At 40.2% G+C, this 144,179-nt stretch overlaps 1 protein-coding gene across 1 annotated transcript; it reads left to right on the plus strand.

Moving 5' to 3' along the window:
• Nucleotides 1-15,244: 15,244 nt before the first annotated feature.
• Nucleotides 15,245-94,382, plus strand: CEP44 (centrosomal protein 44). The gene is made up of 11 exons (XM_089684042.1): nucleotides 15,245-15,359; nucleotides 15,723-15,846; nucleotides 28,619-28,766; nucleotides 31,215-31,361; nucleotides 47,075-47,179; nucleotides 59,157-59,288; nucleotides 73,856-74,062; nucleotides 76,782-76,857; nucleotides 78,950-79,077; nucleotides 87,866-87,903; nucleotides 94,253-94,382. Exons 2-11 carry the CDS (start codon nucleotides 15,758-15,760, stop codon nucleotides 94,296-94,298), a joined length of 1,116 nt encoding a protein of 371 aa, XP_089540168.1. The 5' UTR covers nucleotides 15,245-15,359; nucleotides 15,723-15,757; the 3' UTR covers nucleotides 94,299-94,382.
• Nucleotides 94,383-144,179: the final 49,797 nt, after the last annotated feature.

A 144,179-nucleotide genomic window follows, 5' to 3' on the forward strand; every position in this document is an offset into this window, starting at 1 on the left:
CACACACAGTTAACCCTTTGATCGCCCCACATGTTAACCCCTTCCTGCCCAATGCCATTAGTACAGTGTCAGTGCTTTTTATTAGCACTGATCACTGTATTGGTGTCACTGGGGATGTCAGTGACACTACATCAGTTCCCCCCACTGTCAGAATGCCTGCCGCAGTCCCGCTATAAGTCGCTGGTCGCCGCCATTACTAGTAAAAAAAAGAAAATTCCAGTATATATTCCGCCATTTGCAAACGCTATAACTTTCATTTAAAGCAATTAATTTACAGGCATCGGGATTTTTTTTGTAGCAAAGACGTAGCAGAATACATTTGCCCTAAATGTATGACAACATTTTATTTTTTATTTTCTATAATGGATTATCAATAGCTAAGTCAAAAATACTGGGTTTTTTTCTAAAATTGACGGTCTTTTTTTATTTATAGCGCAAAAAATAGAAAATGTACAGGTGATAAAATACCACCAAAAGAAAGCTCTATTTGTGGGAAAAAAAGGACGTAACTTTAATTTTGGTGCAGCGTTGCATGACCGCGCAATTGTCAGTTAAAGTAATGCAAAAAATGGCCTGATCAGGAAGGGGGGTAAATCCTCCGGAGGGCAAGTGGTTATATTATCATACAAATATATATTTGAAATAAAATCTTTATTATTTTTTGGTGATAACACGGTGTGACCAGAGTTCTGCCAGTCACAGGCTGTGTTACGCTCCTCCAGCCTGTATCTTAGAATAAACGGGAGGTGAAGCCTCCATCAATAACGGTGTGATATCTCACCCTCCATTGTGTTTGGCTGATTAGTGAGCATGGAGGAGGAGAGAGGGAGTGGGCTGTTTTTTACCTCTGTATATGCCCACATGTGTGAATCTATAGTCACATGGGCTGTTCAGATATGATAGAGAGGAAATGCTCAGCATAGAAATTCACTGAATACTGAGCAAATGCAGGATTACCAACACTGCTCTGCAAAATCCCCAACTGGATTGGGGGCATGGACAGAAGGGGGAGATAGAGAACAGCAGGATTGAGCAGATTGTTTTGCAAAATCCAACAAACTAATCCCATACTGACTATGAACTACATGTAAGACAGCATTTATTGATAGTTTTTTTATCATGTGGGTTTAGTGACACTTTAATTGTTGCATGATAGTGTAGTGGTTACCCCCAAACGAGCCGCTGTAGTATTATCCCTAACTTCACCTTTAGCCAGGCACAAGGTAGTTTCACAACCAGGTATGCACACACTTTCGCTCGCTGTCTCCAATAATCAGCCTAGAGGTTGTTTTTGTAGTTTTATGATTGGAGAACTTAGATAGGGATGGGGAATTTAGTAGAATACTCCAGGAAGAGAACTACAGGCGAGGCCATAACTTCCTTAAGTAACACCCTTGAGCAAAGTTCCAATGTCAAGAAGGAGTTAAATAGATAGTGCTCTTCAGGACACCAGCCCGTGCCCCCTTGTTTCAGACCCAAGCTGACTATAGAGCTGATTATAGAGCACCAGAGAAGTAGCAAAGCACACAGTCCCCAAGATCCCACTGTGTCTGTACTCACAAGGCCCAAGGACAGAATAGTAGCCTCCTTCCAATCTTCCAAAAGATGCCCTCCAGTGATACCAGACAGATCTTTGGCAGACAGCACCCCTCAATCAGCTTGCTGAAGAACCAGGGTCACTCTCTCTCTTACTTCAGGCCCTCATGTTGTCCATCTGAGGCACCTTTGCGGCAATGTACCTTTCCCCAGGCTGGTGCAATCTGTTCAAGTAAAGATCAAGGTTCAGTGTGCCCAAAGAATAAATAACTTCTCCCAACATTCCTCAGGGTTGCACTCCTTGGGATTGGCTGGAGTGGCATAATAATCCACTAGGATTGCTTTTACATGAACGTTGATCGCCGGCTGAAAAAACGATACCAGGATGATACCTGCACCTAACAGATTCCTCTATTCATATTGGTCGATGTGGATGAAGAAATCTCTGCCAAAAATTTTTTTTTTTTTTAAATATATACCAAAGCATAGGGGTCATCCACCCACTGGCCACCCAGACCCCCATGCTTCGGCATATATGCTCTTTTTTAAGTGCAGATTAAAAATCTCATCCAACAGCACTGCACACACTGACTTATATGTATATTCTGAGAGCAAGTCCCTGTTGCTGTCAGAATAAACCGATCGGTGCTGCAGCTGAATGGTGTTCCTGGAAAGCAAACAACGGTTAACAATAAAACAAATTAACAATAGAACATTAACTCAATAAACCAACAAGTGAATGGTATTCCTGTAATGCAAATGGTTAACAATAAAACAAAGTAACAGTAGAACTCAACTCAATAAAACGCGATAAAAACAACTTTAATTTTTTTTAAACTTTTTTTTGTAACAACCTCTGAGTTTCGGGTCTCTCGTGATGGAAAATGCCTCTAATGCATAACATCATTTGAGACCCTTGGTGAATATGTGACTTGAATTGTGCTGTACCCTATACTAATACTCCACTGTTGTTTGGTAGTGACGGAAGCAGTCCTTGAGGGAAAGACCAGGTTGGCCAGGACAGGAGGGACAAAAAAAAGCGGGTGTCGCGTCTTTTTTGGTGTCTGCTACAGACACGACATCCTCTTTGGGGTGACCTTTGGGTTGCGGTACAGAGAGGACATCAGGAAAATGCCTCTCATGCAGCCGGCTAACTGCATCTGGATTTAAGGGTTGAGCCACAGCACCTTCTGGATACAAAAGGGCCGTGATAATCTGTTCCTGAAATTTTTGGAAGGATCCACTTCGTCCAGTTGCTTTGTAAAATTACAAAAGCGTTATATATAGCCAATTGAAATAAATAGACACCTTTTTGTACCAGTGTCGAGCTGTCTGGGAAACTAGGTACGGATTCATCATTTGGTCGTTGAAGTCCACCCCTCCCATGTTAAGTTTATAGTTGTGGACACAGAGGGGTTTCTCAAAAACACCAGATACTGTGAAATTTAGACTGTCACGTCTGCATGAACGGAAGACAGGACGAAAACATCCAGTTTGTCCTTCCACTTCACTGCGAGCAATTCATCATTCCTCAAGCAGACTATCTCCCCCTTTCTAAGTCAGGTATTTACAAGCCGTTGGGGGAATCCCAGGCGATTAGGTCGCACGGTACCACATGAGCCAATTCCAAGATGTGATATATATGTAACATAGGTGTACAGAATGTATGTGTGAAGGATGATTGACACTCAATTGCCATAATTTTAGTAGGCTACATCTGTCACGTACCTGATAGGAGACTGAATTGACAAGGTCAGCCTCCCTTGTGTCACTAGCCCTGACCCCGCTGAGGTTGGAACAGAGGGAGTCTAGGGACCAGGGGGACAAGAGCGCCAGAGGTTTGCTTGCGGCTCTTGCGGATGATGACCTTGGTAGGCAGGATATCCTCTGATTTGGGTACTGTAGAAATAGACCAGGCAGGTACAGTGGATTGCCGGATGCACAGCAGAGCCAGGTATGTAGCCAGGACACAGGACTGGAGGGGAGTCGTAGGCTAGCCAGGGTCATAGCAGTCGGGCAGCATGGTACGGGATCAGAAGGAAAAAGCCAAAGTCAGGATCAGACCCGAAGTCAAGAACTGGGGGGCAGGAGAGTACTCAGACACAGAATCGCACAGGAACAAGCAGGACACGGGAGAGCTGAAGACCAGTCAGCACTGAATCTGGGCAGAGGCGCACTTTAAATAGCCCGTCTGGCACCAATCTTCGCCGTGCATGTGCACGTGTGCATGCATATGCGCGATCACGCATTCTTGTGCGCCTGCGCACAACCGGCAATTCTTCTGCGGGATCTTTCGTGCATGCGCGTTCCCGAGCACGATTCTTATTGCCGGAAATCCCTTACAACATCAGTGGAGAAGTAACTAGAGTTTAGAATAATAAGACAAGGACATTGTTAAAATTTATCAAGGCTAGATCTATGATTCATAGTTACCAGATGTGCAGTCGCAATCAGTCAAGGACTCATAGTTACAAGATGTATAGTCGAACAAGTCAAGGTTAATAGTCACAATAGTTACACAGGGTCTACTGCGCATGGCAGTAGACAAGGACATTGCAAATTATGTATATAAAAGATGGGGGATTCTAGGGGAATTCGGGACTCATTGAAGAAGCGGCAGACGTGCCTTGCGGCGATCTCCCAGATTTCTCCTTTGCTGATTGCTGGAATCCCAATCATTGGGCAATGGGTGATGCTACAATATCCGGTGATGTATTGATGCTTTATTCTTTTCAATTCTTCTTTATTATTTTTCAGAAAGAATTACAAATAACGTTGAAAAGTTCAAAGAGTATACAAAACCATATACAGGTGAAACTCAAAAAATTAGAATATTGTGCAAAAGTTCATTTATTTCAGTAATGCAACTTAAAAGGTGAAACTAACATATGAGATAGACTCATTACATGCAAAGCAAGATAGTTCAAGCCGTGATTTGTCATAATTGTGATGATTATGGCTTACAGCTCATGAAAACCCCAAATCCACAATCTCAGAAAATTAGAATATTGTGAAAAGGTGCAATATTCTAGGCTAAACGTGTCCCACTCTAATCAGCTAATTAAGCCATAACACCTGCAAAAGGTTCCTGAGCCTTTATATGGTCTCTCAGTCTGGTTCAGTAGGAATCACAATCATGGGAAAAACTGCTGACCCGACAGTTGTGCAAAAAAACATCATTGACACCCTCCATAAGGAGGGAAAGCCTAAAAAGGTAATTGCAAAAGAAGTTGGATGTTCCCAAAGTGCTGTATCAAAGCACATTAATAGAAAGTTATGTGGAAGGGAAAAGTGTGGAAGAAAAAGATGCACAAGCAGCAGAGATGACCGCAGTCTGGAGAGGATTGTCAGGAAAAGGCCATTCAAAAGTGTTGGGGACTTTCACAAGGAGTGGACTGAGGCTGGAGTCAGTGCATCAAGAGCCACCACACACAGATGGATCCTGGACATGGGCTTCAAATGTCGTATTCCTCTCGTCAAGCCGCTCCCGAACCACAAACAACGTCAGAAGCGTCTTACCTGGGCTAAAGAAAAACAGACCTGGTCTGTTGCTCAGTGGTCCAAAGTCCTCTTTTCTGATGAGAGCAACTTTTACATCTCATTTGAAAACCAAGGACCAAGAGAGTATGGAGGAAGAATGGAGAGGCACACACTGCAAGATGCTTGAAGTCCAGTGTGAAGTTTCCACAGTCTGTGTTGATTTGGGGAGCCATGTCATCTGCTGGTGTTGGTCCACTGTGCTTCATTAAGTCCAGGGTCAATGCAGCCGTCTACCAGGAGATTTTGGAGCACTTCATGCTTCCTTCCACAGACGAGCTTTATGGGGATGCTGACTTCATTTTCCAGCAGGACTTGGCACCTGCCCACACTGCCAAAAGCACCAAAACCTGGTTCAATGACCATGGGATTACTGTGCTTGATTGGCCAGCAAACTCGCCTGACCTGAACCCCATACAGAATCTATGGGGCATTGCCAAGAGAAAGATGAGAGACGTGAGACTGAACAATGCAGAAGAGCTGAAGGCAGCTATTGAAGCATCCTGGCCTTCCATAACACCTCAGCAGTGCCACAGGCTGATAGTTTCCATGCCACACCGCATTGAGGCAGTAATTGCTGCAAAAAGGGGCCCAAACCAAGTACTGAGTACATATGCATGCTTATACTTTTCAGAGGTCCGATATTGTTCTATGTACAATCCTTGTTTTATTGATTGCATGTAATATTCTAATTTTCTGAGATTGTGGATTTGGGGTTTTCATGAGCTGTAAGCCATAATCATCACACTTATGACAAATCACGGCTTGAACTATCTTGCTTTGCATGTAATGAGTCTCATATATTAGTTTCACCTTTTAAGTTGCATTACTGAAATAAATGAACTTTTGCACGATATTCTTATTTTTTGAGTTTCACCTGTACATAGACACATCTTAGTATCATATTGGCACTACACATCTAGATCTGGCGGGACCGCAAAATCATGTCCCTTGACTCGCACATGTGTACAAATTGGGCATCAACAATGTTGTCAATATCTGTACTCAACTAAAGGATTGGTCCTTGAGACCTCAGAGCGATACATAGCGCCAGCTATAGAGGACAATAACGAGAACTGAGAAAAGGTAAAGGAGTAATTAAAGGGAAGAGGTAGAAACAATAGAGGTATAATAAAGCAGGAGCAGAGAAATTTAGATCAAGAACACAGATGTAGCAAATACCAAATCCTAACACTGTGAAAAACACGACAGTATACAGTTACATTATGGGGTAAAAACATATTTGTCCAACAAGACCATTGAAAACCAAATTTTCCCATATGTTGACCCTGAAGAGCCACTGCTCTTTCGCAAATATAATCCAAGTTAACTCTATGGATTACTTCTAACATGGTAGGAATCCTTACTGTTTTCCATACAGCAGTAATAGATATTCTAGCGGCAATAAGTATGTAACCAACAATTGTTCTATATTGGGTAGGGAACAGTTGTAATGTAATGTTAAGAAGAGCTAAGTGAGATGCTGGGCCAGTGAGCTTTCCAGAAACCCTTGAAATGAGTGCAAAGACTTCCCGCCAGAAATTCCTCAGCAGATGGCACCTCCATAAAATGTGTATTAAAGTGCCTTCCTCTCCGCAATTCCTCCAACAAAGGGGGGACATATTGGGATACATTTTAGCTACGAGTATACGGAGTAAGGTAGCTACGATATAAAATTTTGAGAGAGCAATTCCAGTGATTTATGCATTTGGTAATGCTTAAGTTATTACCCAGTGCAGCCTCCTATTCATCTCTCGCAAAAGACCTATTAACTTATACTACGGAGGGTAGTCTGGTCAGTATCATATTGTAAGAAATTATAGAACTACGAAATCCCTTTTTTTAATCTAATGGGGTTCATCAAGAAATGCCAAAATTTGGAGTCGATTTCCACCCCCGTCTTTGGATGCATTCCATGATAGCTTCTAATCTGTAGGAGGGAGTACCCACCTTTTCCCAGGATGGCACCCCTTGTTTCAGCGAGAGTAGTGTAGCCCTTCTCCAGTAGGGGTCTGGTGTCGAGGTTAGGGATAAAGTGTTCATAAGCTAAAAGGGGAACGTCTATTTGAATCTTAGAAGAGGCGGGAATAATTTTATTTATGCCATAATACCATGCCCCAAGTGCTGCAATGGAAGGCAAAAAAGTAGTAAGGAGAGTGGAGTGAGCCGCCTTAGCCAACACTAGAGCCTGAAGATCTTTGTCTGTTACTAGAGATTTCTCAAATTGTACCCAGAGTTTGTCTGAAGGGATAAACCATTCCAGGAGTTGGTCCAAATAGAGGCATAATAATAGCTGGAGAGCACTGGGAGCCCAACCCCGCCTTTAGTTTTATGTTTGGAAAGGGACAGGAAATAAATTTTTGGCTTTTTCCCTTGCCAGATATAATTTCTCATAGCCACTTCCAATTTAGCAATAAGTGTGTGGTATAATGATTGAAATCGTGCGAAAGTAATATAAAATTTTGGGGAGGACCAGCATTTTAAAGGCGGCTATTCTTCCTATCCATGAAGTTTCGACTTTGTTAAGTCGTTGTAGTTCCGTTACCCCCGACTGGTATAGCTTTTCAAAGTTATCCTTAAAAAGGTATTGGAAGTAGGGTACGAGATTAGTATACTAAGGTAATCTAGCTTTTTCTGGGTCCAATTGTATGAAAATTTAGTTTTAAGCTCTTTCAAGAGGGTCTTTGGGATAGCTATTGGTAAGGTGGAAGATTTTGCAACGTTAACTTTATAATAAGAAACTGCACAGAAGGATTTTAAGGATGCAGAAATTTCTGTAAGGGATGTCACAGGGTCAGTAACTGTAAGAATAACGTTATCAGCGAACAAGCCAATTTTATGAGACATATCTGCAGCCTGAATGCCCGATATTAGGGGATTATCGCGAATTGCCGTTGCTAGAGGTTCCATAACAAGAGAGAAGATGATGGGGGCCGTTATGGACAACCCTGGCGAGTGCCATTAGTAATGCTGAAGGGTTCTGAAAATGTGAAAACCTGGGCATTAGGAACTGTATAAAGTGCCATAATGGCCGAGTTTATATATCCAGTAATACCAAATTTATGCAAGGTAGTGTCTAAATATTGCCAGTGAACCCTGTCAAAAGCTTTTTCAGCGTCCAGGGCCAAGAACACTGCCTGCGATCTACGAGACTCGATTAAGTGCATTAGATCCAATATTCTCAGAGTACCATCTGGGGCCTGCCTACCCCTAACAAACCCTACTTGATCGGACCGAATTAGGTGAGGGGTGATTTTAAGGAGACGGGTTGCTAAGATTTTAAGGTCAGTATTTAACAATGAGATGGGTCTAAAGTTTTGGGAATGATCTGAGGGTTTCCCCAGTTTAGGTAGGGTAACAATGATAGCCCTTAACATTTCCGGTGGGAATGTAGACTTGATAATAGCTTCATCAAATGTGCGTTTAAGATGAGGAACTAATATATTTTGAAATTCCTGATAGCCATCCGTGCCCGGAGACTTCCCGTCAGGTAGTACTTTGATGGCTTAGAAAATTTCGCTTTCCAAAATGGGTCGATTGAGACTATTTTTTGAGAATCTAACTTGGGTAGAGATAGCTTATTCAAAAATTGATCAATCGAATCTGGGGTGGGTTGGGGAGTAGATGGGTCATCCTTGAGGTTGTATAATTGGGAATAATAAGTGCGGAACGCCTCTGCTATTTTATTTGGATGGTAAGTTGGCTTATTAGAAGTAGGATCAAGGAGAGAAGATATTTTGGATTTTACTTGTCTAGTTGTTAAGTAGTTTGCTAGCACTTTTGTCCCTTGGGAATAGAATTTAGCCTTGGCCTTTTTTAGATAGTGAGCATGTCTCCCTAAAAGTAGAGTCCTAAGTTTCAATCTCGTGTTTTGGAGCTCCTGGAAAGGGGGATAAAGTTTGTTTATGTGTGTGTTCAAGTTTAGTTATTTGCTCAATGGTGTCCAGAAGTACACAGTTCCTAGCCCTTTTAGCCTGCGGTGCAAGCTTCAATAGTAACCCTCTACAATATGCCTTATCAGCGCGCCATACGTTAGTTGCACTGGTATCAGAAGCCAAATTAACCACAAAATACTCCTCTAAAGCAGCAACAATAGCAGGGCGAGACAAATTATTACAAAACATGGAGGCATCATTACGCCACAAAGATACCGAAGTAAATTTCAAAGTCTCCTCGATAGTTATAGAGATAGGAGTGTGGTCTGACCACGTCATTGGATGTATTTCAGCTTTAGAAATATTTTGCAACAGTTGAATATCCGTAAGAAAAAAGTCTATTCGGGAATATGATTTGTGGGGTGCTGAGTAATGTGTAAAATCCTTTTCAGAAGCATGGATGCATCTCCAGAAATCATAAAGGTTGGCTGCCGAGATGGACTGGGCTAAAGACTGTCTCAAATGCCGTGAAGGATTGGAGGTGTCCATGGAGTTATTGATAATAGCGTTAAAGTCTCCACAGTAGATCAAATAACCCCTTTGTATTTTTGCTACTTTTTTCCGCAAGGAGTTGAAAAAAGGGACCTGATGGGTATTAAGAGCATAGAGATTCACAATAGTGGAGGTGGTGTTAAGTTCACAGACGATGATTATGAACCTGCCTTTACTTTCGGACACTTGGGAGTGTAAAGAGAAAGCAACAGAGTCACGTACAGCAATCAATTCACCACCTTTCTTAGTAGGGCCATTAGATGTAAAAATATGTGGGTACATACGGTTGGAGCAGTATGGGGCCTTAGCCACCGAGAAATGGGTTTCCTGGACACACAACAGATCACCGTGTAGTTGTTGGGCTTCTTTCCACATCATCTGACGTTTGAATGGACTATTAAGACCGTGCACATTCAAAGATACAATTTTTAGTACCATGAGGAAGCCTGAGTGAATGATGTGTGGACTTTCTCAACTGGTAGGATCATCAATAGCCTGGCAGGGTTTGAGGGCTGGATTTGTACTCTTGCGAAGACCATGGTTTTCAAACGTGGGCGAAGGAGGTACGACCCTCCATTAGTGGTATATGAGGACTCGTCAGGATCCAATAACAAATGGTGTTGCTGCTCTGGAGAGATACACAGGAACAAAAAAGAAAAACTGGAGAGAAAAAAACATAACAAAAAAGTAACACAAACGTTCGTGTGAAGTGAATCACTCAAATGTATAGGGGGAATTGCCGAGGCAAACAGCCTAGGGCGCCGCTATCTAAACTTGCAGCGGGAAAATTATAAGGCACCAGAGAACTTGGGGGGGGAAGCAGTTGCGTATGTCAGCCTGCTACCTGGTCCCACTCTGGAGGGATTTTTCTGGGGGAGGATTTTGTAGGGACGATGACCTCCTCTGCTGGTATAAGACCCCATTTTTTGGCATCTTTTTCCGAAGTGATCGTAAGGACTCTATTATCTTTTGTAATCAGCAATTTGGTAGGGAACCCCCACTGGTATTTGATATCGTTGTTGCGCAATAATTTTGTAAAGGACATCAATTTCTTGCGAGCTAGTATGGTGTGTTGAGAAAGATCCGCAAACAGAGAGATCCCGCTGTAGGGTGCTGGCAATGGAGTATTCTTTTGCGTAAATAAAAAGTTCTTCCTTCACATGATAGAAATGAACTCTCGCTATAACATCGCAAGGGACGTGCGCTGGGAGAAATGAAGGCTTCGGCAGTCTAAGCATCCTATTCACTACCACTTCTCTATGCGGGGTATGCGGCAGTAACGTGGATATCATCTGCTGAATAAACTTACAAAGAAGCGCCACGGAGTGTCCTTACTGATCCCCCTAAATTTTGTTATTTCTGCGGGAGCGGTCCTCAATGTCTGCCATTTTCGCCTTTAAAGATGTCAGCTCATCTTCCACTTTGTTGTGGGCATCCGCTAATTCGTTATGAGCAGTGGCGAAATCTCCCATTTTAGTTTCCACATGTGATACCCTCTCACCCAGATTTTCCATCTCTGTATTGATTAAATAATTGATTGACATAAAGCTCATCATGTCCTTATGTAGGGACCCTTGAAGGGTAACTAACATATCTTTCATAACAGTAGCGTTAAGCGGCATAGATTCTGCTGGGTAGTCCTCTAAATTCTCTAGTGGTATTGAGAGAAGAGGAATCATAAGTTTGCTCACCCCTCTGTTGTACCTCTGGAGAGACCCTCTTCTTATTCTTGAGGGGACTGCTTGATGGTGTTCTCAGTGGAGAGCTTGCCAGCTCTGTGTGCACAGCAGGACTGGAGGCACGCAGGGGAGAGCTATGCTTGTCTCCCTCCTCCTGTCCTCGTGGACCAGCCGAGGAGCAGGGACTGGCGCCATTTTGACAGGAGGGGGTACCCGCCGGAGCAAAGAACTCCGACAGCTTGCGGGGCTCCTCCTTTTTTCCCCCATTATCCAGGGATGTGCCCCACACTTCCCTAGTGTCAGCGGTGACGTCGGCGGGGTTTCCCCGCTGTAGTCCGTCGCTTTGGATGGCTTATCTCCTTGGCGGTGCACGGAGCACTGTCAGACTGCGGCCATCTTCATCCACAGCCGGCCATGCCCCCCCCTCCAATGCTTTATTCTTGCTATAATATGGTCTTCGTATGATTTGCAAGTCTGACAATTCTTATGTTATTATACTAACAGAACTTATTCAATAAATCATGTTTTGCTTTAATATTTATTAAGCCTAATCCGTGTATTAGTGAGCGATTGTAGTAATGTTAAACACACTTTGTTTTGAGGCAAAACAAGATTGTACAAATGTCTAAATAGTGGCACGCTTGTATAGAAATTGTCCACGTATAAGTGGCAACCCTTACGGAACAAAAATGACACCAAGTCTCAAACTATCTTGCCACTGCTCCCCATGTAGTCTGGGCAATTGGGGGGCTCTACTTCGCTGTCTCTTCCCTCATAAACCCTAAATTTGTATGTATAGCTCTGTGAAAGGGCCACAGGCTTATACAATTTGACCCCGTATCTGGCACGCTTGATGGGAATAAGGGACTCATCCATGCAGATATTTTACTGGCGCATATACACATCTGCAAAATTTCTCAGTGAGGTGGTTGACTCCTGCAACACATGCCTGGCGAGAGGAGACCTCAGACGGCACACGGGGGACCTCACAACAAGATTACTCACTACTTTCTGCAGCAGCACTTGGTGGGATCACCGACCTCGTCTGCCACCTCCCCACTTAAGATGGTGCTAACGAAGTCCAGCCAGGCCACATCCTCAGCTATCAGCTGCTATGCAGCTTCCCTCTCCAATGGTAGCGACCCTTAGCAAGGAGCATCCTTCTCATTACATTCACCCGACCAGCTACCAGCATATTTTGACTTTCTGGAACCTGCAGTGGAAATTCTGAACTGGCTGGACCTGCTCTTCCAGGCTTCTACATTTGGCCCGCTGCCTCCACGCCCGCAGAGGTTTCGGCGAAGCCACTCTAGAGCTCCGAGACACGAACATCCCAGACGATCCCCATCCATTATGGAGGACTGATCTTGCCACCAGTGGCCATGGACCCCCCGGGGACTGCTGCATGTGAACTTTATTATAGTCCTGGTCTGCGAGAATGGCTCTGACTAGTTCCTGTCTTTTGACAGAGACTGATTCCAAGATGTTTGTTATGGCCTATGCTCTCTTCATTTCATGACGGGGCGGTGACCTACTGGGACAGTGGACTGCTCGAGGTTTGGTCTCTGGTGTATTCCTACCCCATTGTGACCACCGACCCCTAGGGCGCTATTGATCTCAGGTGGTCTGGAAGAATCCCAATTATTTAAGTTCGTTCTTCCGTTTTTATAATGTTTTGTGCTGGTCACATCTGCACAATATTTAATTATAGCCGCTGTATGTTACTGCTCTCATGTGGGGAATAGTGTCTGGCTGTAGGGCCTTTTTGGCCTGGGTCCAGATCCATCTCTTGGATCCTGCCCACTCTACCCTCCTTCCGGTCGCCTCTGGTCACCTTTCAGAGGTTCACTGTTCTTCTCACGAGAGTGCAGTGACCGCTGGTTCCATATCCATATCTTTACCATGTTCCTCGATGCTTTATTGATGCTCCTCCTCTAAAATGTTACTTGTGTTGGACTTATGTTGTACTTGATCAGTAATAGTCTGGTTAGATGGTCCCTAGCATCTCTCTATTATTCCGCATCCTAGTCCTTCTATTACCCCCCCCAATAGGGTATACCCTAGCGGATGCACTGTTGTGAACTCTGTTAGACTATATGTGAGTATCACATGGACTCCTGTCTCATTTTCCATACTTCCCAGCTCTCTTCCTTCTCTTTTGGGTTCTTAGTCTTGCTTTAGGTTTCACCCCTCTTTTCTTTACTATATCTCTAATTTTTCTCATCCTATACTTAGCTCTCTGCTTCCCCCCCTTTTCTCTCTTTTTTTCTCCTTCTTGCCATTTTCCTTTCTCTCATCTATCGGTGCTCCTTACTCTTCACCTCTCTACTCTTCCTGCTTTCTATATTTTTCTTTTTGTTCTCTTTCTTACTTCCTCTCTGCCCTTCCCTCCCGGGGTACTCTCTTTTGTCCTTCTGTGATCTGTCAGGACGCTCACCTTGGTAGCCATGGACATGATACGGATTGCGTCTCTGAACGTTAGGGGTTTGAGTGTTCCCGAAAAGCGCTCAAGGCTCCTTCTAGATTTGAAGAGATGTGGGTCTACTGTGGTGTTTATACAAGACTCATTTTCAAATTGCACGTCCCTAGGCTCTACATTCGTAGTTTTCCAACAGTATATCACAACCCGTTACCCATTTCCAAATTGAAGGGGGCAAGTCTTTTAATTGCCAAAACAGTTCCCTGGTCTCTCTCCGCGGTGCAACAGGACCTGCTTGGTCGCTATCTATTGGTTAAGGGTAGGATTGGTCAATTTGCAGTGACCTTTGCCAATGTTTATTTTACCAACATAGACCACCTATCTTTCTTGAGAGGGCTGCTCCCGCTCCTGCTAGATTTCATTAAGAAGGCTCCCTTATCTTCAGTGGAGACATTAATTTTGCACTGGAACCACACTTGGACGTTTCCAAGGGTTTCTCTCATCTCTTTTTCTCCTGTCTCAAGCGCCTGAAGGCTGAACTACATTTGGTTGATCCGTGGCGTATCCTACTACGAGGGACTACATTTTGGCCTAAATCTATAACAAATTTTGATTTTGGACATTTTTTACTGGACACATTTATTAGCAAAAAGTCAAAAATATTGTTTTCTCAAAATTGTTTTTTTTTTTTTTTTTTTAATAACACAAAATAAAAATCGCACAGGCGATCAAATACCACTAAAAGAAAGCTCAATTTGTGGAAAAAAAAAAAAAAAGGAGGTAAACGTCATTTGGGTGGAGCGTTGCATGACCTCGCAATTGTCAAATGGCCTGGTCGGGGGGGGGAGTAAATCCTCAGTAGGGCAAGTGGTTAAAGCGGAGTTCCACTCACTCTGTAACAAAATAAAAGTCAGCAGCTACAAAAATTGTAGCTGCTGACTTTTACAAAAGGCCACTCACCTGTGTTGCCCCTACCGCAGCCCGTTTCACCGGCCGTCCTGTATTCCAGCGGGTAGTCATCTTCAGTGTGGGCACCCGGCTGTGACAGCTTGGGGCTTCACAGCCGGGTGCCCACTGCGCATGCACGAGTAGCAGTGCACTTCCAGAATGGCTCCGTCGTCTTCTAGGATCTGTCACATGTCCCACAAGTCTATGGGGATGACAACTTACGTTTCCGATCGCCCGCCATAGGCGATGGCAGCGGATGTAGGAGCGGGTACCTGTCAAATTCGGGTACCCATTCCCCGCTCTCTAAAGGTGCCAATCCTTAATGGGGAGCGGACGGGCCGATCTTTAAAACGGAACTTTCCCTTTTGGGTGGAACTCCACTTTAAGACATCTATTGGTGTATTGCCTGTCTTACCCTCCTAACCAATCAAAATTCAACTAGCTGACCTCACCATTCGTACAACGGGAGAAACCGTACACCGGTTCCCGTGCTGTTCTAGAAGAGCCGCCGCACACTACAGACAGATAGCAAACCTCCTCCCCCATCAGGCAGCACAACGTCAACTGCCCAACCGTCAAATACCCACAACCACGCCCTCGAATCCGCCCCTCGTCTCTTGGCCAACGGGAGCCCTTTTCCCATTCGCTATCCGCGATGCCAGCATTTGCCAGAGGATTCCTGGTTGGTTACCTGAAAGTCAGTTCCTCATTGGCCGTACTGTGCGGAGGGCGGGATCAGTAGTAATGTTTGTGTATTGTTGATGTACAGGCTGCGCTATACTTCCGGTATTGGAGGATTCAGTCGTTGTATTAGTAGGTGTCATGTACTGTGCAGTGCGGGCATATGGACAAGTGTGTGTATGGGGGATAAAGCTCTATGGTTTCATAGTAGTCATTTCCTGGCTGTAACAGTCTGTGGGTGCTAGGGTGTGCTGGTATTTGTAGTTCTACAGCACCTGGTGATCCACAATCCGTTGTCTCTTTCTATTGCACAGCTGTGGTTTTATAGGTCTGGTGCATGTAATTATATATAAAATGTACTATGTGCCCCCTGAGGGCCCATTGGGTAGCAGTGATCTGTGTTCTTGTTTCCTGTTCTCAGTCTAAATCTGGTACTCATGGAAGGTTGTTTGCATTGTAAGGACAACTTTGAAATAACTTTCTTCTTTTCTCCAGGCTTATTAAAACCAAGCCAATAAAAATAGGACACCATGGCAACAGGTGATATAAAAGGGGTCCTCCGAAAACTGGAACAGAGGCTGCGAATGATCAATTATCCCAGGGATGTGGACTATTCCAGGTAAGTGTCTGAACCACCTCAATACTGACATGTTTCACTCTCCTTATTACCAGGTCAGTTTTCAGTCCTCTGATAACTCGATTGATAATTAGTCTCATGCAGCACTGGGGTTGATTTACTAAAACTGGAGAGTTTAAAATCTGGTGCAGCTCTGCATAGAAACCAACTTCCATATTAATTTTTTTATTTTTAGCCAAAGCTTAACCACTTCTTGAGGGCTACAGCGTGATCGTCCCGTTCTGGGAGGGCATCATATGATGTCATCCCAAAATGTGCCGACAGCGGCACTCACCTGACGCTCTCTGTGATCGCTGTGTCCTTTGGACACAGCTGATCACAGCTGCCTTTTACCACGTGATCAGGTGTGTCCAATTACAGCTGATCACCATATAAATACGCTTGCCGTTATCAACATTTCTTTCCTCACAGCTGTCATAGCGTGAGGAAAGTACTGCCAATAACCGGCAACTGTGAAAGGAGACATCTATTCTGATAATCAGGGCACTGATTGTCAGTGCTGCCTGTAACAGCGTATACCCAGAGATGGCCGCGGTTCAACCAAATTGTAACACCTCGTAAGAGATAAGGCAAGCTTTCCCAGGAGTTGAAAGAGATTCCAACCTAATAAACCTAACTGAGCGTATGTGACAGAATCAGATAAACACTTTTCAAATCCATTTTTCCCCTATGTCTCATATCTTGGAATATGAGAGACTTACATAAAAACCAGACATATCGTCAGATTGGCTAAGAAAAGACGAACAATTTGATGGGTCACTTGCTTTGTCTCGAATACACAGGAAAGCAGAAAAGTAGATCTCGTGAACCGTTCAGTATAGAATTACATATTTCATCTCTAATCAATCCTCAGACGTGTCTGCATAATAATCTACCCGCGGGTGTAGTGTCACTTGTGCATAGGAAAAGTTATGAGCCCAAATGTGAACTACACGAGATTTTGGCTCTAGTTTAGGTCGACACCCAGACCTCCACGCCTACACGGGGTATTGGTCCTTGACGTCAGAGACACCCCCTACTGGGGAACTACAAATTGGGCTGTCAGGCCTAAGAGAGTTGAGTTGAAGACGTCTCCCATTTTAACATCAGTACCACTTGAGGAGACCCGTGCCCTTTCGCTCTGCTAACCCAGGACTTTGGCAAGTGCCTTAACCCTTTCACCTCTCTCTGATATCTCTTTGCTGTGCTGTTGGTCTCTGTATATTTATATATATATCTTAGTTACGTCTTTCTCTGTAAATATTTTTATTGCACCCGTTTGACCTTTTAGTAATAAATCTTTCCTTCTGAAAGTGTTGAACTGTCTCTATAGCGCTTTATTGCAATTTACGAATTCCTGCCTCTAAAAAGAACACTACTTTGTTTGTTTAACCCTCTGTATAACCGTGTTATGCAGACGATTACCTCAACCATTATAGTGTTATTGCTGAGATTGCCGAGTTTCCTCTTTCTCTGTACAAAAAGGAGGTGGTGGCAGTGTGAAGGGTTAATTGCGTAATTAACCTGACCCAGTAACAATCGCTCAGGCTGCCGGTACATCGATTGTGGTCCAATTAGCTGGAAAATCGTGGGTGTGGCATTGTTATGCACGTGACATCGCAGTTTTAGATCAGCTAGTCCTTCGGTCACGAGTTTGGTGAGAAGGGCTGGGGTCTGACGCCGCGATCGTGACACTGCCTATTAGTGCCCATCGGTATTGCCTATTAGTGCCTCCTCATCAATGCCCGCCAGTGCAGCCTATCAGTGCTGCCCATCAGTGCAGCCTCATCAATGTACATCAGTGAAGGAGAAAAATTACCTGTTTGCAAAATGTTATAATAGAAACAAAGACAAACTTTTTTTTTTTTCAAAAATTGTCAATCTTTTTTCATTTATAGTTCCAAAAAAACCCCAGTGGTGAATAAATACCACCAAAATAAAGCTCTGTGTGAAAAAAATGCTAAAAATTTCATATGGGTATAGTTTTGCATGACCGCGCAATTGTCATTCAAAGTGCAGCAGCGCTGAAAGCTGAAAATTGGCCTGGGCAGGAAGGGGGTAAAAGTAGGCAAGTGGTTAAAGCAGAATTATATTCCCCCTCCGATCCCACAATGCACTATCCTGGAGCTCTCTGCCTGGTCGCTGACATCTTCAGGCACTTGCACTGCTCACTGTATAGGGGTGGACAGGCAGGTAGCTTAACACCCCGTTCACATCAGTTCGATTTGTATGCCCTGCAACTTGCAAATTTAATGCCAAGTCGCACCCTATTGTCCGCAATTGGTGCGGTCATTCCGGTGCTGTTCCGCACCGATTTCTTTGAGACTACTTTTAGACATACATTTAAAAATGTACTTTTTTTTTGCTCGAAAATTACTTAGGATTCCCAAACAATATATTTTTTTAGCAGAGGCCCTATAGAATAAAGTGATGGGTGTTGCAATTTTTTATGCCACACGGTTTTTCAAATGCAATTTTCTTGGGAAAACATTTTAATTAATTTTATTGCACACAAACACTATCATACCCAATTTTTCAGTAAAATGTAAAAGATGATGTTATGCCGAGTAAATGGATACGTAACGTGTCACGCTTTAAAATTGCGTACGCCTGTGGAATGATGCCAAACTATAGTACTTAAAATTCTCCGTAGGCAAAAGCTTTAAGCGCCTTTACAGGTTACCAGTCTAGAGTTACACAGGAGGTCTGGTGCTAGAATTATTGCTCTCGCTCTGCCGTTCGTTACAGTAGCTCACCATTGTGGTGTTGCATTTCTGTGTAAGCATGGGGGGACAGGGGCACTTTATTTTTTTTTATCTAAAACCTTTTTTTTTTTTTTTTTTTGCTATTACAAGGAATGAACAAAATCCCTTGTGAAAGCCTTGTCTGTGACAGGTCCATATCTGGGGTCTATCTCTCCTCTGGCCTCCAATGCAGCTGATCAGACACAGATCGGTCTGATCGGCTGCTTACCTTATGGGGTCACAGAGAGGGAGGAGAAAAATCAGTATGAATGTAAACACACACATCAGGACACCTACGCATGAAAATACGATACATGCTACATGACAACACGCTGGAATGAGAGGAATAATTCTAGCACCAGAGCTCCTGTGTAACACAAAACTGTTGACCTGTAGGGGTTTTTAAACTGTCGCCTATGGCAAATATAGGATATTGAAGTGTGTTGCCATTTCATGGGCACATGCAAATTGAACTACGTCCTCACAGCAATATGTATACCTTGCCAGTTCAGAAGCTTATACCAGGATGATGCCTGCATTTTTTTTAATTTTTTTTTTTATGCAGGTGATTCTTTTTGTAAAAAAACTGATCCCAGTGGCTAAATAGGCACTGAATTTCTTTTACAAGTGGTGGGAGGGGTCATCCCTATCTGCCACTCTCCACTCCATCTCCAGGCTCTCCCGTCCCACCAGGAGCCCAGCAGTAAAGTTGGCGATTCCATTGGCTTACCGTAGAGCTGTTCTTGGACCAGAACATCCCCGATTATCTCTATGGTATATGAAACCAGAAGCGATGAGTATTTTTTCACTTCCCGTTTTGTCCATTTGTTTACTGTCAAAGGAAAGCTTCAGACTGAACTGATCCGAGTTTGAACCAAAGCTTTCAAGGACGGAGGAGAAATCTGGGACCCCAGATCTCTTCATAAAGAGAACCTGTCGCTGCCTATTGCTATGACAAGGGATGTTTACTTATAAATCACAATAACAGTCTATTGGTTGCAGGACATTTGCAGCGCTTCCCCCATTTGCTTGAATGGGTTGCGTTTGGTGGGCTTGCCACCCACCGATCGCGAAGTGCGTGTCAGATAGTATTTGGCGCAGGTGTGAATCATCGCAACTGTAACATGTAAACATCTCCATCCGCTGCCATTATAGCTTAGAGGGGGCAGTTGGGGGTTTTCAAAATATGTCTCAACTGCACATTTTTAATGCTTTCTAACTGGTATTTAATCACCACAGGTTTTTCATTTGTTGCGCTATAAACGAAAAACTGAAAATTTTGAAAAAAAACCATGTTTTTCTTAGTTTCTGTTATAAAATGTAGCAAAAGTTATTTTTCTTCATAAATTTTGACAGATTTATACTACTACATTTCTTTGGTAGAAATAACCCAAATCCGTGCATATTATTTGGTCTGTGTGAAAGTTATCGAGTCTACAAGCTGTGGTACCTATCATTGAAAATTGATCAATCCTGATGTACTGACAGCCTTTTTTCTTGAGGCCCTAACATGCCAGGACAGTACAAACATCCCCCAAATGACACCTTTTTGGAAAGTAGGCAGTCTGAGATATTTAGTAAGAGACATGATGAGTTCTATGAAGTTGTAATTTTTTCCCATAATTCTTTGGAAAATGAAGACATACAGTATTGTTTTTTGCACCAAACATATGGAATTATGGCCAAAAAGTTCAACCTTGATTTTATCAGACCATAACACATTTTCCCACATGCTTTTGGGAGACTTAAGATGTGTTTTTGTAAAATTTAGCTGGGCTTGGATGTTTTTTTTTGTAAGAAAAGGCTTCCGTCTTGCCACTCTACCCCATAGCCCAGACATATGGAGAATACGGGAGACTTGTCACATGCACCACACAGCCAGTACTTGCCAGATATTCCTGCAGCTCCTTTAATGTTGCTGTAGGCCTCTTGGCAGCCTCCCAGACCAGTTTTCTTTCTTTTCTCGTCTTTTCATCAATTTTGAAGGAATTTGATTGTCACTGTTGCGCCATATTTTCTCCACTTGATGAAGACCGTGTTCACTGTGTTCCATGGTATATCTAATCCCTTGGAAATTCTTTTGTACCCTTCTCTTGCCTGATACCTTTTAACAGTGAGATCCCTCTGATGCTTTGGAAGCTCTCTACAGACCATGGCTTTGAAAGAGCTGCTAGAACAGCTGAACTTTATTTGGGGTTAATCAGAGGCACTTTAAATGAGGCAGGTGTGTACTGACTCCTATTTAATATGATTTTGAATATGATTGCTTACTTCTGAACGCAACTACATCCCCAGTTATAAGAGGGTGTGCACACTCATGCAACCACATTATTTTAGCTTTTTATGTTTATTTGCTTAAAGATTTCAGTTTGTTTTTCAATTGAGTTGTATAGTTTATAGGTCACATTAAAGGTGGAAAAAATTCTGAAATGATATATCTTTGTCTCATTTTTTTTTACATCACAGAAACCTGACATTTTAACAGGGGTGTGTAGAATTTTTATATCCACTGCATGCGTACAAAATCAACATGTACCTTCGCCTTTGCACACAAGCATGGGGGGATGGGGGCGCTTTTAAATTTGTGTTTATTTTAATTTTTACACTGTTTCTTTAAAAAAAAGTATCACTTTTATTGCTGTCACAAGGAATGTAATCATCACTTGTAATAACGATAGACAGGTACTCTTTATGGAGAGATCAAGGTTCTTCTAGACCCCAGATGTCTTCTCTGCACTAAAAGCATCTGATCACACCAAGATTGATGTGTACACAGTGACAGATGTTGATGATACACTGACCGATGTTTTTGTGCACTTGCACACTGTGACAGATGTTGATGGTCCACTAGGGACACTGTTGCAGTGGAACACTGACAGATGTTGATGTTGCAATGGAACACTATTGCAGATGTTTTGTGCACTGGTACAGATGTTGATGGGACACTTGGACAGGGACAGATGGTGCTTGGTGTACTGTGTGGGATGGCTGCACTGACTGATCTGTGTGAAGTTGAACAGTAAAATCATCAGCCACACACACACATCTGACAGGCTGCAGCATCCCCCTCTCCTGCCCCTGCATTGAGCTCTCACTGAGCTCAATGGGAGAGTCGACACAGAGACATATGTCTCTGTTTACACTGTGTGATGACTGTGATTGGACACAGCCACCACATGATCAGGAGGGCCAGTTAGAGCTCCCCTGTCCATATCTGTGATGTGCTGTGTCCGAGGGACACAGCCATCACAGAATTGCGCCAATACATGGCCCTGAGAGGCACAGGTTCTGACAGGACATATGGTACATTCAGTCAGAACAGCAAAGCCTCCATCTGGCCATTTATGTACAGTGACCAAATGGGAAGCGGTTAAAAAGCACCCATCCCCCTGTGCTCACACGCAAATGGGAACGCACACGTAGGTCATGCACACATATGTAAAACAAACAGCAAGAGAAATAATTATAGCACCAGATCTACTGTGTAACTCTAAACTGGTAATTTCTAAAGGCAGTTAAAGCGACGCCTATGGATAATTTAATGTACCGTAGTTTGTCACCATTCCACAGGCTTGCGCAATATTGAAGCATGACATGTTTGGTATCTATCTACTTGGCGTAATATTATAGTTTATATTTTACCAAATAATTGGCTATTATATTGTGTATGTTTTCACAAAAGTTCATTAAAGCTTATTTTTCGGAAAACTGTTTGGTGAAATAAACCCTCTGTACAAATATCGTATCATATAAAAAATTGCAATAGCAACCATTTTTCATTATCTTGGGCCTCTGCTTAAGATAACATATAATGTTTGGAACTCTAAGTAGTTTTCCAGGAAAACATTTTTACCTGTATAAGAGAAATGTCATAATTGGCTTGGGGTTCAAGGTTAACCAACGACACCACCAAGCTACTAGTTCACTTGCCTGTTACCTCACGCCTCAATTACAGCAACTCCTGCCTTTTCGGCCTACCTCTACACAGGGTATTGCTCCTTCCAACTATCCTGAATTCTGCTGCCAGACTTATCCACTTCATCAGCCGCTCAGTGCCTGCCTCTCTGCCAATCCCTCCACTGGGTTCCACTCACCCAATTAATAAATTCTAACTGCAACATACAAATCCATCCACAACTCTGCCCCAAGGTATATCGCCAACCTCAATACAAAATGTTTCCCAGTCTGTCCCTCTACTCCTTCAAAGACCTGCTGCTCTCCCCCCTGGGTTGTCTCTTCTTATGCTCTCTTCCAGGACTTCTCAAGAGTCTGTTATACTTTGGAACTTTCAACCCTTATCTGTCCAGCTCTCTCCTACTCTGTCTTTAGACGATCACTGAAAATTCTCTTCAGGAAGGCCTATTCTGCCTCCCACATTTATTACCTTTTTGTATCACTTACCCCTTCCTTGTAGATTTTTAGCTCTCACGAACAGGGCCCTCTTATGCAGGCCATAGACAATTCTTTTATGGGCCAATTTCTCGGCCGAAAAACGAAACATCGGTCGTTCTGTTGCCACCAATGATTCCAAAAATTGTCCATTTTTTTCAAATTTTCCAGAATGACCAGTAAAAGAAATGAGGATGAACCGCGAAAATCGACCGATGACATTGCCCCACTAATGGTGTGAAAATCGGCCGATTATTCTTTTGGACGAAAAATCGGCCGATAAATGAACAGTCTATGGCCTGCATTAATCCTCTTGCCTTGAATTTAATTGTAACTACTGTCTACCTTAGTTTGTTGCAGTAGAATATTGAATCTCTGAGATGTATCTGAAATCATTAAGAACTCACTGACTGGTGCACTCGACTTGCAGTTGATCTGATTCTGACCTGTATATAACCTGCTTCAAGTGCGTTTCGCATTCCATATTGTATGGGATTGCAAAATCTGTCCAACCTGTACAAAGCCCGCCGACCCCAGCCTATGGTTTTAAATCATCCATCATATTCAGTCATTTTTAAGCTTGTAGAAAAGAACCTATGAAAACATGGGCAAAATACTTTTCTGTTTTCTTTGTTGTGTTTTTGTTTTTTTTCTTTTTGTTGAAGTAGTCCTTTTTAAAGCAGTTATTTTAACTGCCTCAATACCAGACACTTTCATCCCCTTCTTGCCCAGGCCAATTGTCAGATTTCAGCACTCTCACACTGTTGAATGACAATTACTCAGTCATGCAACACTGTACCCAAATAAATGTTTTATAATTTTTTTTGAGACAGACAGCGCTTTCTTTTGGTGGTATTTAATCACCACTGGGTTTTTTAGTTTTTTTGCTATATGAACGAAAAAATATAAAAAAACAAAACACATTTATCTTTATAAATTATTCCAAATAAATGATCATTCTTTATACATTTAGGCCAAAATGCTAAATTTATTTGGCAAAAATAACCCAAATCAGTGGGTATTAGTTTGTGTGAAAGATATAGAGTCTACAAAGTATGGGATATATATTTAAAAATTGATCAGTCCTGATGTACTGAGAGCCTCTCTCAGTTCCTGAGGCCCTAAATAGCAAACACAGTACAAATACCCCCCAAAGAAAGAAAATTAAAAATATTTTTTATTTATGCAAAGTTTTCAATGAATAAAATATTCATACACACACATATCATGGGCATATTTAGAATTACACCCCAAAACACATTCTGCTACTACTCTGGATTATGGTGATACCACATGTGTGAGACTTTTTCACAGCCTAGCCATATAGAGGGGCCCAGAATTCAAGGAGCACCTTCAGGCAATCTTGGGAAATAAATTACATATCTAATTTCCTAACTACCTATTACATTTTCGGAGACCCTGGAACATCAGAACAGTAGAAACACCACAAAATGACCTTTTGGCTTCCTTTGTGTTGCTAATTACTACATTTTACTATTAGGTAGTCATTTTCAGCCTCCTTTGCTGATGTGATAGCTTTAATGATCAATGTTTTTTACCGTCTCATTGCATAATTATAAGATGGCATTTACAGGTTCTGACCAGCATTTTCTTTTTTTTTTGTCTCTTTTCCATGTGCTAGTACACAAGCAAAGTATGGAAATGCTCATCTAGTGCACCTCTCTGTAAAAGTTTAGTAGAATTCTCCTTTAAAATTTCAGTTGAGATATTTCAAACAACTTTTCCCTAGTACACGGGATGTCTGGTTTACATCATTGTGTTTTTGATAATAGAAGTTCATCTGAAGTTTTTGTCTAAATATAGCTGAGAAGGAAAAGAGGGTTTTTTTTTTTTTTAAGTTTATCTCTGTTTATGACTGTTGTTCTGGAACAAGAGGTGGAAGTTAAACATTTTAAGCCAATGTTTTCCTTGGTAAACATAGTATCAAGTGTGCTAAAGAGCAAGTTAATGAAATCTTAGGCCCCTTGCACACGGGGAGGGGGTTGCTCCATTTAGAGCAAAGCGGGTGGATGACAGGTCCATGTCCGCTCAGTTTATGTAGAGCTGACATGGACCAAATCCTCTCTGTTCTATGGACCAGCAGGTGTAAACAGACTCTGCTGTCCATTGACACCCGATTGTCTTCTGATCTGTTCTGCCTAGATGGAGGGAGACGGATCTCCTTACAATTTGTTTTTTTTTTAACAGACCAGATTAGATTGAAGGTAGGCGGCTGTAAACAAACAAAAGTCCTTTTACACCCACCGTTCCATAGGGGTGAATAGAGGATCCAATCAGGTCCACTTCAGAATTTGACAGGCAGACCTGATCAGCCCTTGTTCTGAAAGGGGCCTTAAAGTTTTAATTTTGCTAGCTGAAGTTTTATACATTGTGATTTGCATAGTCACTTCCAGGCCAGGTACGCATGGGTTCTAAAAATGGTGCTGCACATCTGTGTTAAATTGTCTCTTTTGGGACTGCCTAAGCAGGGACACAGCAGTAGAAAGCTAGAATTGGTTCTAACCATTCCCTCCTGTACTAAAAAAAATGTGTATTTATTTATTTTGTGTTGCTGCTGTGGGGTTTTGTTCTACGTGTCATTTTATGATGAAAAACAGGTAAAAGGAAATTATCAGAAAAGGGTGTTACAGGAAGCAGTAAAGATCTAAAGGAGGTTGTAAAGGTAAAAGTAACTCCACTCAACAGATATTTTGGGGACTTTTGAAGAGGGATTAAAACAAAACATTAAAACAATACATTTTTCTGAAAGGCCATAGTTTTCCTATAAATTTTGTGACAAATAGTCTTTACTTGTATTGTTCTGTTATGCATTTACAAGGTCTTAAGGTGTCAACAATCTTTAAATTTTGCTTGATGTTAGGTTGTTAGTCTTCAACAGTCAGCATGCTGTTATGGAATGTTCCCATAGACATGGAATTTCCTTATATCTGTAGGTTTCACCTGGCAAGAAAATGGAAGATTCTTTATTAGCCACGTTGGACAATTAGGATCCATTCAATATAAGTTGAAAACAATAGGCAACAAGTATTATTTTCCAACAGAAAGAAAGGGGCGCGGGATCTAAGTTAGAATAAAAACAACTAATTTATGTAAAAAAAAAAATATAGCACACTTACAGTTAAAATCTGGTAGATCAGCGTGGAAATCCGAGGGCACCAGGACAGACACATAACCAGGTTAATCTGAAGTAGTGGCAGTTCCTGAGCTCATAGCTGGCATACGGGGATTTTGCTATGACAGCTGCCAGAATTAAATGTCAATAGACAGCACCCTCAGCTCCTAGCTGTTTCCTCGTGGCAGCCTCTGCAATGAATGCATAGGGGGCGGTAAGGTTTTAAAGGACAACTCCTTTCTCAAACCTACCTGAACTGCTGCTACTTCAGCTTAGCCTGGTTATGTATCTGTCCTGGTGCCCCCTGCTTCCCATGCTGATCTACCTGATTTTAACTGTGTGTGCTATTTGTTGTTGGATAATAATTGAGTTGTTTTTATTCTAGCTTGGATCCAACACTTCTGTCTTTTTGTTTTGAGCTGCACTGGATCATGCCGGATTCCAATGTGGAAACTGCAGAATCCTAATACTCCATAAATCTTGATTCCTTTGTGGCTTCGATGGACCTCTCTTGGTGCTTTGACTTTGGATGCTGAAGCTGGGACTAGGGATAGGCTGTGGTGGTTTGTGCAAGTATTATTTTCCAAGTTGAATACTTTGCTGCCCTGGCTCAAAAGTGTACTCACTTTAATTTCAAACAGCCAATTACACAACTGAAATAATCTCTTATCTCATAAAACTGCAAACATCAATGCTGCTTGCACTGTGTTGCTGAATAAGTAATGGTTTCCACTACTTGCAAGATACTGTACGTAATAGCTGCTAATTTGATATACAGTCATGGCCAAAAATATTGGCACCCCTGCATTTCCTTCAGATAATGCACCACTTTGCCCAGAAAATTGTTGCTATTACAAATGTTTAGCCATTCACTTGTTTATTTCTTTTGTTTGTATTGGTATGACACTAAAAAGTGGAGAAGCAAAACAAGTCTGACACATTCCATGCAAAATCCCAAAAATGGACTGGACAAAATTGTTGGCACCCTCAATTTATTATTTAGTTGCACACCCCGTTGAAAAAATAACTAAAATCAATGGCTTCCTGTAACCATCAATGAGTTTTGTTTTTTTTTTTTTTTTTTTTTTTTTGAGTTTCTTACACCTCCCTACTAAAATTTTGGACAACTCTTCTTTCGCCAACTGCTCCAGATCTCTCAGATTGGAAGGGTTCCTTTTCCCAACTGCTGTTTTAAGATCTCTCCACAGGTGCTCTATGGGATTGAGATCTGGACTCATTGCTGGCCAGTTCAGTACTCTCCAGCGCTTTGCCTGAAACCATTTCTGAGTGCTTTTTGATGGGTGCTTTGGGTCATTGTCCTGCTTTAAGACCCATGATCTCTGATGGAGACCCAACTTTCTGATATTGGGCCCTACATTACACCCCAGAATTCTTTGGTAGTCTTCAGATTTCATAATGCCATACACACGGTCAAGATATCTAGTGCCTGAAGCAGCAAAGCAACCCCAAAACACCAGTGAACCTCCACCATGTTTGACTGTATTGACTGTAGGCACTGTGTTCTTTTCTTTAAAAGGCCTCACTTTTTCTGAAAGCTGAAGAATGATGGGCTTTACCAACAAGCTGTAATTTTGTTTAGTCTGTCCACGGTACATGTTCCCAAAAGGATTTTGGCTTCCTTAGGTAAGTTTTCACAAACTCCAATCTGGCTTTTTTATGTTTCTGTGTCAGCAGTGGGGTCCCCCTGGGTCTCCTACTATAGCGTTCTTTTTCATTCAGATTGTGACATATAGTGCGAGCTTACACAGTTGTACCCTGTGCCTGAAGGTCAGCTTGAATTTGTCTGGAAGTTGATCGAGGTTCTTTATCCAGCATTTGAACAATCCTTTGTTGCAAACTATGATCAGTTGTTCTCCTACATCCACGTCCAGGGAGATTAGCTACAGTGCCATGTGCTGTAAACTTCTTGACAATGTTGCGCACATGAACCTTAACATCTCTGGAGATGGAGATCTCTTGAGATTGTCCAAGCCTTTCCACAATTTTAGTTCTCAAATCCTCAGACAATTCTTTGCTGCTCTTTCTCTTCTCCATGCTCCGTGTAGCACACAGAGACACACAACAGAAAGGTTGAGTCAGTTTTTTACCTGGTTGCCAGTGTGATTTCTACATTGTCAGCACCTGTTAATTGATACAGCTTACAAATTACAGGAGCATCACAAACTTGGAATACAATTATTTATTTCAATTTTGTGAAGGAGCCAATAAGTTTGTTCAGCTTTGCGTGGAATGTGTCAGATTTGGCTTTTTGTTTCTCTACTTTTTTGTGTCATACCAATACGAACAAAAAAAAATAAACATGAGCATGCCTAAACATTTGGAATTGCAACAATTTTCTGGGCGAAATGGTGCATTATCTGACAGAAATGCAGGGGTGCCAATATTTTTGGCCATGATTGTAACTCCTTAACAAGTGAAAGTTTCCTGAGGAAAACTGAGCATCACCTAATCTTTTTTTCTTTTTATGTTTGTTGATACTTTCCTAAAGTTTGGTGAAGGGGGATCCTTCTGCATCGCTGCCCATTATCAGCTACACATTTACTGGTTATTCAACGCACATCGCAGAGATCCTTGTGTCCTTAGATGTTGAACTTTCTGCAAAGAGTGACTTGAGGTTTATTGATGCTGTTTACAAGGTAAAGTATATTGCTGTTCTTTGTCTTAGCAATATTAAAAATTATCCTTGAAGTACAGAAATAGCGGTACTTTAAAGCCCAACTCTGGGCACAACAAAGAATATTCTTGCAGCGGGGCTTCTTCTCCACACTGCAAGGGGTAAATGCTGCTTAAGTGTCAAGGCTGCAGAAAGGCTTTATTATGCAAATGGAAAAACCTATGCCCTATGTTCCAACTATAGTAATAATATCAGGGAAGAAGATTGCTGCACTCACTCACACTCAAAATTAAATAAATGAAAAAAGTATAGTGCACTTTCTCATCAAAATAGAACCATAAGCTTTAGAAACACAAAGTGATAGTCCAAGAAAATTTTTTTTCTCCAATAATAAACGTCCAATGCAGTATATGTTGTGTTATCATCCAGCAATAATCAACAAAATGCAAAATAAAAACAAAGAGGGCGCACCGGGCTAGTGCGTTATCGTTTAAAATATTTATTATACTCACAATGGACATATAAAACACAGGCACATCACCATGAACAAAGGTGTTCAATCCATATAGCATCTGAGTCCAAAATGATGGAATCCTGGATGACCAACTGACTGACGGGTTTTGAGGACTCTTCCTCAGAATCAACACCATGCTTGACTTGTGACACAACTCCCCGCTCACCTTGACCATTGACCTATAGATTATAATAGGCCAAAAACTCACTTTTATAAGGAAAATGTGTCTCCAAATTTCTGATCCATGACGTGTTCCTTCCACGTATTATGCTTTTATTAACTCCAGATCCGAGCAAATTAAAACAAAAACATACCATAGTGCAACACCGTTTTATATAACCAAGAATTAAACGTCTTACAGTATCCACTCGCATTAAACAAATTATATGTAACTCCGAATTATAGTGAACATATATGCATTACTCCACCGTGCCGACTATATTGTGGTGTTTCTCATCACCGGGTAGGTGCACCATGCACTCACCTTCTTCCCTGTCCTAACAAATAGGTCATACATGCTTAGGGATGAAACCAAATTCTACTTATCCACTGCCGATCCTTAGTGGCTACTTCATTCGTTTTGGCCCTTTAAGGGAACATGCTCTTGGATATCCAGTGGAATTAAGGTGTATATGATCAAACATAAAAAGAATAGATCATAGTGCAACCCCATCAAATGTAAACACTTTATTCAAATAAAAAATGCATTCACAAAAGTAATGAATCAAAGCATATCACAGCCATCAGTCAAAATGGTTCCTCACATCACTCGTGCCCGAGTTTTTGGCCTATTATAATCTATAGGTCAGTGGTCAAGGTGAGCAGGGAATGGGGTCACAAGTCAAGCACGGTGTTGATTATTGCTGGATGACAACACAACATATACTGGATTGACCGTTTATTATTGGAGAAAGGCTTTATTGCTTACCTGATTCCCGGCCCCAGCAGGTCTGGCAGTGTCCTCCTCTTCCTGAAGTTCTGAAGCAGATAGAGGGAGCCTTCTGGAGCAGGGAGTTAGGTAAGTAAAACAACCTCCTCTGCAACCCCCTAGACTTAACAAGCATTTATTTGTAGTTTTAAAACATGGCATGTTCATTAAGTCTTTATAACTTTTAGCATCACCTGGGGGGGGGGGGATCACCTGAATTTCACTCCATGTATTGCCACCCTGTTCAACAGAAGGCGATTTTAAGATCGAAGTGTATCAAACAGGAATATTGGAAAACTTTATTCCTGCTGTCAGAATGCAATGTCTCACTGGAGAAGATTCCTACATGCACCTTGATTGTGAGAATTGAAGAATCTGCTTTTTTTCTTTTGATCTGCCTTTTCGCTAATCAAAAAAATTGAGCCATCTTTCACCCCTTTAAGCCACATGGGGCACAATGATAAAGGCCATTGATACACTTTTGATGTTATTTAAGCACAGGGAGGAGGGATATTTTTTTTTTATCAGCAGCTAGGGGTGTTAGCAGAAAAACATTGTTTATTAAAACTGAGTGCAGGGGATTAAATATATGAACATTGATAAAGGACAAATAAAAATATTCAGTCTGCACAGTCTTTAAATTACAACTAAAAGCTCCTGTATGACAGTCTGAACATGTCCCTAATCCAGTTGCTATGTAATACACAAGCCTCATAATGTAAGCAATAAACTTCCTTTACATATCCTGACTAAGCCAAATCTTCCTTAATTTTGTGTTTCACACTCTCCCCCCTCTCAGACACTGCAGCTCACAGTAAGAGGGCAGTGCTGTCAATTTAGAAAGCAGTGGTCAGAATTAGGTGTGGCCAGGTGATGACTGACAAGCCACAGCCTTTTGAATCAGCAGGTACCATGCTGAGAGCCACAGCCCCTGTATTATCTTCTATAAGGCCATAGTTCTGCTTTGTTTGTTCTGTACTCTGTATTATAATGTATAAAAACATATTTTCCCAATACTTTTGCTGCAGGTTCTCAGGGATGTGTTCCATTACAAGCCTATACTTACAAAGCAGCAATTTCTTCAATATGCTTTCTCTGAACGGAAGATACAAACAGTCTGTGATATTATTGATTGTGTGGTGAAAAAACATAAGGAAATTACAAATCAGACCAAGGTACCAAATTTATCATCATGTGCGCATTTATTAAACTTGATCTCCTTAAAAAGAAAGCAAGGCTTATGTTAGCAAGCATAAGTCCTATATGTGATTTTACTATTGATATCATCATCATTATATGCCTCAATAGCTCTTGGACTAATATTGTGGGTATGCGTGGGGCTTTTCTTGTGAGCAAAACTATGAACAACAGAGCTGCCTATGTAAGTGCTCGAAATTTGTCTCATTCAGAAGGCAGGCAGAGTAAAAGGAAAAGGTATTTTAAGACTTGGTAAATCGAGTCGAGTGGATGTTGTAGGTTTATCACAGGAACAATGTTTTCTGCCTAGCAATAAAGTGATAATTAACCCTGTGAGTTCACACTGACTATTCCTGAGAAAAAAGATCAGTATACTTACCTTTTTTCAGTCTGGTCCGGTCACATGGTCCTGCAACTCCGGTGGTACTCAGCAATGGCTGGTGGCTCTGGGGGTGGAAGGCTGGTGCCTAAAAACATGTTACGCCCTAAATATGAGTAACATGTAGTGCGTTCCTAAAAGAGAAGTTAGCATTTAAAGCCCAACTCCAGCAAAACTGCTTTGTGTTGTAAAAGTGACTCAGTAGGTTTGAACTTGTCATTACTGTTGCATTAATGGCAAAAACAGTTTTTTGGTGTCTATTTACTTTGCCAATTCAGGGTCAGAAAACCTGTGCCAAAGTGAAATGGTCTAGACAGGAGCGACACTCCTGTCTACCCATAACATGCCATCTTCTTTCTTTTTAAATCTTTGCTCCGCATACCATGTTTTGATATTCTTCCTTTAGAAGATAATATGATTCTCATTTTTTTTTTTTTTTTGGTATTTGCGTAAAGGTATGCTTCATTTCTGATCTCCAACACTGACACTTCTGGATGAAAACCTTTGAAAATGTCTTAATTATAAGTTGGCTGAGATTCTTTGTCCAGTTGATCTGGAGTCCATTAGCAGCTGATGAAATAGTTTGTGGCCTAGGAAATGTGATTTTGTTTTAAGAAGGACATGTGTTCACAATTTTCCCATTAACCTTGCCTTATTATAGGGAATGTATTCTACAGTGCATGACTTCCAAAGTGAAATAATGGCCGTGGCACAAGTATCTGTAGTTATTTGTTTTTCTTTTTAGGTGGTTTAAATAGTAAACACAGCGTTTGGTTTGGCTATACATTCTTTGCCTAATCTCTTTTGTCATACTTTGGCCTGCAAATTGCTGTAGAGGGCGGGAGATTATTTATCTAATTTTTATCCTGTCTAGAATTCTCTAGTCTTCATCTAGCACTTTTCTAACACTATTAGTCTACTGTTTATCTAAAACCTGAATATGATTGTATCCGCTTCCAGCATGACTAATTCTATCACACAATTTCCAAACAAGTGATGTCAAGTTAGCATGTGCAGCCTCGTCAAGTTCTTTCTCAAAAGCACAATGATCACCATAGTCTTAGTTTACCAAAGCATAGGGCTTCATGCACAATATTTAATGAATTCTGGCCATTGAAATGACAAAAGAAAAAAACCGCTCAAGTGCTAAGTTCGCTTAGGCGCGTTTAGATGTGTTTACATGCGTTTAGACGCGTTGGGTGTTTTTTCTGCCTAAAAGCTCCTCTCTTGAATGCAATTTTAGTTCATTTATATTTCTGCCTCTAAACACTCTAGCCTCTAAACATCCCTGCCTCTAAACAGCTATGTGTGCATGGACACATAGGCTAATATAAAGGGGTTTTTAGAGGCAGAAAAAAAATGTCAAACACCCGTAAAACAGACTTTTGACAGCTGCAGTGTGCATGAGACCTAATGCTTGCAGTATTTTCATAACCATGCATTATTTACACAATCACGTTTATAATATTCAACAGATTATATTTTCTTTATGTAGTATATTGTCTTTTCTAGTTAGTTCACAAGTTATGACTGTGCTATCAGGTTTAAGTTTTTATCAAGGAGAGCAGAGTAAGAAGTTGCATCAAGTGTAGGTGAATGATTAATGAGCAATAAATGCTTTTGCTGACAGATGAATGCAGACATCTGTGAAGATAGGAACAGTTCATCAAAGGCAAAGGTACATGTAATACTCATTGCAGGGTGCACATGGTAGTTCAGTACTTTAACCCCTTAAACACAAGTCAAAAAATCATTGGACTTCTATGGATATATGACATTTTATTAAATAAAAAAATTAAATGTGGACACATTGGCCAATTCAGAAAGAATGTTGTAGCTATTATATACAGTAAGAGTGACCAGGAATACTTGTCCTATTGGCTACCAGTCTTGTTGAAACACCTGCTCATTTTTGCCCGTTAATGTACTCTTCCATGCTTTGTCACTTCCCTCTTGTTCCTCTCTTTTTTTAAAAAGGTGTTTATTTATTTTGCATTTCTAAAACACAAACCGTAACAGAAAAAAGAGACAAATGATAATAGGGACCCAAAACCTAAAAGCAAGGGTACACAGAAAGGGATCAGAAACAATTAACAAATTTATTCCAGGCCATGAGCCCTTTTACAGAGAACAGTAAGAGTTACAAAACAAAAAACAGCAGAACAGATCAACAATCAAAAAAAGTCAAGCACACGGTCAAAACGCACACACCAGACACAAACAGCCACAAACACCTGCACCATCCATTCCCCATATGCATCAGAAGAGATCACTCACACTTAAATTCCACCACTCAAACCACAGAACCCTGCGACAGTGGTTGTGATAAGAGAGTATCCCCCCAGAAAGAGTCTGCCACATCCAGCCAAGGCTGCCAGATTTTTTTTTTTTAATGTTTTAGGGCAGGTCCGTCCCTTTTTATAGATCAGCTTATATTGAGGCAGAACTAGATTGACCATTCGATAAAAACGATGTATCTTGATCCTCTCTTTGATTTTTATTTTTTGGGTGCATTATATCTTTATGCAATTAAAAAATAAAACTGCGCCAAACCCAATCAATCCCTGTGATAATAGACTCAAAACATGGAAATGGAAATCTTGGTAACTTCCCCTTTAAGTGAAATTACACTTACTATATATGTGCAGTAAATGAAGGTAGGCACTCACCAAATAGTGAAAAAGTGATACTCCTACAAATTCAACATATCATATTATAAATTTTCATATAACAAAAAAGATATTTAAAAAGTCACAAAAACCCATATAATGTAATGTGACAGTCCAAGTAATGATCAAAACTTGCAATTCCAAACCATGTTCCACCACAAAGTAGTCAGCAAGTTTGTAACCACAGATCTTATATGCCTTAGGTGCAATGCATAATCCTGCAGAATCCTTCAGCTCACTCCCAATCAAGTGACATTGCACCACCATCTCCAGTCTCAACCAGTATCTTCTTATGAACAGATCTCATTATATGTTTATGCTCTTTATCAGCCTTTCTCAACCAGGGTGCTTTGAGGTTTCTTCAGGGGTGCCTTGGCAAATGTCTAAAAATTGCCCAAAACTTGTATACAAGCCAGTGGGTGGACCAAGCCTGCCTCTTACTTACACAAAATCACAGGTTTTCATTTTGCACCATTACGACCTTCTAGCTGCTGTCGTCCTGACAACTAGTGACATCATCAGGTGATCAGTTGCCTGCACAGCATCCTGTTTTGACCCTTCCTTGCCCCTCTCCGTCAGTGCTGGGGTCACATTAGCTGAGTGATGTAGAAAAACTGAGGGAGAAGAGAAACACTGGATTACTACTCAGTACCAGTGTGCAAAAGTGTATTTGCTTTGGAAGAATAAATCACATCTAATGTTGGGTGTCCTACATGTGTGGATGTTGCTGCATTACATAAACCGATTAGAATAGTTTTTCACATTTTAGAATGGGGTACATTAACTATTTTTAATTCTCATACTGCTAACCTTAGTAAATAGATTGGGTGGTGTATTATATTTACTTGTTTTAAACTTTTTTTTTTTTTTTTAATTTTCATTTCTTCAGTTGCTTCCTGGTTTCTGGCCTAGGCCAAAATGATATCATACATCTCAGGAGTCTTCACAGACCTTTTTTTTTCTTCATCTGGAGGGAGGGTTTTCTCAGCCAAGCACACCCTCCTGTCAGCATGCCTGAGCTAAGGGCAGATGAATTCCAGGTAGTAAAAAATTTAGCATTAATCAACTGCCCTTACTCAAGATTGCTGCAGCTAGGAATGCTGGGGGGGGGGCTGGGTTTAAAGTGATATCCCAGCAAAATAAAGCATAGAGACTTGCATGGATGGGTGAGCTTGCTTTGAATATAAATAGTGAATTAAATAGTATTTTCAGTTTGTGGCGCTCAGATACAGTTTATTTCTGCTATAAGTGTATTCTGTTACCATGCTGATGTATTAAAGTGTATATAAAAGCATAAAATTTTCGGTTTTGTTTTCGATAGTCAGACCTTTTTTCGCCATATTTTCTTATTCTTTGTTTTTGCTGCCTGTATCTCCATTGGACAGATTCACCCTTCTGTTTATCCTGATGACCATTGTCACTGAGACAGAAAATGAGGTGAATTGTAAAATTTTAGAGTTGTCACAAGAGCAAGAGATTTGGGAAAATCATCTAGTGGAAATAAATATTCTAGTGACTCTCTAAACTGAGAATTCCCCTTTGGGTAGATTTCCAAAATGAAGGGAAAAAAAGTTTTGGCTATATGGTACATACACTCTAAGCTGCCTTCCACATCATTTTTAGCTGGAGGCCATGCTTTCAATCAGAAGATTCTTGTTTTGTTTCTTTTTTGTTTTTTTTAATCAGTGGAGTTTGGTTTATTTTTATTGAGGCCAGAGATTTTCCTGCAGATCATGCCTCTGTTATGGAACATTGGTAGATTTGGCCATATACAGTGTATTACAGGGAAGTCAGGCATGCATGCACTGGCTGACAACTGAAAGGGTTTATTAGCATATGTTTGCATACAGTAAGTGTACATTCATCCCATGCTTAGATTGAGGGAAATGAGGACTGTCTGAAAATATTTTATGGTTGAATGCTATTTTCTCTCAGATCAGTTGATTAGAAATGTCTGGTATGCTGTTTTTAGAAATTACCATCTTGAAGTAAAATCCAGGGTCTTGAATATTTATCGGTACCTATACATCAGTCTTTTATATAAAATGCGTTTTGTTTGTGTGCACCTTGTATTTTGGTCCATATGTTTTACCTGTTGATGTATGTCGAATGTATTACGACGGTAATGGTAGAAATGTGGACAAATTTGTTGTTACATTACAGCTTATTGAAAAAATACTTCATCCCCTCTGAAAATTGATTCAGCTAAGAAAAATTGTCTTAAGTATACTTGCATACCTTTGCAGCAAAGCAAAAAAAAAAAAAAACTTAACATGAGACAAATCATGCAAAGTAATTTAAAAAATGGCTTACACAAATTTGTTGGTACCCCTAGAAATTATTATAAATAGTTTGATCATAGTGATATTTCAGACTGTTTCTTTAATTAGCATCACACATGTATTCAATCCGCCTATTAAATAGAGAAAAGTAGTCACTTGGCTGTACAGTATCATCATGTGCACCACACTGAATGTTGAACATGGACCAGAGAAAGTAAAAGAGAGAGTCATCTGAGGAGATCAGATAGAAATTATTAACCAACATGTGAAAGGTAAAGGCTATAAGACCATCTCCAGGCAGCTTGATTTTCCTGTGTCAACCATTGCAAATGTTAAGTTTTTAAGGTCCATAAAAGTGCAGCTAACCAACTTAGACGTGGCTGAAGCCACCCTGGATGTGGCTACAAGAGGAAAAACAACCCCTGATTGAACAGAAGGATAGCGCAATCCAGCAAATAAAGAACTAAAGACTTTCAAAGACATACAAGCTGAATTCCAAGATGAAAGTACATCAGTGTCTGATTGCATCATCATTTGCTTTTTGAGTGACTGTGGGCCCAAGGGATGAAGACCCTGATGACTCCACTGTTGAAAAAAAACATAAAAAATCCACAGTGGAATTTGCTAAAATGCATACTAACACACCACAGTGCTGCTGGCAGAATGTCCTTTGGACAGATGATTAAACAAAATTGGAGCTTTTCGGCAACACATATAAGCACAGTGTTCACAGACAAAAAAAAAAAGCTTTCAAAGAAAAGAACATCAAACTTGCTGTGAAATGTGAAGGAGACTTGGTTTTATGTTTTGGGCCTAATTTGCTTTGTCTGAGATGGAATGCTTGAAATTGCGCCAAGGCACAATAAACTCTCAAAACTGAAAAAGGAATCAAAAAGGAATTCTGCATAAAGCATTCTGCATAAAGAAAGCTATGTCTCAGTCAAAGTGCATGAGAATGGCTATGAAGATAAAAATTTGGACTATTCTTAACTGGCCTCTATGAACCCTGATCCCAAATAAACATCTATGAAGAATACATTCTGGAGAAGGCATCGTTCAAACTTGAGACAACTGGAGCAGTTGGCCAAGAGAGCCTCTCCAACAGAGCCTCTGGCTTTGGTAAAATTTGACAGGAGTCCTAATCTTTCCCCAATCTATCCAAAACTAAACTATGTTTTGGCTATAGGTACATATTATTTAGAACTCAAAAACCAGACTACCGAGTTTAGGGTCCATCAGGCAACCTTTTTGCTGTTCTATTGGTTGATTAGCTGTGGGACAAGAAGTTGCTGTTTGTTTCCTCCACTGAGGGAGTTTCCCTTAATCTATTTGGCCTGATGATGCACACTAGATGTTGTACCATTTTTTTAATGCTTCTAAATGCCCCTGCATGTCCATGCACACATAGTTTAAAGGCAGGAAAAAACCCTACTATCAGTGCGTCCAGGAGCAGTGACATTTTGGCAGAAACAAAGACTTGATGCCTGTTATCATACCTAAGTAATAAGTATGTAGGTTAGTCATTTATACATCTTTCAAATTGTTAGTGTATTTATTTTTCAAAATTTCAGCCATTTCCAATATGCAGTATTTGCTGCAAGGAATAAGTTAAATGTGATTAATATATCATTTCAAATATTTTCTTGTGAATATACACTGAATCAACAAGTTTGTAAGTTCTGGCAGCTGTGAAAATGTATTGCATTTGACATGAAACAGTTCTCTGTAGTATAAACACATCAAAACACCACTATTTCTGAGGCTTGTGTCTCTGGTCATATGTTTAACCCAGTTCTTTTAACATGGCCTGGATGAAGCAGCAGGAGGGAAATAACTTTAGAAAGAAATCCTGTATACACAAGTCAGGTTGTAGACCAGTAATTAGATTTGTTGCATATTTCTAGCTTCACAATTCCATTTCCAGCCAAAAACACTTTTTAGCAAAGTAGAGAAAGATTACAGTCTCTTTGTGCTCCTTCCTATCCTAGTGACATCGATTCCCATCACCACTGGTCCTAGTGCCATAGGAGTAAAAATTTAGGGGAAATTCTGGCTTAGACAGTAATGACAACCTGAGAGACACTTCTCCACTCCATTCAAAACAAACAAAAATGGCTGGTGTTAGGCTTTAATTAATGGAAATGATAGTTTTACTATCTTTAGAAAAGACAGAGAGGCCTTCTGTCACGGTGTAAGGTCAGGTTCAGAGACCAATTGCTACAGCAGTTGTAAGGCTTACCTGAAACCAGCAGGGTTGGTACACCAGTGGATTACCTTGGGAATGACGCAGGCTCACCTGAGGTGCGGGGTCTAAGTATTAACCGGTTTTCCCCAGAGCTCCTAATGGTGGAGATGGAATTGGCTGCGTGTTAATACCAGGTCGCAGATCTCAGGCTCACCCCACCAGGGAATGAACCAGCTGGAAACCGATAGCGGATCAAACAGTTTAGGGATCAGACAGTAGCGGAGTCAGTCACAAGCCAAGGGTCGGTCACAAGTGGTAGCAGATGAGGATGAGACGAAATCGTAGTCAGTAACAAAGCCAAAGGTCGGTAGCGAAGATGTAGACGGCAGCAGGACAGAGAAGCGGGATATTGGCTGGAAGGCACAATAATCTGGCAAGGAGGAAGTGCAAGGACATGGCCTTTATAGGAAGTTCATGGGAGGAGCAAAGAGTTCAAGGTTCAAGACAAGCAGGGCCAAGGCAGGATCATCCAAAGAATTGTCAAGGGAGCTGTCCAGCATTCCAGGTGGCTCAGTGAGAAGAAACATTGCCTCCCACCGCAGAAGGCCCAGGTTCAAGTCCAGGCCCTGACAGTACTCCCCTCCTCCCAGGACGTCCTCTGGATGTCTTAGGGCCAGGTTTGTGAGAAAACCTCTGGTGGAATTCTCTTGTCAATCTAGAGACGTGAACATTCTCCTCAGGCTCCCAAGAATTTTCTTCTGGCCCATATCCTTCCCATTGAACCAGATATTGTAATTTGTTCCTAAAGATCCTGGAGTTAAGAATTTTCTCCACCACATATTCTTCTTCACCCTGCACCTCAACAGGTGGAGGAGGTGGAAGAATTCTTCCAGGGAAAGGATTTTCCTGAAACGGTTTGAGTAGTGATATGTGAAAAACAGGGTGAATTTTCATACTGTCTGGAAGTTTTAAGTGAAAGGTGACTGGGTTGATTTGAGCAGAAATATGAAAAGGACCCACAAACGTTTGACCCAACTTAGCAGATGGCACATGTACCTTCAAATTCTTTGTTGATACCCAAACCTTGTCACCCACATGAAACGTATTAAGTGCTCTCCGGTGTCTGTCAGCAGACTTTTTGTAATATTCCTGAGCTTCCCTCAAAGTCTCAATCAATTTCTCCTGAATCTCCTGCACTGTAGTTAGTCTGTTGGTAACAGCAGGAATTGGAGTTGTGATAGGGAGATCAGGAATAAAAACTGGATGATAACCCATGTTTAAGTAAAAGGGACTTTGAGAAGTGGAACTATGTTTAGAGTTGTTGTATGCAAACTCTGCAGTGGGAAGACAATCCACCCAGTCATCCTGAAGATAAGTGACAAAGCATCGAAGATACTGTTCCATTGTTTGATTAGTTCTCTCAGTCTGACCATTAGACTGAGGATGAAAAGCAGAGGACAGATTGATTGTAACACCTAAGGCTGAGCAAAAGCTCTTCCAGAATTTTGAAGTAAACTGCACACCTCTGTCAGATACCACATCATCAGGGATTCCATGCAGTTTAAAGATTTCTCGAACCATCAGTTCTGCAGTCTGTTCAGCAGTGGGCACCCCCTTAACTGGAACAAAATGGGCCATTTTTGTGAGACGGTCCACAGCTACCAAAATGGTGGTCATTTTGAGGGAGGTAAATCCACCACAAAATCCATAGAAATAGACCCCCATGGTCTTGATGGAACAGGGAGTGGCTGAAGCAACCCCAAAGGAGAGGCTCTGGGAATTTTATTGTGTGCACAGGTCAAGCATGAGGCCACATAACGTTTGACATCTTTCTTGTACCCAGGCCACCAAAAGGTACGTGATAACAGTTCTTCAGTCTTAGAAACTCCAAAATGCCCAGCAAGTTTGGAATCATGAACCAACTTGAGAGCTTCCACCCGAACAGTTTCAGGTACGTAAAGTTGATGTCCTTGAATCCAAAATCTAACTTATAAGTCAGGTTAATGTCCTCAGGTGGATGATTGAGAAGTGGGTCATTCTCATACCCCTCTTTAAGAAGATTCAAAAATGCCTTAGGACTTGTGGCCCCTAGAAAGTTCTTTTGGGGCAAGATTGTGCATTCAGAATTGTTCTCCTGGAGAGGCCCAGACGACATCCGTGATAAGGCATCAGCCTTACCATTTCTTGACCCAGGTCAATATGAGATAATAAAATTGAACCTGGAAAAGAACAGTGACCAACGTGCTTGCCTAGAAGACAATCTCTTGGCAGAACAGATGAATTCTAGATTTTTATGATCAGTGAAGACAGTCACAGGATGCTTAGCCCCTTCCAACAGATGCCTCCATTCGGAAAAAGCTTCCTTCATAGCCAGCAACTCCTTATTCCCAATGTCGTAGTTCTTTTCAGCTGATGACATCAAACGAGAAAAATATGCACAGGGATGAAGCTGCATTTTTTCTCCTAGTCGTTGAGAAATGATAGCTCCCATGGCAGAGTCTGAGGCATCCACTTCCACAATAAAAGGTAGCTCAGGATGTGGATGTACCAATATTGGTGCAGAAGTGAAAAGAGTCTTTAGCTTATTAAAAGCAGTTTGCGCCTCAGCTGACCAAAGGGTACTCCTTTCTTTGTCAGCTGTGTAATTGGTGCTATCACTTTTGAGAAGTTTCTTATGAATTTCCTATAAAAGTTGGCAAATCCGATAAATCTTTGAATTTCCTTAACGTTTCCCGGGGCAGTCCAATCCACCACTGCCTTGATCTTTTCGGGATCCATGCTCACTCCTGAAGAAATGGTATATCCCAAGAACTGAATCCGGGTTTGTTCAAACTCACACTTCTCCAGTTTGATGTAAAGTCGGTTCATCCTTAACCTTTTAATACAGTGCAGACATGCTTACGATGCTCCTTCAGGTTGTCCGAAAAGATGAGAATATCGTCCAGATAAGCAATGACAAACTGGTCCAACAGATCTCGAAAAAACATCATTGATTAAGTGCTGAAAGGTCGCGGGAGCATTGCATAGGCCAAAAGACATAACTAGGGACTCAAAGTGTCCGTATCTGGTTCTAAAGGCAGTCTTCCATTCGTCTCCTTGACGCATGCGTACCAGGTTATATGCCCCCCGTAAGTCAAGTTTTGTGAAGACTTTGGCAGAGCGAAGTCTTTCCAACATTTCTGCGATTAAAGGGAGTGGGTAACGGTTCTTAACAGTGATTTTATTCAAGCCCCTGAAATCAATGCATGGACGCAAAGTGGAGTCCTTTTTCTCAACAAAGAACAGGTCTGCCCCTGCAGGAGATGTTGAGGGTCTGATAAAGCCCTTTTCCAAATTCTCATCAAGCCACTCCCTTAGTGCCTTTAATTCAGGTTCTGATAAATTGAAAATGCGGCTGAATGGTATTTCTGCTCCTGGAAGCAGTTCAATGGGACAATCGTATGGACGATGAGGAGGTAATTGATCCGCATTCTTTTTATCACAGACGTCTCGAAACTCATGATATTGTAGAGGCAGGTTGTCATATGACTGTGTAGTTACCATATCAGCCTGTGATTCCCTGATTGGTAGACAACTTGTAGCACATGGTTTCCTACAATGTTCCTCACAATGAAGGGATGTAAAATGTATGGTCCGTGCTCCCCAGTTGATGGAGGGATTATGGGTAGAAAACCAAGGGATGCCCAAGATGACAGAAAAATTTAGGTGATGTAATCAGCTGAAAGCTGATGGTCTCAAAATGGTCAGCCTGAAATTGGAGTACTAGAGGAACCGTTTCACGAGTAACTGGTCCTGATGATAAAGGTGAACCATCAACTGTCTCCATATCAATAGGGGCAGATTTGTTTCTCCTGAGAATATTGTTATTGTGGGCAAACTCTATGTCCATAAAGTTTCCCCTAGCCCCAGAGTCAAGCATAGCAGAACAAGGAATTTCATGGCCCTCAGTGAAAAGTTTGATAGGGACAACAAAATGAGACTGTTTAGGACCAACTTTATCGATCAATGGGGAGATAGATTGGGTAATTGAATTTATGCGTTCAGGCAGGATAACATCAATCGCAGCAATTGTTCTTTTGACTTTATTGGGACAATTAACTGCATAATCCCCAGAGTCCCCACAATATAAACATAAATTCTCCAAACGTCTTCTCTCTTTCTCTTGAGTAGAAATGGATCTTTTAATAGCATCTACCTGCATAGGTTCAGGTGTGTTAGAATCTGAAGAAATGTTTAGATCCTTCTGACTGAACTGATTAGCAGAGAAACGCATGCCACCATTACTTTCAAACATTCCCAATCTCTCCTTTCTTCTTTCTGTAAGTCTCTGGTCAATCCGAATGCATAATTGGATGAACTCCTCAAGATCGTTAGGAGTCTACTCTGGTGAGCTCATCCTTCACCTGTTCAGAGAGCCCCTGCCGGAAATGACTCTTTTGCGCTGCTGGGTTCCAGGTGGTATCTGAGATCCATCGTCGAAATTTAGTTGTATACTCCGCAACAGGGCGTCTACCCTGCTGCAAACTATGCAGCTTTGCTTCAGCGGTAGCGCAGCGGTTGGGATCATCAAAGACCTAGTTCATTGCCGTCACAAAAGTCTCAAAACTATTTAAAATTGCATTGTTTTGCTCTATATAAGGGGAGGCCCAAGCTAGGGCTTCCTCAGTCAGAAGGCTCACCTGAGGTGCGGGGTCTAAGTATTAACCGGTTTTCCCCAGAGCTCCTAATGGTGGAGATGGAATTGGCTGCGTGTTAATACCAGGTCGCAGATCTCAGGCTCACCCCACCAGGGAATGAACCAGCTGGAAACCGATAGCGGATCAAACAGTTTAGGGATCAGACAGTAGTGGAGTCAGTCACAAGCCAAGGGTCGGTCACAAGTGGTAGCAGATGAGGATGAGACGAAATCGTAGTCAGTAACAAAGCCAAAGGTCGGTAGCGAAGATGTAGACGGCAGCAGGACAGAGAAGCGGGATATTGGCTGGTAGGCACAATAATCTGGCAAGGAGGAAGTGCAAGGACATGGCCTTTATAGGAAGTTCATGGGAGGAGCAAAGAGTTCAAGGTTCAAGACAAGCAGGGCCAAGGCAGGATCATCCAAAGAATTGTAAAGGGAGTTGTCCAGCATTCCAGGTGGCTCAGTGAGAAGAAACATTGCCTCCCACCGCAGAAGGCCTAGGTTCAAGTCCAGGCCCTGACACGACACCGTAATCTTTAAAGGGATCCCACCACTCCTAGAATAGCCTAAAAAAATTCAGCCTGTAGTTTAATATATCCTGTGCTGGCTTACCTACAAAATATACATATTTGCCCCTTTTTTCCGTAACTCATGTTTAAATAAATAGTTTAATATAAATAAAAAAAGTTACAATAGACATAATACAAGAAAACAGGTGTTATAAAAAAAAAAAAAATTAAATAAAGATTGTGTAAGGTTTTTTAGATATAAAAATATGGTGTATATTCCTATCTGGAACTTGACCCCAACAATATGGAGCATAATTGAATTTCAGACATCAGTCCTGATGTTGTTTTGGTGCAAAGCAAAGTCCTGTGGTTAATAAGGGAAACTTGAGACAGCATGGGGAATATTTGCAGATGAATCTTCTATGTGCATGTTTTTTTTTATATGCCTTTATATTTCAATGAAATGTGGTAGTGTACAGCAAAAAATAGCACAAGGTAAACAGGTAAAGTATACAGACATAGACATTTCACTTCAGCTGAGGCAAGAGTGGAGAAACATGAGTACAATGTACATACATTGAGAACAGATAGTAGACGTCAAAGCAGAAGCAGGTTTAGTACAAACCACTTGCAAAGAAATATGGCACTGACATTACTATTTTCACAACCAAAAATGTTCTTTGTAAACAGACTACTTGTTAATCAAGAGTTTGAAATAAAATAGGAGTAAGGACAAAGATAGGCCCAATCCCAGTAATATCCAGGAAGAGGTGTTCCAGGAAGTGATAGTTACTTAAGGAAGGCGCTAGTCCCTTTATAAAAAAAGAGAGGAAGAATATTGAATGATAGTCAAGAAAAGGGGAGAAGTCTGCCAGGTAGGGAGTTCCTCTCCCCAAGCCTAGGAGGGTACCAAAGCCAACAATTTGCAATCAGATCTGCAAAGGGAACCTACATTCCAGGCCAACACCATATACATTATATTGCTAAACGTATTGGGAAACCCCTCCAAATCATTGGATTCAGGTGTTCCAATCACCTCCATGGCCACAGGTGTATAAGATCAAGCACCTAGGCATGCAAACTGCTTCCACAAACATTTGTGAAAGAATGGGCTTCTCTCAGGAGCTCAGTGAATTTAAGCTTGGTACCATAATAGGTTGCCCCCTGTGCAATATTCCATCCGTAAAATTATCTTGCTACTAAATATTCCACAGACAACTGTTAATGGTATTATAACAAAGTGGAAGCAACTGGGAACAACAGCAACTCAGCCAGAAAGTGGTAGACCACGTAAAATGACAGAGCGGGGTCAGTGCATGCTGAAGCGCACAGTCTGCAGAAGTCTCCAACTGTCCGCAGAGTCAATAGCTAAAGACCCCCAAACTTCATGTGGCCTTCAGATTAGCACAACAACAGTGCATAGCGAGCTTCATGGAATGGGTTTCCATGGCCGAGCAGTTGCATCCAAGCCTTAAATCACCCAAGTGCAATGTAAAGCGGTGACGTGGTGTAAAGCACGCCACCACTGGACACTAGAGTGGAGTGTGTTCTCTGGAGTGACGAATCACGCTTCTCTGGCAATCCTATGGATGTGTCTGGGTTTGGTGGTTGCCAGGAGAACGGTACTTGCCTGACTGCATTGTGCCAAATGTAAAGTTTGGTGGAGGGGGGATTATGGTGTGGGCTTAGTTCCAGTAAAGGGAACTCTTAAGGTGCCAGCATACCAAGACATTTTGGACAATTTCATGCTCCAACTTTGTGGGAACAGTTTGGGATGGCCCCATCCTGTTTCAACATGACTGCACACCAGTGCACAAAGCAAGGTACATAAAGACATGGATGAGCGAGTTTGGGGTGGAGGAACTTGACTGGCCTGCACAGAGTCCTGACCTCAACCTGATAGAACCCCTTTGGGATGAATTAGAGCAGAGACTGCGAGCCAGGCCTTCTCATCCTACATCAGTGCATGACCTCACAAATGCGCTTCTGGAAGAATGGTCAAACGTTCCCATAGACACACTCCTAAACTTTGTGGACAGCCTTGCCAGAAAAGTTGAAGCTGTTATGGCTGCAAACAGTGGGCCAACTCAATATTGAACCCTATGGGCTAAGACTGGGATGCCATTAAAGTTCATGTGCATGTAAAGGCATTTATCCCAATACTTTTAGCAATGTAGTGTACATGTACTTGGTGCGAGAAGATTATTACCCAAATAGTAACTGTTTGTATTCATCTGTACATTTGAATTCTAACCAATAGAACCAAGGGGTTGATTTACTACAACTGGAGAGTGCAAAATCTGGTGCAGCTGTGCATGGTAGCCAATCAGCTTCTATCTTCAGCTTGTTAAATTAAGCTTTGCCAAAGAAAAAATGGAAGCTGATTGGTTTCTGTGCAGAGCTGTAACAGATTTGCCACTCACCAGTTTTAGTAAATCAACCCTCAAGTGTTTCTGAATTTGTCATTGGAATCTTTGATTGAACTGGTCAGGTTATCCATCACTCTAATGTCCTCAACTCAGTGCAGCCTTTGTAATAGGTGTACAGGATTTACAGTTCACTGGTATTCAAGAGTGCGTAGCATTTACCAATTAATTATAGCTGACTTTTTATTGACTTTTATTGGGATGTTGTTGTGATGGAGAAGGAAATATGCAAGGTCTTTTAGGTATAGAGTACTTAGTGAATTTTTGAACAATCTAGTGTACTTGAGTCCAAAAGGACTGTAGTGCAGGGCATGACCAGATGATATGGAGTAGATCACTGTTCCCAGCGCCAGTAAGAGTCATTTATTGGGGAGTAGGGAGAATGTATGAGTGAGGGGGTAAGATACCACTTTGTCATTAGCTAATAACCCAGATACATGTATTCTTAATAATAGAGATTTGGTTCCCCATTGTTAGGTCCGCTTATGTATTTAGGTTATCATATTTTATACAAAACATTAGCATGCTTATTTTCTATTTTGCTTTCTGCTTTTGTTTACAAGGTTAAATTGCGACCACCTAACAAGCTGGCTACTGCTAAGGATAAATTTGAAGTATTTTATCCTGAAGAGTCATCTGTGTGTCCTACAACTGAAAAGTTAATTCAAGTAAGTACATTGTTCTGTCATGATGATGTATAGGTATATCTGCTTAGCAATACTGGTCTTCTGCACTTGATAAATCTTTCAAATTTAGGGAAGGGTAGAGGGTATCTGAGATTTTTTTTCACAAACCTCTTATTAAAAAATCTTGGTTGACAATATGAATAACAATTCCACAGTAAGTGTTAGCAAACAGCATGTTACATAGACCATGAAACGCAATCTTTCATACAGTGATATAAAGACTGAGCCAATCTCGACCAAGAAAAACAAAATAAACAAAACACAAGAAAAAAAAATACAGTAATACCTCGGTTCATGAACATAATTCGTTCCACAACTCTGATCATGAACCAAATAGGTTGCAAACCGAGGCAAATTTTCCCATAGGGTTCAATGTAAATCATGTTAATTTGTTCTGACCCCTACAAATGTGGTCGAGAACTGAATTTGGTCGCCAACCTAATCACATTTTTCCATAAGGTTCAATGTAAATAAGGCTAATCTGGTCTCAACTTTTGGTTTTTGAACCACAAAAATATGAAACAAAGTACAGTACAGTATGAAGAGAGAGAACACTAACTTTGCTTGAGATGACTTCTGGCGTGGAGAACTGGAAGGCGGGTGGGAGGCAGTTATTGTTTGGAGAGAGAGTCTCACTCCAAAAGGACATTGGGGAGATCTCCTTCAGGGTTTTCTCTCTTCTTTGTCTCTTAGCTGCAGGCTAAGTTTTGGTGAAAAATCTTTGCAATGTCACTTTTCTTTTCCTGTGCTGCATAACCCTCCGGAAATTAGAGACCATTTTATCGTTACAGTTATGTTGGAGTGGTGCTTCTCAGAAAAATCTTGGCACTCATTCCATTTTTCCATAATGGATTTTATGGCATCACTGCTAACCTCCTCCCTGCCTTCCTCTACCTCAGTGGAATGCTCCTCAGTAAGTGCCTTCTGCTGTTCACTGTGGAGTTCAGAAAGTTCTTCCATGGTCAGCTCCTCCTTATGTTTCTCAACAAGCTCCTCTATGTCTGCACCATTGACATTCAGACCCACACTCTTGCCCATGGACACAATCTCCTCCACTACCTCTGCATCAGACTGTTCAAAGTAATGTTCAGTGACACATTCTGGCCACAGTTTCCTCTAGGCTGATTTTAAAATCCGGTATGTGACATTTTCCCAGGCTTTGTCAATGATGTTGATGCAGTGGAGAACATTGAAATGTTTCTTCCAGAATTCTTTCAGACTCAAGGACGTCTCTTCAGTGACATTAAAATACCTAGTGAAGAGCGCCTTTGTGTTCAGCTTCTTGAAGTTGCAGATCCCTTGCTGGTCCATGGGCTGCAGAAGAGGTGTCGTGTTGGGGGGGGGAAGGAACTTGATCTTTATGAAGTCATACTCAGTGTCCATATTATCCACCAAGGCTGGAGGGTATGCTGGGGCATTGTCTGTCAGAAGAAGGCACCTTTCAGGAAGTTGGTTGTCAGATATTTTCTTAGGATGGGTGCGAACACCTCGTGCAGCTATTCCATGAACAATTGCTTTGTCACCCAAGCTTTCACATTGACCCTCCACATGACTGGTAGTCTGGCCTTGTTCACATTCTGTTCCTTGAATGTCCAAGGAGTCTGGGAATAGTACACCAGTAGTGGCTTAATCTTTAGATCTGCGCTTGGGTTTGCACACAGCAAAAGGGTCAATCTGTCTTTCATGGGCTTGTGCCCCCGCAATGTCTTTTCTTCCTGCGTGATATAGGTTATGTTCAGCATCTTTTTCCAGAAGAGCCCTGTTTCATCATAGTTGAACACTTCTGCCTTCATGAATTCCGCCAATTCTTTCTTGTAGGAATCTGCAGCGGTCTTGTCAGAACTGGAAGCCCCACCATGTCTTGTCACACTGTGGATGCCACTTCTCTGGCAGAATTTTTCACTTGCTGTACTTGCAGAGGGTTTTTTTTGTTTTGTTTTTTTTGCAGTAAATCACTGTGCAATTTCCTGGCTTTTTCATTTCCATAGATCATAGCTTCACTAATGCTATCACCTGTCAGCTGTTTCTCATTCAACCACACTAACAAGTTTTTCCACCTCTTCCAGCGCTTGTGTCCTGTGCTTGGTTAACATAGTTACTCCTTTTGTCACATCAGCTCCTTTGATAGCAGCTTTCTTCTTCAAAATAGTCCAGATTGTCGACTTCGCCATCTTGTACTTCGAGGCCAGATCAGTCACACGAATACCACGGTCATGCTTTTCCACAATTTCCTTCTTCAACTCAAGGATTATTTTCTTCACAACCTTATTCTTACCTTTCTTGCGCTGCGCGTTCTTGTGTCCTTCATTATCGCTCTGCGTGTTCTTGTCACCTTCATTACTGCTCTGCACTTTCTTGTCACCTTCATTACTGCTCTGCACTTTCTTTTTATCACCATGCTTGCTCTGCACATTCTTGTTACCTTCACTACCGCTCTGCACATTCTTGTCACCTTCACTACTGCTCTGCATGTTCTTGTCACCTTCGTTACTGCTCTGCACATTCTTGTCACCTTCATTACTGCTCTGCACATTCTGGTCACCTTCATTTGTGATCTGCGCGTTCTTGTCACCTTCATTACTACTCGGCACTTTCTTTTTAATAACATGCTTTCTCTGCACATTCTTGTCACTTTCATTACCGCTCTGCACTTTCTTTTTACCACCATGCTTGCTCTGCACACTCTGGTCACCTTCATTACCTCTTTGCACTTTCTGGTCACCTTCATTACTACTCTGCACTTTCTTTTTACCACCATGCTTGCTCTGCACATTCTTGTCACCTTCATTACTGCTCTGCACATTCTTGTCGCCTTCATTACTATTCTGCATGTTCTTGTCACCTTCATTACTGCTCTGCATGTTCTTATCACCTTCCTATCCGCTCTGCACATTCTGGTCACCTTCATTACCGCTTTGTGCTTTCTGGTCACCTTCATTACCGCTCTGCACTTTCTTTTTACCACCATGCTTGCTCTGCACATTCTTGTCACCTTCATTACTGCTTCGCACTTTCTTCTTACCACCATGCTTGCTCTGGATGTCCAATACAGTATGTACTAAAAAGCACACAAAAAAACTTTACAGCAAGTGTGCACAGGGATGTACTGTACAGTATGTGCTAAAAAGCACACCAAGGGGGTGCATGCGCGGCAACCCAAGATGGCGGACGTGTGAGGGGTGAACTTTGCCAATCCTCTGACTGTATCGGCCTCCCGACACCCTTCCACAGCAGCCATAGCTTCAGGAGTGCTCTCACTCGTGTCAGGATATACTCAGGCACACCCATGGGCAAAATTGGGAGATGGAAGCCACCCACGCCACCTCCTCTGGACCCAAGGCTTTCCATGCTGGATTGCTTCTTCACTAGGCCTGCATCCCCGGCCTCGAGGAGTAGTTGCATCGGCCCGAGTGAGTGCTCCGGAGAATCCGCTGAAATGGCGGGGACAGACACAGATGCCCCTGCTGCCTTGCTTTCTACGCCAGTGCCCCCCTCTCTGATGATGGATATCCTGGAAGACAAATGGCAAGTATTTTTACATAATATCACCTGCACTACCTCTGCTGAAATTGGGAAATTGGCCCAGGAGCTTAGTGGGAAGATTACTCAATTGGGAGATCGCACACACCACCTTGAATCAAAGTTCGATGAATTGGTGCAATATGTGCATGTCCGATAGGATGATAACGCAAATTTAAAACATTCCATGTCCAAGTTACAACTCCAAAAGGAGGGCCAGGAAAACAGGGAGCACCGCCAGTATATTTGTGTTTGTGGCATTTCTGAAATGGTTCCTGACTCCAAACTTAAACGCCACCTGCTGTTTCTGTTCACCACTCTGGCCCCCAAATTCCCAGATGTTAATCGGCATATGTATCCGGCCCACAGGTTGTTAGGCCCGAGGCCTCCTGAGGGAACTAGGCCCAGAGATGTTATTATTCATTTCCATTACTTTGACAACAAAGAAGCTTTATCACCTGAAATTTAAGGGAGACAAGCTCAAGTGATCTATCCCCCATTACTTTGGCGTAGTAAGTAACGCGTCTTAAAGCCGGTCGCCACTCATCTTCAGCAGCACTGGATCGCTTACCGGTGGGGATTTCTTTATTCTTTTCCCTTTTTATTCCCCCCTTTTTTTTTCTGTTTCAATATTTTTATTAATTGTAAGCTCCAAGGAGCAGGGCCCTCCTATCCCTCTCGTATTGAACTGTATTGTTGCTGTATTGTCTCCCGTTATATTGTAAAGCGCTGAGCAAACTGTTGGTGCTATATAAATCCTGTATAGTAATAATAATTAAAGTTTTGTTTTAAGAATATAACAAGCTCAAGATACGCCCACGCAGGGCAGAGCAGAACAATAACACATAAACAGATACATCCTGCTGACTTGTATTAGCCAAATAACGAAATGCCCAATGACATCTAGCAGGGACGGCAAAAAGAAGAAAGGATAAAGAACATAAAATGACAAAAAAAAAAAAAAAAAAGAAATCAGAAAAAAAAAAACATGGAAGAAAGAGAAACTAGAAGAATCACAGATCCAGGGCTAGCACAGGCAGCGACTATAGGAGGCCATAACTAGTAGGAGGCAGGGATGGCAAGGAATAACTTATCCAAGGTTCCCAAACCTTAAGGAATCTCGGATGAGAATCATGAAGAATGCTAGACATCTGTTCATTGATCAACATAGCATTCATCCAGGTCTTCCCCCTGGAAGACACTGAAGGGGTTCTCCAAGCTTGAGCTATAGCACGTTTAGCCGAAATAAATAGGTAGGATGCCAATTTCTGCTGAGACCTAGACAGACCCAAAATTGGGCAATGCAGAAGGGCCACTCTTGCATGCCTATGGACTGTAATATGAAATAGAGTTTGTAGCAAACCAAAAACCCTAGACCAGAAGCCTATCAATCGCAGGCACGACCACCAAATGTGCAAAACGTCCCCGCGTAGACCACAGTTCCAGAAACGCCTATCTCCACCAGTCGGAGATAATAAAGGAGAATTAGTTCACTCAGCCAAAGATATAGTAAAAGTGTTTAAAGAATATTATAATAAGCTATTTAATATTAAGTCCCATGGTACCATAGGAGAAGATGAAGTAAGAAAAACAGAAAGCAGACAGGCATATTTAGGAAAGGCGGGATTACCGAAATTAAGCGAAGAACAATTAAAATCCCTGGAAACAGCAATAACTCAGGAAGAAATACATCTAGCATTAAAAAGTACGGTAGCAGGGAAAAATCCAGGACCCAATGGGTATACAGTGAGATTATAAAAAATATGAAGAAATATTACTACCTAAACTGAGAATATATATGAATGCTTTGGGAGGAGAGATGGAAATGAGGAGGGAATCCCTGCAAGCTCATGTGGTTCTCATACGAAAGGAAGGCAAAGATGACACTCACTTTTCAAGCTATAGACCGATTTCCTTATTAAATACAGATACTAAGCTATATGCAAAAGTACTGGCAAGTAGATTGAAGTACCTAATGCCGAAATTGATACATATAGATCAAGTAGGGTTTGTCCCAGTGAGAGAGGGTAGAGACAACGGATTAAGATCCCTGTTCCTCATACAAAAAAGTAGGAAAGAGAAAATCCTGGCGCTGGTACTGTTGATTGATGCTGAAAAGGCATTTGACATAGTAAATTGGGGATATATGTTAGATACCTTGGAAGTAATAGGCATGGGACCTAGAATGAGAGAATGGATAAGGAAATGTATATAGTCAACCCTCGGCAGCAATAATGGTAAATGGGGAATTATCTGAGTATATTGGGATGCAGAATGGAACAAGACACGGATGTCCTCTGTCCTCATTGTTATATGTCCTATCTTTGGAATTTCTTTTGGCTACCATTAGGAATAATATAGATATAAAAGGAATTTGGGTAGGAGAAATTGAGCATAAGGTGGCAGCTTATGCAGACGACATGTTGTTCTATGTAGGAAATCAAAGGATAACATTGCCAAACTTAACGAAATCTTTAAAAGAATACGGAGAGATGTCAAACTTAAACATTAATCCAACTAAAACAGAGATCTTAAATATAAACCTTAAAGAGAGAAAAAAATTTTACAAGAGGAATTCCCTTTCGTCTGGAGGGAAAGAGAACTAAAATATCTATATCTAATATAGTATAAAACTGACTGTATCTTTAAAGAATCTATATAGATCAAATTATATCCCACTACTAAATGAGATTAAGGATGAAATAAAGAAATTAGGATGTGATCTCAGTCATGGATCGGTTGGATAAACCTGATAAAAATGGTAATTGTTCCAAAAATTCTATACAAATTCCAAATTATACCAATTAAACTTCCAGAGGTATATTTTAAAATAATTAAAAAAAATCTTAAGATTTATCTGAAGAAATAAGACTAGAATAAGTTATGAAATTTTAAGTAGAGATAAAGAGAAAAGTGGCCAGGGGGTACCAGACCTGAAAAGATATTATAACTCAGTAATTTTGGCAAGAATTTTTGATTGGACACATAATGCACAGGAGAAACGTTGGGTAAAAATAGAAAATACACTAAGTTATACGAATTTAAGTAGAATTATCTGGTTACCTCCTCAATACCGAGGATTAACAGAGAGCACAAGTTTGTTTACACGTAATGTCTTAAGAGTTTGGGATGTTTTACACAAACAAAGGGGGTGGGAATTTAACTCAATGTTAATGCCTCTAGGATCCACAGAGTTTTTCCCTCCAGGGAAGTGGATAAAGAAGAAAGATGTACAATTAAGAATATAATGGCGGGAGAGGAAATATGTTCACTTAGCGAACTGAAAAGTAAGATGAAAATATTTACGAGAATGGATGAATGGTGCTTCTGTCAATTAAAACATTTTATAGGGAGTCTCCCAAAGCCATTAAGAAAAAAGAGGCCTGAAACCCCTTTGAGCACTTATTAGATACACGGGGAGATGGGAAGCACGGGATTTCTAAAATGTATAAGATTCTCACAGGATTAATCACGGCTACAAGGCCACCATTTATAGAGAAATGGGAAAGGGATTTAGAAGTAATAATTGAGGGAAAACAAAAGAAAATGTATAGTTTAATTCACGGGAATGTAAATATGAAGGAGGTAGAAATGCATTACAAGTGCTTGGTAAGATGGTATATTACACCGAATGTAGCACATAGAATAAGTGGAGACAATTCACCTTTATGTTGGCGAGGATGTGGAGATATAGGCACAATGTTTCACTTATGGTGGGAGTGTCACAAAATCCAAGAATACTGGGAGGGTATAGTACGCAGAATTCAGGAAATAACGGAGGTCAATATCCCAAAGGACCCAGAGACTTGTCTTCTCTATGGTACTGAGTTCTCGGTAAAAAAATATTAAAAAACTGGATTATTGTATTATTTGAATGCAGCGAAGGGATTGATACCCACGTTTTGGAGGGAACAACAAGCACCAAAAATAAAGGATTGGGTAGAAAGGGTGGAGAAGACGTATAGAACGGAGGAACTTTACCATATAGAGGAAGATAAAATGGAGGTTTTCCGTACAAGGTGGGAAAAGTGGGTAGGATTTAAAAAGTGAGAGTTATCCGTACAATATGTGAAATAAAGAAAAGAAGTTATAGGGGACAAATACAATATAATATCAGTATTATTCTAGAAATAGGATCTTTAGAATGAAGGGAAAAGTGCATAATCAAGGCGGGGTAAGGTGGGGAGGAGGGAAGAGGGAGGGGTACCAAGATTAATGTTATATTTTGAGAATGTCAGACAAATTTGTGTAACTTATTTTGTCTGTTTTATTACCTTTTTTGGTATATTCAATATGGCAATTTGAAAAGAAATAATAAAATATTTAAAAAAAAAAAAAAGGTGATATCAAAGTGAAAATAATAGATGTGAGTCTGTCTGCCAATACTCTACTGACATTCTTGAGATAATTCTTAATGACTGAGATGGGTTTATAATTTTGGGGTAAAGAGAGATCCTTTTTAGGTTTTGGTAGCAAGGACCTGTTGGCCAGCAACATCTCCTCTGGAAAATTATTTTTTTTTGGAGTAGACTGGAGTATAACCATCAGGACCCAGGGATGAACCTTTTTTTAAAGAATGTAATAACTGTTGAGACCTTAGTCTCAGTAAATAGGGAGTTCAAATTTGCCAATTATGAAGGTGATAAAGTGGGAATAGGAATAGAAGCAAACCACAAGGTTGTGGTTGGGAACGAAGGGTGGAATAAAACTTTTCAAGAGGACCTCCTTAGGGTGAGATGTGGTAAGGCCTAAGGAGGTATTAAGCTTATATACAGTTGTGTCCAAAATTATTCAACCCCCACTGAAATTGAGTGTTTTGGCCAGTTTGACATTGCTTTTGATCATTCAGTCATCTTGCTTACATTTACATTAAAGAGGCACTTGTAGGTCAGACAAATATAACATAACAGTTATAATGAAATAACCACAAATGTCTTTTCTGTGCTCACAGCATTATCAGTTTTATTCAACCCCCAAGTGACATTCAATCTTAGTACTTAGTACAGCATCCTTTTACAGTTATAACAGCTTTTAAACGTGAAGCATAGCTTGACACAAGTGTCTTGCAGCGATCTACGGGTATCTTCGCCCATTCTTCATGGGCAAAGGCCTCCAGTTCAGTCACATTCTTAGGCTTGCGCACTGCAACTGCTTTCTTTAAGTCCCACCAGAGGTTCTCAATCGGATTTAAGTCTGGTGACTGCGATGGCCACTCCAAAATGTTCCAGCCTTTCCTCTGCAACCATGCTCTAGTGGACTTGGAGGTATGCTTGGGATCATTGTCCTGTTGAAAGGTCCAACGTCTCCCAAGCCTCAGGTGTGTGACGGACTGCATCACGTTTCCATCCAATATCTCCTGGTACTGAAGAGAATTCATGGTACCTTGCACACGCTGAAGCTTCCCTGTACCTGCAGAAGCAAAACAGCCCCAAAGCATGATTGACCCTCCACCATGCTTCACAGTAGGCAAGGTGTTCTTTTCATCATAGGCCTTGTTCTTCCTCCTCCAAACATAGCGTTGATCCATGGGCCCAAACAGTTCTAATTTTGTTTCATCAGTCCACAGAACACTATCCCACAACTTTTGTGGTTTGTCCACATGGCTTTTGGCATACTGCAGTCGACTCTTCTTATTCTTTGGAGACAGCAAGGGGGTACGCCTGGGAGTTCTGGCACGGAGGCCTTCATTACGCAGTGTGCGTCTTATTGTCTGGGCTGAAACTTCTGTACCCACATCTGACAAATCTTTTCTCAGTTCCTCAGCAGTCACACGGGGACTTCTCTCCACTCTACGCTTCAGGTAGCGCACAGCAGTTGAAGTCAGCATCTTCTTTCTGCCACGACCAGGTAGCGTTTCAACAGTGCCCTTTGCCTTGAATTTGCGAATGATGCTTCCTAAGGTGTCTCTTGGTATGTTTAACATCTTTGCAATCTTCTTATAGCCATTGCCCTTCCTGTGAAGAGAAATCACCTCTTCTCTTGTCTTCCTGGACCATTCTCTTGCCTTCACCATGTTTGTAACCACACCAGTAAATGTCTAGAAGGAGCTGAGTATCACAGTCATTTTAAAGCTGCCTAATTGGTGCTTATTATGCTTGATTGCTGCTCGGTGACATCCACAGGTGTTTTCAATACCTGATGGAAAGCACCTGTATGAACCTCTGTTCTTCAGAGTGGTAGTCTTTAAGGGGTTGAATAATTGTGGCAATGAAGAAACCACATAAGAACCATTTACTACTGTATTACATAAACAATTGATGTCATTTTAGTTGCATTTGGGTAGTTACAACGTCCTTGTAGGATTTGATTCTGAATACAATTCCAAATGTACACTATAGTCCCTAAACCCCTTTACAGCATTGGGGGTTGAATAATTTTGGACACAACTGTACATAAGGGGGTCGTAAAGATTCATTCAGCTTTCTGTCAAACATCAAAGAGGAGTTTTTGCTGTGCATCACAAATGTAGCCTTTGACCATCACAATACCTTTCTTCACTTTGATAGATTAGAAACGCTTAGAACTTGACTTCCTGTTATCTTCCAAAGACCTTGCAGTTGAAGCATGTATGTCCCCTGAGTTTTTATATAGTTGGTTTAATTCTTTAGTAAGGGACAGGATGTTTTAATGATTTTATGGGAAGCTGGTAAACTAATTAGTTTGCCCCATAATACTCCCTTCTGCCAACCTATTCGGGTGTAGTAGAAATATCAGGAGAAGAATTAAGAGAGAGATACTCTTCAATTGCTTTTGATACGTCAGCTTCTATAACCCAATCTGAAAGTAAAGATTCATTAAGTCTTCAAGTATATGAGGTAGTAGGTAGGCCTATTAATTTGGTGGTGAAAGACATCATTTTGTGATCAGACTATTTGTGAATGTAGCTTTCTGCAGACCCCCTGAAATGATTACATTCACCTTATTATTTATACAAGGGGTATCTCACCATCTCTTTTAAGAGCAGCTGAACAAAAGTTTCTTTTTAAGCCTGATCATTTTCTGACAGGGAGATTCAATGCTAGATCACTAAAATAACAAGTGAAAACACTAGTTATATGTTGGCAGTACTGCAATTTTATAAAGAATTCCTACTTATTGTACCATCCAGTCCCCTGTCAATGTCCTAAGTCTTTGTGACTATGCATTTTAGTAACAAACGTTTGCATGTTTGTCCTTATGTTTTTATCAGTTATATACTATAGTAGTTATTTTGGGGTAGATCCTTCTCTCTTTATATCCTAAAATATATAAATAGATTAAAACACATACCCATTGAATGAAAAGATATATGACAAATCATTATTTTTATTTAGCTTTTGTTGATGCCTAATTGCTATTTTTTTTTCCTGTCCACGACCATTAAACCTTTGATTAGCTCAGAAATTATGCATTTCCTCCTCTCTGCAGTTAACAGTTCATATCTGGTTTTTGTTCTGTTTGCTCTGCTAAGAGCACACCTCTCACTTTACTTTTTTTAATTTTCTGTAGAAATGACCTTTTCAGGCGGCATTTGTCTACTGCCACTTATGGGTAGGTCCTGCCAGTAAATGTACCCGACCTGAATTTTTTGTCTCATTGGGAGGATTTTTTTCACTTCCTGTCCTATAGACACAACAGAAAGTGACAGGAAATTGCTTCAAAGTGAGTTAAGTCCTCTTTTTGATGGCTGTCACTAGTACAAGTATCTCCATTGCAAGATTTCACCTCCTGTTACAACTCCAAATTTAGAATTTTCCCTTGCTTTCATTTTTGATCACAATGGTCATTAGAATACACAGAGAGAGTGAATCTCTACAGTGGTGGTGGTGATGGTGGTGGGGCACAGATCATGTGTATCTTTCAGATCTTTAACAGTAACCTTCCTCACAGCAGAAATGTGCATGTATTATATGATGTGGCATTTTATTTATCTAGGTACATTTCTTTTATCTCATTTATCATCCTCTTACAAAAAAAAAAAACAAATGCTTAGTTTTCACCTTTAGTTTGCCTTATCCAAGCTTCTGCAGTATAAGTCCTAATGCCAAATGCTTTGTTTTGGTCTGTAGCAAAGGAGGTGTTAAAACAGAACCATGGTTTGACTATCTCTTCTCAGCCTGTTGTTTTGTTGGCATTTTGTCACTTGGCCATCATATGAGGATTTGATTAAAAGAACTTCAGGAGAAAGGTAGAATTTTTAAATCTACCTTATTTTTAAGCTATTTTTAAGGCCGATGAATATAATAGAGGAAAGTAGGCTTGAGAATAGCAATTTAGCATCTTTAGCAATTTTCTGCATAGCATAGTGATGAAACAACCTGATTGATCTCAGCCTGTAGCACTATAAAGCATTAAAAACAATAAAAGCTGACATCTGACCGGATACTTGTCAAAATTATCTCATGGGTCATTCTCAACTTTGTGCATACTTAGGTGCTAAGAATTGTTCTTTTTCTTACAGAAAAAAATGCTTGTGGAACGACATGTTGGCAGGCCTGCTAATTTACCTATAGTTTCTGAAAGATTTGTGCCATCAACTCAGGAAGAAATATCAAGCTCGGAGTCTGAAGCAGATGGCCAGTGTGAGGATGTGGTAAGAGTGCGTGCAAAGCAGTGTCTTCTTATTTTGATAACATAGATATCTAATTACTGTTTGCAAGGGATCAATATATACACACATCCAGATAACCTACACCATTCTTTATATATATATATATGTATATATATATATAAAGAGAGAGGGAGAAGAAAAAAAATATATAATAATATGAATGGGTGGTACCGTGATAGGTTGGCACCTATGCAATAAGTCCATCTTTGAAATTTCCTTGTTACTAAATATTTCATGGTCAACCCCACCTCCACCTAAGAACTGTACTTGAATTACCTCCACCAGATCATCCCCCGCAGCTATCACCTTTTGTATCACCTCCCTCTTCCTTTAGATTGTAAGCTCCACGAGCAGGGCCCTCATATTCCTTCTGTACTGAAATGTATTGTAATTGTACTGTCTCCCTTATATTGTACAGCGCTGCGCAAACTGTTGGCGCTATATAAATCCTGTATAATAATAACTGTTAGTGGTATTATAAAAAAGTGGAAGCAATTGGGAACAACAGCAGCTTGGCCATGAAGTGGTAGGCCACGTAAAATGACAGCGTGGCCAGCGCATGCTTAATCACACAGTGTGCAGAAGTCGTCAACTGTCTGCAGAGTCAATCACTAAAGACCTCCAAACTTTGCGTGGCCTTCAGATTAGCACAATAACAGTGCATAGAGAGCTTCATGGAATGGGTTTCCATGGCCAAGGAGCTTCATCCAAGCCTTCCATCACCAAGTGCAATGCAAAACGTCAGATACAGTGGTGTAAAGCACACCTCCACTGGACTCTACAGCAGTGGAGACATGTTCTCTGGAGTGACAAATCATGCTTTGGCAATCCGATGGACATGTCTGGGTTTTGCAGTTGCCAGGAGAACAGTATTTGCCTGACTGCATTGTGCCAAGTGTAAAGTCTGGTGGAGGGGCGTTATGTTGTGGGGTTGTTATTCAGGGGTTGGGCTTGGCCCCTTAGTTCCAGTGAAGTGAACTTTTAAGGAGTCATCATACCAAGGCATTTCAGACAATTTCATGCTCCCAACTTTGTGAGAACAGTTTGGGAAGCCAGAAGAATCTGGAGTGACAGGAAATAACCTCCTAGATAGTTGTCACTAGAACAGGAAACCCCCTTGACAAATTTCCCTCATCTCCTGTTTCTGTGACTAGAATGTTTTGTGATTTAGGTGTGCAAAGCAAAGTATTTGTTACAGGGGCTCATAGACCCAGATGGTGGGGTAGCCATTTAAGAAGATCTACTGTAATCCATTGGATAGAATTAGATATGAATTTGTCCAGATGTATTAATTGAAAAACAATTTGAAAAAAAACCACCAATAACGGGTTTCGTGATGAATGGTAACTTCTTTAGTTTAGGGTGTGAATGAAACTTCAAACAAATGTTGTAAGGAAGTATGTACACAATGAAGGTAAATCTAAGAGGGTGTTTGCTACAGGTATTATTATTATTTTAGATTTTGATTAATTTGATGTTCATAGGTATACATATTTGATCTGTTATACAGTAAGGGCCAATTCACACCACTGCATTTTAGCACAGCTGTAAAATGCAGATCAACGGAAGGATATCCGAAGAACAATCATTTCCAGTGTGTCCTATTCACACTGTAATGTTACATTGTGTTATATTTTGTTGCGCAGCACATTGTACATTCTACAAGAGACTCCGAACAGGTGGGTAAGTGTATTTTATTGCGCAAGAGGCGTGGCATATCTCTTCTGCAATAAAGAGCTTGCCTGTTTGCATTTTTTTTATTTTTGAACTTTAGTTACAGTTTGTTGTTGTATTCATTTTTTTTACCTGTTTAAGCCTGTGTCAATTTTTATTGCAAATGCTCTGAAACTGCTGCCTGACACTCAATCTGCATGTGATGTAAGCATCCGCAGCAGATCTCAACTCATTTGACACTTTATAGTGTTCCCCTTCACTCCTTCCCTGGCAAATGCATAAAAGGGAGAGTGACCAGTAAAGGGCTGGAGAAGCTGGGCCAGTACAGAGAGCAATTAGATATTTCCAGAAGAGGAGAGGGTTACGATGTGCAACTAAGGACAGGACTGCTAGGGAATCAACTCTTCCTGGAGTTTTCAATAAGTGTAAATAGTGAAGTGCTAGAATTGAATATGATATCAACATAAACTATACAGTGTGCTGTTAAGATATTAAATATTGTAATATTATAAATGTAGTAATAATGTTAATAAGTCACAAACCAATAAATAAACACACTGTGCTCTGATCACATTTGGATCCAATAAAGTGCAACTCTAGTGATAACCACAATATACACTTGTGGTGACACTCCGTGATACAAACCCCCCTTATTTGAATCCTTATCAGGATAAACTTGGTGATTGGACAATCATGGTCCCTTATATAAAGGGAAAATATAATAGTGTTTGGTGCCTTATAAACACTAAATAATACTAATGAATAATATTCCGTGCCTTCTTAAACAGAAAAATAAACTAATGAAATACCCCAAAATTATGCATAAATAACAAAATCCTACCAAAAAGTCCAATGAATATATATACGTGATTCTCCAAAACAAAAAATCATGCAAGTGATGGAAGTGAACTGGTGATCTTCACTCTGGTGCCAAATCCTCAAAACAGCAGAAATACCCGCTCACCTCCAAACCTTGACCCTAGGGTCCAACACGCTTTTAGGATCACCCCAATTGATCCTTAAGGGTACTTTTTCACCACAGGAACAGATGTCATATATACTCCTTGACGTAGTAACTCCTACTCCTATCAGATTCCTTAAAGGCAACGGTGCTGCAATACAGCTCACTCTCCACCTGCTCCACTCAGGATCATGTTAGTGTGATATAAAGAACAATATCCTCCATAGTGCAATAATGCTTTATTACTCAATGCAAAATAGTAGCCAATAACACACTCACATGTATTCCCATGAAAAAACACTTTTTCACCACAAGCTATGGGTGTACTGCATGGGCTGGGTGTACCAATATGGCCTCTACGCCCGGAAGTGCGTCACCGAAAGTTGCGTACCAACACGTTGCGTCACGTGACTTCATCAGGGTATACGCCCTCTGGTGACCGCGATTTTCTTATATGGACAGCCGAGTGTCAATCTCAATTGGGAGGCGGGCATTCAGCGACCGAAGCACATACTAAGCTACTATTCTCAGCTGCACTTACTTATTGCGGTGATGGCAGGGAAAAAAACTAACACTACTAATAATCATTATGGGTGACACTGGGCTTAAACATATAAATGGAAATAATTAATGATAATACCTGGGATCAAATATATAAATATATGTTTCTTATATATCTATGTATATACCATAAAAAGTCCAGGTAAATAAATATACTCTGCACTATACTAAAACTAAATTGAAATACCATAATCTTTATTAAATCATCTCTAAAGTGCTATTGTGTATAGAAATTGATAAATGTAGTAAATATTAAATTAAGATTAAAAATTAGGGGAAAGAGGAATCCATACATTGCTACTAAAAAATAGAGGGAACATATTTGAATTAAAAATAAATACTAAAATTAAAAAAATAAACAAAAATACGCCCATAAATATCTGTATATACAAATATATTAAATTAATGAAAAAAATTATTAAAATTGATAAAATAAATTCATATATATATATACATACATAAAGCCAATAATTTGTGAATACTCTCCAACCCCCTATTAAATACGACTATCCTACTCCATGCATCTACACCAATAGCATGGGTTCACAAACTTATGTATTAATTACATCATAAAACCATATTACCAGGAATCCAAATATATTAACTAAAAATACATATAAACCACTATAACATATTCAACAACCCACATATTCACAGATGAAGTACCATAATTACATGTATAAAAGGACCTCCTTTCAAAAATCACTAATAAAGCAATTAAGGTCAAATTCAATGTTCAGACCCCTAGGTGCCTATGTATGCATCATATAAATCCACTTGGATTCGGCTTGACTTAGGGACCTTATTTTATTGCTACCTTTCCAGTGGTTAACGTATTTTTCGATCCCCCAAAACCTGAGGCTGGAGGGGTCTTTATGCTGCATTAAGAAATGTCTGGAAACACTATGCTTTGGGAACCCCTTTTTTATATTTTGCACATGTTCCCTTAACCGTTTCCAGAGTGTTTTCTTGGTCCTCCCTACGTATTGGAGACCACATCCACATTCTAAATCATAGACCACTCCTTCAGTCCTACAAGAGATGAAGTCTCTGATGGTAAATTCTGTCCCATCAAAATTCGCCTTTAAAAGTTTTCCACTTACAATTCTTTCCTCTTGTTTCTTTACATGCGTAGCAGATTTTGCATGGAAAGAAACCTTTTTAGTCTAGGAAAGTACATTTTTTTGTTTTTGTAGGCGGGTCAAGTACATTTTTCACTAGTCTTGTCCTGAGGGAAGGAGTTCTCCTTTAGATAAATTTCGGATATTCTGTTAATATATTATTTAAAATGGGATCTGACTTTAAAATAGGCCAGTGCTTTTTAAAAATCTTATCAACTTTTTTATAATGTACATTAAAATCTAAAATAATGGCCATTTGACTTTCAAATTCATCCTCTCTATTTTTATCCTTCATTAGTGACTTCCTCTCTATATTGTCAACTTCTAATGTTTTTTTCTCAATTTCCTCCTTTGTGTAACCTTTTATTCATAAATTTCTCACCGATGATTTTGGCTTGCTCTTTATATTCTTTTTCTAAGGTACAATTCCTCTTAAGTCTGAGCAGTTGTCCCTTTAGGGATATTGAACAACCAAGGGGGGAAATGGCAACTATCAAGTGGTATGTATCCATTACCGTCTACCTCTTTAAAATATGTCTTGGTAATGATGTTGCCATCCTCATTCCTAATATTCAAATCCAAAAAGTTGTCACATTCCTTGTCATATACCCATAAAAAACTAATATTTCGGGTATTGTTTAATTTATTGAGGAAGTTAAGTAAGGAATCACCTTTACCTTTCCATAAAATGATTACATCATCGATGTATCTTTTATATAACAGGAGTTCCTCTGGGGGATGTTGATAAATCTTTTCCTCTTCCCAATAGGCCATATATAAATTTGTGACATTGGGAGCAAATCTGGCTCCCATTGCTACACCCTTCACTTGTTGATAAAATACTTTATTATGCCAGAAGTAGTTATGCATAAGGTAGAAGTCCAGACAATCCAGTAAAAACTTCCTTTGGGACCAAGTTAACCCACTATATTCTCTTAAACCCCAGCTCACGGACTCCATGGCTCCTTCATGATCTATAATGTTGTAGAGAGATGCCACATCTGCACTGGCCAGAAACATCTCTGAGCATCCTTCCGTATTGTCTAATAAATATTATTATACAGGATTTATATTTATTTATTAATTTCAGGTACTTATATAGCGCTGTCAATTTACGCAGCGCTTTACACATATATATTGAGCATTCACATCAGTCCCTAACCCTCAAAGGGTGTACAATCTAAGGTCCCTAACTTACATTCATACATACATATATTAGGGCCAATTTAGACAGGATCCAATTAACCTACCAGCATGTCTTTGGAGTGTGGGAGGAAACCGGAGCACCCGGAGAAAACCCACGCAAGCACAGGGAGAACATGCAAACTCCATGCAGGAGGCGCCATGGTCGGGAATCAAACCCATGACCCATTTACTGCAAGGCAGATGTGCTAATCACTAAGCCACTTTGCCGCCCATATATAGCGCCAACAGTTTGCTCAGTGCTTTACAATAGAACGGGAGACAATACAGCAACAATACAGTTCAATACAAGAGGGATAGGAGAGCCCTGCTCCTTGGAGCTTACAATCTAGGAGTAAGGGGCTAGTGGTACAAAAGGTAGTAACTGTGGGGGATAGACTGGTTGGAAGAGTAGAAGATTCCATTATTAGCTGAGGGCAGGATAGGCTTCCCTGAAGAGAGAGGTTTTCAGAGATCGCTTAAAAGTGAGCAGAGTAGGCGATAGTCTGATAAATTGGGGTAGAGAGTTCCAGATGATGGGGGAAGCTCTGGAGACGAGCATGGAAGGAGGAGACAAGGGAGCTAGAGAGTAGGAGGTCTTGCGAGGAGCAGAGAGTACGGTTTGGGTGATATTTAGAGACAAGATCGGTGATGTAATTTGGGGCAGAGTTATAAATGGCTTTATACATTATTGTTAGTGTTTTGAATTTTATCCGTTGGGCAACGGGAAGCCAGTGGAGGGATTGGCAGAGAGGGGTGGCAGATACAGAACAGTTAGTAAGGTGGATAAGTCTGGCAACAGCATTCATGAGAGACTGAAGAGGGGATAGCCTGCGATTAGGTAGGCCAATGAGGAGGGAGTTACAATAGTCAAGGCGAGATATAACAAGGGAGTGAATAAGTTGCTTAGTGGTTTCCGAGGTTAGGAACGGGCGTATCTTGGAGATGTTGTGGAGGTGAAGTCTACAAGATTTGGACAGTGATTGGATTTGGGGCTGAAAGGACAAATGGGAGTCTAGGATTACACCTAGTACCCTTGTATGAGGGGAGGGACTGATGATTGTGTTATTGATCTTGATGGAGAAGTCAGGGGAGGGGGCACGGGCTGGAGGGAATACTAAGAGCTCAGTTTTAGAAAGATTGAGTTTGAGGAAGTGGAGTGACATCCATGCCGATATGTCAAATGACCAAGGGAATAGATGGAGAAGAGAAGGGGTCCAAGGACAGAACCTTGAGGGACCCCTACAGAAAGAGGGAGTGAAGAGGAGGCAGCATTATAGGTAACACTGAAGGAGCGGTGCGATAGGTAGGAGGAGAACCAAGAGAGAGCAGAGTCTGAGGCCAAGAGAGTGGAGTTTTTTTGAGGAGAAGGGGCTGGTCATCCGTATCAAAAGTTGCAGAGAGGTCAAGTAGTAAGAGTATGGAGTAGTGGCCATTGGTTTTAGCAGTTAGTAGATCATTAGTGAGTTTTAGTAGGGCAGTTTCAGTGGAGTGGAGTGAGCGAAAGCCAGACTGTAAAGGGTCAAGAAGGTTGTTGTCGGTGAGGTGGGAGCTCAGGCGAGTGTAGACTAAGCGTTCTAGGAGTTTAGAGGTAAATGGCAGCAGGGAGATGGGTCTTAAGTTGTTCAGGTTGGTGCGGTCCAGGGAGGGCTTTTTAAGTATGGGAGTTATGTGCGCATGCTTTAGAGGGGAGGGGAGGGGAAGGCACCAGTAGAGAGGGAAAGATTGAAGATGTGAGTGAGGGAGCATAGGATGGAAGAGGAGGGTGACTGTAGTAGTTGTGAGGGGACAGGATCCAGGGGCAGGTAGTGAGACGGGCTTCTGAGAAAACCTTAGTAACCTCTTCTGTAGTAGCAAGGTCAAAAGAGGAAAGTGTTGAGGGAGGTTTAGTATAAGGTATGCTAAGTGGGATGGATGTCTGTGCATTGGCTATGCCCCTACAAATTGCGTCAATCTTGTTTTTGAAATGATTTGCAATCTCGTAAGCAGTGAGTGAGGTACTGGGTGGAGGTGGAGAAAGTAGAGAGTTAAAAGTAGAGAAGAGACGATGAGGACTGGATGACAAGGTGTTAATAAGAGTGACAAAGTAGGCTTGTTTGGCAGCATGAAGGGAGGATTTGTATGTTAAGAAAGCAGATTTATATAGGGTGAATGCTTGTTGAGATTTAATGCTTGTTGAGATTTAATGCTTGTTGAATTAATAATTGTATCAGATGCTTGGTGTCTCTTAAATAAGCTTTGGTACTTTTAACTACCGGCTGTAACTAAATGTCTGTATACTGTCCTAGTCTTGCTAGGATAGATTGGATCCCATTAACAATAGGTCTTCCAGGCGGTTCCTCTAAATTTTTATGTACCTTCGGCACTGTATACAGGTGAAACTCGAAAAATTAGAATATCGTGCAAAAGTTCATTTATTTCAGTAATGCAACTTAAAAGGTGAAACTAACATATGAGATAGACTCATTACATGCAAAGCAAGATAGTTCAAGCCGTGATTTGTCATAATTGTGATGATTATGGCTTACAGCTCATGAACACTCCAAATCCACAATCTTTGAAAATTAGAATATTGTGAAAAGTTGCAATATTCTCGGCTCAAAGTGTCCCACTCTAATCGGCTAATTAAGCCATAACACCTGCAAAGGATTCCTGAGCCTTTAAATGGTCTCTCAGTCTGGTTCAGAGGGAATCACAATCATGGGAAAGACAGCTGACCTAACAGTTGTGCAGAAAACCATCATTGACACCCTCCATAAGCAGGAAAAGCCTCAAAAGGTAATTGCAAAAGAAGTTGGATGTTCCCAAAGTGCTGTATCAAAGCACATTAATAGAAAGTTATGTGGAAGGGAAAAGTGTGGAAGAAAAAGGTGCACAAACAGCAGGGATGACCGCAGCCTGGAGAGGATTGTCAGGAAAAGGCCATTCAAAAGTGTTGGGGACTTTCACAAGGAGTGGACTGAGGCCGGAGTCAGTGCATCAAGAGCCACCACACACAGACAGATCCTGGACATAGGCTTCAAATGTTGTATTCCTCTTGTCAAGCCGTTCCTGAACAACAAACAACGTCAGAAGCGTCTTACCTGGGCTAAAGAAAAACAGACCAGGTCTGTTGCTCAGTGGTCCAAAGTCCTGATGAGAGCAACTTTTGCATCTCATTTGGAAACCAAGGACCAGAGTATAGAGGAAGAATGGAGAGGCACACACTGCAAGATGCTTGAAGTCCAGTGTGAAGTTTCCACAGTCTGTGTTGATTTGGGGAGCCATGTCATCTGCTAGTGTTGGTCCACTGTGCTTCATTAAGTCCAGGGTCAATGCAGCCGTCTACCAGGAGATTTTAGAGCACTTCATGCTTCCTTCTGCAGACAAGCTTTATGGGGATGCTGACTTCATTTTCCAGCAGGACTTGGCACCTGCCCACACTGCCAAAAGCACCAAAACCTGGTTCAATGATCGTGGGATTACTGTGCTTGATTGGCCAGCAAACTCTCCTGACCTGAACCCCATAGAAAATCTATGGGGCATTGCCAAGAGAAAGATGAGAAAGATGAGACCAAACAATGCAGAAGAGCTGAAGGCCGCTATTGAAGCATCCTGGTCTTCCATAACACCTCAGCAGTGCCACAGGCTGATAGCTTCCATTCCACGCCGCATTGAGGCAGTAATTGCTGCAAAATGGGCCCAAACCAAGTACTGAGTACATATGCATGCTTATACTTTTCAGAGGTCTGATATTGTTCTATGTACAATCCTTGTTTTATTGATTGCATGTAATATTCAAATTTTCTGAGATTGTGGATTTGGGGTTTTTATGAGCTGTAAGCCATAATCTTCACAATTATGACAAATCACGGCTTGAACTATCTTGCTTTGCATGTAATGAGTCTATCTCATATATTAGTTTCACCTTTTAAGTTGCATTACTGAAATAAATGAACTTTTGCAGAATATTCTAATTTTTCGAGTTTCACCTGTATATCACAGGAATCCTACACGTATCAGGTACCAGATATTTTGATTCCTTTTTGTTTAATATCTTTTTATCCACTCCCTTCTGGACAAGCTTTTCAAGTTCTTTTTTATATGTCATCGTAGGGTCTTTTGGGATAACCCTGTACGTGGTTGTATCTGCTAATTGTTTCTACAACTCTTATAGATAATATTCCTTTGATAACACCACAATGCCCCCCCCCCCCGCGGGTCTGATCACTATATTGTCCTTCCTGGAAAGTCTCCTTAATACCTGTTTGTATACCAATATTGGATGACACTTTAGGAATTTTAAGTTTTTCTAGATCCTGATATACCATACGTTTGAAAACCTCCACCTGATTGTTATTAGATATCTGTGGGTTGAAAAGTGACTTATTCCTCAATTTACTATGTACAATGTCACTGCTAAAACAATTAGCTATATTACTTTTGGCTCCTGGTAGCCCCATAAAGTATTTTTTAATATTTAACTTTCTAATGAACTTTTGAGCATCTATATAGATGTCAAATTTGTTAGCTGACTAAGGTGGTGCATATTTGAGACCTTTGTCCAATACCATAATTTCTTCCTTAGTAAGGCTACATCCGCCTAAATTGAAAGCTCCTTCCCCTATTGTTCTCTTTTTCTTTTGTTTTTGGTGCCCGGCTCTGCACCCCCTCCTCTTGTGGGGCTTCTCCACCTTAAATCTGGGCTCCTTATCATCCTGTCTCTGTCTAAAAAATCCCTCTGAGGTGGATCATAACGCAATGGCTCATATTTATTATACATTGGTAGAGGACTTCTTCTCTCTCCGTTGTATTGATACCATCTCTCTTGTGGATGATGCCTCGGGCTCCTCTCCTGGTAATAATTATTTGTTGGTCTCTGATATTGATCAGGTCTATATGGGCCGAAATTCTCTGGTTTATGATAGTGGTTAGGTCTCCCAGACTGGTAATTGGTCTCCAAAATTTACCACTTCCTCTCCCTCTTGGTTTCTTATGAAATGAATCCCCATTCCTTGGTTTCCACCCATTTCGGGGTGTTTGGAAACCTGGACCATTATAAGGATGATAACTTCTGTAAACACTACCACTCCCACAAAAAAAGTAAGGATAGAAACATTGAGATTCCCCCAATTACAACAGAGGGAGCCATTTAGGAATCCGAATGTTTACAGAAGTAATCATCCTTATAATGGTCCAGGTTTCCAATTTTTTTAATTTTTTTTATTTAATATATTTTTATTTATTTTTATATACAGATATTTATGGGCATATTTTTATTTTTTAATTTTAGTATTTAATTTTAATTCAAATATGTTCCCTCTATCTGTTTTTTTAGTAGTAATGTATGGATTCCTCTTTCCCCTAATTTTTAATTTATTATTTACTACATTTATTATCAATTTATATACACAATAGCACTTTAGACATTAAGAAAGCTGGGACCACAGTTTCAAAGGTCACTGTCGGTAGAACACTATGCTGTCATGGTTTCAAATCATGCATTGCATGGAAGGTTCTCCTGCTCAAGTCATCACATGTCCAGGCCCATCTGAAGTTTGCCAATGACCATCTGGATGATCCAGAGGAGGCATGGGAGAAAGTCATGTGGTCAGATGAGACCAAAGTAGAACTTTTTGGTCTAAACTTCACTCGTGTTTGGAGGAAAAAGAAGAATGAGTTGCATCCCAAGAACACCATCCCTACTGTGAAGCATGGAGGTGGTAACATCATGCTTTGGGGGTGCTTTTCTGCAAAGGGGACAGGACGACTGCACTGTATTAAGGAGAGGATGAATGGGGCCATTTATTGTGAGATTTTGAGCAACAACCTCCTTCCCTCAATCAGAGCATTGAAGATGGATCGTGGCTGGGTCTTCCAACATGACAACGACCCGAAGCACACAGCCAGGATAACCAAGGAGTGGCTCCGTAAGAAGCATATCAAGGTTCTGGAGTGGCCTAGCCAGTCTCCAGACCTAAATCCAATAGAACATCTTTGGAGGGAGCTGAAACTCCGTGTTGCTCAGCGACAGCCCCGAAACCTGACAGATTTAGAGGAGATCTGTGTGGAGGAATGGGCCAAAATCCCTGTTGCAGTGTGTGCAAACCTGGTCAGGAACTACAGGAAACGTTTGACCTCTGTAATTGCAAACAAAGGCTTCTGTACCAAATATTAACACTGATTTCCTCAGGTGTTCAAATACTTATGTTCAGCAGTGCAAGACAAATAAATTCTTTAAAAATCATACAATGTGATTTCCTGAATTTTTTTTTTAATTCTGTCTCTCAGAGTGGGAATGCACCTACAATGTGAATTTCAGACCCCTCCATGATTTCTAAGTGGGAGAACTTGCAAAATTGCAGGGTGTTCAAATACTTCTGTTCCTCACTATACATAGATATATAAGAAACATGTATTTATATATTATTAGTAGTGTTAATTTTTTTCCCTGCCATCACCGCAATAAGTAAGTGCAGCCGAGAATAGTAGATTAGTATAGGCTTCGGTAAAGTGGCCGCCGAATGCCCGCCTCCCAATTGAGATTGACACTCGGCTGTCCATATAAGAGAATTGCGGTTCTCCAGAGGGCGTATACCCTGATGAAGTCATGTGGCACATGATGCAACGCGTGGGTACGCAACGTCCTGTGATGCACTTCCAGGCGTAGAGGCCATATTGGTACACCCAGCCCATAGCTTGTGGTGAAAAAGCGTTTTTTCATGGGAATACATGTGAGTGTGCTATTGGCTACTATTTTGCATTGAGTAATAAAGCATTATTGCACTATGGAGGATATTGTTCTTTATATTTCACTAACATGATCCTGAGTGGAGAAGGTGGAGAGTGAGCTGTATTGCAGCACCATTGCCTTTAAGGAATCTGAGAAGAGTAAAGAGTTACTACGTTAAGCAGTATATATGACATCTGTCCCTGTGGTGAAAAAGTACCCTTAAGGATCGATTGGGGTGATCCTAAAAGCGTGTTGGACCCTAGGGTCAAGGTTTGGAGGTGAGCGAGTATTTCTGCTGTTATGAGGATTTGGCACCAGAGTGAAGATCACCAGTTCACTTCATCACTTGCATGATTTTTTTGTTTTGGAGAATCGCGTATATATGTGTTCATTGGACTTTTTGGGAGGATTTTGTTACTTATGCATAATTTTTGGCTATTTTATTAGTTTATTTTTCTCTTTAAGAAGGCACAGAATATTATTCATTAGTTTTATTTAGTGTTTATAAGGCACCAAACACTATTATATTTTCCCTTTATATAAGGGACCACGATTGTCTAATCACCAAGTTTATCCTGATAAGGATTCAAATAAGGGGGGTTTGTATCACGGAGTGTCACCACAAGTGTATATTGTGGTTATCACTAGAGTCGCACTTTATTGGATCCAAATGTGATCAGAGCACAGTGTTTATTTATTGGTTTGTGACTTATTAACATTATTACTACATTTATAATATTACAATATTTAATATCTTAGCAGCACACTGTATAGTTTATGCTGATATCATATTCAATTCTAGCGCTTCACTATTTTGTTTATTCACTTATGGTATAGGTTGAGTGATAGCAGCTTATAGTAGGTTCACCCATAGAAGTGCAGGAGGATCTATTTCTTTTTAACTGTTCCTGGAGTAATTTTCTAGGAAGTTCAAGGACATTTTCAAGTCAATTAAAAATGTATGGTAAAGAAAACACTGCAAGTCTTTGTCCTTTTTTTATCTGCAAATTTCACATTTGGACAGGCTCTCTTTATTACAGTCTCTACTATATCCACACCGACATTTAATTAAGAGGGCTCTTCTGGGTTACTTAATGTTATGTTATTTCAGGTCCTGTTTTCTCTAGTTTTTCCTACATTTGGAAGTTATAGAAGTTTAATAAGGAGTGCTATTGTCTGATTAATAAAATCTAAGTAATGTCGTCGTATTTAGATTTTATAGCATTTAACCTTCTTTCTGATATTTAATTTTTTTTATATACTGTAGATCTTAAAGTGAACCTGTGCTTTGTTTACGCTTTTATGCATCTAAAACCAGACAACCACAAGGTGCCAGTTATTTCCTTTGTTAGCCACAAGAGCCTGTACAGTTCCTCTCTCTGATTTCACTTGATTACTTGGGCCTGACTTCTCCTGGCTCCATGCATAAAGCTCCACCCACTTGTTCCAAAGTCTTCTAAAGTACACACTTAAACTCTAATAACCAAAAAAGCAGGAAAGAGAATTTTTCACTGTGCAAAAAGATAAAGAACATTAACTATAGGACTTTCATAAGAAACAAATTAATGGATATCAAAATGAAACAAAAAAAAACTATGACGTTAAATTTTTGCATAAAAATAGTAGCAGTATTAAATACTGATGCCAACTTTTTGATATGGAAATCGCATTGAGAAAAGTGTGACTTTTAAATAGTTAGCAATGCCTACTCTTTAAAAGCTACTTGTCAGAATTTTATTTATTTATTTATTTATTTATTTCAGGTACTTATATAGTGCGGTCAATTTATGCAGTGCTTTTACATTTATAGTACAATCACATCAGTACCTAACCCTCAAGGGGCGTACAATCTAAGGTCCCTAATTTACATTCATACATACACATGATCCAATTAATCTACCAGCATGTCTTTGGAGTGTGGGAGGTAACCGGAGCATCCTGAGGAAACCCATGCAAACACAGGTAGAACGTGCAAACTCCGAGCAGGAGGTGCCATGGCTGGGATTCGAACCCAACTACCCTAGTACTGCCTGGTGGAAGTGCTAACCATTTAGCCACTGTGCTGCCCAAATACTCTGCCATGACCATTATAAATTCTGATGGTGTTATCTTCACTTGATGGATTCTTCATATTGCAGTATAAATAAATGAAGAATCCTGCTCCAAGAGAGTGCCACCTTTGTTATGGTATTGTGAAAGGGGCTAGGAAACTAATGGCTTTGTCTGTGAGAGAATTAATTAGGCAGAATGGTGGAGTTATCTTTTAAACTGTATAGTATTTCCTTTTGCATGGTATAAACTACTCTTATGAAATATAAAATCCATTGCTTTCTTGTAGGTAACAAAAGATGCACAGATTGATTTTCTGAAGGCGCAGCTTGCTGAATGTCAAGAGAAACTCACACGGCTTGATTGGATGGAAGAGAGACTACAGGCTTTGGAGAATAGTATGAAAGGGAAATTAGTCATCGATGAGAGTGACTGGAACAACCTTCTCAGTCGTGTTCTTCTCCTAGAAACGGACCGATTGCTACATACCAAAAAGGTTTGCTAAATAAAAGAATTTCATTTAATGACAGTTTGTTGTTGTCTGATCAATTCAATCTGGTCTATATTTGGCCAACTGCCTTCTATTCTTGAGGATGAAAAAGATTGGAAAGGTTAGAAAATCTTGTCCAATCTTGGTTTTCCCTGAGATAAGCCTTTATTTTAGCATCCTGTGATATATTTGGTTTGGGCTTTCCTGACCCTCTATACAAATGTATGCCTTATCTGAGCATTGTGCTGATCTGCACAGCACCTGAAGCCTTTTACAAACGTTAATCGTATTATGCTTGAACCAAAAAATATGTTCTTTTGCAAATCAACCTTTTAGTGTTTTTAATACTTTACAGCAAAATCGCATTACATTACGTTACGCAAATCAACATATTTCACAGATGTGAACTAGAACTGTTAAAACAAGGGCTGGCTTGTGTACATGTATCAGGGCCAAGACAAGGGAGGGGCAGGAGGGACAGCTGCCCTGGGCGCAGTGTTTTCATATGGAAAACTCCCCTGCACTCTGTATGTGGGCAAGACAACTGGGAGCACAGATCACAGAGGAGAAAGGGGCAATTTGGCATTTTCGCCTTGGATGCTGGATGACCTTCTCCTGGCACTAACATGTATTGATATGTATTAAAACATATAGCAAATGAGTCCTTATATTTCAGACTTGGTTGTCTTAAAAGGGATGAGTCATTTGTGTGTGTTCCATAAACAGACCTTTTTGCTAGATATGCAACTAGCGTTTTTTTCAGATTCTCATCATAGATCAAGCATTGCAATACTATTTTATGCCAGGAAAGGTGGAGCGAAGGGGCAGTGAAAGTGTTGTAATTAGCAAAAATTTTGAAAAAAAAATACACAGCAGAGTCTGTTTTCCAGTCCAGATATGAAGACACTATTGTAATTAGCTCAGAAATGTCCGTAAGCCCTTGATGCCATCATGTAAAATCCAGTACCAGTGCCCCTTCCCCATATGATCATGGTTTTAATGCTTGTTTAGTCTAGGGTAATGCAGTAGAATACTTTCTTTATTCCTCATTCCCGTGACAGCTGGCGATCATCTTTACTCCCACTCCAGATCTTTAATGTGGGTGCCCCCTCAGCATCATCGCATACACTGTAGGACTAGCATTAGCTTCTGGTCCTGCACTGTATGTGAAGACTTTGGCGAGGGGGGCAGCCATATGATCTAGAGAAGAGGAACAACTTCTTCATGGAAACAGTTGTCCATACCAGAACCAGGAGTGGAGAAGCCATAGGATCGAGGAGTAAGGTAATCCTTTCTATTACATGTCCCTAGACTAAATGACTGTTAGATTCTTAATATATAGGGGAAGTGATTTTATAGCTTATTGAAGTTGAACTTTTAAACTATACTCTGAGCACAAACACTTTTAATTTAATTGTATTCCTGATGGCTACAAGAATAAAAATCCATGTTGTGTGCACCAGATGCCTTTGCAAACCAAGATATAGTATATTGTAAAAGTAGTGGTGACATAATAACTGTACTGCACATATGCAGAGCGTAGAGCAGGTCCCACTACTGCAGAATAACTGCAGAAAAATACAGGAATAATGTATATTACAAGACCAGTCACACTGCACAAAGAGAAAACCGCATTAACTGGCCTTGATTACGAAAAGCTCCTGCACATAGGCAACGTTTCACACTTGGTTTCTATATAGATCTGGAAGAAATAAACAAAATACACTAACATCCAAGTAAGAATACACATGCCTCTTTTATTTATCTCAGAGTTCCACTTTAAATATTTCTCTTGTAAGCATGAAGCTGATTCTGCTGATGATATATATCTCCTATATAAGAAAAGAAACAAAAAATGCTGCGCAAATAGTGGGGAAAAAAAAGGAAAAAACAGCTGCTGGCAAGACAATCAGGTCAATTGTATACAGGTATTATAGATAAATTGCCGCACTCAACTGTCAGAATTCAGAATTTGTCACATCCATATAGGTGATAACATAAATGAGTCCAAAATATTGAAATTAATAGTCCCAGTGTCTTCAATGTATTTAGTGCTCCACCACCAGAAAATGGTAGGACTCTTACCAGAACATATGGACCCTTATATAAGGGTTGCAAATGCATGAGATTGTATCCACCGAATCCCTCAGAAATGGAAGATGTTAAACCATGGTACTGGATGGAAGTATCACCTTCAATTCCTCCTCATTCTTAATCACGTTTAAATAACGTGTTTTATGCGATGGTCACCCCTTTGTCTTTCTTTGCATGGCTATACTGAGAGGTATTATCGTGAGATTAAGAATGAGGAGGAATTGAAGGTGATACTTCCATCCAGTACTATGGTTTAACATCTTCCATTTCTGAGGGATTTGGTGGATACAATCTCATGCATTTGCAACCCTTATATAAGGGTCCATATGTTCTGGTAAGAGTCCTACCATTTTCTGGTGGTGGAGCACTAAATACATTGAAGACACGTGGTGATCTTTTATATGGTTCACAACACTGCGACTATTAATTTCAATATTTTGGTCTCATTTATGTTATCACCTATATAGATGTGACAAGTTCTGAGTTGTGACACTTGAACACGGCAGTTTATCTATGATATATATCTCCTGGCTTTGCAGCTGTATTAAAGTTTATTATTATTAGTAATAATAATAGTAATAATAATAATATTATTATTATATTCATTAAACAAAATGTTTGCTGTTTTCAGAAAGATTTGACAGCAGAATTCACTTCTATAAGTGAAGAGCATACGTCCAGCAGGATAACAAATGAGATTTCGCCAGGTAAGTGTCTTGTAAATGAAGTGCAAGCAAATGGGTTGGTATTGTATGTTTTCATTTACCTATAAAGTACACTTGCCCTTTACTTAATTGCCTCTGCCTGCCCAAGCAAAGCCTGCTAGGTTAAATACATATTTTCCCCACTCTTTCCAGCAATCTTGACTGTGCAGCCCTGCCGCACATAGCTGTATAGATGGAGTACAGTTCACCAGAAGGAATGAATAGGGCAGTAGCACATATGAGCACTAGAGAAGAAGTCAGTACTGATTTTCAGGAGAAAGCCTGCACATCGTTGGCCAGAGCACTGCACAAAGATGATTGCTGGAATAGGGAGGAACGCAAGTTTTTAAAAAAGAGGTTACCCCAACATTTCATATTCCTGATATGTGCATGCCGTACCATGTACTTGTATGAAAAAGTATCCTGTCCTCTTTCCATTGCTTCTTTTCTGTACAATCCCTGGTGTTCCTGACAGTCCCTCTGCTTTCCAATTAAAAACTGACCAAACCAGGCAGGAGAACACAGCATGGTCAGTTTTCTGGCTGTGCTGGGAACTCAGCCTGCACTCCTCCAATGATTAGACTTGTTAACATGCCCATACACACTCTCACAGTCATTCACTGTGAAGAACAGTGTGCTGCTGTTTCTCTTCTCCTTATGCAACTGAGAACAGAGGGTATGTGATCACTTATAAAAAAGCGAAAAAAAGGTACAGTATTGATAATATTTTTGAACTTCTGTTTAATTCACATATACTTTAACATAGCAGGCAGCATTGGGGTTGGTGATGGCAATTATTTAATTAAAGACATTAAAAGTAAACTTGTACTTTGATCTGTTTTGCCTGTGAACAAAATTACATTTATAAAGTTTTGTCCAGCAATTTAATATCAAGTGATACGTCCCTCAGGAAAACCACTATATTATTTTGGACAATTTATTGCATAATTACTTATTATTTTTGTTGTTATTTATTTAAAATGTACCTTAAACCAAAATGTAATCATTGTGGTTCACACTACAAAAACATACTCCAGATGTGTTTTTGCTTACAGTTCACACCATATTGCGTTTTTGATATATTTTGCTGTGTTCCAGTACAGTTCTGTGCTGAAAAAATGCAGCATGTTCTACTTTTTTTTCTGCACTGGTCTGGGGGCCATTGGAATACATGGAAAACACTGCGTGCATTTTTGATGCAGAAAAAATGCACTGGACTGCATCTGGTGTGAACTAGCCCTTTAGAGGGGTTCTTCCATAAGTTATGAATAGTAAACACACAAATATATAGTTTTGCCTTAACAGTTGCTTGTGCTTTTGATCCAGGATCCTTTTCAGAACTGCAGGCATTTAGGAAGGTGTGGCATAGTCACTTTATTCCTCCTAAAATACTTGTATTTCATTGGAGGTAACACTACTTGCTTTGAAAAGGAGAATAACTGAAAACATGACACTGATTATTTTGCACATTTCTGAGCCTCTTAGTGAAATCAAAGTCAGATTATATTGATCTACCACGTTTGCAGTAATTTAAAAATAAAAATAAAAATCCTATCCATGTGACCATTGATTCCATAGTATATCTTTGTGGTGTTTTAATAGCGCTTGTTACTGACAGAATGCAACTTTACTGCCATCTAGTGACAAGATGAATATATATCTCTTCTAAAAGGAACTTTCAATTTCTTGTACAAGCATATGATTTTAATAACCTATTAACATTATATTAGTTTTGTTAACATGTATTTAAAATGTCTTGAAGTGTTTTATTATGTAAAAATAATATGTCACAGTTTTAGACTAACACTGGTCTACTTTTTATCTATTATTAGCGCTAGCGGTTTCCTTATCTTCACAGTGATCAGCAGCACATTCTTAAGTACCAGGTTTAGATTTCATGTTGTCTGGGTTACTTGCTACTGCTCTGTGTCTATAATTTAACACTAAGAATTGCACTGAATGCTCCATACAGACTGGTAACAGTAGCGTTTCATGTAAACATTGTATGTGCATTCTGAGTACAGTAAATCAAGTTGTTTGATAGGCGATGCAGTAAACAGACAAAGGTTATTTTAAAATGAACATCTCTTCACAGACTTTAACACCAAGGTAGTTATCCCAGAAAGCAATCATCAGTCGTCTGGATACAATTCTCTGCTATCTGCAGACACATCTCCCATAGCCAATGACATCAATTACAGCTGCTTGACAGAAGACTTAAAGGTAAGTCAAACTGGGCAATGAATCAGTGAATTCCATTCCAAGGTCAAAAGAACAAGTAAGCATTACCATATATAAATGTTTTCTGAGCTGTACTGATATAACAGTTATTGACACTAATGAGCAGTGTAAAGAAATGTGAGCATGATGATTTTTACTCTAAAGGAGAAGATACAAACTGTGACTAAACTGTAATGAGCAATTTGTATTGCCAAGTGTTCATTTGGCTCGTACCAGTTATGTCCTCAATCCCCCAATAATGTAGATTAGTCCCTGGTTCCATGAATATTTCAATCCAAAGTGTGGTATATGGTAGTGATCATTACAGAAAACTGTACTGCTAATTACAAACAATTATCTAGCATGGTAGACAATGTATTTTCTTTCTCATTGAGGGACACTGAAAGTTATTCACCCCTGGGTAATACTGCCACAAAAAAAACAAAAAACTGTAGGCCTATCCAGGATAACCACACCTACTACTAGCATGCCTTACTTTATTAAACAAAACACAAACAAGAACGGCACAAACGCCTAGAAAATTGTCTTTGGCACTTTATTAAATGGCATAAGAAAACATAATATACGCACAAGCCAAATGAGCTAAAGGTATGTAGATACATAAAGCACAATTTCAGGAAGACCCTTTTCCAAATCCAAATGGAGAAAGGATGACCTTGCCAGCTTACTCGTTTCAGGGAACCAATCCCCTTCCTCAGAGCTATGGCTATCAGTGTCATCCTTTCTCCAGTTGGAGTTGGAAAGCAGTCTTCCTGAATTTGTGCTTTGCGTATCTACAGTTGTGTTCAAAATAATAGCAGTGTGTTGAAAAAAAGTGAATAAAGCTCAAAATCCTTCTAATAGCTTTTATTTCTATACACACAAATGCATTGGGAACACTACACATTCTATTCCAAATCAAAACATGAAGAAAAATATATCAAATTTGTGTTGTTCCTCTAAAAAAAACTGAAGAAAACTGAATATTAGACTGTTAGAAAAAATAGCAGTGTTTGTATTCTTCTTTACAAACTCAAACATTCACTATATAAACTGAAAAATATTTGAAGATTTTGCTTTCCTTTGAATCACTTAATTAATATTTAGTTGTATAAGCACTGTTTCTGAGAACTGCTGTACATCTGTGTTGCATGGAGTCAACCAACTTCTGGCACCTGTGAACAGGTATTCCAGCCCAGGATGATTGGACTACATTCCACAGTTCTTCTCTATTTCTTGGTTTTGCCTCAGAAACTGCATTTTTGATGTCACTCCACAAGTTTTCTATTGGATTAAGATCCGGGAATTGGGCTGGCCACTCCATAACGTCAATCTTGTTGGTCTGGAACCAAGATGTTGCACGTTTACTGGTGTGTTTGGGATCGTTGTCTTGTTGGAACACCCATTTCAAGGGCATTTCCTCTTCAGCATAAGGCAGCATGACCTCTTCAAGTATTCTGATGTATTCAAACTGATCCATGATCCCTGGTATGCGATAAATAGGCCCAACACCGTAGTATGAGAAACATCCCCATATCATGATGCTTGAGCAACCATGCTTCACTGTCTTCACAGTGTACTGTGGCTTGAATTCAGTATTTGGGGGTCGTCTGACAAACTGTCTCCGGCCACAAGACCCAAAAAGAACAATCTTACTTCCATCAGTCCACAAAATGTTGCGCCATTTCTCTTTAGGCAAGTCAATGTGCTCTTTGGCAAATTGTAACCTCTTCAGCACATGTTTTTTTTTCAACAGTGGGACTTTGCGGGGGCTTCTTGCAGATAGCTTGGCTTCACATAGGCATCTTCTAATTGTAACAGTACTCACAGGTAACTTTAGACCTTTTTTGATCTTCCTGGAGCTGATTGTTGGCTGAGTCCTTGCCATTTTGGCTACTCTTCTATCCATTCGAATGGTAGTTTTTCGCTTTCTTCCACGTCTTTCAGGTTTTGGTTGCCATTTTAAAGCATTTGCGATCATTTTAGCTGAGCAGCCTATCATTTTCTGCACTTCTTTATACGTTTTCCCCTCTCCAATCAACTTTTTAATCAAGGTATGCTGTTCTTCTGAACAATGTCTGGAACGACCCATTTTCCTCAGAATTTCAGAGAGAAATGCACTGTAACCAGCATGTACATCATTTGCTGCCTTCCTTTCTTAAATAAGGGCAATAATTGCCACCTGTTTTTCAAAGAATGAATGACCTCACTAATAGAACTCCACACTGCTATTATTTTGAACATGCCCCTTTCAATTAGTGATTCAATTACACAGAATCAGCAGCATGCATGTCATGACTGTTGGGTCTGTTGGATTTCTATTACTCTACTACACCTGCTAGTAAATTATGTGCCATGTAGAAATATCATTTCCATCAAAAACAGTGATTGATCAGGTTAGTGATGTCTGACTGAACTGTACATGCCTTTAGCTCTCTTGGTTTGTGAGTATATTATGTTTTCTTATACCCTTTAATAAAGTGCCAAAGCTAATGCGCTAGGCGTTTGTGCTCTTTCTGTTTTTGTGTTTTGTGCAGTGTTGGATTTCCCTGATCTGAGGAGGACTGCACCACCATATTTTTACAGTCCGAATTGCTGAAAATGTTTGAGATTTATGGTTCACGTGATTGGTGCCTCTACCATTTCTGAGTGCTTGAAGTCTCAAGTTTGCATGTTCTTTCTTTCATGTCTTAGTTACTTGCTAGTTTTCTAGGCGGACAAACCTCTTTTCTTCAGCTCTGCTGGATGAAAGACTAACCTATTTTTGCTAACAAAATTTTTTTTCTTTAAACAAGACTTTTTTTCTTTTTTTTACACTGCTGCTAAGCTGGCCCCTCTGCAAGACTTGAAGCAATAGTGGTATACCAGATCCTGTCATGGGCAGAACTTCAAGTTCTAGTCTTGTCGGCCATTTACATCCCAGGCATAGAAAATTTGCAGGCATATTTCCTCAGCTGGCAATGTCTGGATCATGGGAGTGATCCCTACACCCAGAGATGTTCCAGGACCTGTGCCTAGGTAGGGGACATCAGAGGGATACCAGACCCTAGAGTCTATGCTTTTCCTCCCTTGAAACGTTATGTGCTTTACAGGATCAAGATGGAGGGCATTCCATTGATCCTCATTGTTCTAGATTGGCACAGGCATACAGCGGGTAAAATAAGTATTCAACACGTCACTATTTTTCTAGATAAATATATTTCTAAAGGTACTATTGACATGAAATGTTCACCACGTCGGAAACAACCCATGCAGTCCATATATACAAAGAAACCAAAACAAATACATTCAGAAGTTATGTTATCTGCAATAAAATGGAATAACACAGGAAAAAGGTTTTGAACACGCGAACTGAAATTTATTTAATATTTCGTACAAAATCCTTTGTTGGTAATGACGGGTTCAAGATGCCTCCTGTTTGGAGAAACTAGTTGCATGCATTGCTCAGGTGTGGTTTTGGCCCATTCTTCCACACAAGTAGTCTTCAAATCTTGAAATCTTCAAGTCTTCAAATCTCTTCTATGAACTCTGATATTTAGTTCTTTCCATAGATTTTCTATTGGATTCAATTCAGGTGATTGGTTGGGTCATTCTAGCAGCTTTATTTTCTTTACTTTGAAACTAAATGAGAGTTTCCTTGGCTTTGGGTTTGGCATCGTTGTCTTGCCAAAATGTCCTCTCTTGTTTCATCTTGATCATCCTGAATGTCATCCAAGAATGCCTTGGTACATTTTTCCATTCATCCTTCCTTCAAATATAAATTTTGCCAGTACCATATGCTGAAACGCAGCCCCACGCCATGATGTTCCCACCTCCAAACTTCACTGTTGATATGGTGTTTTTGGGGTGATGGGCAGTGCCATTTGACCTCCAAACATGGTGTGTATTATAGTACAAAAAAAGGCGGGGAAAAGGGGGCAAAGGAAAGCCGGACAGTCCACCAAAAATCATTGTAAGGCGAGGTGCCTCCAGAACTATCTGGAAGGATGTTACCTAAAGCATACAATAAGAAAAAACAAAGAAAAAAGAAAATAGCCTACACACCTGAAAGGCTAACCTCAAAAACATGTTTATTCATGAAAAACATACAAAGTAAAAACACATTGCATCAGGGACCTGGTTACCACTCCTGACCGTAAAAACACCCACCCCTCACATTGGGGGACCTCCCACAGTGGTCACTCTATCGATTGTAGCAAAGAGTGTCCCCAGTGTGTACACAGCACCTGCACTTCCCTTTTAAAAGCCGACTCACCTCCCTCATACCACAAACACCTCTCAACAATCCCCCCAAAAAACAAAAAAGCCCCCAAAAGTCCTCCCAAGGTACCCCAACACTCCTCCCACAATGACCCAACCACCCAGAAAGGAAAGAAGGGAGCTGAGGTGTAACACTCACCCACTATGGCCCTCCTACCCCCCAGACCCTGCTAGATCTAATATCTCATCTACCAACACATTGTATAAATAGGACAATATAATAATTCTATGGGTAATGATTGACTGCAGTCAATAGGCCAACCTCAATACAAAAAAAAAAAAAAGGTGAAGACCGGAAAGGAGATACCAAGTGTGAAGGGCTATAGCCTCTGAAGTCCAGCCTAAACAATCAGGTCAATAGTGCACTGAAAAAAGATATAAAATATGGTATGGCCTATCCAAAGGAAAATAAAGAAGAGTATCTGTAATGATGTCCGGCAAAGTGTGTCCACTATAATGAGGTCCATGAATGTGCACTGTGTCATATAATCCACATGCAGCCTGCAGTTGTAGAAGCAGGTTGATGACCAGATATTAATGGACCATAGCAGCCTTCCAAGGGTAAGCCTCCAAGATCGAGTCCAATCAACATATAGATCAGAAGGACATAGGTGGTAACACAGCCAGCGGAAATAGATGAAAATGTGTGATATGAGTACCTGCCACAGCAACCTCGATGTATGTAACCAGTCCAGCCTGTGCAAACCTGCACAGCTGATACGACCTAGATAGCAACACTGGGTCATCTGTACACACTGTATGATGGGACCAAGAAGGTCCTGTACATCAGGCCACAGCTTGTAGTCCCAATATTGAGGGCATGTCCTGTAGCTGCTCTGCTAGTGATCCAATTATGGCTGCCGACCGTGCATCATGGAAAGGGATGCCATATCCGTAATGGTAAAATCCTCTGGATGCACCATGCAGTGTGTGGGTATCCTGCAGGGAATGGAGGGAGGGGAGCATGTGACCACACTGCTGCGTTTCATCCCGCCTACTTCTGGGACTTCTTCAGAGCACTTCAGCAATGGAGTCTTACGTGGCGGTTGAGTGCATTGCTTTTTGCTTTTCTTGAAACAATTGTACCTACTACTTCCAGGTCTTTTTGGAGCGCTCCACAAGTGGTCCTTGGCTCATGGACAACTCTTCTGATAATTCTTTTCACTCCTCTGTCAGAAATCTTGCAAGTAGCACCTGGTCGTGGCCAGTTTATGGTGAAATGATTTTCTTTCCACTTCCGGATTATGGCCCCAACAGTGCTCACTAGCACATTCAGAAGTTTAGAAATCCTTCTTTACCCAATGCCATCTGTATGTTTTGCAGCTATAAGGTTGTGAAGGTCTTGAGAGAGCTCTTTGCTATTACCCATCATGAGATGTAGGTTGTGTGAGACCTTGGTAATGAGACACCTTTTTTATAGGCCATCAGTTGAGACTGAACCAGCTGATATTAATTTGCACTGACAAGGGGCAGGATTGCTTTCTAATTACTGATAGATTTCAGCTGGTGTCTTGGTATTCCATGCCTTTTTGAACCTCCCTTTCTTCATGTGTTCAATCCTTTATCTCTGTCTTTCCATTTTATTACACATAACTTAATTGTTTTTGTTTTGTTTTTTTATGTATGGATTGCATGGGTTGTAACAACATTGTGAAAGTTTCATGTCAATAGCACCTTTAGAAATATATTTACCAAGAAATATGGTGATGCGGTTAATACTTATTTTACCCGCTGTACTGTATGTGATACTCTGACCTAGTAAGACTCCTGGAAGATGGTTAATGGCTTTATTGAATTGTCAGGATTTTCTTTCTCAAGCACAGATTTTTCCATCCAGTTTCATGGTTGCTGGCTTTGATGGCATGGCTGTCGGTTCCAAGCTTGAGAGACAGGAAGCTAGGAAGTTTACCTATCATTGGTGATGGAAGGCATACGTCACTTGATGTAAGTCTCGGGTTTTCTAATAAAGGAATTTATCAGTAGGGTAATCCTCTCCTTCCTACAGCTTGGTCTGGACCAGTGTTTGGCTTTCTACACCATCAAAGATAAAGTTTCTATTCTTTCTCTCATTTCAGTGACTGTTGGCCTTTCATTTCTTGATTAGGACCTTTGTACAGGGTGTATCTCATGTTTCTTCCCCTGTTTGTTCCCCTGTAATTCCAAGAGACCTGAATGTGGTTTTCTCTGCACGTCAGAAACTGCCATTTGAACCCATTAGAGACATACCTCTCTGTTACCAACAAGGTAAAATTCCTTATATCCATCACCTCTGTGATGTGAGCATCTGAACTGGTGGACTTATCCTGCAGGGAAACTTTTCTGGTTTTGCATGAAGACATGGGGGCGTTGAGGCCCATGACTTCCCCTCTTATTCTAGGTAGTTTCTGCCTTTCACCTCAACCAAGACATTGTTCTTACATCCCTCTATTTGCCTATATTTCAATAAAAAGGCATGTCCCTCTATTGTCTGGAAGTGGTTTAGGATGTGAGCCACTGCTTCCTGCAGAAGTGCTAATTTTCTTTTTGTCATCCTGGATGATCTCAAGGCTGCACCGCCTTCTTGCTTTACAATCTCTAGGTGGCTAAGACAGACCATCATCCAAGCTTACGGTATTGAAGATTGGGTTCTTTCTTTTTATGTCATGGAGCACTCTACTAGATCTATTAGTGCTTCATGGGCTGTTCACCATTATTCTAACCTTTCTCGTATTTGCATGGGTGCCTCCTGGTCTTCTGTGTACAGGTTCCCGAAGTTCTACCAGGTTGATATTGTGACCTCATTTGATGGCAGCTTTGAGAGCATGGCCCTCTTTGAGCTGTTATCTGTCCCCATTTTCTTTTGATGTCTTGGGCCTGTTATCATTCAGTGTGCTGTTAACCCATCAGTTGGACTGCTTTTGTATGTCCCAAAGATGATGACTTCCTGTGTCCCTCAATGGACGAGAAAGAAAATGGGATTTTTTGTACTTGTCATAAAATTATTTTCTTGGCTTCCATTGAGGGGCACAGATCCCACCCCTTTGTGTTTATGATCATGCTCTTGGTACTGCTTTTGCAAAACAGAGGAATGCTGGTGGTAGGAGTGGTTATCCTGGGCTAGCCTACAGTTTTTTGTAGACAGCAGTGAATGATTTCCTATGTCCCTCGAAGGATTCCAAGAGATGGATTTTATGGGAAGTACAAAAAGTCCTATTGTCACCTTTTTGTTCATTGAGAGACACAGCTGTTGATTGAACATCAACCATATACAAGTGTGTATAAGGTTGGTGTGCATATGGTTGATGTTCAGTCAACAGCTGTATCTCTCCATAAACTCTCTCCACACAAATTCCATTTTACTCATGTGTAGCATCTTTCATAAATATAGTGCTTAGTAATTAAGAAAGATCATTTCACTACAAACAAACTGCTGCAGGTACCGTATTTTTCGCTCCATAAGACGCACCTGACCATAAGATGCACCTAGATTTTAGAGGAGGAAAACAAGGAAAAAAATATTCTGAACCAATTCACTGCAGGCATAGTACAGGAAATGACCAGAGACTGCAGGCATAGTAAAGGAGATGACCAGAATCTTCGGACATAGTATAGGAGATGACCCTGTTTCACTTACCTTGTCCTGCGCTCCCGCGATGTCCCCCCTACAGCATCCCCGGCCATCTCCTCCAGCCAATGCTGGGATCCGTCTTCCAGGGTGCCGTTCCCTGTGAGCGCCGGGACGTGCAGGGGACGGAACCGGCGGGAAATTCAAACATTTTAAAAGTAACATTCACTCAATACACTAAAATCACACAGTAAAACATTACTGTATCAAACCATTTCACATACATTTTGTCCCTAGTGCTTTATCCTGTGCCCTGCCTGCATTTTTACTGTTCTTTCTGCCTGGAAACTGAGAAATGTCCATGGTGTCCAAAAAGCGTCCCTTTAGGTTAAAAGCGGTTTTAGACCAGCTAGAGAACAGCGATAGTAAATTAGAACCACTTGCAGAATTGAGTGATAATGATTCGTGGGGAAATTCGTCATCAGACACTGACGATTTTGTGACTAAGCTCAGTGATGTGCGAACTTGGCGCTATATTTCAAATTTCAGTGTTTTTGGTTTGATTACATTATTGAATTACATTTATTATTATTATATTATTATTATTTTTTATGATTATTTATTATATTATAATTTATGATTTTGTGTTTCAAATTTTATCATACCCGGGATGTTTACTAGACTCTTGTTCGGACAGATTTCATTGAGTTATTCCTAAAAATTACAGGCCTACAATAAAAATAAAACATATTTCCAAGTAAAAAAATGTACCGCTGTGAGCACAGAAATATTGACATAATCAGACTGCTAGGGAGGTTAAAGAGAAAAATGAAAATTCATTTTTTTGTGCCCAGTGTTCAGCTTTAAATATATGTTTACATGTTTTCCTTGCCTACTCCCAAGTCTTCCGCCTGCTGTTAGTCTTTGTCATACAACAAACATTTTTATTATGCTTTAAACAACTAACTTCATTGTATCCATTAACAGGAGCCAACAAAACAGAGAATGGATCGATTAGCTAAAATGTAAGTTACTTGTTCATACACTCAAAAGTTTCTAACTATTTGCAGTAGTAGTTTTAGATATACACTATATTGCCAAAAAGATTGGGCCAGCTCTCCAAATCATTGGATTCAAGTGTTCCAATCACTTCCATGGCCACAGGTGTATAAAATCAAACACCTAGGCCTGCAGACTGCTTCTACAAACATTTGTGAAAGAATGGATCGCTCTCAGGAGCTCTTGAAATTTCCTTGCTACTAAATATTCCACAGTCAATTGTTAGTGGAATTATAACAAAGTGGAAGCAACTGGGAACTATAACAAAGTGGAAGCAACTGGGAACAACAGCAACTCAGCCACGAAGTGGTAGGCCACGTAAAATGACAGAGCGGGGTCAGCGCATGCTATAGCGCACAGCGCACAGTCAATAGCTAAAGACCTCCAAACTTTGTATGGCCTTCAGATTAACAACAGTGCTTATAGATATTCATGGAATGGGTTTGCATGGTCAAGCAGCGGCATCCAAGCCTTACATCACCAAGTGCAATGCATGGCGTCGGATGCAGTGGTGTAAAGCACGCCGCCACTGGACTCTAGAGCAGTGGAGACGTTCTCTGGAGTGATGAATCCCGCTTCTCTGTGTGACAATCCGATGGATGTGTCTGGGTCTGGCGGTTGCCAGAACAGTACTTGCCTGACTGCATTTTGCCAAGTGTAAAGTTTGGTGGAGGGGGGATTATGGTGTGGGGTTGCTTTTTAGGGGTTGGGCTTGGCCGCTTAGTTCCAGTGAAGGGAACTCTTAAGGCATCAGCATACCAAAACATTTTGGACAATTTCATGCTCCCAACTTTGTTGGAACAGTTTGGGGATGGCCACTTCCTGTTGCAACATGACTGCGCACCAGTGCACAAAGCAAGGTCCATAAAGACATGAATGAGCGAGTTTGAGTTGGAAGAACTTCACTGGCTTACGCAGAGTTGACCTCAACCCGATAGAACACTTTTGGGGTGAATTAGAGCGAAGACTGTGAGCCAGGCCTTCTCGTCCAACATCAGTGCCTGACCTAACAAATGCCCTTCTGGAAGAATGGTCAAACGTTCCCATAGACACATTCCTAAACCTTGTGGACAGCCTTCCCAGAAGAGTTGAAGCTGTTATAGCTGCAAAGGGCCAACTCAGTATTGAACCCTAAGGACTAAGACTGAGATGCCATTAAAGTTCATGTGCGTGTAAAGGTAGGCGTCCCAATACTTTTGTCAATATAGTGTATATCATGTCTACAGTGGGGATCGAAAGTTTGGGCACCCCAGCTAAAAATTTGTATTAATGTGCATAAAGAAGCCAAGGAAAGATGGAAAAATCTCCAAAAGGCATCAAATTACAGATTAGACATTCTTATAATATGTCAACAAAAGTTAGATTTTATTTCCATCATTTACACTTTCAAAATAACAGAAAACAAAAAAATGGCGTCTGCAAAAGTTTGGGCACCCTGCAGAATTTATAGCATGCACTGCCCCCTTTGCCAAGCTGAGACCTGCCAGTGTCATGGATTGTTCTCAATCATCGTCTGGGAAGACCAGGTGATGTCAATCTCAAAGGTTTTAAATGCCCAGACTCATCTGACCTTGCCCCAACAATCAACACCATGGGTTCTTCTAAGCAGTTGTCTAGAAAACTGAAACTGAAAATAGTTGACGATCACAAAGCTGGAGAAGGCTATAAGAAGATAGCAAAGCGTTTTCAGATGTCAATATCCTCTGTTCGGAATGTAATTAAGAAATGACAGTCATCAGGAACAGTGGAAGTTAAAGCAAGATCTGGAGACCAAGAAAAATATCAGACAGAACAGCTCGCAGGATTGTGAGAAAAACAATTCAAAACCCACGTTTGACTGCAGGATCACTCCAGAAAGATCTGGTAGACACTGGAGTTGTGGTACACTATTCCACTATAAAGAGATACTTGTAGAAATATGGTCTTCATGGAAGAGTCATCAGAAGAAAACCTCTTCTACGTCCTCACCACAAAAATCATTGTTTGAACTTTGCAAATGAACATATAGACAAGCCTGATGCATTTTGGAAACAAGTTCTGTGGACTAATAAGGTTAAAATTGAACTTTTTGGCCGGACTGAGCAAAGGTACGTTTGGAGAAGAAGGGGCACAGAATTTAATGAAAAGAACCTCTGTCCAACTGTTAAGCATGGGGTTGGATCAATCATGCTTTGGGGTTGTGTTGCAGCCAGTGGCACAGGGAACATCTCACGAGTAGAAAGAAAAATGGATTCAATAACATTTCAGCAAATTTTGGATGGTAACTTGATGCCATCTGTGAAAAAGCTGAAGTTAAAGAGAGGATGGCTTCTACAAATGGATAATGATCCTACACACACCTCGAAATCCACGGGGGATTACATCAAGAGGCGTAAACTGAAGGTTTTGCCATGGCCTTCACAATCTCCTGACCTCAACATAATTGAAAATCTATGGATAGACCTTAAAAGAGCAGTGCGTGACAGACAGCCCAGAAATCTCAAAGAACTGGAAGACTTTTGTAAGGAAGAATGGGCAAAGATACCTCAAACAAGAACTGAAAGACTCTTGGCTGGCTACAAAAAGCGTTTACAAGCTGTGATACTTGCCAAAGGGGGCAGTACAAGATATTACCTCTGCAGGGTGCCCAAACTTTTGCAGACGCCATTTTTTTGTTTTCTGTTATTTTGAAAGTGTAAATGATGGAAATAAAATCTAACTTTTGTTGACATATTATAAGAATATCTAATCTGTAATTTGATGCCTTTTGGAGATTTTTCCATCTTTCCTTGGCTTCTTTATGCACATTAATACAAATTTTTAGCTGGGGTGCCCAAACTTTCGATCTCCACTGTATATTATATATGTGTTGTATTACAATTAAATTCTATTATATAATACAAGGGGTCTTCAAAAAGTTTACATGTTATTTTAAATATATATTTAAAAAGTATGGAAACTTTTTGAACAACCCTAATGTATTTTGTTGGCCACCAGATGTTAGAAGCTAGCTGTTTTAGAAGAGAAAAGGTTAGTTACATACAAACTGTAACATACAGTGGTTGGATAACTGTACTTGTAATGCTCTTCTAATGTATCCAGAGATACCAAACTAGTTTGCATAGATAACCTCTTAAACTTGCCTTTTATTCCTATGTTCTTTGAAAACTGTCATCACATGCTAAAACAAATATATAAATTTCACTGTTTACATTTAATGTGTATGCATTCTACCTTCTACAAGGAGTGAGATCAAAAGTTGCTAGAAGAAGCTTTCTTTCTTAAAAGAGAAGTGTGGACTCATTTTTTTTTTTTCCCCTAATTATACTTACCTAGCTGGATTCAGCATTGGTCCGATGCTGCATCTGACCCCCGCCTGTTTCACTGAAGCGCTGGGCCGTGAAGGGGGAGGAAGCAGCTGGTTCAGGCTCTCAGCGGCTCACTGTGGTGCTGCTGCAGACTCTGGGGTGAATTCTGACTTTGAAGTCGGGATCTCGGTTTACAAATTTTTTTCACAATAGGAAGTGTATGTTGGTGCCGATTTTTAAATGCAATTGCCAGCTTTTTTTTTTTTTCTTCACTATAGCTCACAAGATTAGCTGTGACTTTCCCTGGAGTTAACGGAAACTTTGTTTCTTTTAAAAAACTAAAAGGAAACATTGTTTCTCTTAACTCAGGAAAATAAACTAAAAGAAAACTTTCTTTCTTTTAGCTGGGGTAAAAGTGACAACTGAATTTCTGAGCTATAGTGAAGAATAAAAAAAAGTGGTAATTACATTTAAAAACTGTCACCATAATAAATAAAACAACGGCGTGGGGTCTCCCCTCCCATCCATACGAAGCCCTTCCGGTTTGGCATGGATTTTGAGGGGAACTCCCATGCCAAAATTGAAGAAAAAAAAATTGCATGGGGGTCCCCCCCCAAATCCATACCAAACCCTTATTCGAGCATGCAGCCCGGCAGGTGAGGAAAGGGGGGGGTGAGACGAGCGAGTGCCCCCCCCCTCATGAACCATACCAGGCCACATGCCCTCAACATGGCGGGGCTGCTTGATGGGGACAAGGGCCTCTTCCCCACAACCCTGGCTGGTGGTTGTGGTGGTCTGCGGGCAGGGGACTTATTGCAATTTGGAAGCCACCTTTAATAAGGGGGCCCCCAGATCCCGCCCCCCCCCCATGTGAATGAGTATCGGGTTCATGGTACCCCTACTCATTCACAAAAAGTGTAATGTGAAAAAAGACAGGACACTGTCTTTGACAAGTCCTTTATTAAAAGAAAAAACTAAAAGAATGTCCCCTGGGGAAGAGGCCCTTGTCCCCTTCAACATGGGGACAAGGTGTTTTGGTGGTGAGCCCCCCTGCCCCAAAGCACCCCCCCATGTTGAGGACATGTGGCTTGGTATGATTCAGGAGGGGGAGGGGGGCACTCGCTCGTCCCCCCTCCTTTCCTAACTTGCCGGGTGGCATGCTCGGATAAGGGTCTGGTATGGATTTTGGGGGGGACCCCACACCTTTTTTTTTTTTTTAATTTTGGCGTGGGAGTTCCCCTCAAAATCCATACCAGTCCTGAAGGGCTTGGTATGGATGGGAGGGGAACCCCACTCTGTTTATTAAATTATTTTTTAATTGCTGGCAATTCTTTTACATTCAGCTGTCAGTGGGGAACCCCGCTGACAGCTGAAATATTAACACATGGTTATCACTACTAAAATACTGCATGACTTTAGAAAATAACTCATGCAGTATTTTAGTAGCGTTTACTTTTTCTGACCTTCGGAACGGATTAATTGGTTTTCAATGCATTCCTATGGGAAACGGCGTTTTGGTTTACAAATTTTTTCGCTATACGAAAAGTCCTGCAGAATGAATTAAATTCGTAAACCAAGAGATTTAGCTGTACTTCTTTAATGTTTAGCTACAAATTAGGAGGACCAAAAACAAAGAAGAATCTTTTTAAATGTGCATTCTGCTTTTCACATTTGATTGTCTGGATTTGACATGGCGAAGGGAATGGATGAACACAGCTTATCATTGGAACAGCAGAGTTAAGCTAAAGCACTAAGAGTTACTATTAGTTACACATTTTCAACAAGCCTGATATATTGCCTCTATGCATTTGCTATTCCTTCAATCAAATAATTACAAAAACAGATAAAAATCAAGAAGAAAAATAGTTGAAGATCTAGGAAATCTATAATTAAAGCAACAAAGAATATTTTTTTTATATTTGATTTAATAAAATTACTTTCCATGATTTTTTTTAGATCAGTGGTCCCCAAACTGTGGCCCAGGGGCTAGATGCGGCCTTTTGCTTGCTTTTATTTGGCCCTTGGGACAGTAGTATTTCATCCACTGACACCAACAATGGGACACAGTTCCTCCCACTGACACCAATAAAGGTGTGTTTTTTCCCATTGATGTCAGGACCTTTTCTACTCCTACTTGTCACAGTCCAGCCCCCCTAAATTCTGAAAGACAGTAAACTGGCCCTTTGTTCAGAAAGGGACACAAAGTGCTTCCAGCAGCTATCTCCACTGGTAATAGCTGGTTGTGCAGACACCCTCAAATATCTGCAGTCTCCTGCGACTTGTTGTTAAAGTGAACAAGGCCATCAGCTGCACCTAGCTGCTACCTGCTGCTATAATTCACATTGGCCCTAATCACCAGTGTTAATGTAGGCCCAGTGTGTAAATATCAGCACCACAATTATCCACTTCATAAGTTAAAAGTTTGTTTTTATATAACATTGGCAATTCACTCTGCTTAGGATTAATGTCTCTGTAGTGACTAAGACCATGCTTGGGTGAAGCACATAATCTGAGTGAATTGCCTGTAATGACTTTAAACTCTTCAATAAAAACAGAGATTGTATTTAACAGTTTGCTACTTTGAGATGCTGGAGCCTATATACTTAATCCAGTAGGCTATGTTTTGTTGCATCTGGCTGAGGGATAGCAATCTACTTTAAATATGAATGAAATATCTTCCTATTTTGTGGCTGTCCCCAGCCTAGCAACATTTTCTGCCTTTCCCAATTCTTGGGTTCCAGCCAAGAGAGAGGAAGAGATGCAGAAAGTGTCCACTTTTCGTATAAAGAGGAAAGCGCTTGTAAGCTTTTGGGGTTGAGAAAGATGTTCTGTCATGTGATATTACTTTGACAGATGACCTTCCCACCTTTTTCCTTCTTCCTCCCCAAACATATTCATAGGCGTTATGACTGCCACCTGGAATCTATCCTTCATGAGAAAATGTATTTATTATGAGAAATTAATTGAATTAAATGTTACACTGTTGTATGCGCACAACCTAATTTGCCTATTTATATTTCTTTTTTAGGCTGGAGGAAACCTCGAATCTTCTGAAATATTCAACTACTTCCTAGTACTTAACAATTTCTTTACAAGCTATTGTACAATTTTTTTGTCCTGAAATATGTAAAATAAAGTATTTTTATAAGTATTTAAAACATTTTTGCTCTATAAATCACAGCTCAGGTCTATGACATTTTTATATCTCTATCACATACCGGGTCACAGTTGTAATCCTAGCTAACAGGGAGCTGTGCTCTGATTTTTATTATGGGTGTAGGGTGACATCTGTCCTTCTCTGCAACTGGTAATAAGAAAAAGTAAGAGTTCTGTGCTGTAAGTAAAACCACAATTTCAAAGGTATTGAAAAAATATTAAATATTCTGAGAGTGTTATTTTCACACCTTGCCCATATGTCAGACAGATTTCTTAAAATGTTCAGTTTTTTTTCCCTAAAAATAAAAAGTACAATGCTAAAATAACAATTTCCTTATGATATGACGCCTGGTGTATCATGTTGGCTATGTACAGTATATATTTTTGAGAGACCTGCTTTTGTATATTAACATACACACTGGCATGTGCACACAAGTAATCAGACAGCACAAATAGTGATGTTGGCGTGCAAAGTAAAACAAGCAAACAAATTTCCATTTACTAAAGTCAGATCAATGAAAGGATAAGTGCAGTGGATTAGTGCCCTTTACAAATGTTCTCTTTGGTTTATCAAAAACATACATGCATTTGTTTTTAATCTGCCAAAGATACCAGTCAAACTGCAAAGCTAGGTATGTACATAAATAGATAATGCTGCACTTATATAGTGAAATATCCCATCTCAAACACATTCATTGAGTAATCCGAAAAACAAAATTAGTGCTTAAGAACCTCTGTTTAAAAATGATACATCCAGCTATAAAAGAAATACTCATAAAACCAGTAACAGAAAAAGTCCAGTGCATCAAAATAAAAAAGTCCATCACCTTAGAGCAGCGGTTCTCAACCTGTGGGTCGCGACCCCTTTGGGGGTCGAACAACCCTTTCACAGGGGTCTCCTAAGACCATCGGAAAACACATATTTCCGATGGTCTTAGGAACTGAGACACCGCTCCTCTATCAGTCTCCAGGCGGGTCTACCCACATGCAGATACACCCACATTTCCCTGGACCGCGATGTGTGCGCGGGATGACATGCCACCCCTGTCATCTGGCCACATCCCTGGGATCACTCAACAGCTCCGCCTCCTCGCCAGTGATTGGCCGCCGGAACTGTAGCTCAGGAGAGGCACACAGGAGGCCAATCACCGGCGAGGAGGTGGCGCTTGGAGAGGAGGAGCCGAGCAGCAGCGCGAAGATCAAAGAAGATCGAGCGAGGGAGCGGCCGGAGAAGGAAGACAGCTGACAGGTAAGTGTCTGTAGCGTTTAGATGGTGCTGCTGCAGCCAGGTATGCTGGCTGTAGATGGGAGAGGGAGGGAGCGAGCCCAGGCTGGAGCAGGAGTCAGCAAGGTAAGTATCATTGGTGTCAGTGGGAGGAATAGTGCCCCATCATTGGTGTCACTAATACCAATGATGGAGCACTATTCCTCCTACTGACACCAATGATGGGGCACTATTTCCTCCCCCCCCACTGACACCAACGATGGGGAACTATTCCTCCCCCCACTGACACCAACGATGGGGCACTATTCCTCCCCCTCACTGACACCAACGATGGGGCACTATTCCTCCCCCTCACTGACACCAACGATGGGGCACTATTCCTCCCCCCACTGACACCAATGATGGGGCACTATCCCCCCCCACTGACACCAATGATGGGGCACAATTCCCCCCCACACTAGTATCAATGATGGGGCACTATTCCCCCCCACCCACTGACACCAATGATGGGGCACTATTCCTCCCACACTGACACCAATGACGGGGCACTATTCCTCCCACTGACACCAACAATGTGGCACTATTCCTCCCACTGATACCAATGATGGGACACTATTCCTCCCACTGATACCAATGATGGGACACTATTCCTCCCACTGACATCAGTGATGTGGCACTACTCCTCTCACTGACACCAATGATGTGGCACTACTCCTCCCACTGCAAAATTACAGTTATGAAGTAGCAACAAAAATTATTTTATGGTTGGGGGTCACCACAACATGAGGAATTGTATTAAAGGGTCGCGGTATTAGGAAGGTTGAGAACCACTGCCTTAGAGGATCTTCCACTTCCAGGAAAACATCTGTGACTATAGGACAGTTCACAAAGCGGTATCTTATCCCATCCAAGTATGTGGTAAGGTATTGCACAAAAGGTTTGTTGGCATTCACTAAAAAAACGCTACTACGCGTTATTTTATGAAGTCATGCAGTGTTTTAATAGTGAAAACATGCAGTTCCCTGCTGACAGCTTAGTGGAAAAAAACGAATTGCTGCCTTTAAAAATGAAGGGAAAAAGCTGCATAGGTCCCCCACCCCCATCTCTACCAGGCCCTTATCTGAGCATGCAGGTCAGGAATGGGGGGTCAGAGATGAACGAATGCCCCCTCCCTTCCTGAACCACACCAGGCTACATGCCCTCAACATGGGGGGGGGGGGACGACAATGGTCTCTTCTCCACAACCCTGGCCAGTGGTTGTGGGAGGCTTATCAGAATCTGCCTGCCTGGTGTAGCTGCAGCAGGAACACAGCTGAGATGGAGAACATACCTCAGTCTGCTGTTCAGACATTAAGCCTGGGTTCGCACTGATGCGGTGCGAAATTTGCAGCAGTTTCTGTGCGATTTCCGCATCACAGCACAATCGCACCCCAGTCACACGAAACTTTGCGGGTGTGTATTTTAAGTTAACGACACCCCAAAATCCGTTCGCAAAACGCGCTGCGCTTTGCATAATCGGTTCGCTTGGTTGTGAACACCCAAGCGATCCGATTCTAGTGTGGACAAAAAAGAAAGGCCTGCACCTTTTTGGTGCGAATGTGGTGCAATTTAAACCATACAAAATGTATGGCTCGAATTGCACCACACAGAATTTGCATGTGATTTGCACAGGAATGTGGTGCGGCTCCTGTATGACTCACATGTGATATGTTGCACGACACAAGTGTGATCCAAGACTCAAGGAGGCGCAACAAAAAAACAAACAAAAATGAGATCCCATGTGAAGTTTAGCAAATGGCATATGGGAGACACAGCAAGCATAGAAACGGTTCTCTGGTTTGAGGAGACCACAGTGGAACTTTTTGGCATCTGTGCAAAATGCTGTGTTGGGGGAAAGGTAACACTGTATCACTTGAAAGCACCATTGCCACAGTGGAGCATAGCAATGTTAGTATTGCTATGAGGATGCTCTTTTATCGGTAGGGACTAGAAAACTGATCAAAATTGAGAACAAGTTGGATGAACTCAAATACTGTTTCAGTCTGTAAGAAGTAAGAAACTGGAGATGTTCAAACTCCTGCAGGAAAATACTCTACACACAAATTTAGATCTGCACTGTTGTTTAAAACCAAGAATATGAATGTCTAAGCTGGCCATACATTATACAATCTTATTGTACAATTTTCCTTTAGATTTGCCAAAAACCATAAAATATGAGGTCAAACCTAAACAACACTTTCAATTTGTATGCAATCAGACAGGCCCTTGCACTACATAGTTTAATCTAAAGGAGATTGTACAAGAAAATTGTATGATACATGGCCAGCCTTAGAATGGCCTGTCAAAGCCTTGAGATCAATACAAGTGATAACCTGTGGCAAGACTTACAAATAGCTGCTCATCAATGGCTCCCAGCCATACACTCGAGCAACTCTGCCAAGAAGGACAAAATAGCAGGACCTGGGGATACAAAACTGCTAGACTGTTCTCCCAAAAGACTGATAGCTGTAAAATATGCAGTCAGAGGTGATTCTACCAACTATAATAGTCAGGGTGGTCCAAAAAAATCTCCTTTTTTAATTAAAGTGATTCCAAAGCTAAAAACTTTTTTTTTTTTTTACCTTAACCACTTCAAGTCCGGACACTTTTACCCCATTCCTGTCCAGGCCAATTTTCAGCTTTCAGTACTATCACACTTTGAATGACAATGCGCGGTCATGCAACACTGTACCCATATGATTTTTTAGCATTTTTTGAGACACATAAAGCTTTATTTTGGTGGTATTTATTCAGCACTGGGATTTTTATTTTTTTACTATATAAATAATAAAGTCCAAAAAAATAAATAATATTTCTTCATAAATCTTGGTCAACATTTATTCAGTTATCTTTTTAGTAAAAAAAAAAATAACCCAAATTAGTTTATAACCAAAAATTATAATTTTTCAAACTTTTTTTATTATATTATTTGTCTTTTTTTTAAATTTTTTTAACATACTGTCACCCTAGCAGTACAGAGTCACCATAGTGACACTGTGCTACTTTTGGGGGGTGATGAAGATTTTTTTTTTTTTCTTTTTAGACACTGATTGCTTTTATACCCAAAAAGGCTGTAAAAACAATAATTTCTCCTTCTCTCTGGCTGCATTCTTGCAGCCATTGATAAATACTGTGTGAGCTGTGATTGGTCACAGCTTGTCACATGGTACAAGGCTGTTGTGAATGGCCTTGTACCATGTGACCTCTGTGATCATTCACAGATTTCACACGTAGTAAGCAATGATGTCAGACGTGACATCTTGCTTACTACTATTCATGTGATCATTGATTGACCAATCAGTGATCACATGATCGGGACCTCACACAGAGGTCCCGTACAATGATTGGTGTTCGGACACAGCGAGCACCTGATCGCGGTGCTGCGCACTCCCAGGGAGCGCACACAAGCAGGGAAACGGAGGACGTTTATAAACGGCCTCCCGCCCCTGCACTGCTCCTGTCCGACCATTTATATACAAGGGCTGGACGGGAAATGGTTAATCTAATCCTTGCATTTAGACAGGGCTTGACAAATTTGCTTTGAATCCAGGAGCCAGCTAAAAAAGTTAGGAGCCAGGTGGGGGGGGGGGGCAGCGTGACAGGAGGAGGGCAGCGGGACTGAAGGGGCAGTGTCACAGGTGGAGGGCAGCAGGACAGGTGGGGGGTGTGACAGACCCAACTAGGGCAGGGACTTTTGGAGGGGACTAGGGGCTAGCCTTCTACCCACTGATTATGGCCCATGAAGGAAACCTGGAATTTTGTCTGTTTCTCACGATCAGAGCATGGAAAAGAGCTCAGTTCAGCCTCTGATTACATGGAGAAAGCAGATCAGTCTGTGATGATTGGATAATAACCTGATGAATGCTGAAAGCAAGGCTTCTGAGTAAAGACAATAAAGCTTCCTTCCGGCGTGGATGGAAAGGCGTAATATTAATCTTGTACAGGTTAATGGTTAGAGGAAATATGGTAACCCTCCTACAGACTGGGTTGGAGAAGCTCCTCAACCTGGGACATAAATATTTATCAACTATCTCCCTCAAGAAATCTATGAAAATAAATTATTCCACTTTTTCAGACTTGGATATTGTATGAGTTTTGTCTCATGATGGACAGATTGCACAGGTGGGGGCCAGGCACCTGAAAGACAGCATGTCTGTTGGCTAGTCCTCCTAGAGGTTCCTACATGATGGGGTTAGTTTTGTGTTTACTTCACCTCGTTATCTAATCAATGTGGGATATTTATCCCAATGTATAATATTTGTTTTCATTGTTCATGTAGGGACTGCCCCTGTTTCTGAAGTGTATAAAAACTTGTATTTCTGTTCAATAGAGCTCCAGTTGCACCCAAGCTAGTGTCATCTAGTCCTTGGGTGCAATGCCCAGCTCTAATACCTTGGTCCTGTGTTCCAGTTGCGAGGAAGCAGGCGGTCCGTCACATTTGGTGGCAAGCAATGGGAATTGCTTCCTCTCTTCAGAGCAATCCAAACTACCACTGGGATTATGGATGGAGAAGTACAGGAAAAAACAGCTGAATTTTAGTAGAGACTGCAGGAGGTTCTGGCCCAGTTTGATGGCCCTGTCTAGGCAGAAGGTGAGCTGGACTGCTTGCGGTCAGCTTGCATTGCGGATACCAATACTACGAAAGCATCCTTGGGAGGAATGGCTGACGGAGCTGGAGTGGCTGGTCCAGATGGAAATGGTGCTGGATGATGGGTATCAACTAATCTTGTGCCAACTTGACCTCATTATCTAATCAGTGTGGGATGTTTATCACAATGTGTAATATTTGTTTTTATTGTTTGTATGGGGACTGCTCCTATTTCTGAAGTGTATAGAAACCTGTGGTCCACCACAGGGGGCAGAGGGACAGGTGGGAAGGAGCATCACAGGAGGGGAGCAGTGGGACAGATTAATAGCAGTGGGACAGAAGGGGGAAGTGTCACAGGAGGAGGGCAGCATCACAGGAGGGGGACAGCATCATGGGTGAGAGTCAGCCGGACAGGTGGTGGGCAGTGTCACACCTTGGGAAGTACCAGTCCTCCCAGCTCTCACCTGTCCAGCAGTGGCTCCTCCAGATGGTGTCAGTAGAAAGGGGGAGGGGGTAGCTTAGCCTGTGTCCACCTCATTTTTGTGGTTGGTGAGGGGGGGCATGCTGTGCTGGAGGTGGGCTGTTCGCTGTAGCACAGGTGGTGGGACTTGGTGGGAGGGAGAAGAAAAGATTTAGCGCTGTGCACAGCTGCATGTCTTCTCGCCTTCCCCTTTGCACAGGAACTCAAGCAGCAGCAGGAGCCCTTAGCTCCTGCTGCTGTCAATCAAATACAGCAAGGGGGAAATGGGGGGTGGGCCTAAACCCAGCTCCATAGACACACAGCTCAGAAGCGAGCATGCACTGTATGCCCCCAAACGGCTTGCTATTGGGGACACATGAGGAATAGGAGGAGCCAAGATTGCTGGCGGGGGACCCGAGAAGAGGAGAATTAGGGCATCTCTGTGCAATACCATTGCACAGAGCAGGTGAGTATAGCATGTTTGTTATTTTAATTAAATAAACTTTTAGTAATACTTTGACATTTGTGTTAGAATAAAATATTTTTTTACCTTCAATGTGAAAGTATGATTTGTAAATTGAATGGAAAAACTCCAAATTAAGTCTGGTTTAAATTTAAGTTTTATTAGTACAAAATAAGGAAAAATCCAAGAGAGATGAGGCATCACACACATTACTTAAGCATGTACTATGGGCGGGATTTACTAAAGCTGGTGCACCTGGGCATGGTAGCCAATCAGCTTCTAACCTCCGCTCACTGAATTAAGCTTTGGCAATAAAACCTGGAAGCTAATAGGTTTCTATGTAGAAGTGAACCTGATTTTGTACTCTCCAGCTTTAGTAAATAAACCCCTATGTGCACAATGTTTGGATCTATAGCCAAAATAGATGTATTTAACCAGAGACTGCACTGTTTCTTGTATGATTGCAAATGGATGTAAACTTCTAAAAACCTAATATTGCTCAAATAAGTAATCAGATCATCTAAATGACTTCAAAGAGGTGTCTTTACCAAATATAGAACGTATCCAAATTTAGCTCCTTGCTGTGCCAACATATTTAAAGTGGCTTTCTAAATAGCCAGTACAGGCGGATTTGTGGTAACTTTCTCAGACAAGTGCAAAAAAAATCACCACCCTTGCTACCTGGCTGCCAATTAAAAAACAATTACAGTATAAAATAAGTGGTACTAATACTGCTTTTAGTAAAAATAACTGATAGAATTGAACTGAGAGATAGGGACGTTAAAGAGATCCTGTCACCAGACCATTTATTTCAACAACAGTCTTCCCATAAGATTATACACTCAGCAGCCACTTTATTAGGTACACCTGTTCAATTGCTTGGTAACACAAATTGCTAGTCAGCCAATCACATGGCAGCAAGTCAATGCATTTAGGCATCTAGACATGGTAAAGACGACTTGCTGAAGTTCAAACCGAGCATCAGATTGGAGAAGAGTAGGGGATTTAGGTGACTTTGAACATGGCACGGTTGTTGGTGTCAGATGGGCTGGTCTGAGTATTTCAAAAACTGCTGATCTACTGGGAATTTCACACTCAACCATCTCTAGAGTTTACAGAGAATGGTCCAAAAAAGAGAAAATATCCAGTGCGTGGCAGCTGTAACACATGTCAATATGGACTAAAATATCTGAGGAATGTTTCTAACACCTTGTTGAATCTATGCCATGAAGAATTAAGGCAGTTCTGAAGGCAAAAGGGGGTCCAAACCGGTATTAGCAAGGTGTACCTGATAAAGTGGCCGGTGAGTGTATGTACTTTTTAACATATTTTAGGCATGTTAGTTACCTGTAAAAGGAGGTAGTGGGCTCTGCTAGGAAACTGATTCTTGCTGGAGAAGTTAAAATGTCTAGCGAATTCAAAGTCCCATTGCAGGTAACAAAATGTATGTATAAGGGAAAACAAGTTTGCACTTAAATGCTTGATATTTTGTGCGCTGGTGACACGGTCTCTTAACCACTTGCTGTCCAGCATACATTTGTATACATCCTGAAGAGTAAGTGGGTATACCAGGCAGTTGTGGCCATGATCTGGGTATTTCTTTTTAAAGCTGGCAATCAGCTTTCATGTAAAAGTGACCTGAGTGGCTTTACAGTTGTCTGGCTTAAGACCCCATGTACACAGGACACTTCTAAACGATGGAAACTGACTGCTGGAAAATGTAGGTCTAAAAACATCTGTTTAGCCACATTTGCATAACATGTTTATGCGCTTTTGCATTTAGAAGCATTTTTTAAAGATAAGCACAGGAGAACCTCCCAGATGCCCAGAATGCACTGAAAAGTGGTAAATTATTAACTATTTCAGACTGTTTCAGAGAAATACAGACAGTAGAAGCAGAGAGAGCAGTATGTGTTGAAATTAGCTTAGGTGTGAGTTTCTCATTACCGTTTTTTTTGTTTCCAAGGGTGACAAAGGTGTCTGATGGAGTGAGTCATTAAGGCCACCTGGCAAGGGGTCTTTATGAGGAATTTGAGATGTGAATGCTCATTAACATATCTTTTGTTTCCAAGGGTGGGAGAGGTCGGAGATGTGAAGTGGTCATTACAATATGTGACAAGCTTGGTGTTCAGTGTTTTGTCCATTTGAGTAGCTTGAAAACTCTTTGCATGTAATCTTCATGATGAAAAAAGGCTCTGGACAGCATCGGGAACTGGAAGAGCTAGAAACACTTTTCAAACGCTTATAAACACGATTTGCCGCGTTTAGCCGTGTTTTGCATTTGAAACACTGAGAAAATCGACTGCTGACCACAAGTTTTCTGTGTTCAAAAAAATTACTGTAAACTCAAATGCCTGTAAATGACTGTAAACAAAGATGTGTACATGGACAGATAGGAAAACATTAGGGTAAGTTCAGGGGCTGCTGAAAAAAATGCTCAACAGCTCCTAAACGGGAGTTTATCAGCTGCAGTGTACATGAGCCCTAAGGGACTAGAGATGTCCTTTAAATTAAAGAAAACCTACAATTAGAGGAATAAGGAGGCTGCCATTGCTGTCTGGAAATACTATTTGTTCATCTGTATGTGGCCTGGAACGTGCATGCAGCCAGTGAAGGCTGAGGAAAGTCAGACTTCCTGACCAGCATACTTGAATATTCAGGTCTTTGTATTAAGAAAACATCTGAGAAGAGGCCTGTGTTTTTGAGCATTTGTTCACTTCAAATGGGTTTTACATTCCCATTCAAGTCTATGGGAATATGAAAACTGCTTGAAGCAGGGTAGAAGGAGGTCAACTGCAGATAAAGTGTACCTGTCAATGAATTCTCAGTGATCTGAATGATCTCAAAAGCATTCAGATACAATTGACATGGGCTGTAAATAGGATTTTCAAAGGCAATGGCAGCTCACACATCTGCTGAGTGCAGGTTTCCTTTAAGGAAAATAATATATTGTCAAGTGCTTTGCTAGGTACATAACAAAATTGAATAATTCATGTGGATGTGTATGTGTAGTCAATATGCATTTTATTATGTATGTACATAAACATATGTAATCATTCATTGTGAAGATAAGAAGGGCTAGCTGAGTTTTGCTAGCTACAGCAGTAATTGTATATACCCGTAATATTTGTCATTTCACATATGTTGCTAGTATGTGCTATAAACCTTGCAAAGGTGATTTGTTTAAATTTAGCTGGCCCAGTTGGTCTATTAATGTCGCAGACACTGCACAGCACAATGACACATTTCTCCCGAAAAACAGACACGTACAGTAGGGATAAGCCAGGAGGATTCATTTAGTGACAAAAAAAGCAAAAACTAATTTGTTTCCATTAACCTGGGGTTATCTTTATTCTTGTTTAAGTAGATCAACATTAAAATATGCCCTCAAACAGTCTTGTTAAACTGCCCTGGTTTTCTTGGAGAAGGGGAAAAAAAAAATAACATCCTGCCCTTTACAAGTCACAGGATTTATAAGAGGATTATTCTCTCTGACTACCCTAGTAAAAGGGTCATTACACAAAGCAGAGAGATTTACCGACTTAGACCTGTAGATTTCTTGCCTAAAGTGAGCTAATAAATTATGAACCATGTTTTCCATTGTCACTTGGTTTATTGGTTAGTTTAGACTGTTTCCGCTGTCACATGTACATGTCAGGGTTATGCCTAAATCCCCTAGTTTAACATATAAAATCGAAGCTCAAAACCTAAATAACTGCTTTAACAGCATTAGAAAAGGTGCTACAGTAAAGCAGAGCAGTGTGCTATGTATCTATTCTCATTGTATTTGCTTATGTTAAAGTGAACCTGGCTTGCTTCAAATAAAATTCCTAAATTTATACCAGTGGTAATATACAGGTACTGTGGTGCCTCGAAGTACCTATGGTAGTCCTTCAAATCAGTCTTTGTGGTGGTCCTTTGGTTCCTAATCCCAGGCTATATGGGGCAGGGAGGCTGTGGTACTGCTAGTTGAATGTTGGGGATGAAGATCAATCCTGACTCGGAGAGAATTTGTGGCCCTTGGTACAGCCATGGCTTAGCATTTTAGAGGTTTCAGGAATAAGTTTGAACACCATTACTTATACGTACCAAGATTTGCTTGCATCTAAGAACCTTAGGCCAGGTAACGTTCACTTTAATGTTTATGTAAACCCTCACCTTGCAGTTACATAGTTAGTCTGGCTGAAAAAAGACAAAAGTCCATCCAGTTCAACCATTAAAAAAAAAAAAAAGTTATAATGCTATACCCGCAGTTGATCCAGAGGAAAGCAAAATGTACGCAGCAAAGCAGGATCTAATTTGTTCCTGCAGGGTAAAAATTCCTTCCTGATCCCTCGAGAGGCAATCAGATATTCCCTGGATCAACTTTACCTATAAATGTTTGTTTCCAGTTATATTCTGTGTATCTAAGAATGAATCCAGGCCTTTTTTGAAGCAATCCACTTCCTGAGGGAGTCTATTCCACATTTTCACAGCTCTCATTGTGAAGAAATCTTTCCGTGTTTGGAGATTAAGTTTCTTTTCGTCCAAAGGTAAAGAATGCCCCCTTTCCCTCTGATGACCTCAGGGTGAATAGCTGAAAACAACCCATTTAATTTAAAATAGAAATGAAAGGCAAAACAATTGTGTAGAGATCTAACAAAACCCATTATAAATACCTTTTTTCCCCCTTTTTTATAAGTAATCACATCCCCTTTGTTTTCAGCTGCACAAGAGCGGGGGGAGGAGAAACAGCAGAACATTGATCATCCCAGTGAAAGGCTGTACGGTGAGGCTGAGTTTCCAGCACAACTAGAGATCTGACCACAGCATGTTCTGGTTAGTGTAGTCAGTTTTTAATAGGAAAGCAGGGGAACTGGCAGGAACACCAGGGATTCCACACAAAGGAAGCAATACAAAGAGAACATGATACTTTTTCATACAAGTGCATGGTACAGTAGGCACATATCAGGAATATGAAATGTTGGGTTTACATAATCTTTAACTTTGCATTACATTCATTATATTTTAATTTAGAAATGTTAGGTTAACCCTCTGTTTTGGTTAAACAACAGCATTGTTACATCACTTGCTTGTTATAAATCCTAGTGGGGATTGTGAGATACCAGTCTTGTCTTGTTTGCCAGCCCCACAGTAGCCATATCAAACCTCAGCTATACAACAATAATTAAAGTGTACAATTTTCCTCATTTTAGAGAGATTTCCTTCCACTTCCTGATGTGTCATTTCTCTAGAGAAATCTCCCCAATGGAATGCAGATAAAAAAAAATGTCACAGCTTTTAACCATTGTCTATTTTGTACAAAATAAAAAATAAGAGGTTTTTGGCTTTGGGTATACTGTCAAGTGGAATTTTCAGTGTCTTGCATAAGCCCAAGTGACTGATTCTCGTTAATAATTTTAATGAATCCATACCTGCTTTACAGGGTGACTTTTTAGATCTGTTTGGAGTTCAGCTTTGACTGGAACCTGTGAAGAAATAAATATAGAAAGAACGGTTGTTGTGGCATCCAGAGCATTAGAATTCTCTCAACATCTGACAGTTGTTGCCTGTTATCTGCCTGACCTTGCACACTGCACACTCAGAAGATAGATGACAATGTGGGAGGTTAGGGAGGTGACAGGCCGCAGTTGTCAGGCTTCAGGTTACATCTGACTCTCCCACTCAAGCTGAAGATTCAGATAAAGTAATAAAGGTAAGTCAGGAGGATATAATAATTAAGAAAACATAGTTATGTTATTATATGACTGAATAATCAGATTCCTATTTAATTTCTGTTGTGATATATGTTTTCTTGTACGATATTCTTTATTTATGCAGTAAGAATACAAAAGTGCACATAGAAAACATCAATACCTCTATATCATATAAACTGATAAAAACAATACAATACTGAATTCAAGTAAAAAAAACACTTCTGAATGTTACTCATGCATCTGAAATAGCCTTACCTTTTACAGATTTAGAGATTTAGGTAATTCAGTAATATCTTTGTACGTACTCAGATTATTAAGGATTAGAGACACAACAGGTGTCCACAAACCAGGAACCCGAGTGTTAAACCCCATGTACGTATCCTTACTTATAGGAATGGTGGAAGGTGGAACCTCTAGATTTCACCACACAACTGCTTACACTGTACTGATAGAATATGTCTCTTATTATTGTGAGATGGTACCATGCTGTTTATTAACTGAGCCATGAAGTATTGCTCAGTCCACATTACTATGAAGACTATCAAGCCACCAGCATCATATTTTGTCAAATTTATTGCATTGCCTCCCTCTGCATATGTATCTTTGTAAAGATGCAATGACGTACTGGAGACTCCTGCTACATCCAAGTTATAGCTTATCCTTCAAACAAACCCAGAAGACATGTACAGTAGATATTTCAGGCTCAGGATTATGGATAGGAGAATCTGCCTGGGTGTTGCTGGAAGGTTGAAGTTTGTAAGTTTGAGGTAAACCCCATTGAAGTTTATTGGGGGAGTTTTCCTTTTTGATTCTGACCATTTGTAGGGCTAATAGTCAAGCAATTATCAAACAAATGGCATGGGAACCCGGCATTGCAATGTGGGTCATGTATTACTGCCAAAAAACCCCCAGAATTTTCAGCTTTCCCAACAATCCAACACACCCTGATGGCATGGCTGCAGTGAGCCTACCCTTTTTTCTCAAAAAGGAGCTGGGTTATCCATTCCTTCAAATGTTTAATTTTTGTGACTCAGGTGACTAAGGGCAAAGGCTATGCACTGCATTATAAGTTGTTCTTTATTTCTGTTGGACAACCTGTAAAGTTTTCAGCCAAATGTTGAGAAATTTGAAAATGTTCGGGTTTCATTGAGAACTAATGGTAGTGGCAAACCCAAACTGCCCTACTCAGGATCTGCAACATGGTTAGATGTTACAGTATATACACTGAGCAAATTCAAGACAAAATACTCTGAAGGCAGACTATGGAATGTGTTGGGTAGTATCTGAATATTGATATTCTGTAAAAAATTGTTATGTACAAGACAGTCTCTAGCAGGCACTAAATATGAGATTAAGAATTGCCATACTTTTCCCCAGTCTTTTATGTCCATTGTTGGACAGTCTGTCAACCTGGCAAGGACTGAGAACTAAATCAGTGTCTACAAATAATTCTTATACACATTAGACAATGGTTTGTGAAGAAAGTAACCCCTTAGCAACTTTTTCAGTTTTGCAGATTATGAGTTTTCATTGAAGATACCATTACAATACTAATTTAATATATGCAGTCATGAAAAAAAAAACATACTTCCATAAAAATTCACAACATACCTTTCCTTCTAATTTTACACATTTGCTACTTTAAACATTAATCAAAAATAGATGCTAAATAATAAATGGTTAAACAAATATTAAACATATTAATGTGTATTGTAATTTCCTTTTTCACCTGTATATATTTAGTAGACTGAAATTCATGGCAAATCTGAAGCGACAGAATGCTCAGCTACAATAACTGTGTTTACCAACATTCTCTCTGTCCTGATTTTTTTTTTCTTTTACATCTCTGGAGTTCTAACCATTATGATAAAAACCTAATATCAAATAAATGTATATGAGTTACAACCTCCAACAGGGACCAGGTCTAATCCTTTCCTAAACACTGATCTGCTTCCCAGCCAGCCCATAAAATACTTTATATGCTGAGATAAATCCATGCTTTTCTTGCAGTGTTATGTTCTGCTAGGAATTACAGATGGTGTATGTATTATAGATTAGATCAATCTTTCTATATCCCAGAACCTGTTTAAGTATGTACTAAAATGTTATTCTTTTCATTTCTCATGTGAGCCTTTTAAATACTGAACTTTAGACATAAAACTCAAGCTGTCCGCTAAAAGCCCACAATTATAACATCAGCCCAGTATTGGAGGACTAATTTGCCATAGCAGGCTGATCTAACAACCTTGAGCACATGATGATGAACAAATGTTGTAACAGGTACCTAATTCTCCAAGGATGAATTATGAATATTTCTATTTTTTTTTTCTTTTACTTTGGGTATTTTACTGTGTTTTTTTTAAATCCACGATGTTCTACACATAAATCTTTAGGAATTTATATATATATATATATATATATATATATATGTGGGTGTGTGGTGTGTATACATACACTATATATCCATCTAATACATATTGTTCAGAAGCAAGCATCATTTCTACTACCCATTTAAATGAGATTTCTACTTTTCTTAAAGCCTAACAATTTTTTTTTTGTTTTAGACAGAGTGTAAAAGAGGTAACTTTTGTGCCAGATTTTCACTTGCTTCCTGTCTATGTGACACCCATATAAGAAATAGATACAGTCATCACAGGGACAGGAAAAACAGTTAGAAATAAAAAGTATTATCAGTTCTAACCTCAGCTGACTCTACTAAAAATTGGGTCTTATTTTTTTCTCTTGTCCCATTGGAGAGATTTTTCCACTACTTCCAGTCCTGAAAGGAATTAGTGAAGAAATCACTCAATAAGGTCACAGACAATAAAAGCTCGACAGAGGCTGTAGTCCCTCCCTCCACTGCCCTAAAAGAAAAAAAAAAGCTTTTTCTTGGAGTTGGGTTTGAAAACGGAACCACTGACTGAGAGCTGCAATATTACATATGATGTGCAGTGTCTCTGCAGGCAAAAGCTGGCATTGCAGGTCAGATACAACAGCACACTGTGCAAATGAAGTGCATTGCTGTTTAGGAGAATTTAAAAAAAACAGAGATTTATCAGGTTCCAGGATAAATCAAGCTCGGGTTTATTTCACCCGTTGAACATAGTTTTGGACCTCCTTTTAAGGAATCAGCATGTGATGATTTAGTTGGAAGTTATAACAACAGTGTTGATCACAAATTTAAATACTGAATTGTGTTGTATTGTGTTGAATGTTGCATCTTTACCATACAGTTGTGACCAAAATTATTCAACCCCCACTGAAATTGAGTGTTTTGGCCAGTTTGACATTGCTTTTGATCATTCAGTCATCTTGCTTACATTTACATTAAAGAGGCACTTGTAGGTCAGACAAATATAACATAACAGTTATAATGAAATAACCACAAATGTCTTTTCTGTGCTCACAGCATTATCAGTTTTATTCAACCCCCAAGTGACATTCAATCTTAGTACTTAGTACAGCATCCTTTTACAGTTATAACAGCTTTTAAACGTGAAGCATAGCTTGACACAAGTGTCTTGCAGCGATCTACGGGTATCTTCGCCCATTCTTCATGGGCAAAGGCCTCCAGTTCAGTCACATTCTTAGGCTTGCGCACTGCAACTGCTTTCTTTAAGTCCCACCAGAGGTTCTCAATCGGATTTAAGTCTGGTGACTGCGATGGCCACTCCAAAATGTTCCAGCCTTTCCTCTGCAACCATGCTCTAGTGGACTTGGAGGTATGCTTGGGATCATTGTCCTGTTGAAAGGTCCAACGTCTCCCAAGCCTCAGGTGTGTGACGGACTGCATCACGTTTCCATCCAATATCTCCTGGTACTGAAGAGAATTCATGGTACCTTGCACACGCTGAAGCTTCCCTGTACCTGCAGAAGCAAAACAGCCCCAAAGCATGATTGACCCTCCACCATGCTTCACAGTAGGCAAGGTGTTCTTTTCATCATAGGCCTTGTTCTTCCTCCTCCAAACATAGCGTTGATCCATGGGCCCAAACAGTTCTAATTTTGTTTCATCAGTCCACAGAACACTATCCCACAACTTTTGTGGTTTGTCCACATGGCTTTTGGCATACTGCAGTCGACTCTTCTTATTCTTTGGAGACAGCAAGGGGGTACGCCTGGGAGTTCTGGCACGGAGGCCTTCATTACGCAGTGTGCGTCTTATTGTCTGGGCTGAAACTTCTGTACCCACATCTGACAAATCTTTTCTCAGTTCCTCAGCAGTCACACGGGGACTTCTCTCCACTCTACGCTTCAGGTAGCGCACAGCAGTCGAAGTCAGCATCTTCTTTCTGCCACGACCAGGTAGCGTTTCAACAGTGCCCTTTGCCTTGAATTTGCGAATGATGCTTCCTAAGGTGTCTCTTGGTATGTTTAACATCTTTGCAATCTTCTTATAGCCATTGCCCTTCCTGTGAAGAGAAATCACCTCTTCTCTTGTCTTCCTGGACCATTCTCTTGCCTTCACCATGTTTGTAACCACACCAGTAAATGTCTAGAAGGAGCTGAGTATCACAGTCATTTTAAAGCTGCCTAATTGGTGCTTATTATGCTTGATTGCTGCTCGGTGACATCCACAGGTGTTTTCAATACCTGATGGAAAGCACCTGTATGAACCTCTGTTCTTCAGAGTGGTAGTCTTTAAGGGGTTGAATAATTGTGGCAATGAAGAAACCACATAAGAACCATTTACTACTGTATTACATAAACAATTGATGTCATTTTAGTTGCATTTGGGTAGTTACAACGTCCTTGTAGGATTTGATTCTGAATACAATTCCAAATGTACACTATAGTCCCTAAACCCCTTTACAGCATTGGGGGTTGAATAATTTTGGTCACAACTGTATGTCTTCCTATGGGCTAACTGCAATTGACAAGTGTGATACTTTGCGTGAGTCATGCTCTCCCTGCAGCTGAAGTAATAAGTTAAAGAACTTTTGTTTTGTGAGATCCGCTGTTACATCATATTGCTGCACATGGAATTGCAATGATTACTCACACATGTGCAAAATTCACATTTGAACAGAACCAAAGTAGGAAAGTATAAAGAAATAATACGCAATATTCAGAGAGCGAGAGGCCCACTTTACAAGTCAGGTGCAGTGTTCAGTACAAAACAAATTCAGATGGTCACAACGTTTACTTTATCCTTATAAACGTATGTGTGCTGTAACAATTTCATAGGAATTACACAGTACAGTTCACATAATATTGGTAATATTGGCTGTTTAATATTGGCACTACACCATATTGGATCTCCTTCTCTTTTAAAAGACCACCCATAGCTCATCCAGCTTTTTTTGGTGGATAACCAGTGGGTATGACAGTATTAGCCAATGGAGGGCACAATGTATGTTTTAATATGCGTGAAATCCCACAAAAACACAAACTCCCCAACATATTGATGGCAAATTTATATACTGTATTTTACAAACTGTGTTAGAAGGGTTGGGGAACACAGCTCTTTTCTTATTCTTTAGAGGAAAAGCTCTTCCTTGATTTTTCTGTATTTTGGCAAATTAACATGTAATATCATTGTAATATTTTTTTGATGCTTGTACCATGAAAAGCAGACCAGAAGGCCCCATGGACCAGAGTTCCAAGCAGGCAACATATAACATTGACCTGGGAGACACTGATTTATTGGAGTGGCAATTTGTTTTTCTTTATGATCTTATCACATTTTATTGTTGTGAAACATAATGCATTTGCCTCTCAGTAATAAGTTCTCTACACGTTTATACATGTCAAGAATGTAGCCAGAAAATTTGAGAACCAATTGAGGATAGAGTAGGCAATGCTCATTCTGGATAGGATGATAATGCTCACAGAGTGTACTGTTTCTATGGAGAAGAAGCAATGTCACCCTAAGATAGAACTAAACAACACCTTTCCCCTCTTCATAAAATAGTGGGGAGGTATTTTGTATTTCACAGAGAAAACTGTGAGCACCTCTAACTGAATGACACATATAAGGTTGGAGACCTTGGCACTTTTACCTAATGTACCAGCAAATGAAAATCATATTTGTGTTTTATAATAAACAAGTTGTATTCTTAAATCTAAACTACAGACTATAACTAAAAATACCCTTGCAGTGCCTCCCCCCCCCCCCCCCCCCCGCTTTAAGTGCTCATAATGTCTAGGGGTGCCCAAAAAAGGAGTATTTTGAAGGCTTAATAGCCCTTCACTGTACATGATGGCATGGATGGCCTTCCCACAGGTTGGAGCTTCTGAGAGAAGAGGACAGAATGGGGACTAGGGTAAGTAATATAGCCTTGTCCTCTACCCCATAGACATAACAAACATTTGTCGCTCGCAGTGCAGGAGTTTCCACTGCAAGGGTTTTTTTTTTTTTCAGCACGGAGTTCACCTTTAAGATCCATGTACACAGGTATCAAAAACATCTTTAGAGGTTTGAGCTGAAAAGGTATATTATATAAAATCATTTAACAGATGTGAGTTGTCAGAGAAAAAAAAATGTATAATTTTTTTTTTTTAATTTTTATTACAGATTTGTAAAATTGAAAGTTATTAGAAATGCCTGTTGGCCTTGACGGTGTGTCTCACCATTCATTTTGACTTCTTGTCCTGCTAGAATCCCAAAGTGCCCGTTCAGATATTGGGCTGCCTTAACCCACACACATTAACACAGGTTTGATTAAAAAATGTTGCATTGAGACATTTTGAATGGGCTTTCGACGCACCTCTGTGCATGGAAGAATGCACCTGCAACTCCACAGCACACTACAGAATATTCACAAGCATGTGTTGTATACCTTATAGTGGCTTTTTGTTTACTGTATATACAGTCAGGTCCATAAATATTGGGACATGGACACAATTCTAACATTTTTGGCTCTATACACCACCACAATGGATTTGAAATGAAACGAACAAGATGTGCTTTAACTGCAGACTGTCAGCTTTAATTTGAGGGTATTTACATCCAAATCAGGTGAACGGTGTAGGAATTACAACAGTTTGCATATGTGCCTCCCACTTGTTAAGCGACCAAAAGTAATGCGACAGAATAATGATCCTAAATCAAACTTTCACTTTTTAATACTTGGTTGCAAATCTTTTGCAGTCAATTACAGCCTGAAGTCTGGAACGCATAGACATCACCAGACGCTGGGTTTCATCCCTGGTGATGCTCTGCCAGGCCTCTACTGCAACTGTCTTCAGTTCCTGCTTGTTCTTGGGGCATTTTCCCTTCAGTTTTGTCTTCAGCAAGTGAAATGCATGCTCAATCGGATTCAGGTCAGGTGATTGACTTGGCCATTGCATAACATTCCACTTTAGCAACTCTTTGGTTGCTTTTGCAATATGCTTTGGGTCATTGTCCATCTGCACTGTGAAGCGGCGTCCAATGAGTTCTGAAGCATTTGGCTGAATATGAGCAGATAATATTGCCCGAAACACTTCAGAATTCATCCTGCTGCTTTTGCCAGCAGTCACATCATCAATAAATACAAGAGAACCAGTTCCATTGGCAGCCATACATGCCCACGCCATGACACTACCACCACCATGCTTCACTGATGAGGTGGTATGCTTAGGATCATGAGCAGTTCCTTTCCTTCTCCATACTCTTCTCTTCCCATCACTCTGGTACAAGTTGATCTTGGTCTCATCCGTCCATAGGATGTTGTTCCAGAACTGTGAAGGCTTTTTTAGATGTCGTTTGGCAAACTCTATTCTGGCCTTCCTGCTTTTGAGGCTCACCAATGGTTTACATCTTGTGGTGAACCCTCTGTATTCACTCTGAAGTCTTCTCTTGATTGTTGACTTTGACACACATACACCTACCTCCTGGAGAGTGATCTTGATCTGGCCAACTGTTGTGAAAGGTGTTTTCTTCACCAGGGAAAGAATTCTTCTGTCATCCACCACAGTTGTTTTCCGTGGTCTTCTGGGTCTTTTGATGTTGCTGAGCTCACCGGTGCATTCCTTCTTTTTAAGAATGTTCCAAACAGTTGTTTTGGCCACGCCTAATGTTTTTGCTATCTCTCTGATGGGTTTGTTTTGTTTTTTCAGCCTAATGATGGCTTGCTTTACTGATAGTGACAGCTCTTTGGATCTCATCTTGAGAGTTGACAGCAACAGATTCCAAATGAAAATAGCACACTTGAAATGAACTCTGGACCTTTTTATCTGCTGATTGTAATTGGGATAATGAGGGAATAACACACACCTGGCCATGGAACAGCTGAGAAGCCAATTGTCCCATTACTTTTGGTCCCTTAACAAGTGGGAGGCACATATGCAAACTGTTGTAATTCCTACACCGTTCACCTGATTTGGATGTAAATACCCTAAAATTAAAGCTGACAGTCTGCAGTTAAAGCACATGTTCATTTCATTTCAAATCCATTGTGGTGGTGTATAGAGCCAAAAATGTTAGAATTGTGTCTATGTCCCAATATTTATGGACCTGACTGTATGTTGATGGGGTGCCTACTAAAATGAATCGAAGTGCATCACACTGAAAAAAGGAGATTTTACAATGTTTTCCTACAATACAATAGTTCAAATGCAGCCGAAGGCCACTTTCTCATATACATGCACAAACCCTTAGAAAAGGGGAATGAAAGCAGCCCACTGCACCTCCACTTTACAGTGCATGCACAAGCTGGGGTTTTCTATTGTCTTTTTATATTGCTCCCTGTAGTCAGGAATATGGGGGGAAAGAATTATGTTTTTTTTTATTACATTCAATATGATGTGAAGATTAATGCATTAATGGTTCAGTAGCAAGTGAATGGAGAGACTTGGGTAATTGAAGAGGTTGGGAATAGTTATTGGACCTCTACTTACCATGTAGACTCAGACATGACTGTTTTTACTGATGGCATTCCTAGTACCTATCTTAAATTGGTCCATACACAAAAACTGAACATGTTAAAAAAAAAAGGTACTTGTGTCCTTGCTCCTAGGTGTTATATTGCACAGGCAAAGACATCAATATTTATTATTTATTATGCCTTTGAAAATGGATCATATATTGACATATTTTCTAGTCTAAGAATGAGCAAAGTCGATTAGTAGTGTATTCTTTAGCCAGTGTCTCCATGTGGAATTCACTTTCTACCTAATTAGCATTCAACTATGTGCATTATAGCTAATTTTCCCCCTAATTAGATGGTCATGCAGCGTTCTATTGCATTCCTGTTGCTTAAAACCTTGTTGCTAGATTCTCTGACGCAACTTATTTATCACTGTGTCTCAAGGTAACAGAAACAACATTGTTCAATCTGGTATACTATTACAAATAAAACTTGGACAACCTTGGCAATAAAAATAACAGGACCTAACATTTACCCTGCCAATAATTTGTCTTATTTGGTCCTGCAGTCTTTCATGATGTGATTATCTGCTGCAACTTACACATTTTCCCACTATGGACATTTACTGGGTTATTTTTTTTTCCCAGCAAAAGGAAGCTGGCATTTTGATGCCCGATGATGGTTTTCTTTGGCATTTTGATGCCCAGCTGGCATTTTGATGCCCGTTTGACCTGATCACACATATGTAAATGTGCTTCAATATAGATATAATGAAGGAAAGGAATATTGTAAGGCCACTTTCACACGACCATTTCGATCAGGTCCACCTGTTAGTTTTTCAGGAAGACCTGACTGGGCAGTCCATTAATTTCTATGAATCGGCAGATATAAATGGTCTTGTGTCCATTATACCCACATATCTCCGATCTGATATGGTCCGCTAAAAAAAGGAAGAGAATCCACTCCCCTCTGTCTAGGTGGATTGGATCGGAGGTAGTTGGGTGTTAATGAACACCCGACAGCCCATAAAGCAAAACTGGTTCAGTCCTTGTCCGCTCTGCATAAACTGAGCTGAGACGGACCTGATGTCATTTGCCTGCTCTGCTCAGCAGGGGATCAGCAGACAGATCCCCTACTGAGCAAAGAGGATCCACCATATGTGAAAAGGGCCTTAGGGTAACTGGTGTATTCTTTTAGCAATCAGGCAGTATGCAGCAGTAGCCCCATAAGCATCCTAGACCAGGAAAGATGTGTTAATAGGTACCTTGCATGCATATGTGGTTGTAAAGAGTAAGGAATTCTAGCACAACCCAATTCTACAGGATTGCCATACATCAAGATTCAGAATTCTTTTCCTTTATCAAAATAGCCAGCAGGAACAAAATCTATTCTGACATGTTTTGGTTAGGCAAAGTGCTTTCCCAAAACTCTGTGCCTAGTACAAAACATGCCAGAAAAGAATTAGTTCTTGCTGACTATTTTATAAAGGAAGATTATTTTGCATCTTAGTGTGCTATTCCTGTTGCTGATACAATCAAATGATTAGGGGCAGACAATGTAAGCCAACACCTGAGATGTAATTGTGGTGCCTTGACCAGCATGTGAAATATTTAACCCCATCCTAGATTTGCAATTGCAGGCAGATTGAGGCATAAGATGAGTGAAAATAAAAATATACCCCTTATCTGGTGTAATGGTAAACTGGCAAAAGGTCTAAAGGACCACTTACCAGTTCATAACATTGGCTATCCCAATAGATTGCCCCTGCTGCAAGGTATTGCTACTCTGTATGTCATCTTTGTCCTTAGAAGAAAATACTCTTGAGAAAGGTAGGCTGTGCCCTACTGAAAATACCTTATTGAACCTTCCCCCTGTTGCAAGTCCTGTGGAGAGCACCTGCTTTTGTCCTGGAATTCTTCCATATTTGGTTAGAACCAAAAAAGTAATGAATGCAACCTCTCTTTTATCAAAATTTAAGAAGCTGGTTTTAGCTTTGTCTCTTTGTGCTGGCCTGAAAGTAAAAAGATATAAAGTACGTATTGAATGTTCACATCTAGGGGAAGTTCTTTTGTTTTGTTTTTAACCGCTTCCCGTCCACCCTATAGCAGAAATACTGCTATAGGGCGGCATGGGTGCACAAAATCACGTATATATACGTGATTTCGCATTTCCATGTAGGGGGGCCATTTACAGCCTCTGCTGTCAATCACCGGGTCCCGACCAGTGATTACTCACCAGCGCCTGATGATTTCTGACGGGGAGGAGAACTGTTTTGTTTACTAACAGTTCTCCTCCCTGTCAACGCGGGCGCACTGCTTTGGATGGCTGTGCATAGCACAACCGTCCAAATCAGTGTGCTTACAGTGAAGCACACTAACACGGCCCCCTATGTAAAACACTCACAGCACACAGTTAACCCTTTGATTGCCCCTCATGTTAACCCCCTCCTGTCCAGTGCCATTAGTACAGTGTCAGTGCTTTTTTTTAGCACTGATCAGTGTATTGGTGTTACTGGAGATGTCAGTGACACCAAGTCAGTTCCCCCCAGTGTCAGAATGCCCACAGCAGTACCACTATAAGTTGTTGATCACTGCCATTACTAGTAAAAAATAAAATAGGAAAAAAAAATTCCAGTGTCTATACCGCCATATGTAAACGCTATAACTTTCACATAAACCAATTAATTTACATATATTTGGGATTTTGTTTTAGCAAAGACATGTAGCAGTGTAGCAGAATACATTTTGGCCTAAATTTATGACATTTAATTTTTAAAATTTTTTTACTGTTAAATAGCAAAAAGTCAAAAATACTATTTTTTTTCTCAAAATTGTCATTCTTTTTTTTTTATAGTGCAAAAAATCAAAAATGCACAGGCAATCTATACCACTGAAAGAAAGCTCAATTCACGGGAAAAAAAGGACATAAATTTAATTTGGGTGCAGCGTTGCATGACCACGCAATTGTCAGTTAAAGTAACTCAGCGCCGTAACGCAATAAATGGCCTGGTCAGGAAAGGGGAGTAAATCTTCAGGAGGGCAAGTGGTTAAAAATCTTGTCCATGCTATTATCTTGTTGGAGAGTCCATATACCATTCACAGAAATCATATTAATTCAGAGACAGCTGCACAAGCACAGTCTCTCAGGAGCCAGAGCACTCCATTACTAAAATCCACATGTTTATGCTTTCTATTCCAATGGTTTTTATTAGAGATTTAAGGATAACAAATACGATACACACATTCCAAACATCAAGTAATGTAAAGAAAATGCCAACTTTTAGCAAAGCCAAACTTGATACATATGAACATCTATGTGATTTATTCTAACAGAGGTGTTTTTTATTTACTAATAAAAATTTACAGTGTACGTTAATATAATACAATTTTCTATTACTCCAAAACAACCATATTAGATAAATATGGGAGGAAAGAAGAAGCAAATTAAGAAACGGAGAAAAGAGAAGAGAAAAAGTTCCAAAGGGGTTTAGCATCCATCATTTGTGAGCAGGTGTCACTAAAGAATATTAAATCCAAGGTGCCGTTAAAAATGATTTCTTATTAATCAACAGCCAATAAAAATGTGACTTTACTAGTTGAAAGATCACCTTGGAGGACTTTCGGAAGAAAGTAGCCATTTGGCCAATAGAAATAAACTGTGAATCAGTGGGGAGATCAGGAATGCACATATTGAGGGTGATGCTGAGAAAGATTTTTGCAATGTGACACACACACATCAGTCCCTGCACTTATGGAACTTAGAACCTGAGGTCCCTAGCTCACATTCATACATACACATACCAGGGCCAATTTAGACAGGAACCAATTAACCTATTCACATGTCTTTGGAGTGTGGGAGGAAATCAGTGGAAACCCACACAGTCACAGGGAGAACATGCAGATTCCAGGCAGGTTGTTTCGTGGTTGGGATTTGAACTGATGACCTTAGTGCTGCTAGGCAGAAATGCTAACCTCTTTTCCATTTACTTATTAATGTGTGTGAGCACACTAAAACACCTCTCAGCTATCTCCCCAGGTGGCTCTGCGGGTATAGGACTCAGCAGGGTCCCAAGAAAGAAAGCCAGGATGGTGTGATATCGTTTTAAATGGAAAATTTATTGATCCAAAACAAAGACAAGGACTGAATAAACAAAACTGATCATAAAGGTGTACAAAGATGGCCGCCGCTCCATGCGGTGGCGTGATGTCTGGGGTATGCTGCTCTTACCCTGACGCGTTTCGTGCCAAATGCACGTATTCATAGGGAGTGTGTCAGCTAACCAGACATCTGCTCAAAGCCCTGTATATATAGTGTATGGCGTTCGCTTAAGCGCTTCCGGGGGCCCGGAAAATGGCGGGCGCGCTTAGGTATCAGGTATATTTTAGCGCTGCGCCCCATTTTTCATTCATTAGATCCATTGCACTATTTGTCCAAAACTTGACAATAGCAAGGAAAAAGTTAGTTGAGGATATCTCCTCCCATTGTCCAGTCTGAGCAAATAGTTATACATTTATCAGTCAGTGTTTTGTTCACTCTCCAATGCTGAGCTGTTTGCACAGTCAAATGGCTGGTATGGGTCATGTTGACAGAGTGGCCTAATCAAAATGTGTAAAAATTGTGTACTTACTGCCTACAATATTTCGGTAGCTTAGTCAGAGAAGTGGTTTACCATTTTTTTACTGTTATAGTGGTAAGGATGTGGAACTCCCTTCCACATTCGGTGGTGTAAGGGAATTCCTGTGAGACGGCTGGCTAATAGAAATGTGCATGCGCACAGAAATATCCGCAGAATAGTGACCAGGAAAATAACATTTTCTAGCCGGCTAGATGTTTATGTCACAGGCATACACTTCAAACCACATTTCCTGAGAAGAAAAAAGCAAATGCAGTAAAAACTCTTAAAATATGTATACATATACTTATATATGTGTAGATTAGAACATTCATTATCAGACCTCTATATTTCTACTCAAAACCATATATTAAAGGAATCTTGCTGAAAATCCTGATTTGATGTTTTCTGCCATCTTGTCGTCTCCCAGTGCTCTCCAGGGCTTCCATCCACATCCATAGGTTCCAGTGACAGCCGGGCATTGCTCAGCTCTCTTACATCTGGATGATTAATGGATGATCAGACCCACATGAAGCAGAAGATGCACATGTTATAAGACTCTTAACCCTTTATCTCTGTGAGTTGCTTTTTACATAGCTTGAATTTTCACTCACCTATTGCTACAATTAGTCTGCTGACCCTGATGGTGTTTCCTTTGCATTACAACTACAGGTGCTGCAATCCCTCCCATGGAAACTCATCTTGTTCTGCAAAGGTCCATACCCAGAAGCTGACCCTGAATTATCCTTGTATATGTACAGTATATGACGGATATCACTACATTGTCTTGTAAGTTGCCAATTGTGTGAATAAATGAGTTTTTATACTGCTACACTCAGATGCACCCTCTGCTGTCCTTATCTAACACAAGTGCTGCTATCTTCTGGTGGATGGGCGCTATAGCGCCCCACAGGATTTGTGCACATGTGCAAAAATATGCTGCAAACTTGTGGCTTGGTATCACACTGCTTCCTGGGATACAGTTGTGTTCAAAATAATAGCAGTCAGACATCACTAACCTGATCAATCACTGTTTTTGGTAGAAATGATATTTCTACATGGCAAATAATTTATTAGCTTGTGTAGTAGAGTAATAGAAATACAACAGACCCAACAGTCATGACATGCATGCTGCTGATTCTGTGTAATTGAATCACTAATTGAAAGGGGCATTTTCAAAATAATAGCAGTGTGGAGTTCTATTAGTGAGGTCATTCATTCTTTGAAAAACAGGTGGCAATTATTGCCCTTATTTAAGGAAGGAAGGCAGCAAATGTTGTACATGCTTGTTACAGTGCATTTCTCTCTGAAATTCTGAGGAAAATGGGTTGTTCCAGACATTGTTCAGAAGAACAGCGTACCTTGATTTAAAAGTTGATTGGAGAGGGGAAAACATATAAAGAAGTGCACAAAATGATAGGCTGCTCAGCTAAAATGATCGCAAATGCTTTAAAATGGCAACCAAAACCTGAAAGACGTGGAAGAAAGCGAAAAACTACCATTCGAATTAATAGAAGAATAGCCAAAATGGCAAGGACTCAGCCAACAATCAGCTCCAGGAAGATCAAAGAAGGTCTAAAGTTACCTGTGAGTACTGTTACAATTAGAAGACGCCTATTTGAAGCCAAGCTATCTGCAAGAAGCCCCTGCAAAGTCCCACTGTTGAAAAAAAGACGTGCTGAAGAGGTTACAATTTGCCAAAGAGCACATTGACTGGCCTAAAGAGAAATGGCGCAACATTTTGTGGACTGATGAAAGTAAGATTGTTCTTTTTGGGTCTAGTGGCTGGAGGCAGTTTTTCAGACGACCCGCAAACACTGAATTCAAGCCACAGTACACTGTGAAGACAGTGAAGCATGGTTGCGCAAGCATCATGATATGGGGATGTTTCTCATACTACGGTGTTGGGCCTATTTATCGCATACCAGGGATCATGGATCAGTTTGAATACATCAGAATACTTGAAGAGGTCATGCTGCCTTATGCTGAAGAGGAAATGACCTTGAAATGGGTGTTCCAACAAGACAACGACCCCAAACACACCAGTAAACGTGCAACATCTTGGTTCCAGACCAACAAGATTGACGTTATAGAGTGGCCAGCCCAATCCCTGGATCTTAATCCAATAGAAAACTTGTGGGGTGACATCAAAAATGCAGTTTCTGAGGCAAAACCAAGAAATAGAGAAGAACTGTGGAATGTAGTCCAATCATCCTGGGCTGGAATACCTGATCACAGGTGCCAGAAGTTGGTTGACTCCATGCAACACAGATGTACAGCAGTTCTCAGAAACAGTGCTTATACAACTAAATATTAATTGATTTAAAGGAAATCAAAATCTTCAAACATTTTTCAGTTTATATAGTGAATGTTTGAGTTTGTAAAGAAGAATACAAACACTGCTATTTTTTTTAACAGTCTAATATTCACTTTTCTTCAATTTTTTTAGAGGAACAACACAAATTTGATATATTTTTGTGCATGTTTTGATTTGGAATAGAAAGTGTAGTGTTCCCAATGCATTTGTGTGTATGGAAATAAAAGCTATTAGAAGAACTTTGAGCTTTATTCACTTTTTTCAACACACTGCTATTGTTTTGAACACAACTGTAACTGTGATGTTGCTATCCCAGGAAGCACAGAGTCCCAGCATAGCTTGGAAACCCGTAAGTTAAGGTGAGTTAAGTTTCCCTTAAAATACTGTGCACAGTCACTACAATATTTTGTTTCTTTTTCAGTGAAATACTGTCTAATGTTGATTTTTTTAAGTAAACGCTAGCTGGTGCCTGTACCTGTTCAAAATTTTCAAATTTGGATTTTTGAAACATAGCACTGTAATGGTAGGCGACATCCATCTTGTTCATGTCACAAGACTTCCATGCCATTTTGTCAGATAAGAGAAATGGTCACGGTGACCTTTTCATCTCTCCCCTCCCTCCTTTCAGCTCATACAATCCACAAAATCTTAGTTGCTGGCAGACACCTCTTATCAGCCTAGTAATAGGACTAACAGGATCTAACCCCAAAAATACATTGCATGGCTCATAAAAGTGTCTGACATAGCCGCTTCAATGACCAGAAAGTTATACCTTAATTGGAAGTTGGGAGAATACACATTCCTTATGGACTGGTTATCAGCCAAGACTCTAAAACTTTAGCATATTTCATAACTCATGAAATAATGACAGCACAGCAAAAATATAGACATATTCACCATCATCAATTATTGGATAGCCTTTTTAACTCAAACACCTCTATGCAGGAGGTACCAGAGTGGATTAGGCCTCCACACCCCTCCTATGAGAAATAGATATGAGACCTGTCATATCTATATATCTATTTTGAAGCTAATTTCATGTTGGACAATAATCTGCATGGTAGCAGACTGTAAATAGTAGGTATTCATAAATATGAATACTTATAGGAAACTGTATTTGGGACTTGGTCAAAAACATGGTGACCTCCCAGCCACTACCCCTTAAATCAGATTATTGTTCAGATGGTCTCTGTCAACACCCCTTTGATACCACAGAAAAAGGGAATGTCAGGACCTTTTGACAACTCTCTTGTGTACCATCAACCGAGGAACATCTGTCAAGTTATGAGAGCCAATACCATCTTGTTCATTGATTGAACTCTGCTAAAACCAAGGACTTTGCAAGTATTCTTCATTTTCAACTCCTTTTTATTTCTCTGTTGCATTATTGTCTCTTTATTTCTTTGTAACACCCTTTTTCTGTAAATATTGTTTGCACCCCTTTGATCTTTTCATTATTAAACCATATTTTGAAAAGTGTTAAAACTGTGCCTAAGGCTTTTAATGCAAACTAAAAGAATTCCGGTCTCTTGAAGAGTGCTACTGTATAAATCTCTGAACATATTACCTGTCTGTGGTGACCATGTGTGTTTCAGACGTTTATTCTAAAATCATAACTGTTGTGAGTTTCCTCCTTCTCAGTAAAAAGGCAGCGGTGGCATTTAAAGAGTTAATCGCTTAATCAACTTAGTGACAATCCCTCTCAGGCTGTTGGCACCTAGATTGTAGTTCCGCAAGCTGGAAAATCCTGGTGCAGGGTGCAGCATTGTTATGTAAGTGACAGCGCAGTGTGAGATTGGCCAGTCCTTTGTCATGAGTTTGTGAGAAGGACAGGGGTCAGGCACCACGTTCATCACAAGCGCTACATAGGAGTTGCTTGTATCTTGCCCAGGCTTTCCCCTAGATCTTCTCCCTCAGCCAAACACACATAATTTTCTATAGGCAGGTATACACAAGTTCCGCTCATTACTCCAATGATCAGTCTAGGGGTTGTAGTTTTTTTGTTGCTTTTTTTTGTTTTTGGAAATGGGATAGGGAAGGGATGTAGTGGGATACTCCAAATCAAACTATGCATAATCGAGAACAGCTTTCTCTAAGTGGATCTGTGTAGCAGACTCTACAAGAATGGAGCAAAGTCCCTTGGTAGATATGCAGATTTAGAGGACAGTTTCTCTCTTGGACACCAGCCAGTGTCCCCTCTGGCTTACACCCAGCAGCTAACTATGTGGGTCCTAAGGGGGTTAAACAGCACAAGTCCCAGCATCCATGTAGAACAGTCTATCCTCACAAGGCCCTTGCTGCGTGTTATCTTCCTCCATGATACAAGACAAGACCTGTAGACATCCTCCTCAGTCAGCTGAGTCAGCACCCTGAGTTTAAGCATTCTTGCCCTCGGGTCACCCACTCGAGGCCTCCTGGCAGCATGACCCAGGAGAGGTAGACACCTCCTCTGGCTGGAACTCCCTTCTCAGAGGCAGAAGAACCCAGATCACCTGTGCTCACTGAATATAAATACTAGTACCCAGCATGCTCAGGGGCACCACTCCCTGTAACTGGATGTAACTGCATCCATATTCATGCTGCTGATATGCATGGGTCACTCCTGTTCACCAAGAACCTTCCAAGGTCTCCTGGATACAAAGGAGCCAATCACAGCAGCAGCAGCAGTCTGAGCAAATCTGGTGCAGCTCTGCATAAAAACCAATCAGCTTCCAGGTTTTTTGTCAAGGCTTAATTGAACAAGCTGAAGTTAGAAGTTGATTGGTTACCATGAACAGGTACACCAGATTTTGCACTCTCCAGTTTTAGTAAATCATCCCCAATGTGTATGGACTGAACACATTTTCTGTGTTTTTTCAGGAATATAATGCCCTCCAATTTTAAATTGATTGAAACCTGCCTGGTGTCTCCCTCCTCAATGGCAGCCCACTATAGTTGCTTACATGCATTTGATTTCTCTAATATTTATTCACTTTTGTGAAATAATGCAATCTAATTTTCATTACTTAAAGCGATATTAAAGGATAAGTTTCACAGCGCTGTGGTAGTTCATTGAAAATTATAAGCCGACAGCCGCTAAGGCTGTTGGGACATGAAGGCACTCATTCACAGAACACTGTGAATGAGTGATATGGCTCGTGTGGGCGGAGCCCTGCACAGCCTTGATGTTTTCAAATCTGACAGTACTGGGGAACTTCTCCCCGTACTATCTGTCAGAGGGAGGGGGCAGCAGGCATGACTGCAGCTATGGGAACATTAAAACGGGTGTAACATGTTCCAAAGGTGAACTTATCCTTTAAACCTGAAATCAAAAATGTAATATATTGTAGCTTACCAGTCCGTACATGTGGTAACTGCATTATTTTTCTTTTCTTAGACTTTTTCCCCTTTGTTTCACCTGGTGGTCTGGCCAGTAACACACCTTCTGTATTAGAGTGTCCCCACTCTGGATGAATGAGCACAGGGGGCACATTTGGACAGTAGCATTTTTAGTCTGGTGGGGAGGGGGAATGTTAGATATACTAGCAGATTTAAGTACACTAACAATATAGAACTATAATGTTTTATAAGCAGTTTCAGCAACATTTTTTTCCCTTTTGGGATAAAGGTTTTACAGTACTAATAAAAGCTTATTATTGTAAGCACCCCTGCCAGTGGTAAATGGTTTGTCTCATTTGTGTAACTGATATATCTGCAAGAGAGATTGTTCTTTTGAAAAACAACATTTTTACTGGCTGGATCACAGATGAAAATAGAAAAAAAGAGAGCCTAAAAAAAGAAAACTAGTTTAGCCATCTCATCTAAGAACTGGCAAGCTGCAATATAATAAATGCTTTTGTTTGGATCCAATATTGCTTTAACTATAACGTTGCTTGGTTTAGCCCTCTTCAATTGTGGCCTTGTAAAACTACATACATACTGTGGAGCAAGTTTGTTCAATATTTCTGGATAAAGTTGCTTGGACTGTTCCTGGGTGTCCCTGTCTCATATATGGTTTAGCATTGTCACTGTCAGTTGAGCCTGTCCCCCTTACAACTTCGTGGAGGATGAGGGAAGTGCCTTAGAGACTGACAACAAATGCAGGAGCTTATAAAATGTTAACCAACAGAAGTCTATTCTGCTACTGCAAGAGTAGAACTGCTTAACCACCTGCCAGATGCAACAGCTGACTGGAATTCACCAGGCCTCTTTAAGTGGGGGGGGGGGGGGGGCGCAACAGGAAACAAACCAGTCTTGGCAGAGAAAGAGATGCAGAATTGTGGATGATGTTCACATGCACAAACATATTGGTTATTGTGGGATCCATCTGGTTACTTGCATAGATAAACTATATTTACCTGCTGGTGCTGTCAACCCCCTTAAACTTTATATTTGGGGCAAATCATATGCCTTCCTGATGGTATGGCATGATGGATAAGTATCTGCCTGTGTTTCTCAGCACTGAGGACACCATTGACCTTGACCAAATCTCCAACTCCATTTGCAGAAATACAACCCCAAACTTGCAAGTGACCTCCACTATGATTCACTGTTGCCTACAGACACTCATAATTGTACTGCTCTCCAACCCTTTAGCGCACAAACTGCCTCCTGCTATGGGCCAAATATTCCAAAATTTGACTCATCAGTCAAGAGTGCCTGCTGCTATTTTCTGCAACCCAGTTCCTATGTTTTTGTGCATAGTTGAGTCACTTAGCCTTGTTTCCATATTGGAGGTATGGCTTTTTGGTCGCACTTCCATGAAGAATACTTCTGGCCAGACTTTTCTGGACTGTAGATTTTGTTTTGTGCTCATGGAAGTGCTGGACTACTGATGTCAAAGGGAAGTAAGCATGATGTGTGTTTCATCTACTGCATTAAGTTTTCTTGGCCAACCACTGTGTCTACGGTCCTCAACAGTACATCTTGAAGCCTCAGTCTGCTTTGAAATCTTTGCCTGGGAGAGACCTTGCGGATGCAGTATAAATACCTTGTTGCTGTGCTTGGTCTTGCCATAGTGTATGACCTGTGACATGAAACTTTCTTCCACAACCGCACCTTAGTAGCAGAGTTTGGCTGTTCCTCACCCAGTTTTAAGTCTCCTGATGATAATTAGCACCTGCTTGGTATAACTGGTCAAATATACACCTGACTCTAATCCTAAACCCCCTAAGTTTGTGCATACCAAGTATTGATTTGATTTAGATTTTTTTTTCTGTTAGCTCATTTTGCATTTTAAAAATTGAAAATTAAATAAACAATTTAATATATATTTTTGAAAGCGTTTTTACTTTATATTTTACATTTTGCCACACCTTTCTAAAACATTTGGACAGTATATATATTATACACCTGACTCTAATCCTAAAAAAAAAACCAAGTTTGTGCACACCAATTATTGATTTGATTTAGATTTTTTTTCTGATAGCTCATTTTGCATTTTAAAAATTGAAAAATAAATAAACAATTTAATATATATATTTGAAAGCGTTTTTACTTTATATTTTAAATTTTGCCACGCCTGCCTAAAACAGTTGGACAGTATATATATATATATATATATATATATATATATACAGTCATGGCCGAAATTGTTGGCACCCTTGATATTTCTCCAGGAAATCATGTATTTCTCACGAAACGTATTGCATTAACACATGTTTTGCTATACACATGTTTATTCCCTTTGTGTGTATTGGGACAAAACAAAAAAAGGGAGGAAAGAAAGCAAATTCGACATAATGTCACACAAACCTCCAAAAATGGGCTGGACAAAAGTATTGGCACCCTTTCACAACTGCGGATAAATAAGAATGTTACAAGCATGTGATGCTCCTGTAAACTCACCTGGGGCAAGTAACAGGTGTGGGCAATATAGAAATCACACCTGAAAGCAGATAAAAAGGAGAGACGTTCACTTAACCTTTGCATTGTGTGTCTGTCTGTGCCACACTAAGCATGGACAACAGAAAGAGGAGACGAGAACTGTCTGAGGACCTGAGAACCAAAATTGTGGCAAAATATCAACAATCTCAAGGTTACAAGTCCATCTCCAGAGAACTAGATTTGCCTTTGTCCACAGTGCGCAACATTATCAAGAAGTTTGCAACCCATGGCACTGTAGCTAATCTCCCTGGTCGTGGACGGATGAGGAAAATTGATGAAAGATTGCAACGCAGAATAGTCCGGATGGTGGATAAGCAGCCCCAAACATGTTCCAAAGACATTCAAGCTGTCCTGCAGGCTCAGGGAGCATCAGTGTCAGCGCGAACTATCCGTCGACATTTAAATGAAATGAAACGCTATGGCAGGAGACCCAGGAGGACCCCACTGCTGACACAGAGACATAAAAAAGCAAGACTACAGTTTGCCAAAATGTACTTGAGTAAGCCAAAAGCCTTCTGGGAAAACGTCTTGTGGACAGATGAGACCAAGATAGAGCTTTTCGGTAAAGCACATCATTCTACTGTTTACCGAAAACGGAATGAGGCCTACAAAGAACAAAACACAGTACCTACGGTAAAATATGGTGGAGGTTCAATGATGTTTTGGGGTTGTTTTGCTGCCTCTGGCACTGGGTGCCTTGACTGTGTGCAAGGCATCATGAAATCTGAGGATTACCAAAGGATTTTGGGTCGCACTGTAGGGCCCAGTGTCAGAAAGCTGGGTTTGCGTCCAAGATCCTGGGTCTTCCAGCAGGACAATGACCCCAAACATACGTCAAAAAGCACTCAGAAATGGATGGCAAAGAAGCGCTGGAGAGTTCTGAAGTGGCCAGCAATGAGCCCAGATCTAAATCCCATTGAACACCTGTGGAGAGATCTTAAAATTGCTGTTGGGAAAAGGTGTCCTTCCAATAAGAGAGACCTGGAGCTGTTTGCAAAGGAAGAGTGGTCCAAAATTCCGGGTGAGAGGTGTCAGAAGCTTATTGATGGTTATAGGAAGCGACTGATTTCAGTTATGTTTTCCAAAGGGTGTGCAACCAAATATTAAGTTAAGGGTGCCAATACTTTTGTCCAGCCCATTTTTGGGGTTTTGTGTGACATTATGTCATATTTGCTTTTCTGCCTCTGTTTTATATTTGTTCCAATACATACAAAGGGAATAAACATGTGTATAGCAAAACATGTGTTAATGCAATACCTTTTTTGTGTGAAATACTTGATTTTCAGGAAAAATATCAAGGGTGCCAACAATTTCGGCCATGACTGTATATACACACACCAAACTGCAAACTGGTGTGATCAGCTAAAAAGTGTGCAGATATCAAGTGAACTGTGTGATGCAAATCAGTTCAGTCATTTCTAATTGGCAGTGTTCTAAATTTACCAGAGATGGTTTCTTAAGCTCAATAAAGTTCTGATAAAAAGTGTGAATGTTTAGAAACTCAATCTGCTTAATTATGGAAAATATGTTCCGACATAAATGAGTTAAATCACTTTGGGCTGAAAATAAAAAGGATTATAGTTACATTACTTTGGAATTCTACTCTCGTATTTCGACCAGAAGAGAATATATTTCTGGAAGGTGCTCATATCTCATTTATTATAATCACTGTTGCCTTTTCACAGCTGTATGTCTTAGGTTCTATTTCATGGTTCATTAGACAACGAGTCTGAAAGAAAATATGTCACAAAGTTTGCTTTTAGTCATGACGTTCACTCTTCAGAGAACTGGCCTATGCAAACATCTTATGCACTCTAAAAAGAAATTCAGCCAGATTTGGGCAAGAGCAGTGTCATTTTTGATTACAGAAAGTGGTCTAGAAACACCTGGATACAAGATTTATGAGCACGTGTAAATCCTAAAAGCCCCAAGGTTTTATGGGCCTTCAGAGGAAAGACAGGAACTACATTAACACTTGTTAGTGTAACGGTTAATGGATTGCTTACCTTGAGTTCAAAAGACCTTAAATGAATGTCAAAAAATAAATAGGGAAGAGAAGACTTTCAAAGTTATATTCACATTTTATGTACAATAAATCAGCACTTGCGATGACTAATATACTTACAGTTTCACAACACTGTAACATATGTTTAGTATTTTTTGGTTATGATTTTTAAGGTTAAAATAAGCTCACATTATTTCTGTGCTATTGAAAGCAAGTGTCGTGTGGCTACAAATAATGGCACTGCCATATTACTTTTTACTACATTTTGCATTTGCACAATAATGTAATGCAATTATTATTATTAGTATTATAACCCTTGTCCTGTTATGTTTGCCTTACTAATGTTCGACACAAGAATAACGGTGTCTTGTGCAGTTATGTCTCTGAACCTGGAGTTGCATACACAGAGTATTGCAATAAAAACTGGAAATAATGAATTTTGGGTTCAGCAAAATAAAGGCAGTGTAAAAAAGGATATGCATGACTATGTTTACTGTATGACAACATAATTCAGCATGGTTGGGGGCTGTGCTAAAGCATGCAGTTTAGAATTTATTTTTCTCTATTATTTTGTCTTAGCTTTAGGAAAGATACTGTATGTTGAGGGGAATAACAAGACCACCCTTTAAAGTTTAAATCAATTATAGGCATCTACTTTTTTTCCTGCAGGCTCTTGATTTGTGACATATAAAACCAAGTGGAGGACAGGCATGTACAGCAAACAACAAGTTCCCTTTAAAGACACTATTTTGTTTTTCATTTTTAACCATTTCAATACCGTGCAATTTTACACCTTCCTGCCCAGGCCATTTTTCACGTTTCAGCGCTCTCACAATTTGAATGACAATTGCGCGGTCTTACAACATTGTACCCAAACTAAAATTTTATCATTTTCTTCACACAACTAGAGCTTTCTTTTGGTGGTATTTAATCACCGCTGGGGTTTTTATTTTTTGCTAAATTAACAAAAAAAGTCCAAAAATTTTGAAAAAAAAACACGTTTTTCTTTCTTTCTGTTATAAAAGTTTACAAATAAATAATTGTTCTTCATAAATTTAGGCCGAGATGTATTCTGCTACATGTCTTTGGTGAAAATAACCCAAATTAGGATGTATTATTTAGTTTGTAGGAAAGTTATAGAGTTCACAAACTATGGTATAGATCTGAATATTGATCAATCCTGAAGTACTGACGGCCAATCTAATTTCTTGAGGTCCAAGAATGTCAGAATAGTACAGATATCCCCAAATGACCCCTTTTTGCAGAGTAGACAGTCCGACGTACTTCATAAGAGGCATGGCGAGTTTTTTGAAGTTGTATTTTGTTTGTCATAATTTTTCGGAAAATGAAAAAATAAAAAAAAGTATTTTCACTATTTTTTTTTACATACTGTCACCAGTGCAGTACAGCATCATCATATAACTGGCATGGCGGTGAACAGGGACACTGACTGGTGACAGTATGAAAAAAAAAATATATATATATTTTTTTTTATTTTTTTTATTATTTTAAATTTTTTATTACATTTCTTTATTTTTTTTTAAGATTTTTTTTTCATATTTTAGTATGACCAAAGTAGTACAATGTTACCATAGTAACATTGTACTACTTTGGGGAAGTGATCAGTATTTTTTTTTTTTTTTTTTTTACACAATTTGCTTATAGCAAAGAATTACTTTGCTATAAGCAAGCACTTACCTGAATGAAATCGATTCATTCAGGTTTTTTTTTTTTGTGCTTAGCTGTGATTTGGTCACAGCTAATCACATGACATGTGCATGTGATTAGCTGTGACCATTCACAGCTAGGCACTAGTATACAATGGATGGCATGAATGAAGCCATCCATTGTATACAACTGTCATGTGACCTGCTGTGATTGGTCACAGCAGGTCACATGGTACCAGCAACGGGGACCGGTACTCAGATCTGTCATCGGCCGTGTCCGAGGTACACGGCCGGTGACAGATCGCGCCGCTGCGGGGCTCTGCATTAGGGCAAAGTGCGCATGTGCGGGAGCACGCCAAATGGCGTGCACCCGGAATGCCGAAGCACTTTTGAAGCCGCCAAACGGCCATTGGCCGGGCGGCTAATGGTTAAGTACATTATCAACAGTGTTGCTGGCTTACAGCTTATACAGTTATGGCCAAAAATATTTGCACCCCTGCATTTCTGTCAGATAATGCACCACTTCACCCAGAAAATTGTTGCAATTACAAATGTTTAGACATTCTCATGTTTATTTCTGTTATCAGTATTGGTATGACACAAAACAGTAGAGAAACAAAAAGCCAAATCTGACACATTCCATGCAAAACCAGCAAAATGGATTGGACAAAATGATTGGCAGTTTCTTAAAATTATAAGAAATAATTGCATTCCAAGTTTGTGATGCTCCCGTAATTTGTAATTAAACTCACCTGTATCAGTTAACATATCTTAATGATCCTGTGCACAACATTTTCAAGAAGTTTACAGCCTAATCTCCCTGGACATGGACGAAGGAGAAAAACTTGATCAAAGATTGCAACATATTGTTTGAATGGTGGATAAAGAACCTCGATCAACTTCCAGACAAATTCAAGCTGACCTTCAGGCACAGGGTACAACTGTGTCAGTTCGCACTATATGTTGCCATCTGAATGAAAAGGGACACTATGGTTGGAGACCCAGGAGGACCCCACTACTGACACAGAAACGTAAAAAAGCCAGATTGGAGTTTGCCAAAACTTACCTGAGTAAGCCAAAACTGCTACAGAATGATCGGCAAGTGGGTATTACATCCCTCATTTACTTTTGTAAAAACTGAGGAAAAATAATGTAATTATTACAGTTGCCTTCTCCTTGTCACTTGTAACCAACTTCCCCTGATTATCCTTTATGGGGCAAAAATGCCCTGACCTTGCTTTTTTATCATTAATATATTTAAAAACATTTTTGGGATTTTTTTTTACTTCTGCTACATGGCTATCTTGGTCTATTTTAGCTGTCCTGATCATGCGCTTACATTACTTATTGCATTCTTTGTAGTGCTGGAATTCCGACAGTGACCCTTCAACCTTATGTTTTTACAGCACAGTTTTTTCTTGTTAATATGACTTTTTATGCTAGAATATAGCCACCCAAGTTTCAGTTCTTTTATATTTATTGCCCAGAATGCACTAGCCAATTCCATTATCATATACAATATATGTTTAAAGCACTCCAATTTTTCCCCAGTGTTCTTTGTTTCTAGAATTTGATCCCATGTAATGTCATGTAAGCATGGAGCACAATTTATTTAAGTTGGCTCTTCTGAAATGTAGTGTGAGTCCTACCTTCGTGTCTCCTTTTCCTATGATTTACGGTGAACGTAATTACTCTGTATTTGCTGTTTCCTATATTATCCCTTACTTCCACATCTGCAATCAGCTGTGTTGTTTGTAATTAGTAGATCCAGCAGAGCCTTATTTCTAGTTGGGGCATCCACCAATTCACACATGAAATTGTCTTGCAAGAAATGAGAAAGTAGTTCCATCTGCCCAGCCAATAAAAGGATAATTGAAGTCCCCCATGATGATAACATTGCTCTGCCTCGCTGCCATTTCTAACTGTGAAAGAGATTGGTCTCCACCTCATCCTTCAAGTTAGGGGCTGGTAGTTATTATGTTACCATTTGTTTCTTCTCTTCTCTTTTTCTTTTCTTTTCTTCTCTTCTCCAACCACACAAATTCCATCTCCTTTTTTTCTCCATAAGCAAGGTAATTCCTTATATTCACTATCAAAACCCTGCAATGACATAAAGGCACACTCCTTCCCCTCTTCTACCTACCCTGTCCCTTCGATATAAGGAGTACTCCTGGACAGATGCAAGTAAGTCTCGTGAGCTGTCAAACCAGGTTTCCAATATTCCTATGAAGTCAAAATCCTCCTCATTTATCAGAAGTCCAAGTTCTTCCATTTTATTAACCAAACTCCTAGCATTTGTTATGTTGCCTATTAATTTTGTACAAATGCACATTCTTTCCTATTTGTTTGTTCTAAAACTGCAATAGGATTCTGCCAGCCTATGTGCATTGGTCTTAGGTACTCTAGTTAGACTATCTATAAATTAGTGAAGCGCTATAAATTATATATATATATATCATAGTGCCATTAATAACTCATAGTGCTCTGTGATAACAAGCTAATAAATTCCAAAAATTATATATAATAGGTGACAAACAAATAAATAAGTGATATAATATATCTTGTGTATCCAAAATAATTCATAAATCCAGCTATTAGGCTGATAACTGTGAATCACACAAATAAATCATCCGTGTAAATATAAAAAAAAAACAAGTCCATGCAGGTGTAACTTATGAAAAAAGAGGGTGATCTTCACTTCTAGTGCACAAAATCCTCAAATGTCAGCAGTGCCTGCTCACCTCCCCACACTGACCCACACAGGGCCAAAGGGCTATTAATCTCCTCAATGACCGATCTTTATTGCAGACTGCTCATCCAGGGATCGCAGGATTTCCACTCCACCTCTCCCAGGCCCTCCATGAGACGGTGAGCACCCGTTTTTTTATATTTACACGGATGATTTATTTGTGTGATTCACAGTTATCAGCATAATAGCTGGATTTATGAATTATTTTGGATACACAAGATATATTATATCACTTATTTATTTGTTTGTTACCCATTATATATAATTTTTGTAATTTATTAGCTTGTTATCACAGAGCACTATGAGTTATTAATGGCACTAATTTATAGCGCTTCACTAATTTATAGATACATTATTTGATCACTTATTGGTTTAAGTCGAGTGACAACAGCTTTTAATATAGGGACTCCATCTATATAAAGCGCAGGAGGATACCCCCAATCAACTCTAGTTAGACTACCAACTTTGCCCACATCAGCTTCCTCTGATCCCCCTCTCCCACCTCAACACCTAGCTATCGGAATCATTATTTGTAGATGCCTCACAGTACACAACAGAGAATGGTTGAAGCCACAGTCAGTTTATTGCTTGCTGCATGTGTCCCATTGGGGAGTTTTCCTTTCCCTTTTCCTGGAGATCTCCCATCAGTTTTTGTCTCTGTGATAATGGTCACCAGGACAAATAGAGCACATGAAGCTCCACAGCAATTGCACAAACATTACAAAAATACCCCTGACATGAGTTTTAGCTCTTTCCTGCTTAATTGGACAATGCATTTTTCTAAGTTCTTAGTTCCATATATTTGGTATTTGTTTTTCATTTACAGCAGTGTTAGTCGTTACACAGTTTTAAGTGAAGTTTGAAAGATATGCACAGCATTTTGATAGTTTGGGCACATTAAACTGGCAATGGAATAAAACCATGTGTAGTCAGGTGCTTGGCTAGAGACAGAAAGCACTCTAGAACACTGCGGTAACACTACATTGTCTCCATCCACCAGCGGGAGCTTGCAAGAAACAGTATATGAACCATTGGACTCCAAATCCCAATGTGTGCTGAGTATAAGGGGAGAGAGAGTTGTATTTTTTCAGTCTGAATAATAAGGAACTTTCTCCTGTGTGCACACCAACTTACCACAAGCCTACAGCCTGTTGCTGTATCACTGGAATTGGTGAGAGGACACTACTGCCATTACCTGTTGTTGCTAGCAGCAGCTGAGCACATAGGGACTGCCCATCTAATTAGCAGAATTATTTACTGCATGCAGACTTTACTATGACTGTACTCATGTGCACCACCATAAAGACTTAGCCCCAACACTAGCTAGCTGAAGAACTTGGGCTATAGACTGCTCACTCAGATAGCTGCTTCACAAGAACTTTGCCAATCGAGATACCTAAAGCGGTACCTCTTTAGGGAGTCTTAAATTTCATCACTGCCATTCATATAGAGTGCACTACAGAGGATAAAGAGTACAGTTTACAGAGGAGTTATCGCAGTATTGAATATCATTGCTGGTACTGTTTCATAGTATTTTATTTATTGCTGATTTTGGATTCCCAGGTTTCCTCTAATTTAGCTGCACAGAACTCCACTTTAGGCTGCTATACCCTAGTGAACATATTGTCTAATGAACAATGATTGACATAATCCTTTACTTATTTATGTGCATACTGCTATTTACTTCAACCCATGACAATATATTAGATTCATTTACCACTAAGTCCGGTGTATGCTTTTTGATGCTGAGCCTTTGTTGTGTACAGGGCATTTATACTTGTGTTCCCAGTAGCAGTGCAGTATCCATTTGTTTAGTCTGGTGTCTCAGTGAGGATAAGGTTGTTCTCAGATTCAAGGCAGAAGAACAGAGAACCTAATCAACCAAGCGTCTCCTGGGGAGGGGGGGGGGGTAGAGCTACACATACTGTCATGGCCAAAAATATTGGCACCCCTGCATTACTGTCAGATAATGCACCACTTTGCCCAGAAAATTGTTGCTATTACAAATGTTTCGGCATTTTCATTTTCATTTTTTTAATATTTGTATTGGTATGACACAAAAAGCCAAATATGACACATTCCATGCAAAACCCCATAAATGGGCTGGACAAAATTGTTGGCACCCTCAATTTAATATTTGCTAGCACACCCATTGGAAAAATAACTGAAATCAATCGCTTCCTATAACCATCAATTAGTTTCTTACACCTCTCTTGAATTTCGGACCACTCTTTCACCAAGTTCTCCAGGTGAACCTCCACTATGTCTGACTGTAGGGATTGTATTCCTTTCTTCAAAGACCTCATTTCTTTTTCTGAGGACAGCAGAATGATGGGCTTTACCAAAAAGCTGTAATTTTGTTTCATACTGTATATAATTTTATATATACACTGCTCAAATTAAAGGTAAACTTTGAAAACACATCAGATCTCAATGGGGAAAGATATCATGCTGGATATCTATACTGATATGGACTGGGTAATGTGTTAGGAACATAAGGATGCCCCATTGTTTGATGGAAATGAAAATTATCAACCTAGAGCGGAATGAATTAAAAAACACCCCAAAAATCAAAGTGAAAAAATGATGGAACAGGCCAGGGGCGGACTGACAACTCATGGGGCCCCCTGGGCAATAGGGGATCATGGGGCCCCTGTGGCCTTGCCCAAACTCAAAAAAGCCTATGAAAAAGGTACCAGGGGCCTCTCATGGGGCCCCCTACTGACCCTGGGCCCTCGGGCAGTGCCCAAGTTTCCAAATGGTCAGTCTGCCTCTGGAACAGGCTAGTCCATTTTGCTGAAATTTCATTGCAGTAACTCAAAATGGTACCACATGCTGGTATTCATGCCTGCCAACATCAGGGCATGCTCCGAATGAGAGGATGGATGGTGTCCTGGGGTATTTCCTCCCAGATCTGGACCAGGGCATCACTGAGCACCTGGACAATCTGAGGTGCAACCTGGTGGAGTTGTATGGACCGAAACATGATATCCCAGAGGTGTTCTATTGGATTTAGGTCAGGCGAGCATGGAGGCTATTCAATGGTATCAATTCCATCATCCTCCAGGAACTGCCTGCATACTCTCGCATTTGAGGCCAGGCATTGTCGTGCACCTGGAGGAACCCAGGATCCACTACACCAGCATAGGGTTTGACAATGGGTCAGAGGATTTCATCCCAATACCTAACGGCAGTCAGGTTGCCATTGTCTAGCCTGTAGAGGTTTGTGTGTCCCTCCATGGAAATGCCTCCCCAGACCATCACTGATCCACCACCAAATCGGTAATTCTGAACAATGTTACAGACAGCATAACATTCTCCTTGGCTTCTCCAGACCCTTTCACTTCTGTCACATGTGCTCAGGGTGAACCTGCTCTCATCTGTGAAAAGCGCAGGGCGCCAGTGGCGGACCTATCATTCTGGTGTTCAATGGCAAATGCCAATCAAGCCTTTATGGTGCCGGGCAGTGAGCAAAGGGCCCACTAGAGGATGTCGGGCCCTCAGGCCACCCTCATGAAGTCTGTTTTTGATTGGCCAGAGACATTCACACCAGTGGCCTGATGGAGGTCATTTTGTAGGGCTCTGGCAGTGCTCATTCTGTTTCTCCTTGCACAAAGGAGCAGACACCGGTCCTGCTGATGGGTTAAGGACTTTCTACGGGCATGTGCAGCTCTCCTAGAGTAACTGTCTGTCTTCTGGAATCTCCTCCATGCTCTTGAGACTGTGCTGGGAGGCACAATAAATGTTCTGGCAATGGCACGTATTGATGTGACATCCTGGAGGTGTTGGACTGTCTGTGCTACCTATGTAGGTTCCAGGTATCACCTCATGCTACCAGCAGTGACACTGACCCTAGCCAAATGCAAAAATTTCAGCGGCCTCCATTTGTAAAACCATTCCTGTTTTGGGGGTCATCTAATTGTTGCCCATCTAGTGCACCTGTTGTTGATTTCATTAACACCAAAGCAGCTGAAACTGATTTACAACCCCCTCTGCTACTTAACTAACCAGATCAATATCCCAGGAGTTTAATTGACTTGATTCTACACTCCGATTAAAAAGTGTTCCTTTAATTTTTGTGAGCAGTTAGAAGTTGGTGTGATTGTTAGCAGGGAGGTCTGTATTGGTGGGTTGCAGCTTCCTTTCTCCCTTTTGGCTCATCTATACCCCCTTGGGGACAAGAGAGAGGATGCTTGCTTTGTTATATTTTTTCCTTTGAATGAAAATACACCTGGTAAGTATGTGTATTGATTAATATGTATTGATGATCTATGTATTGTTTTTGTACCATTGTCAGTTAAGTTTGCTTATTGATACCTTTTATCTTATCCTAGTGGCAATTATATGCAATAATCTGTAAATCTCCTGAAGAAGCCAAACAAATTGGTGAAACATGTCGAGTGGGAATTGTTGCACTGTGAATTTTGAGCCACATGGAACGCCTTGTTGGTTTTAACACTTACAATTACAAATGTGATGTAGTTTTTATATGTGATACATTGTAATACATAAAACTTTATCTGATCTTACTATAACACTTAATGTTGATTTTCTGAGCACCTTAAAATCCCTGTTTCTCTGTATATTGGTTAGTTTCTTGACAATGTTGCACACAGTGGACAGAGGAACATTAAGTTCTCTGGACTTGTAACCTTGAGATTGTCCATGCTTTTTCACAATTTATGTTCTCACCTCTCCTCAGACAATTCTTTGCTTCTCTCTCTCTTCTCCATGCTCCAAGTGGCACACAGAAACACAACAGAAAAGTTGAGTCAATTTTTCACCATTTTAAATGGGTGTCGGTGTGATTTCTACATGGTCAGCACCTGTTAATTGATACAGGTGAGTGGTTAATTGATACAATATATGAGATTTACTAAAACTGGTTGACTCAGAATCTTGGGCACCTGTGCATGGTAGCCAATCAGCTTCTAACCTTAGCATGTTCAGTTAAGCTTCAGCAATAAAACCTGGAAGCTGATTGGTTTTTATGCAGAAGTGGACAAGATTCTGAGTCAACCAGGTTTAGTAAATAAACCCCAATGTGTCAGATTTGGCTTTTTATTCCTTCACTTTGTGTCATACCAATACAAGCAAAAGAAATAAACATGAGAATGCCTAAACATTTGTAATTGCAACAATGTTATGGGCAAAGTGGTGCATTATCTGACAGAAATGCAGGGGTGCCAATATTTTTGGCCATGACTGTAGCTGATAAATTGTGACTGAAAACTAAGAGGAAGCTATACAAGTTAAATATTTGGGAAGAATTAAACTGGATGCTTAGGTATAACTTAAAAATTAAAAAACATGTGTAGTACATCTCTGCAATCTGAGTGCATATGTTTGTCTCTTTAAATGCACTGCAAATAAAGAAAAATACCTGTTAATCCTGCTAGAGTCCTAGTGAACTGAATACTTTCAGTGCTCCCTATTGCATTGAAATCCCAAGAATTGTCATCAGTCCTGCCCAGTTTTTTTTCCCTAGTCTACACTGCACCTTCCCTGTATGTTATAAAAATGAGAAGGGGGTGATTTATGCATAAGCATAGTTAGTGCTGATATCACTGCTTGGGATTTCAGTGCAACAGGGGCACTGTGCTGTTAGCGAAAATAAGAGTTTAGGTGCTCACTTGATTTCTGTAGATCATAAGGGATTTTCTGTACCTACAACATTTATAATGATACCAAAAATGGGAAACATGCATATATTGCAGAGACATACTATAGATACTTTTAATGTGCCCAAACATATATTTTGAAGGCTTTGGTAAAAAAAAGTGTCCTTATTTATCTGCATGCTTAAAACCTAAACACATTGGTGCCCAGCTTATTTTGAGGTATTTTGTTTTGAAAGGGGGTGTTGAAGGACATAAACTTGTACACTCAATACAATTTTGTATTTTTATAAGTTATGGGATAACAAAAATACAACATAATAACTGTTAAACTGAAATGGCATTAAAAGGCACTACTTACTCTTCTAAAAAAAAAAATGAAACATACGTTGGCTCCATCAATGTTATAACAATGTTCAGTCGTTGTGTTGCTTTTTATTGCTGTGTGTGTGTGTGTGTGTGTGTATACAGTATTAATATCCCCCATTTTTTATTCTAAAATATTTCTTTTAAAAAATGTATTTAATAGAAATCCTAGCAAACACACTTCTCATAATATTTCAGACAGCTTCAATTTTAAACAGAAATATAGTTGGGATGAACAATGTGATCAAAAAATAATATGGTCACAATGCAGTAAAACATTTTGGCCCAGGTTACCTTCAAAACAACCTGCATTATCAATGATTCTTGGTACAGGCTTTAGTTTAACAATAATATACTGTATTCAAGAAATAATTTAGAATGAGTGTTCCTCATCTTACATACATGTACAAAGGTGTTTAAAGGGTCGTGTCAACCAAAACATATTGCTTGTATCCGTATTGATGTATTTAGAATGTATGTTACATAACAATGAAAGCAGAGCATGTACTGCTCCATAACACAAAGAGGCCAATGCCCAATTCATTCCTCAACCTCCATTCATAAATCTATTTTTTGGTTTTTGCATTGCCTACAAACATGGATTTTTAAAGCAAATACAGTAAAAATGAATTGAAGTTGTAGAGTGAATTAACATTGGTCAAACTCTCTAAATAATTGTGTCAAGTTTCTCAGAAATGGTCAAAAGCATTTTCCTCTGACCGAGTTGTACAAAAATATAAACATCAGAAATGTGCCTTTTTATACCATTCTGTCCAGTATTTAATCTCTGTCATGACATAGATAAATCCTTATAATATGTGGAATAATGGAGAACATATTAATGGTTTTCCTGGTCTGAGTAGGTGGTCCATTAGGGCGCCTGATAATTACAGGCTTTGTGCTCCCTACCTTTAATATGGCTGATATGTTGCGTTTTATTGGCTGCCATGTTTTACTGCTATTGGTCTACCTTGACATACATTTTAATAGGGTTGCCTTTAAATTAATTAGGCCCTTTTCTTAAAACAGTTCCATGGGCCTGAAGGTGCTTAGCAAGTAATGGGGTGATTATTAGAGAAATGCAAAGACCTAACATAGAGAAGTACAAGGGCCATAATTTACACAATGCGCAGCAACAAGACCACCAGAGCAGCAGAGATCAACCTTGTTAAAGAAGGAAGGAATTTGCCTGGAGCTGCAGCACTAAATCTTAAATCAAATGTTTTCCTAATTATTGTGTTTCAGAGTATGCCTCACCTTGGCAGATATCGGTGTTGCATTATTTAGATTGTAAACCAAACTGAGCAAGCCTTCTTACACGTTTGTCTCTTTCATGTTTATTTTAGAAGAATCTATCTATCTATCTATCTATCTATCTATCTATCTATCCATCTCTGTTTTTCCTCTAAATTAACATGAGCAGACTGTATTATATTTAATTTTAATAACAATTAAAAATGTTTACAAAATATCACATAGCAACTGTTGGTAAATCTTTAAAAAAATCATAATAAAAAGAATATGTTTACAATGCTGTATTTGTGTTTGGGGTTGGGGTGCTATTGACTGTTTCTGTCCATGTATTTCTGTATATATGATCTGAGCTATAGGAGACATTTTTATTCTTGCATTTGAAATAACTGCAGGCATTTAGAACACATGTAATCAATTAAACTTTGCATTTAGAACATTTTCAACTACAAAGATCTGTGATTTCTGATGCATGATCTGATGCTGTTTAGTTGTACCATATAATTTAGTTTATTTGCATTTGTCAGTTGGACAGTACAAGTAGATTAATTATCAACTGAGGATTTAAATATTTCAGATTTACCATTAAAGTATATGTAAACCCTCACCTTGTAAAACAACAGATTCCATTTAAAATAGAAATGAAAGGCAAAACATTTATGTATAAATATAAACAATGTATAAATACTTTTTTTCCCCTTTTTTATAAGTGATCACATACTCTTTATTCTCCGCAACATAAGGGGAGAAACAACAGCACACTGTTCTTTCCAGTGAATGGCTGTGGTTGGTCCTGCCTATGTCTTTCTGGGGACAACAAAAAATTTGGGATTTTCTTTTCATTTCACCTTCAATGATCATGGTAAACAGGACAAATAGAGAGGGGGAATCTCCCTAATGGCAACATGGACAGCAATAAAACCAAATAGGTGTTCTAATACCTTTTCACAATATCCAAAACTAAAAAAAAAAATGTTTTCCTTTAAGTAAATACACAACATTTTTATAAATTACAAATACTGAATGAAAATAGTATTACAACGTTGTCTTTTGCATTGGTGGAAGAAGGGTATTTATATATTTGTGTGATTTTTGCTATTATTTTCATTCAATATTTGACATTTACTGTATAAAGATATTATGTATTTACTTAATTTAACTTAGTTGTTTTTGATACACTATGTAGGTCCTGTGAAGGCAGCTTCCCTTTGACTGGTATTCTAGTCACCTTAAGTGAGCCTTAAGTCAACCCTAAGTGAGTTGGCATATTTCTACATTTTAAACCATTTTAAACGTACAGGGGTTCTAATTCTTCACCACTGGATCCATCCCACTTGATATCACGAGATCAAATCCTGCATGGTTTCATGACATAAATATCACATATTTCTGAAAAATACCACATGTGGTATTTTAGAAGCATTTTTGTTCATGCCAAAAAAAAAAATGAAAACACTAAGTGGTACTTTACCGCATTCCTTAAAGAGGTAGCTACCACTTGAATGGAGCCCAGTATAACTTGTGTAGCAATTGTATATGCTATACTATTATTTTTTTTTAATTGCTATTTTTTTCCCACAATAGTGAAGTTACTCTTTCAATGAATTGTACATAAATTACACAATATTCTAATGCAGTCAAAAGTAGAGATTACGGTCAGAGAATTTGGTCTGACAAACAAAATGTCTCTTTGTACCATGTGGAGACCATGCACAAATGCTTTGGTTCATTTGTACAAAAAAAACATCAGACACTTTCACTATTTAGTGCATGTCAGCCGACTTAACTGTATATACTTTGGTGACTTATTTTTGCACCATTGACTAGAAAAAAAATGAGCAAACCAGCTAAATATTTTCAACCTACCATATTTAGTTTCCAAAGCTTGGAGGGCTTCTTGTATGATTGTTGTCACTCTGGAGACAGCTTAGTTTTTGCAGAGCTGTGTTCTTATTTTAAAACTAACTGATTTCGTTATTGGACACCTTCCTTTGGGCCAACATGTAAAGACACTCACACTAGCGTTAAAGGATCATTATTTTTGGAAAGTATTGTATTCTGATTACAGTATTCAGTAATTGAATTC

This window comes from Staurois parvus, unplaced genomic scaffold, assembly GCF_062004578.1.
Source record: "Staurois parvus isolate SC_StPar_1 unplaced genomic scaffold, SC_StPar_1.0 ptg000334l, whole genome shotgun sequence".
NCBI lineage: Eukaryota > Metazoa > Chordata > Amphibia > Anura > Ranidae > Staurois > Staurois parvus.

Excerpts from the sequence above, each read along its gene's own strand:
- CEP44 (XM_089684042.1), top strand. The coding sequence starts at position 15,758 with ATGGCAACAGGTGATATAAAAGGGGTCCTCCGAAAACTGGAACAGAGG. Across the intron at positions 15,847-28,618 it reads AGGGATGTGGACTATTCCAG|TTTGGTGAAGGGGGATCCTT; the intron begins GTAAGTGTCTGA and ends ACTTTCCTAAAG. Across the intron at positions 87,904-94,252 it reads ATGGATCGATTAGCTAAAAT|GCTGGAGGAAACCTCGAATC; the intron begins GTAAGTTACTTG and ends TTTCTTTTTTAG.